The 142,826-nt window shown below is 35.4% G+C and overlaps 5 protein-coding genes across 6 annotated transcripts; 4 read left to right on the top strand and 1 right to left on the bottom strand.

Moving 5' to 3' along the window:
* Window positions 1-24,573: 24,573 nt before the first annotated feature.
* Window positions 24,574-55,647, top strand: LOC128546497 (uncharacterized). 2 transcript variants are annotated; one of them, XM_053517056.1, is made up of 21 exons: window positions 24,574-24,764; window positions 27,964-28,080; window positions 28,895-28,974; window positions 30,463-30,555; window positions 35,147-35,269; window positions 35,690-35,812; window positions 36,166-36,288; window positions 36,654-36,776; window positions 38,990-39,112; window positions 39,536-39,658; window positions 41,775-41,888; window positions 42,486-42,608; window positions 43,173-44,034; window positions 44,402-44,513; window positions 45,127-45,206; window positions 45,261-45,319; window positions 45,554-48,712; window positions 48,978-49,133; window positions 49,784-49,831; window positions 50,297-50,384; window positions 51,025-55,647. In XM_053517056.1, the coding sequence occupies exons 1-21, from the start codon at window positions 24,712-24,714 to the stop codon at window positions 51,281-51,283; spliced, it is 6,141 nt and encodes a 2,046-aa protein (XP_053373031.1). In that variant the 5' UTR covers window positions 24,574-24,711; the 3' UTR covers window positions 51,284-55,647. The 2 variants fall into 2 exon arrangements, with proteins under 2 accessions (XP_053373031.1, XP_053373029.1); XM_053517054.1 differs by having other exon boundaries at window positions 45,127-45,319.
* A 12,285-nt stretch (window positions 55,648-67,932) lies between these two features.
* LOC123548052 (uncharacterized) lies at window positions 67,933-70,811 on the top strand. The gene is made up of 3 exons (XM_053518011.1): window positions 67,933-68,267; window positions 68,834-69,051; window positions 69,522-70,811. Exons 1-3 carry the CDS (start codon window positions 67,968-67,970, stop codon window positions 70,264-70,266), a joined length of 1,263 nt encoding a protein of 420 aa, XP_053373986.1. The 5' UTR covers window positions 67,933-67,967; the 3' UTR covers window positions 70,267-70,811.
* A 2,797-nt stretch (window positions 70,812-73,608) lies between these two features.
* LOC123550580 (uncharacterized protein K02A2.6-like) lies at window positions 73,609-78,128 on the top strand. Its single transcript, XM_053518010.1, has one exon. It carries the CDS (start codon window positions 73,609-73,611, stop codon window positions 77,647-77,649), a length of 4,041 nt encoding a protein of 1,346 aa, XP_053373985.1. The 3' UTR covers window positions 77,650-78,128.
* Window positions 78,129-82,664: 4,536 nt separating this feature from the next.
* LOC128546867 (uncharacterized) lies at window positions 82,665-83,994 on the bottom strand. The gene has a single exon (XM_053518262.1). It carries the CDS (start codon window positions 83,571-83,573, stop codon window positions 82,932-82,934), a length of 642 nt encoding a protein of 213 aa, XP_053374237.1. The 5' UTR covers window positions 83,574-83,994; the 3' UTR covers window positions 82,665-82,931.
* A 7,299-nt stretch (window positions 83,995-91,293) lies between these two features.
* On the top strand, window positions 91,294-136,613 carry LOC128546496 (uracil-DNA glycosylase-like). The gene is made up of 5 exons (XM_053517053.1): window positions 91,294-91,510; window positions 110,907-111,073; window positions 126,659-126,733; window positions 130,928-131,115; window positions 136,146-136,613. The coding sequence occupies exons 1-5, from the start codon at window positions 91,474-91,476 to the stop codon at window positions 136,426-136,428; spliced, it is 750 nt and encodes a 249-aa protein (XP_053373028.1). The 5' UTR covers window positions 91,294-91,473; the 3' UTR covers window positions 136,429-136,613.
* Window positions 136,614-142,826: the final 6,213 nt, after the last annotated feature.

Below are 142,826 nucleotides of genomic sequence, written 5' to 3'. Positions count from 1 at the left end.
CGTACATTTCCGTCTATGTGAATTTAGTCTAGTATTAAAACGTCAGTCAAATAACAATAGCCGGGAGTAGTATATCCGTCTCTTTGGCGCCACGAGTGCGCATGCGTGAGAATGACGTCATGCGCGGTGGCCATTTTGAATTCTATTTTTAGAGTGGCATCATCTTTCTATTTTAAGAATGCCTTCACAATGTTAAAAATAGAAATGATCTTTATAAATCTATTTTAAGACTGTCATACTGAAAAGGACTTTATGTTTTGTTAATAGAAAATGTCTCCCAGAAGTATATAGAGCTGACTTATATTCCTATCTAGGGCGTGGTCGCGCACATTGAGGGTCAGGTGCTCAGCCCAAGACGGGGAGATAACACGAACACAATATATTTCAAGAAAATCAAATAGATATTAATTATATTTGAACATGTAGATTTATCTATGACCTAATTAAATAATTACATTGTATGGTAAACAAAGAGCTTATTAAATTAAAAACATAAAGCTTTATTTAAGATAGCTACGTTAGAAGTAACGTTTACTGAAAATAAAAGGCTACTGTTTTTGCTTACGATGTTTTCTCCTAGGCATCCACTAAGTAAATGACCATGTGTCTGTTTTAACAAGAGGTCATTCAAATGAACTCATAGTCTAATTTAAGAATGATCTTCCGACCTCGGTGCAACTATTATTAGGTACTGTATACCCATAGCGATGGTCATTAATCTAACGAGTCTTTGATGGTTGAGCTTTGGTATTCATGCGTAAATTTGTACCGGATGAAAAAGTCATTAAATTTTCCATTTGGCTCTCACGCGTGAAAGTGCACTTCCTGCATCTCTCAGTCCATGTGAAAAACTCATTATAATTTTCCGAAATAGCGCTGAAGCGTGATAGGGCACTTTCTGCCTCTCTGAATACATGTGGAAAACTCATTAAGTTTCCTGACTTGGAATTCACGCGTGACAAAGTACTCGATGCCTATCGGAGCAAGTATGGGAAAAAAACATCATTATCTTTCACCGACTTGGAACTGTGGTGGTTAGTGCCTCTTTCATACAATCAATAATATGATGTTAAAGAACATTTTGATAGTTTTCTAAAAAAATTGCTAACATTTTCAATGACCATCTAGAGTTTTAGAACCGGAATGGCACTTTTTGAGAAGGTTGCTAAAATCATCAAAAATAAGACGTTTTAGGGTCCATTTTTACATTTTGTGTATCTGACATTTTCAAAGCCTATAGGGTGCACTTTACCGTACCCTAGGTGCCAACTGGAAATGAAGTCATTAAATTTCAAAGTCATCGTAAAGGCTCGGGACGGGTACCGTTAGAAAGATCTTTTCAAGTAGGTTCGGAAAATATGTACTATTATGGGTCGATCTCTATCCGTTTTCCAGATATTGAGGTTAAAACCGAAATCATTCATCCGGAAACACCCGGCTTCACGCCTTTATTATTAAAGATAACCTAGGCATGTTGGGTATCTACCTAAAGGGCTGGACGAGTACTATAAGTTGGTACACTTAATCCGGAAGTGAAATCAATCATGCGTAAAATTCACATCTTCTGTGCGTTCCTACTCGAACCTGGTCAAGTAAGGTATCGTTGGAAAGGTCTCCACAAGGAGATTCGTAAAATGCATACTTTGATAATTGTATTTCCAAAAGGAACAGAATAATGAGCCAAAATCACTCAAGCGTTAAAACCCGGCTAACTCCTTCATTATTGAACAAAAGCTAGGCATGTAGGGTATCTAAACAAAGGTCTCGATAAACTTAAACCGGAAGTCAAATCATTCATGATACGTCAAAGTAAGCTTACCCGATCCTTGCACTTCGATATCCAAAATGGCAGTGAATGAATTTACAGGAAGAAATATAATAAATAGAGCCAAAGCAACGTTCTGATTAGTTAGTAAAGCTTATAGCAATGCTCTGATTGGCTAGCGATATGACGCATTCTGATTGGTTCAAATTCTCAAAGGAAAGCTAGCTTACATGTTAAAACTTGTCACTTGCGCGATAGTTTGGTTCAAAGCTGTTCCAAACTAGAATTTCTATTTTTAACTAGCCAATGACTCCTTTTTAACATAAGCCTTGCTTTGAAAACGAGGCTCTTCGAAGCGTGTATATTAGAACACGCTTTAGTCAGTCAAATCAGTCTGACTTTAGACGTCAAAGCTTATAGTATGGAAACCTCTCGCCAGTCAAATGTCATCATCAAACGACAAAAAGCAATCATCATATGCACGATTATACTTATTGTTATTTTCGCCTTGCCTTTCGCTTTTATTATTAGCGTTTGCGACTACGAATTCAACTACATACGTAGATTATGAAATTGAAGCGAATGAAAACCAGACTGCCTGCCACTATATGAAACAGTTCGAGATACAGCAATGATAGTTATAAATATATTCCTGTCTGCAACAGAGATATTGAAATCCTGGTGGATTTGAGACGTTTCATAAATCACACCGCAAGTATCATCGGAATACAACTTTACCTTAAGCAGTGGAAATCCATCATACAACTTCTTCCTAAAATCGACATAGCCATCATTGAAGCGCAAAGCATTCAGAATATTAAATATTGATACAAAGACTAGAAATACAACTATAAAAATAACAACAATCATTGCACCACCACCACCTCCACCACCACTTCCACCTCCACCACCACCACCACACCACCACCACATCCACCACCATCACCTACACCACCACATCACCATCACCACCACCACCACCTCCACCTACACCACCACCGCCATTACTGACAATAATTCTGACAGCAAAATATGTCTTAAAAGCGTAAGAATGGCATTTAAAATTTGTAAGAACACAAAGCAGTGTCTTGTATGAAAATAATTTTACATCCGTTTCACAAATGAATAAGTGCCCTCTATGTCACCAGTCATTCTCTAGGCGCGACGCCATGCTGAGACATCAACGTAATAAGCATTGGAGTGACGACGACACTGGGAATTATTCACCATCATTACAAATATTGAACACTTCAAGAGAGATGACATTTCAACAACCATTTTCTATGGTCGTTTAAGGACCTAGTGGTAGTGGAAAACTGAATGGACAAGAAAACTTCTCTTATAAAATGTTGTTAGACCTCAGCCTCAGCGTATCATGTGGTGTTTTGGACAATGGCAACCTTTGTATGATGAACGTCAGCGTGAAATTCCCGGGGTCGAATTTGTACACGGTATTCCAGACTACCTAAACGATTCCCAATATATAAATGTCAATCAAAGGAACCTGCTGGTCTTTGACGACTTGATGACCGAAGCTAAATGCGATCAAAGAATTGCTGATCTCTTTACCAAGGGCAGTCACCACAGGAACATATCTGTCGTATATCTCACCCAAAATTTGTAAAGCCTGCAGAGATATCGCTTTGAATACGCAGTATCTGGTGCTATTTAAAAATCTTATTGATAGACAGCAAGTAGCTACATTGGCAAGAAGAATATATCCTTCCTCCCATACCATCTTAATGAAACGCTTTGAAAACGCAACATCTAGACCTCACGTTTATTTGGTGGTAGACTTGAAATCGGGCACCCCAGAACAAGACCGTTTACGTGAAAATGTATTTGAGACAGAAAGTCCAGCTACTAAAAAGAGAAAACTGATGGATGAATACACGTATGCAAACGTTGTAAAGAATCAATTGTGTGGCGATGGAGATTTGTCTGACACTGATGAGATAATGATGACGAAGATGAGAAGGAGGCGGAGGGGGTTAATATTGACAGGAAACCAGTGAAACTGAATGTACCACCTGGACTACCCAAAACAGAAATTACAAGGCTGAATGACCTTGTAACGTGCCAAGCTAATCATGCGACAACAGAGATGTGTATTTTGAGAGAATTATCCATGCATAAAATGAAATGTGTTTATGACTCTCATACTAAATACCATGCCGTCTCACGATATCCTAACTGTCATCCTAGTCTCGGGGAACGTAAAATCATTACTGATATACTACCAGATATACGTAAATCGGCCAGAGACTTCCTAGGTGAAATATTAACGTCAATCTATTATTTGGATAGATGTCCTTTGTATAGATCAATAATGAACACGGCCGAACGACTACATCTTAATTCGCATTTACCCGTCCCTTTAGCCATTACTGAGGCAGTTCGCATGTACAAACCTGATTTGAATGAAATGCTGATTCACAAAAGTGGGAAGAAAAGGATGATGACGATGATGATAATGATGATAATAATGATGATGAGGAGGATTATGATGAATAGTTTAGAGCAAGCGTAAGAAAGTAAAAACAAGCTACACAAACAAAAATGAGTGATCATCTAGTACTTGTATCGCCTGTAGCTACGGCGTATGAAATAGCTAAATCTCAATGGGAAAAGGACATCAAAAAGGTGAAAATGTTCTTTGGTTGGTGGAAGCGACAGTACCCATTACACAGTCTACAAGATTGGATGTATGCTAGCGGGAGACGAGACATTGACCCTTCTGCAGCTAAACACGTATGGACTGAACATGAAAAACAGAAATTAAGAAAAAAGGATAGACGTAAAGGTATAAAAAGAGGGACCCCATACGAACAGTCCCTTTGAAATTAGAACAGAACGAAACATATTCTTTATTAACAGCATTATTGGATGAACTTCAGTCAAATACAGGATACAGATTCAAACATATGCGGGCTGTATTGCGTATATTACATTATGAACCGATGTTCTGGACAAAAAATGAAGGAAATTTTAAAACCGTTTGATGTGCATTGCAAGAAGTTGAATGATGACTTTATTTTGTCTGATTTTAGTTGATACATGTAGTCTGTATTAGTGATACAAACTTTGGCAATAAAAGATTGAAAGAACAATATGTCTTTGTTAATTATAATCCATACATTTGAATTTGATTTGACAGAAAAGATGAAGCGTTGGTAGGTGTGGTGGTGTACACAAATAAAACAACATATTCCTTTATTGTATTTTATTTCTTCAACATCGTTTCACAAATTGATATCATGCTTTTCAATACGCGTCTCTAGCAGTTCTAAATGAAGAATTGCATCAATAATATCTACAGATTTTGTAAGTAAAATAAGATTATGTTTATTATTCTTCTCTTGGACTGGAAACCAATCGTATTGAAATTCTTGGCCACCACCTCGTATCAGATCGTTGACATAAAGCGCTATTTCCTCGTTCTCAGGATTATAAGTCATCCAGTCACTTTCACTGACCGCCTCAATATTCAAATTCATCTTATGAAAACGAATCATGTCGATCAAAGTGTCTTTAAAAGATATAAAAGTGCTCTTTTGCTTTAACCACTGTTTTATGCATCCGTTGGAAGATTTTTGTGCTGTTATTTTGCCAAGAGCCATTTTATATGGCTCATAGTCCAACATGTAATATAACGGTATGTACGGTCTTTCTACACAGTCGGAAAATATTTTTCTACAGAGATCCGATGGTAACACATCCATCATTTATACTATCTAAAACTGCCTCTTTAGCCTATCTTTCATACAAATTTTGTGTAATTGATCAACACAATTCAGCAACGAATTCAAGTCAGACACGCTTTAAAATCTACCAAATTCGGTTTGCATGATGATCACACAACATTGTTGGTACGTCTATGTAGATATTTTCGAGTCCTTCAGGTTCCGTACTGATATTACAGGGGCAATAGGAATTTGGTTGCAGACTATGTTCGCACCACTTGAGTTCTATTTTCGGATGATATTTACTCATATATTGTCGGAGCATATATACCCATGTAGAGTAATTCATATCGAACTCTATTCTTGTTTTTGTTATGTCCTTGTACGTAACATAGAGACACCCTTTCGCTTCCAGAAAGTTGCGTAATGCGATCCACCAAATAATGACCGCCAGGCAAACTGTCCCACATGTCCCTATATGGATCAACAGTGTGAATGATAGAGAAGTCTACATTTAAATTTGTCCTGTTTCTTATATCGGCTGTAAATAATTATACAAAAGTGTCTGTGGAAATCCCAAGATGCACTGTACTAAAATGCGCTTCATAAATCCATACTTTGTGATGTACTGGACACACTTCCTTTAGGTCAGCAGCGAAGGAATTCATCATATTCTCGAATACTCCCGAGCTATTTTCCATGATTTCAGTTCTGAGGTCAGAATTATTTTGTCTGATGAAAGCGCTGTTATATACTTTTCATTTGGGGTATTTACAGTAACAATGGTCATTCCTATTAATTCTGATTAGCCGGTTAAAAATAGAAATTCTAGTTTAGAACAGCTTTGAACCAAACTATCGCGCAAATGACAAGTTTTAACATGTAAGCTAGCCTTTCTTTGAGAATTTGAACCATCAGAATGCGTCATATCGCTAGCCAATCAGAGCATTGCTATAAGCTTTACTGACTTATCAGAACGTTGCTTTGGCTCTATTTATTATATTTCTCCCTGTATATTCATTCACTGCCATTTTGGATATCAAAGTGTAAGGATCGGGTAAGCTTCCTTTGACGTATCATGAGTGATTTGACTTCCGGTTTAAGTTTATTGCCTTATAGTACTTATCGAGACCTTTGGTTAGATACCCCTTCATGCCTAGCTTTTGTTCAATAATGAAGGAGTTAGCCGGGTTTTAACGCTTGAGTGATTTTGGCTCATTATTCGGTTTCTTTTGGAAATACGATTATCAAAGTATGCATTTTACGAATCTTCTTGTGGAGACCTTTTCAAATGGTACCTTACTTGACCAGGTTCGAGTCTAGGAACGCGCAGAAAAAGTGAATTTTACGCATGATTGATTTCACTTCCGGTTTGAGTGTACCAACTTATAATACTCGTCCAGCCCTTTAGGTAGATACCCAACATGCCTAGGTTATCTTTAATAATAAAGGCGTGAAGCCGAGTGTTTCCGGATGAATGATTCCGGTTTTAACCTCAATATCTGGAAAACGGATAGAGATCGACCCATAATAGTACATATGGTCCGAACCTACTTGAAAAGATCTTTCTAACGGTACCGGTCCCGAGCCTGAAATTTAATGACTTCATTTTCGGCTGGCACCTAGTTTATGGTAAAGTGCACCCTATAGGCTTTTCGAAAATGTCAGATACCCAAAATATAAAAATGGACCCTAAAACGTCTTATTTTTGATGATTTTAGCAACCTTCTCAAAAAGTACCATACCAGTTCTAAAACTCTAGATGGTCATTGAAAATGTTGGCATTTTTTTTAGAAAACTATCAAAATGTTCTTTAACATCATATTATTGATGGTATGAAAGAGGCACTAACACCCAGAGTTCCAAGTCGGTGAAAGATAATGATGTTTTTTTCCCATACTTGCTCCGATAGGCATCGAGTACTTTGTCACGCGTGAATTCCAAGTCAGGAAACTTAATGAGTTTTCCACATGTATTCAGAGAGACAGAAAGTGCCCTATCACGCTTCAGCGCTATTTCGGAAAAGATAATGAGTTTTCCACATGGACTCAGAGATACAGGAAGTGCTTTTTCACGCGTGAGAGCCAAATGGAGAATTTAATGACTTTTTCGTCCGGTACAAATTTACGCATGAATACCAAAGCTCAACCATCAAAGACTCGTTTGATTAATAACCATCGCTATGGGTATACAGTACCTAATAATAGTTGCACCGAGGCCGGAAGATCATTCTAAAATTAGACTATGAGTTCATTTAAATGACCTCTTCTTAAAACAGATACATGGCCATTTACTTAGTGGACGCCTAGGAGGAAACATCGTAAGCAAAAACAGTAGCCTTTCATTTTCAGTTAACGTTGCTTGTAACGTAGCTATCTTAAATAAAGCTTTATGTTTTTAATCTAAAAAGTGATACATATTTTACTTTAGATTATTATTAATAAGTTCTTTGTTTACCATACAATGTAATTATTCAATTAGGTCATAGATAAATCTATATGTTCAAATATAATTAATATCTATTTGATTTTCTTGAAATATTTTTCGTTCGTGTTATCTCCCCGTCTTGGGCTGAGCACCTGACTCTCAATGTGCGCGACCACGCCCTAGATAGGTATATAAGTCAGCTCTATATACTTCTAGGAGACATTTTCTATTAACAAAACATAAAGTCCTTTTCAGTATGACAGTCTTAAAATAGATTTATAACGATCATTTCTATTTATAACATTGTGAAGTCATTCTTAAAATAGAAAGATGATGTCACTCTAAAAATAGAATTCAAAATGGCCGCCGCGCATGACGTCATTCTCACGCATGCGCACTCGTGGTGCCCAAGAGACGGATATACTACTGCCGGGGTTTTTGTGTGGCTATATTTTTCAAATATTTTTAAATACCTGGCAGATAGCAAAGTAGAGCAAACTGTAAGTACATAGCAAATACAAACTAGAGCAAATAAAATGGAAATCCTGCTATCCGAATCCCGTCAGCACGTTCTGATGGAATTTCCACACTCCATTCTTTCAGCGCTAGGACCAGTTACCAAAAAGCAGCCACAGTGTTTGAATACTTACTTTAAGATTAAATTTAAAAAAATGTGGTACACTTGTGGGGAGTGTTCACTTTGTTTTCAGCTTGATATTCTTTTTTGGCATGGTAGAGATGTTGCGTATCGGCAGACTGTCAAACTGTAACATCACCCTGCTCGAACGGAATTTCCTCGAAAAAGAAGTTCTTGTAAAAGTGATCATCGTTCGTGAATTCTAACTGATAATCCAGCTGTTTATTTTGTTTTCTGTCGAAACTGTTTTTTTCTCATCTCTTAATTATTTTCGAGAGAAATAGGCCTACATGTGTACACTACGATGCACGAATTAACACTGTATCCACTAACAACACAAAAACCCAGCTAAGACGACTTCTCTCTAGACCTACCAATCAATATTCACATGGGCGGATGTGTACGCCGGTATGGCGTACGTGACTTTTTTGCACAGGGAAACTGTAAATCAGTTATTGGTCATATCAAATTTTATAGAACTTATTGGTGCGATCCGCTTGCAATAAATTCCATAAAATTTGATATTTGACCAACAACTAATACGTAGATTCTATGCCTGGCGAGATTGTATAAATATGTGCCGGTGTAACATTAAATATCGACCCCGTTGAAAATTGACCCCCAGAGTCCTTTTTCAACGAAAGACTGATCAATTTTCAACGTTGAAAATTGACCCCGCCCGTTATTTAATGATCTATCAACGCGTGAAAATTTGACCCTCGTTGAAAACTGATCAGCTATAGTCAGTTCTTATTTCAACGTTGAAAACTGATTCCCAATAATCTTACACAATTTGCATATTAATATACAGATCAAAGATTAACATTTCTGTATTTTTCCAGGACTGTAGGTAATAAATGTTTAGTTATACATCCGAGCGCGTCACAAGCAAATAATACGTCTAGTTATTTAACAATTCATCGACCATGACTCGTACCTGGATGATTTTGAACTGTACGCCAGATATGAGCAGCATAGCTACGAACCAAGCAGAAATGCTGCGAATGTGGGGTAGGCGAGGGAGGGGGTCTCCATCTCCCGGCGGATTGGGTTTTTGGGGTCTCCCCTTGAAAATGTTGAAAAATGATCGGCAAGAGATGCGTTCTCTTTGCCATTTTCAAGCGTATATATATATTTTGTTTGTCACATTAGTACTACATATCAGAAAAATAATAATTTAAATTCATAGTTTATCACACCGCGAATGTTTACTGGCAGGGATCGTGACAGTGTCTAAAATTGCAAATGGAGCAGCCCTGGATACTTAGAGGAATATAACCATCTTCTATATAAAGCCCTATGTAACTTTACCCTGGAAAGTGTGTGATCGATCGCTCTGGCACGAAACTTGGCCCGTACTAGTATTCATAAATAATTTTATCTAAGATTTTAAAATGTTAAATATCTATTTCGCAGATTTTTCCTGGAATTATTTCGATAAAACGATAAATAACAAAATGAATTATGCCAGACTTACGTTGAAAAGTCAAGAGTTACGTGAATTGCTCTATACAATACACTCCAGGGGGCAAAACAACTTTAAATTAACAGTAACAGTAGACATATAGTTATGTTTCAAAATATTTGCGTCACTGGAACACTGTGTCATTCTTTACTGTGCAACTGCCAAGACCCGTACAGGCATATTGTTTATAGCCAAGTGGACCTAACAATGTGTCTGCCAGGGTAACTGCATCTAAACTCTTACCTAATCCTAACTGCTATACATATGAACAAATCGCATATTCGAACCGTGCGCAAAGCTGTTATTATCATTAGTTATTATTTAATATCCTCTACAATGTAAAGATTGCATACTTTTTAGGCAATGAGTGGAACGTTAACGCACAAATTAAGGACGTACTAGTTTGTTTGTTGTTATCGTTTTTGAAATTTTCGTCAATGTTTAATTAATGCCTGACTTCTGTATCCGAAATTTGACAGGTTTTTGATAAATGTATCTACCCACACATTGCAAATATTTTAAGTTTTCTCACTCGAAACGTAACTGTTTTCAAGTTATTGTAAACAACATGTAATATTTGCAAACGCAAATTCAAACTGCGTAAATTGCTAAATGGTATTTCGGTATCTAGATTTGGATATAAATTGATAGATTTAATTGCAACCATGAAAAAATCTTCAATATCACGCCAAGAGTGTTATATTTAGAGTAACTTCTCTTTCTCGAGACATCGGCTGATAATTTTTGTTATGCTGCTGCTCTCTTGGTTTACCAATAGAATTGAACAGCAGGGTAAGACGGGTGTCCTGTTTTTGTGCTAACAATTTTTTCAGATATGCCCAAATTGAGTACATCGAAGTTTAATGGACATACATTGTGTAATATGTTAGTATGTTTGTGGAACGAGCGCTCGCTCGGTGCATTATTTCATCCCGGGCGGTCACCTAGGTAGAACCACCGAGCTTCCGTAAGCCAGCTGGATGGCTTCCTCGCATGATATGCACAATAGAATCTCTTTTTATGACAGAGTATCGCAAAATGATTCCCCTGTTTACGTAAAACATCTAATAAGTATACATAAATAATAAATATAAATCATTGGCTAGACTTTCTGTACTAGTGATAAGTATTTATACTTCGTTTAGCTAAACATGCATTTTGTCTTATTTTAAACCTGTTGCATAGTACTGTTAATTGCATATTTACGTAAACTAAATGTAAACGTAGTAATTGTTCATATTTTTAAATGAAAAATTCGGGTCTATAGTGCACCTTTGAGATATTGTATCCGCTCGTATCGTTGTATGTTTGAAACCCCGCACGAGATGTCTATTTGTTAATACGAGTAACCATCAAGCTGGCTTTGTGAACTTCATCCAAAGGAGGCACCCGGGGTCTTCCTCCGAACATTAAACACTGTTTAAATATTTTGAGACACAAACACAAACTTGTAAAATATTGCAAATTTCCTTTTATTGATCATCTTACATTAAACTTTCTAAACATTTCAGGGTTTACCTGCATATTTTCCATGGCATTAATACACATGCTTCTGAATCACTTGCATTGTTCGAATGTTTCTACTTAAATTTGCCACCTGGACATTTTGGTTCTTGTGAGATGTTTCTGTGCGTAATTTTTTCAAACCTTCCAAGTTGTACCATTCCCCTACCTCACTTCTCCACCCAGTCATGCCCACCACTGATCATGCATCCTCTGCCCCCTCCCCCCACCACAAACTTCACCCTTTTACCCTTTTTTTTCATGTTTAATTTTCAATCAATATTAATAATCAGCATGTGAAATTTTGTTTCCTCTCCCGTTCCCCTGCACCCCCACCCCCTAAAAAAAATAAATATATACATATATATTTCCATTCCTTTTTTTTTATGCCCCCAAAGGGAGGCATATTAGTTTTCAACTGTCCGTCCGTTCGTTCGTTCGTTCGTTAGTTAGTTAATTCGTTCGTTCGTCACAATGTTAACTTTTTGCATGAAGGCACTTTACTCGCCAACCACTGCACCCAGGACCTTTAAACTTCACGTGCTGATAGTACTTATTGAGTACACCATCCCTACTGACTTTGGGGTCACCAGGTCAAAGGTCAAGGTCACAGGGGCCAACGTTAACTTTCTGCATGAAGGCACTTTACTCGCCAACCACTGCACCCAGGACCTTAAAACCTCACGTGCTGATAGTACTTATTGAGTACACCACCCCTACTGACTTTGGGGTCACCAGGTCAAAGGTCAAGGTCACAGGGGCCAACGTTAACTTTCTGCATGAAGGCACTTTACTCGCCAACCACTGCACCCAGGACCTTAAAACCTCACATGCTGATAGTACTTATTGAGAACACCACTCCTACTGACTTTGGGGTCAGCAGGTCAAAGGTCAAGGTCACAGGGGCCAACGTTAACTTCTTGCATGAAGGCACTTTACTCGCCAACCACTGCACTCAAACTTCAAACTTCACATGCTGATAGTACTTATTGAGTACACAACCCCTACTGACTTTGGGGTCACCAGGTCAAAGGTCAAGGTCACAGGGGCCAACGTTATCTTTTTGCATTAGGGCACTTTACTCGCGAACCACTGCACCCAGGACTTTCAAACTTCACATGCTGATAGTACTTATTGAGTACACCACCCCTACTGACTTTGGGGTCACCAGATCAAAGGTCAAGATCACAGGGGCCAACGTTAACTTTTTGCATGAAGGCACTTTACTCGCGAACCACTTCACCCCTCCAAACTTTACATGCTGATAGTACTTTATGAGTACACCAACCCTACTGATTTTGGGGTCACCAGGTCAAAGGTCAAGGTGCTGCAGGGGCATTTGTCACCATTAGTGACAGCTCTTGTTTTTTTAAATGTTTAAACCTTCAACATGTTAAGTTGTGACTGCACAAACCTTGCCCTCAGCCATGTGCAAGATATCTTACCTGTGTTCTCTTAAGGACAACTGTCCTTTTAAGTTCAAATGTACATGTTAAACAGCAACACCTGGTGCCAAACCACTCGAAGACAATATTTCGTTCCAGTTAAACTTCAAGCTCACATTTCAATTAACTGCATTTAATTTTAAAAGCTAAGCTTATTACAGTAAGCATATCCCATTCAAAATAAATTCTTTAGTCAGGATCAAAGTATCATACATTTATTATGTACTCTTTAATTAAACATTTGTTTTCTGTTAAATTGATTTTGACTAATGAAATTATTTGCTTCTTATTAACGTCCTTTCACTTTTTGCCGGATATATCTTTTTGCCATTCCTCACCACAAACCCTTTCGGCGGGGGATACCAATTCATCGAATTTGCTTGTCTTATATAGCATCATTATTGACCAAACAAATGTGCCCAATGCATATGCCTTAAATTAGGCACAAATCAAGAATAAGTATAGTGTCAAGTGTATTATAAACTATTCCAAGAACTGATCCATGTAAACATTGTGATGGCATGATGCACGATACACAATGACGTCCGTCATTAAGTACTTTTGTTTGTGCGAGGAAAATGGAGACATGCATAGTTAAGAAATTACAGAATCTGTTTAGAAAAAAGTCGTGCAACATTAAAACTGGACTCGGTAATAAAATTCAATCTGGAATGAAACTAATGTAAAAACTAGTCCGTCAATATCCTTTGGGGGGCCGGCGTAACATTAAATATTGACCCCGTTTAATTGACCCCATGGGTCCTTTTTCAACGTTGAGAATTTAACCCGCCAACATTTCAACATTAACTTTTGATCAAAAGGTCATTGAAAACTGCTCAGTCGTTAAAATTTGATCAATCATGGGGTCATTTTTTAACGGTTAGTTCAATTTAATTTAAACGTTGGAGTCTTCTGTTTGTAGAAGACAAACAAACTGGAAAGAACCACACATTATCCCTTTGTTTGTTTGTTTTGGGTTTAACGCCGTTTTCAACAGTATTTCAGTCATGTAACGGCGGGCAGTTAACCTAACCAGTGTTCCTGGATCCTGTACCAGTACAAACCTGTTCTCCGCAAGTAACTGCCAACTTCCCCACATGAAATATCAGAGGTGGAGGACGAATGATTTCAGACACAATGTCTTTTATCAAATCATCACGGAGAACATACGCCCCGCCCGGGGATCGAACTCGCGACCCTGAGATCCGTAGACTAACGCTCTGCCTACTGAGCTAAGCGGGCGGGCTGTTTTCCCAGGCTTGCTGGATAGCTTCTTTAAAAATAATTTCACAAGACCGAGCCCGGGATCCAACTGACAACTTCCCCGAGTTAGACGAGATCATCATCTATATGTTGGACACTGGCGCCAGATCAGAAAGAAAATGCCTCTGTACATGTTATACCCTACCCCTAAGCGATGAAAGAAATTTAATGAAATTCTACCAAATAGTAAGTTTGTTATGTACAAATATGTGGAATTTTATACAATTAAAGGGCAATAACTCTTAATTTACAAAATAAATCCGAATGAAATGTGTGTACACAACCACATTATGGTGATCTAAATTCTGTTTAAGTTTAATAGTTCTAAGTCTAATATATCAAAAGTTATGATGCAGAAATTGCCATATTTATAGTACCATATATAGTTAATACTAAAAACTTCTAAGGGCCATAACTCTGGTGTTACTTGGGCAATCTGACTGAAAGTTGACAGGCCGCAAGGACTCATAATGGTGAACATGTATATGAAGTTTTAAATAAATATTCCCAACCATTTCCTAGATATGGCTCCGGACGGACGGACGGACGGAAAGACGGAAGGACGGACGGAAAGACGGACGGAAGTACGGACGGACGGACGGACGGACAACGCCAAAACTATATCCCTCCGACTTTCGTCGGGGGATAATAAAATACATAAATAGACAGTCCAGGACCCAAAAATTTATCCAGCCCCCATTTACTATATATTCATTGATTCAATGTAAACAGTTCGGCAGTGACCATTTCACGGTGACCTTTCTTTTTTCAACCGAAAAAGATACTGCCAAATACTACATGTGAATATTGGTGGATGTACAGTAAAGTGTGTTGATCATGTATGAGACCTAGGTGTATATATGGACTTTCCTCTAAATTTCGATACGCATACAAGAAATAAACGTCAAACTGCACATGTCCAGCTTAGAAATCTAAAAGACATTCGTAAACATCTGTCACAGAAGTCATGGTGCATGGAGTTATTCATTCTCATTTTGACTTTTACAATGACCTTTTTACCGATATCCCTACCTATCAGATCAACAGACTTCAGAGAGTTGAACCAAGCAACCCCAATTCATACCAATGCTCGAGGTGGTCATCCTACAATAGAAATTCTAAAATCTCTTCATTGGCTGTCTGTAAAGGCTATATTTATGTTCAAAATTCTTGTTCTTGTATTTCGTGCTGTGCAAGGAAAAGCTCCATCTTATTTCAGTGTTTTGTTCAAGTGAGCCCAAGGAAAATACAGTCTAAGATCTTCCAATGACATTCAGTTACAAGAACGAGACTCGCTGATCGATCTATTTCTACGGTGGAACAATCTTCATAGTGACCTTAAACATATGAAAAATGAACAATCTTTCAGAATGAAACTGAAAACCTACCTCTTTAGACTGTTTTATGTTGAACTGGACAGGAGCGAAAGTCAAAGAGACACTGATGGTTGGCTGTTATAGGGATCATCTACTTGCCATGTCCAATCATCCCACTAAGTTTCAACATTTTGGGCCTATCGGTTCTCATTTTATGAATTGCAAATCAGTATGGGTCATCTATTCTGCATGCTCAATCAACCCAATAAGTTTCAACATTCTTGGTCAAGTGGCTCTCGAGTTATTGATTGGAAAGGGTTTTCTATGTTCAGCCCTCTGTGACCTTTGATGGAGTGACCCCAAAAAGATTAGAGGTCATCTGCTTCACCTTATGAAGTTTGAATGTTCCAGGTCAAATGGTTCTCAAGTTATTGACCGGAAATGGATTTCAATGTTCTATCCGCTATGACCTTGACCTTTATTAGAGTGACCCCCATAATCAATAAGGGTCATCTACTTTGCATCTACTTTGCATGTCTAATCATCCTATGAAGTTTCAACATTATTGGTTAAGTGGTTCTTAAGCTATTGATCGGAAATTGTTTTCCATGTTCAGGCCCCTGTGACTTGACCTTTAACAGAGTGACCCCAAAATCAATCAGTCATCTAATCTGTATGACCAATTATCCTTTTAAGTTTCAACATTTTAACACCAAAATCAATAGAGTAATCGACTCTGCATGTCCAATCATCCTATGAAGTTTCAACACTCTGGGTCAAATGGTTTTCCATGTTCAGGCCCCTGTGACCTTGACCTTTAACAGAGTGACCAGAAAATCAATATGGGTCATCTACTCTGCATGTCTAGTCATCCTAAGAAGTTGCAACATTCTGGGTCAATTGGTTCTCAAGTTATTGATCGGAAATGGTTTTCCATGTTTAGGCCCCTGTGACCTAGACCTTGAACAGAGTGACCCCAAAATCAATAGGGGTCATCTACTCTGCATGACCAATCATTCCATGAAGTGGCAACATTCTAGGTCAAGTGTTTCTGAAGTTATTGATTTGAAATTGTTTTCCATGTTAAGGCCCCTGTGACCGTGACCTTTGATGGAGTGACCCCAGAAACAATAAGTGTCGTCTACTCCAAAATCCCTGCCACCCTGTGAAGTCTAGATCTGAAGGTTCTAGGTCATATGGTTCTCCAGTTATTGATCGGAAATGAAGTGTGACGGACGGAAGGACGGACAGACGGACAGGACAAAAACAAAATGGGGAGACATAAGAAAAAGGAAAAGACCCAAATATGTCCATTTGATGACAAATGAATTTATTTGGACAGAGTCCTCTTTTCAATGTTTGTCTAATGCACAAGAAAGTGCATGACTTTATACGACTATACCCCCAGCAGAGCTATTGTAAAAGTATCTTCTTACAGTTGTAAGCGGACACTTTATAAATAGACCTTTATCACGGACACGGACATGGGAATGTAAATGTAAACGTACTCTGTACTCTGTTCAAATCTAGGGGGTTTTCTCAAACATGTTTTAGGAACTTGTTGTATTAAGAATATGTATGATAACAAATAAAAGCGCATAGTAAGATAAAGGTTTAGCCCAGTTAAATAGCATATTTTAAAGGCTTACAGAAAGAAATCAGTTTGGTAGAGAAAATACAGATCTTTCACCTATTTGTTATTGTGTGGGAAAGGGTAGGCTGTAATGAAACAATAAAAATGAAACACCAAGAATTGAAAAAGAAAGGAATATGAATAGAAATCACAATGAATAACTGAGGATCGGTGTAGAAGTCTATCGGGGATGGGAGACTGGGGGAGGGTGAGGGGTTTTGGGTCTAAGTGTTTGGAAGAATAAAGAAAACAACATTTATTCAAATGTCTCATGTTTTGGTGATCAGTGTGTGTCAGTGTGTTGGAGGAAAAATAAATACTAAGAAACAAAATGAGCTGTAACATGGTCTGTAAACACTGGCTCCACCTGCTTTTGGTGGCAAATGAGGTGAGTGGAAGAAAGAGCTAATGATACTTCCGTGGTGGAGCTAAGTTGAAAAAAGTCTGCTTTTTGTAACAATATGGAACAGAATTTCTGTTAAACGGGCAATTGGTTCCAATCATAAATGATTTTAGTTTATAACTTACATATATGTAGCGCGATTTGCAGAGATTACTGTTTAACTTAAACGAAAGTTGAAATAGTACCGAAATACTTTGGGAAGGAGGAAAGATACTTCATTATTATGTAGTTTACTGATTGTATTGTTTTGACTTGCCTATATACATTTATGAGATGCCAATGCCACTTGTTTAGGCGTTAAGAGTTGGAGCATATGAAATATTTACCCCCCTTATAAAATCAATCCTTAAGTAATGCTTTTTGATTAAGAAGGTATCGAGAAGCATGATATAATATCTAACCAACATTATTGCAAAATATGAGATTTGATAAGCTTAGGGGCAGTTTGATTGTGAAGTTTAGAAGGTGACCGACTTTTACCCACATCAGCACCGACGCCGGTGTGATAACAATATAACCCTCCTTATTCACTTAAATTGATTGAGCTAAATAACTGTAAATAAAAATGAGATATTACGGTAAAACTTTGTTGATAGGAAGTATATAAAAATGAAATGATTGGCTATATTGGCAGCTGCTGCTAATTAAAACTTATTTGATACTTAAAATAGAAACAAAGGATTGGCGTTAAACTTTGGATATTACATGCTTATAAAACTCCAGCTTAAGATTCATTTCAGGTTGCTTAGGTCAAGGTTTCTGTTTCTAAAAGATAAACATTGTTCTCCGAATTACTATACTAATTTGATTGGCCTAGTTTGACCAAACTTGGTTATTATGTAGAGGCATAGCTGTGGGCTATTTGAATTGAGGTCAAATTTATTGTACCTAAACAAACAAAAAGAACAGCTGCCAGTAAATGAATTTAGTTCTGATTGAGACATATTGTCACCAAACTTGGTGTATTGCTAATGTATATCAGGATCCACCTTAAGAATGTATTTTCGGCCGCTAAAATGAAAAAGATCAACCGTTCAAAATTTGTTTTACTGATTGGGTTGATTGTTGTCACACTGACAAATTAAATGCCGTAAATCATAGATCTGAAAGAATAATTTATCAAATTGCTGACAACAAGTAAAATTAAAGGAAAAGACGTTTTATTAAACTGAACCTGGCTGTATGTATATGCGTTCGTCTGTGTTCTCCTTACACAGACAGGATTTATTCACAGCAGAATATAACACTGTCAAGAATTATAAAAATATGCTGTGTCTTGATAATTAGGCAAAAGCATTTGACTTTGGTGTCTTAGAAAATAAAACGCATCTCTCCGGTTATGTTTTCCGATTTCTATGTTTTGAGAAATCCCCTAGATTTTGACCATAGTACATAGTACGTCTACATTGTCCGTGTCCGTGATAAAGGTCTAATAGAAATGTCCTGTATGAACGCACTCTATCAGTTAACTACCTGCGCGTGAAGTTCGTGAACGAAGTCATAAACTGTGCCTGATGTAAAATATGTCCGTTTTCAAGGTGAACTCTATTTTTGGCTATCTTCTGTTGAAGGTATCAGTATTTCAGAATTGCAATATAAATAAAGCTTTTTAAATAACACAAGAAATATGAATTTCCACTTATAAACAGAACCGAAATGATAGCTTTATACCACAGTCATCATAAAACATCTGCAATGCCTGACAAGTTAAAAATTAAGTGTGCCGCACCATGTGACCATGTCAAAACTACGGTGTTCCGATAGGGTCAGCGCCTGCTTCCTATGAGGGCGAAGGTAGGAGTGTACGATGACGAAGCGCGAGAGTACGATGGCGATAACACGACAGTCCGATGGCGAAGCGCGACAATATGATGGTGACAGTCCATCATACTGTCGCGCTTCGCCATCGCATCTTCGTTCTTCACCATAGTACGTACTTATTTGTACGACGTATTACCGCCCAAGTGTATAAATAGTGTTAAAACACGGTTTGCTATATATTATTTCGATTCTAATATGCCCTTAATCTATAACATTAGATAAAATGAAAAATTTTGTAGCGCTCTTTTTTGGTCGCAACAAAAACTTTGACGTCAACGCACGTTTATGCGATGTGATTCTAGCATAAGCGTGTTTTTATAGACAAGCATATAAGAATTACTAATAATCTTGTGTAACGTAAATTTACAAGAAAAGTCATTTTATTGAACAGAACAGAACTGAACAGAAATTTATTAAAGGAACATATATTAAAAAAAATAGGGTCGTTCACATAAGCGAAAACAAACAACTGTTAAACCTTATCAAATATTATTTATATTATATATTTTTTAATTTCACACGCGAAGAGTAAACAATTTGTTATTTGATTATAAATAACACTCTGACTGGTGATATGTGTTTGAATAGTTTGTTCAAGTTGGATACACAATGATTAAGCCAGGGTGACATTAGCGAGTAATCAATGTTAGGTGAACCAGGCATTCATCGTTCCTTAAAGAGCATTATGTGCTCAGGTGAGCTTAGTAAGCATTCTTTTTGTGAGCCCACATAGCTCACTTTTCATCTTGTGACCTTTTTTCGTTTAACAGGCTGTTTTTAAAACATTTAAGGCGAGTGTATTGCTAACAGATATTATAGCCACCTTTAACGAAATCCAAGATTAAATTTACAACAGACCTCTATTAAACTGTTAAAACGTAATATAGCTATGTTAAACAGATAAAATATATCGTACCTACATTACAAAATGACACATCCAGCAATGGAGCTCCGATGTCTCAATGTCAGTAAGGGGTTGTACTAAGAGGTCGTTCGTTCGTTTCCTCGTCAAAAATGCGTCTGTCATTTTTAACAACGTGTATATCATGTAGTGATGTATACCAATGTACAAACACATGTACTGCCACCCGTCAATCTGACTAAAGTACTTGATCTTCTAAACGAAGATCTGAGAACGACCCATTCACAGTCGTCTTCTATATATTTTGGATTTCCAATATTGCTATTTTTATTATCGCAAATCTATTTTCATTTGAACCAATCGGACAACTTGTTCGAATGTCAAAGAGTAAGAAAAATTTGCAGTCAATCCAGGGCTCGAACCCGAGGTCTCTCGCTTACAGACCAAGTGCCCTACCGACTGAGCTAACCGGCTGTCTGACATCTTAAGACATAAAAATTGTAGATATCAAAAACCAAGGCTTTTTAAAGCTTGCAGAATGTTGTAAGTTAGCTTTTGATTGGCTAGCGGAAGAGTTGTCAGAACGAGGCTATCAATAGCTCGTTGTCAGATCCTATGCGTAGCGTAATAGGATATGTACTTTAGTCAGATTGTGCCACCCGTTTGAAATTTGAATGCGCGAACATTTCGGGTAATAGACCTTTATAACGGACACGGACAATGTAATCGTACTATGTACTATGGTCAATATCTGGGGAATTTCTCAAAACACAAAAATTGTAACCACAGGGATTCGGTTTTTTTAAGATATTAATATAACAAAGGTTTTCGCGTAATTATAATTATGAAGGCACAACATATCTTTATAATTCTTGGCAGTGCTGTCCTTTGCTGCGAATGAATCTTGCCCTCAGGGAGAACACAGACGAACACTTTATATCTGCATATACATAAGATGAAAACATACCATGTTCAGTTTAATTAAACGTCACATACCTGTAATTTTATTTATTGTCTGCCATTTGATAAAATACCATTTTTTACTTTTGAGAGTTATTTTGACAGTCTATCGGCAAGCAACGCAATTTATACAGCAAATTTCAGAGTATACATTTTGAACTAAATTCATTGGACGGTAACTGTTTTTGTATAGGTGAAACAATTCTGAACTCAACTCAAATAGACCATTACTAGGTCTTTTCACTCAAATAAGTATAGTTTATGGCAGAATATTATCTATTAATTTAGATACAGCGACTTTGATCCAAACAGCTGTAATGCAATTGCAAGCTGAGTTTTTATAACTATGTTATTTCTCATGTTTGGTGATAATATGTCATTCCAAACTCTTGACCGAAAACCTGTGTTTCTATTTTCAGTAACAAACAAACAGCTACCCCATATATATCCAAGCCGTTCTATATTGGAAAGCTACCTATAAACAACGTTTTGTCGTAACATCTCATTGTTACTTACTGTAATTGAGCTCAATCAATTTAAGCGAATAAGGATCTCTATAATATGTACTCACACCGACTGTGTCCGTTTTGCTCTTTGCTCTCGGGTCAAAGTTGACCACCTTCTAAATTTTTCTAGTAACTTCCCCTATAATCATTAAACCTCATATTTTGTAATAGTGTTGGTTTAATGTTTAAGTAAACCTTCTCAATGCCTTCTTACAACAATCACTATAATAAAAAAGCAACATTTCTTAAGACTGATCTTGTTAAAGGGTAGATATCTCATATGCTCCAACTCTTAACGCCTGTACCACTGGCAATGGCTTCATTTCGTGAAATTAAGCATATTCTTTATTTTGTAATAAAGTAAGCCTCTCAAATAAATAGGTACTATTTCTGTGAAATACTAATGTTTTACTAACCGGAGCGGAATATATTGCAAAACCTAATTTTCGTTTTTAATAGGCTGTATATCACTACCCTCGATAGTGCTAACGTAAAACAGGTAATCTTTGAAAATCGATCTTCATAAATGTAAGTTATAGTCATTTGTGATTAGAACTATATTGCGCGTTTAACTGAAATAAGGTTCCAAATTGTTAAAGAAAGAAGTCTTTTTGCTACTTAGAGCCTCCTCGGAAGTATCATTAGAGATTTCCTCCACTTACTTTACTAGCCAACAAAAGTATGTGAATCCAGTGTTCACAGGCCGTATAGCTGATATTGTTTCTAAGTATTTTTTTTCCTCCATCCCTCTGACTCTTAAACCCTGACTACCAAAACATGAGGCAACAAATAAATAAGTTTTATGTTCTTCTAATTTTTAAGTATCTCCCAAACACCCAGATCCTTAAACCACCCAGTTACACTCCTACATCGACTGTCAGTTATCTTTGTAATTTCAATTCATATTCCTTTGTTTTTAAAATTCCATGTGTATCTTTTAATTGTTTAAGAACATCCGTTCCTTTCCCAAACAATTTCAATTACGTCAAAGATCAGTGTTTTTGTAAGCATGTACAGCATGCAACTTTACAGGACTAAACTACCTCTACACAATTTAAAAGACAATGCGCTGTAATTAAAATTGTTCCTTCTCAAGGGAAGGAACACTTATGGTGAACATGTCACACTTGACTGAGCATGTAATGGATACAAGGGTATCGTCAAAGGAATCCGATTTCCCGTAGGGCGCCGCCATCTTGGACTCATGCATATTCATTAAATAGCCTCTAGCCCAATATGTGTTTACGCATAATCAATCTTTATTTCAGTCTTTAGGGCAATACAACTACGTAAAATAACAGAACAACAAGACACAATAATAAAGTTTAAATCATGTAACTCCTCGATTGAATATATCATAGTAAAGAATCGAGATTAATGAAATGAATATGCATCATATAAAAATAGACTCCCGCCAAAAAAATTACGTAATGAAATTGTTCCTGGTCACGTGATTTTTTTAGCTTCTAACGTTGCTTTCTTTTGCGCACTTTTTACTCTTTCTGATTTGTTTTTCGAATCGTAAATGCATGTATGAAGTTTCTTTGTGTTAAGTGTGCAGGTACTCGCTGGTGTAGTCGCGTGATGAAAATATCCGGAAGTGAAATATTATATTTAAAAGAAAAATAACTTTGGTTTATGATAAAACTGTTAATACTTAAGATTAGCTCACAGAACATATTTTTTCTCATTGCATTTTTAAACACACATTTGTAACATTATGCTAAAACAATATCCCTTAAAAAGAATACCAGTATTTTATATGCGCTAGAAGGAACCTTTTGGTAAGCTAAATCTTGTTATACATATTCTCGATACACACTAAGTACAATAAGTTACCATTTTCCAATAATATGTTTGAGAAAACCCCTGTACAGAGTAAGTTTACATTTACATTTCCATGTCCGTGTCCGTGATAAAGGTCTAATACCACTAGCTGATACAATATATTTAGAAAGGCACACGATAATAATTTAATGTTAATGTTTATCTTTCGAAGCCCCATGTGGTTCTGGGACGATATATGTATGAAAAGAATTGAAACCACTGCCTTACCCTTGCATGCTCGTAAGAGGCGACTAATAGGGTCTTAACATTTGGTTTTGCTGTAACTCTGTGATTCCAGCAGGTATGCAAATTTTGATTCCATACCTCATGTTTTTATTTCGATGTAAATGAGATGTGAAACCAAAATTTGTAGTCCTGTTTGGCGCCATATAACCTATACTGTGTTGGTGCGCCGTAAAACCCAAATAAATAAATAAATATTATCTTTCGAAAAAATAATTTATATTTATTTATTTATTCATTCATTAATATATTCAGTACACTTATCGTCGTATATGTCAGATACAGTTACTCGTTTTTCTTCAAAAGTGTCCCCTTATAGGCCGTAAGAAGCCGTTTTGCTAGGACGAACACCAATTTTATCCTCGGCTTCGCCTCGGACAATATTGGTGTTCGTCCTAGCGAAACGGCTTTTTATGTCTGTAAGAGGACACTTTTGATGAAAAACTCGTACAGTATCTATTACATAAATTTTTACCGATATAACTTATTACAGGTGTAAACAATTTATTTTGAATCCAAGTGTGTTCGTTAAGTAAATGAGCCGCACCATGAGAAAACCAACATAGTGCATTTGCGACCAGCATGACTCCAGACCAGCCTGCGCATCCACGCAGTCTGGTAAGGATCCATGCTGTTCACTAACGGTTTCTCTAATTGCAATAGGCTTTGAAAGCGAACAGCACAGATCCTGACCAGACTGCGCGGATGCGCAGGCTGGTCTGGATCCATGCTGGTCGCAAATGCACTATGTTGGTTTTCTCATGGCGCGGCTCAAATATTAATTGAAAAGCAGTGAGATTCCTTGACCTACTGAATACGATACAACTGAGGTAAAATTGCGTTATCAAAAGTTATCCAACAGAAATATTATATTTTAAGTACGGAATTACCCTAGAGAGTGTTTAATATAAAGGTATGCACAATAACCCGCCAAATATAGGACATCTTGAAGATGGAATACAAACACCTTCTGTTTGTTCTTCTAACCATATTATCAATTCCAAGGTATGAACGTTATATTTTTATAGCAATTTATAGTGATTTCCATTTAAATATAATTGCTTGTCATGTATGTATATTCAACAGACACATAATAAATAGTTTCGTTTTATTTTTCATACTCCTGCACTTATTTGGGTAGGAGTCTGCAAATGTGCAAAGACGCAAGCGTATAATAATGATCATAATAATTTTGTTTTCAAAAGGTGACATATTAAGAGTATATGAAAAACATACAAATGTACCTTCAATTTCAAATGTGCAATTTATTTTCAAAATATCTTTTTATGTAACTGTAAATTAAAAAAGGTATATACTACCAGGCGCGTAGCTAGGGCATTTTTCATAGTACGCAGACGTAATGGGGGTGGGGGTCGGTGTATCCTCCCCTTGATTATTTATCAATGTGAGAACGGCAAATGGTGCATTTTAGCGTGTATTTGAAGCAAAATATTGCACGAAAGCCTTATTCTTTGTTTATATAAAATGTTTTATTTTACTAGGTATGTGCGTAATATTGCACGTGCAATCTGTTGTTTAGTGATCCATGTTATATGTGCAAGTATTATTTCAAAACAAATGGTTAGTGGTGACACACTTTGAAAATATCATTATGATTGGATATATCAAGCTAAGTGGAGATTTGCGGTATTTGCTTTTAATAATAAAATATTTTGCTAACATTTGAATAAAATTAATATTTTTTTTTTGTTTGCGTTTCCCAATGTTTCCATAGAAACCTAGTGATATAGTTTAAAGTTAAAAGGGATATCTGCGATACTTTTTCTTGAAAGATGTGTCTTTATGAGTGAGGTTAGGTGCACCATAAACCGGTTTAAGCTCCCCAGTGGTGGTTTTGCCACTGACCGTTCCAAGGCGGTGCCCCACTGTGTTCCTTTATTTGTTTGTTTTGTCCTTGTGTGTTTACTTTGTGTGTGTGTGTCTGTGTGTGTGCGTGTGCGTATGAGTGTGTGTGTGTGTGCGCGTCCGCGTGCTGGGTTTACGTTTGGGGAGACTGCGTTTTTAGAACGTGTCTTTCCCTGTTGGATATTCATCCTTGTTTTAATATCACTCCATAAGGTTGTTTTGGAACGTGACTTTCCATGTTGGATATTCATCCTTGTTTTTTTTGCATTGATTGACATTCCCAAAACATATGTATAAATATTTCTGGTGCCATTGAAAAAAATTCACATAAATTTGATGAAGATATTTTACATTTGTACAGGAATACAATAGTTGGTGTTATTCTCATTAAATCTGGTATCAATTGTACTGATATTAGGGTTAGTATATTAAATACTTTTCCAATTTAGATTGTCGTTTAAAAATGCTTTCCTATTTTTGACTTTGGATATTAGTAATGATTTCTGCTCTCAATTGTAATTGGTAGAAAAGTTTATTTACTTGAGTATCTTGTTTTATTTTTGAAACCAAATATTCTTGTTGTACTATTGTATTTATGTCTTCATGTTAATCTCAGTTTCCAATTGGTTTTTACTCCCCCTATCATTTTATGATATAACATAAAATCACCTTCTGATATATCGTAAAGATTTTTAAAGAAATCGAAGGAATAGAACTTTTTAAATCTGTAATCGTAAATGTCTTTTAAGAATAGTATCCCTTTGTCAAACCATTTTCTGTAAAAGAAAACATTTCCTGTATTATCTTTCAAGTGGTGATTATACCATAGTAGTTGATGTGAAGTGATTTCTTTATTTGTATGATAATTTATCGAGCACCAAGCATTCAGTATTTCTTTAAGAAATTTATATTTTAAGTTCATTTTTTGTATATCCGTCGGGTGGCAATTAAACTTGAAAAAGAATGTACCTCCGAGATTTTGAAGTTCATGTTTATAGAGTATTTTCCATTGTGCATTATTTTCTTGGAGTAGCCTTTAACCCAGCAGGCTTTTAAGGAAATTATAAAGGAATCTAAATCTATCCATTTTCATAATTACACTGAAATCTTGATTTGATAATTTTTTAGAATGTTGTTTATGGTCTTCTTAAATATAATACATATAATTTAATTACCTATTAGGCCAATGAAAAAATTTAATCACCAATTATAAAGAAAGAACATATTTATCTCACTGTGAATTGGTTGTCAAATACTGCAATGACTTGTACCGGTGTCAGACCTGGGCAATACGCGTAGGATTTAACTAGGTGTAATTATTTGATTTCTATTATATTTCATTTTCTACAACTGCGACCATAGAATAATTGGTAATTTCATACATTTAAGTACAATTATAAGATATATCCATGATATCTGAAAATAACGTAATAATTATTATGCGTGACAAATTACGTCAGCAGTGTTATACAAAATGTCCTATTCAAGCGCCGATTTCTCAACCAACATTTTATCACTTTTTGACATTGTTTTATAATTTTATTATAGAAATTTGCCTCTTTAAACCGTTAGCATAGACGGCATATGATTGTAATATTTCATAAAGTCAGGATTATTACAAAATAAGCAGAATGAACTAAATTGCAAAACTGTACCTAAATTGTCCCGATGAGTTCGTTATAACTGGAGAAACAAAATATGAAGTAAGCAATAATTGCGTATGAAGCAATCTCCGTTGCATGATACTGACTTCTTGTTGCAACCAAATAAATTAGCCAGTTTGCCAGATTTTCACTACGCAGCTGCGTATCTGCGTAAAGGCAGCAACGCGCCTGACTACAACAACAGTAACATGATAGAATTTATCTTGATAAGTTAGGTAATAACTTAATTTGAAGTAATTAGGGGTTTCCCCAAATGTATTCGCGAAATGTGTACACTATTCTATCATCATATATCTATACCAAACATATTTCTATCGTATATCTTTTATGACAGTATTTAAAACTATCATCAGGATAAAGTGCAAAAAAAAGAAAAAACAACAACAATTAGTTATAACTGTATTAAACAAACAGGCAAAACAGACAGCAAATCTCTGTTGCGAGATTAAAGCTATTATTTGCCGTAGCTACACCCGTAACTTTAAAAAACGAATGTTGTATTAGCCACCTATTAACATTACTTTAAATGGCATTATTTTGCCAGCTGCGCAAGATAATGTTTTTTAGATTTAAGCTTTAATTTTTTCTAAAATTTATTTATTACATATGACATAGACATAAGTCGCCTTAGCTATGTCGTGTCGAATTATACGTCAGCGTTTTTTTCCTTGCAGGTTTATTTTTTGTGGATATTGTTATAAAAGCAAAACGTGTTACAAGGTGTGTTCAAGACGTTCAACATCGTATACGTCGTGTGGACCCTTTGGATGGAAGCGTTGTTCAAGACACAGGTAAATGCTAGAAAACGTGTCAGTTTCTGTTCGTGTATTTTGCTTTCATTTCACAGAATATCAATGCCAAGACCATAGCGTACGATTGGTGTTGTGCCACGTTAAGGTTGTAACGGATCCTAAGGTAATGATTTGACTACTCATACGAGGTATTATTACTATGACTATAAAGTTCCTGACCACTGTGTGTGGGAAACCTTGCTTCCGACGTAGAAATCTTTCATTATAGAAAGCCACCCAGCCGAGTTACGAAGGTCAGCAGCTCCATCCATTTAACCGCCCGTGCCTGAAAAATGCCCGAAAGAATACTTGAAAAAACATCAACTGGAAAGTAACCTTGAATAAAACATTCTGTCGATGAGATATGAAACACAACAACAAAACCAACAATAAAATAAAGAAAAAACGTGTTATTGTTAATACCATTCCAAGTATTTAATTTCTGTGCTTGGTCTTGATGGTAGGTATGTGACGGCATTGTTCTCTTCAATTTTCTCAGTAAAATCAAAGATTTGCATTTGTTCCTTTTAAACGTTCAATATATCAAAAACGTCCTAGTATCAGCCTTCAAGCAGAACTTAATCTCAGTGTGTTCTGAATCGGACATGAAACATAAATCATCAGTATTGTACACATCTAAATTGTCCATATTTTATCTGTTCATGAATTAATTGCAGCAATACTGCACGATCACTCGGGTTCCTTAAATTAAGTGTCGAAATAACCCTTTGATTATTACAGGTCAACTTGATTATTTGAGCAATTTTATAATATCTGTATTTTATATATTGGTCTTGATTTTTTTACATTTCAGTACACGTTACTATTCATGCTCCTATACTTGCCAAACACGTGTATGTTGTGCTGGGTACGAAGGAAAAGACTGTAACAGCCGTAAGTAAATATCAATTTCTACAAGCCACATGTATGTGTATACTGTGCAATGAATAAAGGAACCAAGGTATCATCTGTAAGTAAATATCATTTTCTACAAGCCACATGTATGTGTATACTGTGCAATGAATAAAGGAACCAAGGTATCATCTGTAAGTAAATATAATTTTCTACAAGCCACATGTGTGTGTATACTGTGCAATGAATACAGGAACCAAGGTATCATCTGTAAGTAAATAATATTATCTACACGCCACATGTGTATATTTTGGAATGTATACAGGAAGAAGCGGTATCATCAGTAAGTAAATAACATTATCTACACGCCACATGTGTATATTGTTGAATGTATACAGGAACGCGCGGTATCATCTGTAAGTAAATATCATTTTCTACACGCTACGTGTGTATATTGTGCCATGTGTACAGGAACGCACGGTATCATCTATAAGTAAATAACATTATCTACACGCCACATGTGTATATTGTGGAATGTATACAGGAACGCACTGTATCATCTGTAAGTAAATAACATTTTTCTGCACGCAACAAGTATCTTATGACAGGGTATACAGGAACGCACTGTATCATCTGTAAGTAAATAACATTTTTCTGCATGCAACAAGTATTTTATGACAGGGTACACAGGAACGCACTGTATCATCTGTAAGTAAATAACATTTTTCTGCATGCAACAAGTATCTTATGACAGGGTATACAGGAACACATTGTATCATCTGTAAGTAAATAATTCTTTTTCTGCATGCAACAAGTATTTTATGACAGGGTATACAGGAACGCACTGTATCATCTGTAGGTAAATAACATTTTTCTGCACGCAAGAAGTATTTTATAATAGGGTATACAGGAACACACTGTATCATCTGTAAGTAAATAACATTTTTCTGCACTCAAGTATTTTATGACAGGGTACTGTAAACGCACATATTTTTTCGGGGTCAAAATTTCACGAATTTGAAATTTGAGTATATTCTATAGGTTTAATATTCGCGAAATTGTAAAAATGGTATCCTGCTTGAATTAGAGTTATACTAATGGTAAACATTTTCGCGAGGATTAATGTTCGCGAGATGTAGAACCTCGCGAATATAGCAAAAATTAAACCCTCGTGAAAATATCTGCTTTTACAGTATACAGGAATACACTGTATCATATGTATGTAAATAAAATTTTCTACACGCTTTTGTTTTAAATTGCTACACACTTACATGTTGTACATAGGTCAAGAGTGAATCGTCATCGAAAACAGGTAAGCTGTTTTAAAATAGCTTAAAAAGAGATTCGAAATTAGATAATACAGGTAATGTCAACGTTCGAATTATTCGATTAACGATATATAAATAAGAAATAACTGATTTTGCTTTTACGTGTTGTCCCGAGTTCATGAGATATTTATAGAACTATTTTGAGACAAGGCAGGAATTATTTCTCTAGTAAATGATCATTGATATGTTTTTACTTTTCTAGCTATCTGTGAACCACCATGTCGGAATGAAGGCTATTGCCAGTCGCCTAATAGTTGTTTATGCCGTCCAGGATTTGCGAAGCCATACTGTAATGGTAAGACTATTTTAAGAGCATTTCTTTTAACACTTCAAGTACAAGTTTAGTTTTTAGCTACTTGGTGGTTCATTGGAGATATTCCATGCTTCCATATAAAAGTTGAACGAGCCTTGTTGAAGTCGTGGTGTTGCACTTTTCATTAGTTCTCGTGAATAGACATCACTGCTACTATTTTTCTTGGTTGTAACCTATACTTCATACATTTTGATTAACAGATTAAAAGGGGATAGAGAAAAAACGTTAATTAGATTCGATATAAAATCCCTTACCATACTACCAACCCGCGCTCAATCATTCTTAATAAAAGCCAGACAGGGAAGTCAGACTCCATTTCCAAAAAGTGCATAAATTACCGCAGATTTTTGCACTGTCAACCTAAATTTACATTAGTCAGTGTAAGGTGTTTTGTTCATGTTTTACGTTCGAAATTGCGACTGGCGTAGTTCTCATATGTCCTACTTGTTTATCGAAATTCATAAAGAATGAGAAATTGTACATCTAAAATTCAATAAGCAACAACAGATGATAACATTTTAGACGACATTCATTCAGGAAGTCTTCACCTTGAAATCCAAGGCGAGAGTAAACATATAAAATGCAAATAAAACATCGTTGCAAGTGCATAAAGGAATATAAAACATAACATTAATATGTCTGGTAGCTTCAAAATATATCTGTAGCGTATACACTTATAGAATTTAGACCTCGCGCAATATTTTTGTCTGCTGACTAGCAAGCCTTTCAATATGTGTTTAATCATCTATTCAACGTATTTTCATATTTTTCATTTCTTTAAATATTTTTTCTTCAAGGTTTGACTTAAGGTCAGCAAAACCGTATTTGTCTTTGTTCAAGCTGTTTGCATATTTTCACAAAATATTAATGAAAAACAAATCAGGAAGTATTCGTGCAAGATTAAGTATATGGTCGAAATGAAGGAATCATGTGATAATAAAATCTGTCGTGACTGCCTTTGTTCAAATTCTTTACAAATTTTCTTTAAATATTTCAAAATCAGGAAGTATTCGTGCACGATTAATGTTATAGTCGAAATAAAGGCCTTTGTCTGGTTGGTAAACGGGGACTTCTTTTTATGCATGGCCTTGTCGTTGGCGCATGCGTACGTAATAGGGTAAACAACATACCCCTTCCAACTTCCTACTTTGGAAAAACTTGTTAGCGTGATTACACTAAGTACGTACTTTGAGAGTTATCCTATTCGACTAGGCACCGCTGTCGGCATCCGTGTTTTTGTAAAGACTAGTTACAATTTTTGTGTCTTTTCTGTTTTAGTACTCTGCCTTCTGTGTAAATCAACGGATTTACTTCAAACACACTGTAATTGCTCTTCTTAATCACCCACACTCTATTAGACCCAGGCTATAACTTTGACATCAATATTTCGTGAATTATATTCCCTTTTTGCTAAAACGTTCAGTATTAGACTTTCAGTTAAAGGGAATTCCTATAGTTTTTTATGCGCATCTTTCTGCGCAGCCGACACTTTCTATGGAAAACTGAACTGAAGTCAACATTTGTTGAAACATGTTATAGACAATCTTAAATATGAGGAATCTTGAATGAAATAACATTTTTGATAAGTTATATCAGTAATCAAATGTTGATACTGGTTTATGTTGTATTGACAAGTATCATGCCTGACAGGTATCTTGCTATTTTTGTGGTTGTGTTTTCACATCGCATTTTAGTACAAAGACAGTGTTGTTCATATAATGTAAGATAATTGACTTAGTACTGATAAGACAATATCACCTTTCAGATTATTTAGTATTCAATTATAGAAAGAATTAAGAATTTTTAAAACTTTTTTTTAACTTTTAGCAGACATACATGTAATCAATTTGGCCAGGTTCGCGCCATTTCCGTCCGAACAGGTGTTGTATTCTAGCGGTCTTAACATAAAATTTAGCCTGGTGACCTATACATTTTTAGCCATTTTTATGCTCACAATACAGTTATCTATACATAAGAAGAAAAAGAAAAAAATCTATGAAAGAGTTTTTTCAAAATTAAAAAAAAAATTCTTCACTACGGGTATTTTTCATTGAAAAAAATTCACAAAAGTAAATATGAAACAATTTTTTTTTCATTTGTACCCATTATTGTAAGGATAGAGTATTACAAATATGACTTTGATATCAAATAAGTATATAATAAAATCTGTAAAAAGAAAAAACCGTATTGTGCTGCCTGCATGTATATTTTGGTTGGTATTTATAAAAAAGCAGAAAATTATGAAAATGTTGAAAAATCGCTGGCAGTTTCAGCAACAGTGGGTGTGTTCCAAACAATTTTTCACAAAAACAAGCCTGGTGACCTATTGTTTTTATTTGTTCATTGTTTTCAGCACAAATTTTCCTATCATATGTGTGAATTAAAAAAAATTCTATGAAAGGAAAAAAACTATAGGAATTCTCTTTAAAAGATTTGATGCACTTTCTCTCTATCTCTGCTTAAAAATAGTTGTAACTTATCATCATATCATCACTAGTATCATATATGCCAAGGTCCATGCACCCTGCTTACCTAGGGTTACAGGATCATTCACTAGATACTTTTTTATTGCCTCCTGGGTTCACTTGAAAGTTTGACGACCATTCCAAAACATTCTAGGTCATACATGGATGTTGCAAACTAGTAGACACATTAACGTATTGAACTCATATTTGAATACATATTCTCCGTATGCGATATCTGGGGTATAGTTTATCCCTAATTACATCTTCTCCATATACGATATCTGAAACATAGGTTATCCCTAATACGATATCTGCGACATAGGTTATCCCTAATTGCATAATCTCCATACACGATATCTGCGACATAGGTTATCCCTAATACGATATCTGCGACATAGGTTATCCCTAATTGCATATTCTCCATACACGATATCTGCGACATAGGTTATCCCTAATACGATATCTGCGACATAGGTTATCCCTAATTGCGTATTCTCCATATACGATATCTGCGACATAGGTTATCCCTAATACGATATCTGCGACATAGGTTATTCCTTATTGCATATTCTCCATACACGATATCTGCGACATAGGTTATCCCTAATACGATATCTGCGACATAGATTATCCCTAATTACATATTCTCCATATACGATATCTGCAACATAGGTTATCCCTAATACGATATCTGCGACATAGGTTATCCCTAACTGCATATTCTCCATACACGATATCTGCGACATAGGTTATCCCTAATACGATATCTGCGACATAGGTTATCCCTAATTGCGTATTCTCCATATACGATATCTGCGACATAGGTTATCCCTAGTACGACATGTGCGACATAGGTTATCCCTAATACGATATCTGCGACATAGGTTATCCCTAATTACATATTCTCCATATACGATATCTGCAACATAGGTTATCCCTAATACGATATCTGCGACATAGATTATCCCTAATTGCATATTCTCCATACACGATATCTGCGACATAGGTTATCCCCTAATACGATATCTGCGACATAGGTTATCACTAATTGCGTATTCTCCATATACGATATCTGCGACATTGATTATCCCTAATAAGATATCTGCGACATAGGTTTTCCCTAGTACGATATCTGCGACATAGGTTATCCCTAATACGATATCTGCGACATAGGTTATTCCTAATTACATATTCCCCATATACGATATCTGCGACATAGGTTATCCCTAATTACATATTTTTCATATACGATATCTGCGACATAGGTTATCCAAATTACATATTTTTCATATACGATATCAGTGATACAGGTTATTCCTAATTACATATTCCCCATATACGATATTTGCGACATAGGTTATCCCTAATTACATATTTTTCATATACGATATCTGCGACATAGGTTATCCCTAATTACATATTCTTCATATGCGATATCTGCTACATAGGTTATCCCTAATTACGTATTTTTCATATACGATATCTGCGACATAGGTTATTCCTCATTACATATTCTCCGTATTCGATATCGGCGGTACAGGTTATTCCTTGTGGCATATTCTCCGTATTCGATAATTCAATATCGGCGGTATAGGTTACCCCAACTATATTTTCTCCATATGCAATATCGGCGGTATAGGTTATTCCTTGTAGCATATTCTTCGTACTCGATATCGGCGGTATAAGTTATCCCCACTTACATATTCTCCATTTGCGATATCGGTTTTCCCAGATTAGGTATTCTTCGTATGCGATATCGATTTCCTTGATTACTAGTAGATATTCTCAGGTATGCAACATCATTTTTTCCAGATTAGAATGTTCTCTGTATGGGATATCAATTTTATCTGATAAGATATCTTCCGTATGCGATAGTGATATCCCTGGTGATATATTCTCAGGCTGACAAACTAATTCAATGATAAATAGTGAAACTGAGGCAAGTTGGAAAAATAGGAAGGACAGTCTTTGGAAAAGCTTTTCATAATAAACAAAATGTTTATTTATGAATAAGGTAGATTCCTTCATATATTACGTCAATAAATCCCCGTTTTAGTAGTAAAGAATTGTGCTTAGCAGTGATCAAAGAGTGAAATATTCCCTTCCAGACATAGACGAATGTACAGATGGTACAGCAGGATGTGAACATGTGTGCACAAACACGCCTGGCTCGTTCAAATGTTCCTGTCGGGAAGGTTATGAACTCTTATTTGACCAAACAAACTGCACAGGTAATTAATAGAATACGCATTTATTTATGGTAAATAACTGAATTTCATTATTAAAAGTGTTTTGAATTCTATCATTTTTGTTTCTCAGCAGCAAAGTCAAAAATATTTTTTTGTTTATTTCTACACTAAGTCTGCAGTTATCATTTGGAAAGGCAAACTCGATGATAAGACAATGCGCTATTAAAACCATTTTGAAAAACGTAAGTGGTTTTCGGGATTCCTTCAACCAAGAACGTACTGTTTTTGAATTTTGCTCATGTCAGTTCGCCCCCAAAGGTTCAATAAAAGACCATTTTGAAAAAAGTAAGTGGTTTTCGGGGTTCCTTCAAACAAAAACGTACTGTTTTTGAATTTTGCTCATGTCAGTTCGCCCCCAAAGGTTCAATAAAAGTTGTCAATTTCATTTGTTTCTAATTTAAGACATAGACGAATGCTTCAGGAACAGAACAATTTGCGATGGTATGTGCCGCAACACCGAGGGTTCGTTTGTGTGCGGTTGTGCAGATGGATATGTGTTAGATACTGATGGCAGAACATGCAAAGGTGAACATATATTTGTGATTTTTATTGTCTACAGAAAGCGAATTACGCCGCTTTACAACGACATTCCGATACTGTTACCACGTTATGACATTACTTTGTATTACAGCAAATTGCCGCCTTTTTACAGCGCTAGCTGTAACGCAGATAGTTTTAAAGGGCGGTGGCAAATGTTTTACCACTTGTCTATAATTCGACGCAAAAGTTAAGAAGGATGTGGTGTCTACCCTACTTGAGTATTTTTTCAACCTTCTGAGTCTATACTTTCGCCATACCAAGTTAAACATTACCTGTAATACCAGGATTCACATTCACCAGTTAAACACTTTCCTGTTTGATTTTGTTATTTGATACAGATGTGGACGAATGTATGGACGGAACAGATTTGTGTGCTCATAACTGCACCAATACAGTCGGGTCATACCAGTGTTCCTGTCACAATGGGTTCTACTTAGCGGATGATAAGACTACATGCTTAGGTAATAAAACTTTGTAATATACTTTCTGGTGGCGGAATCATTGATGTGATTATATATAATCTGAAGAACTTGTTTCAAAATCGAGCTAAAATAAAGTAGTATAAACTAATACAGTGCTCGTATTTAAAACATTCACTTTACATGTGTTAGGAAAAGTTTCGGAGAAAAATCAAATATAGTAGCACTGCTTTTTGGTGTCAACGTGCCTTCACTGTTAATGTGAAAGATAAAAAAATCTTGATTATAACATTAGAATTATACACAACTCCATGTGAATCTATTATTGTTTATTAAGCGAAACTTAAACAATAGGATGGATAAAACGATAAATATTAGCATGTTTGTTTATTTTGGTATTTTTTCAGACGTAGATGAATGCATCAAAAATCCGTTTCCTTGCGAGCAAAGATGTATAAACGAAGAGGGCACATACCGTTGCGAATGCAAAACGGGCTATAGAATGTCTAGCGTCAATGGATCTTGTATAGGTATAGAATTGTTCGATTTCTATCCAACATTTCACCCGCTGCAACGGCCCCTCGGCGTCATTCTGCAATGCCCTTCCAGCTCCTTCTTGTTTGATTGATGCTGGTTCTGTTATCTCTGGGGGTTCGAATTTCTTCGGAACTTTTTCAAACAGGTACTTTCTCTTGCTGATCGCGTACTTCCACGCCTCCTCACTACCGTAGCCATCCAACAACTCCAGATCGGATGCCGTTTTCCTAATGGACCTATGAATAGGATCTTTTTTGAGAGGACGACACCATAGTAAAGGTTTTCGCCATCGTCTTCTTATATTTATCTCTCATGTTTCGGAATATGCGATTTATAGCAATATTTGACGTGACATCCCAGCCTACATGTAGTTATGCACTTTTTCGCTGTATTTCAATTGCCACATTTTAAACGTTTCATCGATAATGATACTCTGCGGATCTTCTGTTTCGTCGTTGGGGGAATCCTCGCCATCCTTTTTATTGTCATTTTTGTTTGCAGATTCATTATCACACTCTTTATCCGAGGTGTTCATTTCCTCTGTAGTGTCCGATTCGCCACTTCCGTCGCCGTGCTTCTTTTTCTTATGGCGTAACACGTAATCGCGTCTACTGAATATCTTCCTACAAACGTTGCATGTGATCAGGTCGGCGTTTGGCTAGAAAACGAGAAAGTTCTCATCATGCCGCAATATTTATAGAGGAGTAATGTTTCTTTGACTCCCCTTCCTATAAAGTTACGTAGGAGTGACATAGAAGTTAAAGAGGCACCACAAAATAACTGTATTTTTTTTATTTGCATGAAAAATATGAGATATACTTGAATTTAGTTTCAAATTGACAGTGACATATATTAGGCCAAGACAATGTGTTTAACGTCTTAACATTTTATTGAAATAATGTAGTAATATGTACATAAATCAGTGTATTTAGTTACATTTCAATCACACTTTGTTTTTTCAGTGTAAGACAGTTATTGATCTATATTTTTAAAACTATGCTGAAAAGAGATTGATTGAACTAGTTTGCAGATAAAGTTGTGAAAACACATGTATTCAGGTAGGATCTAAATTGTCCGCCTGAAAACTTGTAGTATAGCTCTATATTACCTGTATTATAAGAATGACTTTCATGAAGTTTTTGTGGGCGAAAACAGTAGGTAACTTGGTCGTGGTGGGTCTTTAAGGAAAGTAACACAGGACCCTCCGCTGACTCTTAAAAACGCATGCGATGTTGGTATTGTATATGTTCGGTTAAAGAGGATTTTTGTAAAAATCAAATTTTGAAGGTAAATGACTTTATGTTTTGATTGACTTAGATCCAAAAACCATAAAAAACCCTGTGTCCACATTATTGTATATAATGAGCTAAAGAGGAATTATGGGATCCCTGGAAGTCTGCGAGGTGTCAGAGACAGTCGCAGACCTGGGCATTTAACTCGGGAGGGTCAACCCCTCTTGCACTGTATTTACTTGATTCATCATAAAACATGACCACCATTTTTCCTATATGTATATTGTTGGATCTTTAATAAAGCTGTCTTGTCAAAACCTGTTCGTTCTATACTGAAATAATTTCACTGAAATATTCCTTCGGTGACCCTCTACTTAACTTGTTTATAACTATCTCGATTATAAAAAACATGTATACCTAGGCCTAGGACTCCCTGTATGATTCTATTAAAAACTTTGAAAATCTTCTCTGAATCTGCTGGCAAGTTATTTGGCTGAAACGTTTCTTGTTATACCTGTTGGAGCTATGAAACACTGAAGAGCGACACAGGGTCATCATGACCCTCTTGTTACTATAGTATTCATAGCAGTTGATGTATCACCTGTTTCTGTATGGGTGGATGCAATTTTTGAATGTGGCTTTTCGAGCTATGTACTTGGTGCTTGCTTTTGCTGTTCTGAAGTAACGTGAAGTGCAACACCTCTAGCATCTGCTTTTGCATAATTATATTGAATGGTCTACGATTCTAAATGACAAGGAAATCTAACACCACTGCGTCTATCTACAGTCGGTTAATAATTTGATAATGGAGAATGATAAAAATCACGTTGATTTTGTACTTTTAAGCATTAACATTCTACTAAGACTTAAACTGAGACATTTCCTACACAAATGTTTATACTGTTCTTTAGCATAATTGTTTTAAAAATAATAAATAATAATCTTAATTAAAATTTACGTTTATAAATTGGTAGACATTGACGAGTGTGTGACTGACAATGGTGGTTGCTCTGATACCTGTGTAAATACCGAGGGTTCGTACAAGTGTATCTGTCCTCAAGGGTACAAACTTGATGAAACTAAACATAATTGCACTGGTAAGTTACTTTGTATAGATATCGTGCCGTTTCACTAACGTTTTTGAACACCGTATCTACATAATACAAGATTGAAACTTTGACAATTTGTTTGTATACTCATACATACTAAACAGAGCCGAAAACATTGGGTTCTGTTACGAGATATTTGAAATGAACAACACATCTTTTAAGCACTTGGTAAAGGCGATGTTCTATGAAACTATTTGTAAATCAGTGATTATTACTTAAAAATAGGACGGAACGTTGATTGTTTTTTTTTATTTATAAAAAATGGTTTAAAATTGTCAAAGTATATTTACCAGTTAAATAACGTTTCATTTGTTGCCCATTACAGTATTTCAATATGTAAATATTTCTCACCGAAATATATTAAAGCTAAAATACGTTATCTGATAAATACAAATGTTTCGGCTAAATTAGATCAAGATGAGTGCCTCGAGAAGACATCAGGATGTGAACAAGAATGCACAAATACAGTAGGCTCTTACACCTGTAGCTGTGGAACTGGGTATTTGCTTTTAGAGGATGTACGTTCTTGTTTTAGTGAGTATCTCTTTTGCCTAATATCATTATTCTGGTTCGTGAACTGTGTTGATTATCTTCTTAATTAAGTCCAGGAAACGACATTATCATTCTACTTGGTTGTATTCTTTGCTTCCAAAGGGTCTTTTTACAGATTTTATCACACAATTAAAATGTCTTTTTATGCCCCCGAAGGGAGGCATATTTGTTTTCAACTGTCCGTCCGTTCGTTCGTTCGTTCGTCACAACGTTAACTTTTTGCATGAAGGTACTTTACTCGCGAACCACTGCACCCAGGACCTTCAAACTTCACATGCTGATAGTACATATTGAGTACACAACCCCTACTGACTTTGGGGTCACCAGGTCAAAGGTCAAGGCGCTGCGGGGGCATTTGTCACCATTAGTGACAGCTCTTGTTTTCTTTCAAGTTTTGGGGGATGTTCGTAAAACTTTTACTTATAGATTTAAAAGCGCTGTCACCAATACATTATACAGCTGTACTTGAATAGAAAATTGTACGTAAAGATAAACCAATCGGTGCATTAGAATAGAGTCGCCCACTTTTAACCGCATATATTTATAAAATTGCATTACCCATATTTATGCATAATGCTCAGTAAAAGCTAAAAGCAAGCATATTATTTTAAATTGGCACCATAAAAAACGAAGACAAATATCAAACAGGGAATGCCACGTACCAAAATCGCAGCCTCCCCAAAACGAAACCTACAGCACGCAGACGTGCACAACACACACACACACACACACACACACATACACGCGCACACACACAAAGCCAACACACGAGGACAAAACGAACAAACAAAGGAACACACACACATACACGCGCACACACACAAAGCCTACACAAGAGGACAAAACGAACAAACAAAGGAACACAGTGGGGCACCGCCTTGGAACGGTCAGTGGCAAAACACCACTGGGGAGCTTAAACCGGCTTATGGTGAAAGACGCTTTTCGTAGAATTTCACACTGTGTATCAGTGAGAGTTCTATGTACACCGCCGTAGAAACATTAGCGTTTTAGTACTTGTAACATGTGCAAATGTTGAGTTCTGCCCAACCTGGAGCTAGATGGCGTAGACGATAGCATGCATTTCTACTACCGTCAGTGAAACCAAGTTTTCAACATTTTCATTTTTGTACTGTTGGGCGACCTATGGGTTTCCATTTGTTTTCTATTTCATTACTAGAGTAGCGTTGTTTGTGTCGTGTGGCGGCCTCAAAAAGTATCTATATGTATTCAGCCAGAGCTGTAATATTTTTTCTTTTTACATCATTCAGGACGACAGTCATCATTTTATTATATTCATATAATTTTGTTAGTGGCGCTGTTTAGTCTTATCAACTTGAACAATACTCCCGCTTTAGTAGGTTTGGGTATTATTTAGTCACCATTTTGCTATGGTGCCTGCATTTGATTTTTGATATGGTAGTTGCATAACATAAGATCCACTCTCTAAATATTTGTTTGTTTAGTTCTGCCTATTGTTTCTCGTTTAGGGTAATCCCGTTATTTTTACTTGGGACCCTACTCTGCTTTCGACGGAATTACGAGGCTCTATCAGCGGATGCCTCTGATTTTTATTTTGGTACTTATAAAATATGCAGATGTTGAGTTTTGCTAAACCTGAGGATGGAGGTTGTGGATGGTAACATGCCTTTTCACTTAGTAACCGTTCACGAACAGGTACAACCGAGCCGGCAACATTTTCATTTTGGCGTGTTATGCGACTTGTGAGTTTCCAGTTTTCTACTAGATTACATCTGAAGACTTCCTTTAATTCCTGTACCAAGTCATTGCTATGTGTGCGCCTTTGTATGTGCGTGTGTGCGCGCGAGTGGTACCATGTTTAACAATATCCTGTTTCTTTTTTATAATTAAACTGACTTCAATGTAGGAGAATACAGTCCTGATTTGTGTTTGTCTGTCACCTGCCCACCATTACGCTACTAGACCAGACGATCCTTATACTGGCTCTTTTGCCTCCTTAAGGCATTGCTACATTGGTATTCCCTAAAACGTAAGAATCCGTCGACTATTTTTTTTAAATCGTTATAGTTAGTGATATCTGGAAGCATTCTTTTAAAATTTTGTTTATTTTTGAATGTAGATGTCGACGATTGTGCAGGTATTGTGTGTGAGAATAATGGTACGTGTATTGATGGAGTCAGTTCTTACACGTGTAAATGCACAGGTGGTATTACTGGAACTCATTGTGAAACCGGTAAAGTCCATATAATATCAACATGTTGCCTATAGTGTAGAACAAGTTTTCTATAATAATAAGCTAGTAATTATAGGAAAAAAGGCGAACGATTAAGGTCGATTATATATGCATATGTTACTGATTATTGTAAACGAAGCGTGTTATATAGCATATTGTAAAAACGCACGCTTCAAAACGCAAATTTAATACAAACACAAATACCTTAAACTTATCATAAATTATGCAAGTGATGGACATGACACACCATGTATTGTAACTTTAGTAAAAAAAGTTGATGCTTCTCTGAAAAATAAAGGCAGCTAAATGCTCTGCGCTCAGGGGACAATATATATGTCAGAACCAAATGATTGTTCATACATAATTTCATAAAACTGCACAAAAGATGGAAAATGAAAGGTAAAATGACATTTCGAGGGCTGAGCGCGAAACTATTGTATCTTGTTCTTTATCTATATACAGTTACAATAGTTTCGCGCTCAGCCCACGATTTCTTAACGAAACATTTGCTTTCCATATCAGTCAATAAAAAGTCGTATTGATACCTTTGGGCTGTTTTGATATATGTATGTAATAAAATATGTGGTATTTTATTAGATATCAACGAGTGTAGCTATTTGAATGGTGGCTGTGAAGAAAATTGTACGAACGCATTAGGGTCTTACTACTGCAGTTGTATGGAACCAAAATACTTGCACGATAATGGCATGGGTTGTGTTGGTATGTTCTACTGTTATATTTATACACAAACGTTGAAAATACATTTTATTTAGTTTATTTTACTTATACAGATAGCTATATCAAGTAAAGCAAATGATGTGATGATGTGAATATTTCCTGTTTGCTTTTTCAGACAAAGTAACATTGAATAATAAACGGATTTATATTCTTCTTTTGCGGAATTTATCTATCTTACCTTTATTTTGACTGGACAGATTGTCCATCGTGTTAAAGTGGAAAAACACGCTAGCCTAAATTTCAACAGAAATACTTAAGTTACTTATCAATTAGACTAGGTCCTGGACTATGGTATATCTTTTTACATTTTTATAATTAAATGTAGTGAACTGGGCCAGTCCAATTTCGTAATTTTAACATCACTCCTCTGTGCAAATCTCTAAAATAGACTGGCCATAAAGGGGAAAATGTAGAAATATATTTATTATCAGTCTAGTGGCTAGTCTACTAATCAATACTCATCATAATTTTGTAATTGTCAATACAGACATAAAAGTGTTTGTTGTTTAAGTTCCGACGTTGTCACTTGTGATCGTACATATTTAGGTGTGTCCGAATTCCTTGGTCTCAGCGCAGACGAACTCCCTAGAGGGGACTACATGATTAACGTAGAAAATCAAAACGGACAGAACTTTCAGATGTCATCCACATCGAAATGGTACCGTCTCAATGAAGATCAGAATGTATTTTATACAAGTGGCATAGTCCATGCAGAGTCTGAGAGTACTGCATTTCCCGTTTCACTTTCCGGCGTACAAATCGTGAACTCTTACGAATCATTCCGAATTCAGGCTAAATCTACACAATACAGCGAGTCAGATGGTTTAGAGTCATTTAGAGAACGGTCGGAGAATTTGACGACTTTTGACTTAAATCATTCGGACTTATATCACTTCATTTCTTCCGGAACATTTCAGAAGGCTTTCTTCGATTCTGTCAATCAAGTGTTGCCTATCTGGATGAACTTTGAAGTAGGTGGCAGTGAACTACTTGACATCTCAGATCTAGGAGCAGAAATTGTCCTAGGCTCGCAAATAAGTAACAATATAAACTGCGGCAAACCACCGTTACACGAAAAAAGATTTTATATCTTGTTCCAGTTTGGCATCAGTGTATTTCTGAACTTTTTCGATGATAAAACAAAATTTGCAACACCTACAGATGAATCGAAATTTTGTCTTGTGACAGATTTTCTTAACAGCGTTGGATCAACGATATATTTTCTGTTTCCAGAGAGTTCGCAAACTCCTCTTTTAGATTCGTCATTGTTCAAACCATTAACGTCAGGTGACAGTGGTTTACGTGTAAAACATTTAAATGGATTTGCGTTATCCTTTAACAAGGGGATAAAGGTTCCAGAAAACATGAAGGTTTCGATTTGGAATGGAGATTTCACTTCCGAATACAGGTTGAATTTTAACGTTTTATTCTTCATGTAGTTTTGCGCACACTTTATGAACATGTTATAAACGCTAATTCCTGATAAAAAATGTTGAACTATAATGATAACGTAGCGCTTTATTGTATAAATTAACTGTAAAATACGTAAGTTAAGTACGGATCCGTTGCATCTTATATGTTACAACAATACAGGTTAGTTACGTTTTATTCATTTTGATTGAATGTTTAGATTTGTATCCATTGAAAATCGAGTATCAGTGTGGAACCTTAACAAAAGGTATATATTTACATTATTTGAAACATATCTAAGATAAAAATTTGTATACTCCTGTCAGATCAAAACAGAAATTATCAACATATTTGTATTTTTGCAGTTTTCCTTCAAGCGCGGACTTTTGGGTCAAAGGTCGGTTTCTAACGAAAGATGAAACATATTTAATAGACATAAACGCAGATGTGTATGCTAGGATACCGAACCCATTTAATGTAAGCGGGAACTTCAATAATCTGTAAATACCACATAAAAATAATTTATAGTACTAAAATAACAACATCATGTCTTACCGATTTCAAGGTTATTGTGTTTGACTGTTTATTGATGGTTCGACAATTCCCTTTGTAGGAAGATTGTTTTCACGTGAGGAAAGCACATGGCTTACATAAGGTCAGTGATTCTACCTGACGCCTTCTTCTATCATGTATGCTGAGAAGTCAGCACATGGCCTAAATTGTCTCACTGAAACTGCGAAACTGAAACCTTAAGAAAACGAACAAAACAATACTGGTACCTTAGAGGGATTCAGTCACGAAATGGATTTATATAATATATGCTCTACTTTCCTTTGTTATTAAAAAAATGAAGCAAATTATATTAATTAAATGTTTTTTTTAAAAAATAGATATATCATAATCGTCCAGTTAAATAATCAGACACCTTATAAGGCTGAATTAGATCAGTGTGATCTAGTAAAATAAATATTGTGAAAATATGTTTGCAAAGAAAAGTGTTACCACTGAGAGCTATGTATTAGATACAATGAACAAGAGACATCATGCTTATTTATGAGCTTGTCAATACCTTGAAAAAATTTGATTACAGATTTTTACTGACACATTTGAAGACAACTGGGAACTTTTAGTTGATGTAAAAGATACGAAATCCGCATATGTGTATCCCTTTCCGCCTGTCAGTGTACCGTTGATTCCTGGTACGGAGGAAATAAAGTTAAATATACCTACTGACGAAATTCGAATTGAATTTACAGCTAGACATCTTTTACTCTCTGTTGGAGGTAGGCTGTTCTTTTCTTGCTAAAATGGTCGCTGTGTTGTATTTGATTTGGTTTTCTGCTGGTTTTCTATAGATCTCAACAAATAATTAAGTACGTAAAACTATAAAGGATCTTGAAATGAACCTGCCTTAATCCTACAGAAGTAGGAGCCAGATCTCGCTTACTCCAGATTAAGTCAAAGCAGTTTGTATTAACACATAATAACAAAGAATGTTCTTATATTCTGTAAATTAGGTAAGAAAAAGAAATGCGGTAGGAACGAATATGCAGCTGGAATATTTGGAACGGTTTCACTTTTGGACATCAGACCATTTAAAACTATTGAAATTTTGAAAGGTATTAGACTGTCGGACGAAATAAATCTATTCATAGAAGTAGAGTCTTACCAAAGTCAGAACGATGAAATGTCCCGAATATTTAAGGAAAGTGTAGAGAATGGTTTAAATAATATACTTACACTTCTGCAGCAGAATATTATTTCAGTATTCGGCAATACTACTGACACCGTTGCCAATTTGATCACTGAAATAATGCAGGCACAAAAAGCTATCGTTGATGATCTGTATAAACACACTGAGTTTACATCAAAAATGGAAATAATTGAAAGCATTTGGCTGAAAAGGAAAGCGTTTAAAAACTCAATTAGCAACTTAGTTATTCAGTTGAGCGAACAATACGACCACGTCGAAGAAATTATAAACACTTTCAAAGAAGATGTTCAATTAGAGATGACAAAAATAGAAAGAGCTCTGAGTAAAGCTCTAGAGCAATCTGCCAGATCATTGTCAAGGTCACTAGAAAATACGATAGGTATTGGATTTCAATATAAAGGATCTTTGTCTTTTGAATATGATTTTCTGAAATTTAAGCAGGAGTTAATCACGGTGGAAGTTGCTTCTTCATCTGTTTCTTTAGGAATATGCGGCAGATTTTATAAAGTATATGAATTAATAGAAGGTGAAAATGCAATCCGATTCTACGGTGAAGTCGATGTTGGTTTTCCCTTAGGGCTTCTGTTTGAAATTCCTGTTGGAGTAGGTTTTGGTATTGCCCTCAACGAGGAATTCGCCTTAGAAAAGCTAAGAGGTAAATTTATATTACAGGTAACTGTAATTTTCACACCTTTTATTGGATTAACTGTAACTGTTGATTTGTTCATAAGTAATAACGGAATGTATGCCTATTTCGAAGGAAATTTCTTACTTGGTCTTTTCTACGTACAAATAGACATCGGTGCAGAATTTGGGCGGAACTCAATATATGACTCAATACATCTTGAGGGCCGATTTGTTTCACCTGAAGAAAAAGACATTGCCAGTAACCAATTAGAAAAACGCAGTGATTCAGGATCGCAGTCATTTTCCGACACACTTGAAATAACTATTCGAAATTTGCTGACAGACATTGGTGAAGCAGCTAACAAAAGAATTGAAGAAGCGCAAAGGTACATATCAGGAGCTCAGGAAGATTTTGTGAGAGCCAAGAGCTGGTTGGAAGATAAGAAAGCAATTCTACGCGATGCAAAGGTAAATTTTGATACAGCAGTTGCATTCTTAGAGCGGAAAAGGGAACAATTAGAAAACGCAAAGAAAACCTTTGAATCATTTAGCGACAATCTAAAAGAAGCCAGAGACAAGGTTGACCGCTTATGTTCCATCAGAAGTTGTGGACACATTTGCATTCCAGGTATTTCATGTTACTGGTTGGGTTGTAGTTTTGACAGCTGCATGATATCTTTAGAGGATCCGATATGTGTAGCTCAGAACGTGATATGTGCCACAGTTCGCGCTGTAGCATTTGCAGCTTATGATGCTGCTATTGCTGCATTGCAAGCACCATTAATCGCTCTTGATTTGGCTAAACAAGCAGTTTGGGTCGCACAAATTGGTGTTGATAGCTCAAGTATTGTACTGAAAATTGCTGAGGCTACAGTTGATATCGCAAAATTGGGGCTAGAAGCTGCAAAACAAGGACTTGAGCTGGCGAATCAATCACTTGATGTTTTAAAACAAATTGTGAATACAGGGTTAAAAGTGTTTGCATTCGTTCTTGATCTTGGCTTGCATTTAATAGCTGTAAAAGATTGCGAGTTTAGTGTTGATATTGAAAGGACCGTTATTCCAATTATAGACGTTTCATTGAAGGTTAATGTATTTCAAAGCGGATGGATTACAGTAAGACTACGTATTAACTTTCTTAATCCATTCCAAAGTATTTGGCATGCGGCAAAATCTTTAGTCGATCAACTCCTAGAAAATATTAACATACTTATTAGGCGAAAAAGAGATATTTCATTTGAATATTTGAAACACATACATCCTTACATTCGAAATGCACGAGCATCAAATGTCTCGGAAGAAAACAGCCAGTGGACAGACTTTACAATAGATGTTACAAACACTTCAGAATACGACAACCTAACAAAAGCAGAGAGATATGATATCCCACCCGACGAAGATTATATACAAAGAGTTAATATTTACGCACGAAAGTGTGAGAAATTCACAAAAGTACAAACATTTATCGAGATAGCCGTCGGTCATATTACTGATGTTCTAACCACATTTAGTAATATTACAGAAAAGCTTCAGAATAACATCGACACATTTGATGCCTTCTCCATCGACTCATTTCAAAATATCAATGCCTCGGAAGCTGGAATTAATCAAGAAACAGCTTATAACGAGTTCAACTTAACCTACGATGCATTGCATTCTGCAATTAATGATACTGTAAGTAGCTTTTCAAACAGTTCAATTGTCAGTGGCTTCATTTCATTGAAAAACGAATCGGTTTTGATGATGGAAGAACAAAAGAAAGCGGTTGAGCAATTTAAGTTCATACATGAATGGAGCATTGCAATGGAGGAACAAATTCCACTACTTTTTCAAACTGACGAATGCGTAGACATGGTTGACTGTTTTCAGTTTAGCATTTATCTGTTATATGAATTATTATCCTCCGAGGACTCGATGAACCAACATCATGATGATATAATGAATGCAGTTTCAGGCTTTGAATCGGTGTTTCTGGAAATGCTGAACGGAACTAATGCTGAAATTTCCAGTTTGCAAAATCACAGTGCTTTACTAGTTGAGCATTCAATAATGATTTCACATTTGAATTACACTTGTCTAGAGCCCCCAATAATAACTTCCAAACCAGACAATGTCACAGTGGTTAGTGGTAATGATGTCATTCTGTCCATCGAGGCAAAAGGTGGTGGAAATTTAATTTATTGGTGGTTCTTTGGTGACAAAATCATTGCCCGTAAGGATGACGGAGTGCTTATTTTGAAGAATGTCTCGATGAAGGATGCTGGTTACTATCACTACGTTGCAGGAAACGTAATTGCAAATTTCACATCACCAACATTTTTGCTGTTCGTTACCGGTACGTAAACGTTAGAAATATTCAACGCTTGAAATTTTGACTACTGGTTTATCTTTAAAACAATAATTATTGATGGTACTTTTTGGCTATTTGCACCACTTTTCGAACAATATGAAAAAGTTGTTAGTAATATATCGCAGTTGCAATAATATCGAGTCAAGCAAGCATATCTTTTTTATGCAACCTCGTTACATTTTTAACATATGCTTGACATGCATTTACTCTAAAGAAAGTCAGCGTTGTTAAGTAAATGCTTCAACTTCAGAACAATGTGTGCCTGGTAGAAAAGAGGTCCATGGTACATGCGTTTTGTGTGAAATAGGGTACTACCAACCAAATCATGGAAAAACAGAATGTTTCCCGTGTCCACCAAAACATACCACGGCTTATAATGGTTCATCCAAAGATTCCGAGTGCATTGGTAAACTATTCAAGTAACATTGTATTATCATTAATTAGTTACAATTAAAAACAGTGTCACTTTCCAGTAACACTAACATTGACATTTACTTTAAAGCAGCATGACTCCAGATCGTTCGACAAAAAAATTTTTTTTTTAGATATCTTGAAATAAATGCTATATTTCTTAAGAAGGCTTTAAAACTTAATTACTGACAAACTTTATTTTACGGAAACACATGAGAATTTGCTGTTTTTACTACTTTTTGCGAGATGAAAATTAAAAAGCATTTGTCACGCTTTTACTCCAGGTAAACTGTCTCCATTATAAATATCTATATTTTGAAGTCATTATTCACTACTTCAGCTATAGCGCTATTGGTTACGACGACGGGAAAATATCTTTATTGCCGCAGCGGTCCGGGGTTCGATTCCCGACGCGGTCATCTTTTTTTCTTGATTTGGAACTTTTAAAATATGTTAGAAACAAAAATTTACATTCAAATGTTCATAATATTGCCAAACTTCAATTTATCCAAATCTGGAGGCATGCGGCTGTAAGTTTGCATTCATGTTTAATCCATTACAAAATAATATGCTTATTTACTTCCCTTGTAATTGAGACTGTTTATGAAATAGAGTATAACAAGTTTTCTTTCTTTCTGTTGTAAGAAACACCTGAAATTTCGGAGCGTCATACAGAAGACAGCAGGGTCATGTGTAAGTATCATTCATTTGCGTCCACGCATTATTTTTGATTTTATATGTACGTGTGTTACGACCACGTCTATTTGAAACTTATTAACTGGTAACATATGTAACAACACTGTAAAATTTAAAGGTGCAAAATATGATTACAAACGGCATCGTAGTCGAAATTGAAAAGTAATAACAAAATGGCAACATATATGTTTATAAACCCAATGTGACAATATATGTAACAACGTGTATTCGTATTTCATTTTAACGTTATCATCATTCTCATCATGTTATCATCAGTATCATTGTAATTATAAGTAAGTATAAGAAAATGAATCGGTCACTTTGTTAATACCCTACAGCAAAACGTTCTTCAAATTTTAATATAGGATTCGTTTTAAAAGGAATTGATTTTTCATGTACTAGTATCATTAAAAACATCTTTTATGTAAGATATAGATATGCTTTCTTTAATATTTTCGATAGACACAGTGGCAATTTCCTGTGGATCCGCTGCAGTGGTACTAATACTTATCACTGTGCTAACATTCGTGTGTGTTCGCTTCAAGTTGAGGTTTGTACTGATTTATATTATATTTCTCAAAGGACATTATAAGCCCATTGAATTTCAAAGATCTCTGATTGTTTTGTTAAAGAAGAGTTTGTCTCCGTTCGATAATATTTTACATCAAGAGAAAGTATCAAAATTGCATTCATAGCTTAAAGAACTCGTGAATTCATATGCAATGGAAAAAGTAGTCAAAATATTTAAAATAGCCACATATAACGGAAAATATCATCTCAGATTTAGGATTATCACATACCATGGGAAATAGCTGTCTCTGATGAAGCCTAACCATGTGTCAGAGTTAGAATTATCACATGCCTTAGGTTAAAAAGCTGTCCCAGATTAAGGATGACCATATGCCGTGGAAAAAGCTTTATCATACTACTAATCCTTTAATTCTCTGAAATCGGCCTGCCGTGTAAATCTTGTGACTTCCTTTTCCATTTGCAATCATTAGAGAATATCGTATAATAAATCTTTTTAACTGTTTGAAAAAAAGAACCGATTTAAAATAAGATATAATACGGGAGTTACAATGATAACGCATGTATGTTAAAAAAATAATAAAATAAAAAACATGCCTCCTTTTGTTTCCTCCCCTATAACCAAACTATCAGAGTTATTTTAGTCATTATTTTTACCTCAGGCATAAGAAGAAAAAAGAACAAGTGACATCGGATAAGTTGAAGAATACTGCGAAGAATGATGAGGCTGTTGTGTTGCAGAAACATGCTTCTTTTGTCGAGTTAAATACAGATGTGAAGGCTCATGAAGATGTTGTGTTGCAGAAAGATGCTCTCGTTGTAGAGTTTAATACAGATGTGAAGGCTGACGAGTCTGTTGTGTTGCAGAAACATGATTCTTTTGCCGAGTTAAGAACAGATGTGGAGAACCCGGAAAACTAGAAAACGAAACTAAGAACATATTGTGTAGAAACAGCTTAAGGCTCAATTTAAAGTGTGCTGTGTTGACCTTTACATTTTGCTTAACATTTCTACTACGTTTTATGAACTAGGTTCATTTCCATCTTTGTTTTTCTTTTCGTAATTCATAAGAGCTGCTGTATGTGAGTAATTATAAACGAAAGTGTATTCAGATACGATCGTGACTTTTGTTGAAATAAGAAACATCCTTTATAGTTTATTCTACCATGTTCTGAGTCTAATTTTAACTTTTTACATTTGTCTACAGTAGCCGTTGTACTCTGTGGGCCGATTGGTTTCACTCAACCCGGGACATGCCGGGCACGTGAGCGACAAAAAACTATTCTCGCCGGTTTATTAATAAACAAACGTAGAAGCGAATAAAAATATAAATTTACATTTTTGATGATTTTGTATTGCGGCCTGTTCCAAATAAGTTAGCAAAATATTTCTTGCGGTATATTTCTACCTTTACTGGTATTAACCCCAAATTTTCAAACATCTATCCGACTTTATATCGCGAAAATATATTATTTGCCGCTTTGCCTATCTCGCAAGACCGGTGCACATCGGCGTACGCCGGATAGTGCCGGAAAACTAAAGGAACACGTACACCGCAAAAGTGAAACGAATTGGCCCTATGTTGTAGGTTGGCGCTGTTGTAAAGTCACCATCCGGAACCCGCGGGTGATGTATATGTTCTCCGTGACGGTTGGACAAAAGACAGTTTGTCTAAAGTTATTCGTCCTTGACCTCTGACTCCTGTAGGAAAGTTGTCAGTTTCTTGGGTAGAACTAGTCAGTACTGGTACAGTATCTAGCAACAAGTGTCTGGTTTACTGACTTAAAGAAAAATCATATGAAAAAAAGCGTCGTCCGTTCACAATTTCATGTGAACACAATAGAAACCACATTTTGCAAGTGATTTTAATAAAACTTGCACAAAACTTGTATTGGCAAACTATATCGGTTTCTTTCGAACACTGGCCAGATCCCATCATGGGTTCCAGAGTTATGACCCCACAAGGGCCAAAATATGGTATTTTTGTCTTGAGAACACTATAGAGATCACATTTTGCAGTCATTTAAAAACAACAAAAAAAAAAAAAAAAAAACAACAACAACAACCCCGCCCCCCCAAAAAACAACAACAAAACAAAAACAAACATCTTGCACACAACTTGTATTGGCATAATGTCTCGATTCCTTTCAAAAACGGACCAGATCCCATCAGCTTTAACAACAATAGATCTTGGATTCCATAATGAATCCGGTGGATCCAATCATAGGTTCCGGAGTTACGGCCCCTGACTGACCCCTGAAAGAGTCACAATTTGTTAATTATTACCTTTTGAACACGATAGAAGTTACACTTAACATTAGATTATAACCACACTTAGATACAACTTAAGTCACAATAAAATCTCAGTTCCTTTCTAAAATCGGCTAGATTCCATCATGGGTTCTAGAGTTACAGCCCCTGAAAGGGGCAAGAGTTTCTATGTTGGCCTTTTCAGCCATAAAGAGGTTTCATTTATACTTTGAACTGATACAAACTTGCACAGAATGTTTATCTTGACGATCTCTAGGCCAAGTTCGAAACTGGGTTATGTGGGGTCAAAAACTAGGTCACCAGGAAATTCAAAGGGAAAGATTTTTAACACCCTAGAAGCCACATTTTTGATCCTAGCTTCATGAAACTTAGTCAGAATATTTATCTTGATAATTCCTATGCCAGATTTAAAACTGGGTCATATGGGGTCAAAATCTAGGTAACCCGGTCAAATCAAAGGTAAAGCTTGTTAACACATCCTAAGGCCACATTTATGACCATATCTTCATGAAACTCGGTCAGAATGATCATCTTTATGATATATTACTAGGCCAAATTTGAAACTGAGTCATGTGGAGTCAAAAACTAGGTCACCCGATTAATTCAAAGGAAATGCTTGTTAACACTCTGGAGGCCATATCTTTGACTCTGTCTTCATGAAACTTGGTAAGAACGTTTATCTTGATGATTTCTTTGCCAAATCCGAAACGGGGTCATGTGGGGTAAAAGACTAGATCAACACCCAAATCAAAGGAAAAGCTTTTTAACACTGTATAACACTGTAGAGGCCACATTTATGACCCTATGATGATTCCAAGACCAAGCTTTACAGGTGAGCGGTATAGGATCATCATGACCCTCTTGTTGTAATATATTGTCACTTAAACTGTATTTCTTAATATTTACAGTGTACTTATGCACATGTTCATATCCATTTAAATTGCTTTTATATAGATTGTTTATAGAGTATATTACATGAGTGTCTTTTCATATTGAACTTGTTAAACGAGTTGGATAAAATAATAAAATGCGAGGCTCTGCAGAGTATTTATCAATTACATTCATCGGGTTTAATAAATTCAGTGTGGAAATACACAACATTTTGTGTAGTATTCTTTTATCACATGTAAGCTTTTCATGCTGAAACGTCATTTTTTTTTCTTTCTTTACCAATTTGACACTGAGTAAATTCGACCAACGTCAAAGCTTTATTACACTAATGTAATACCAGAACTTTGTAATGGCTTTATTTCACTCCCACCACGTCAAATTAAGAAATAATATATCTCATTAAGTGATTTGTCGCTGAATAAATCATTGTTTGGAGTTCAGATGTGGAGAAATTATCTCACGAGGGCGCATCTGAACGACAAACAATGATTTTATTCAAGAGCAAATCATTAAATGGGATATATAAGTTCGATTCTAACACGTTACGGAGGACTTTAAAGTACATCCTTAACGGCATTCATTAAATATGTGACAGTTTTCAATCGGTTTCTTTTCCAGCGAGCCGTTATGCCGTTAGACGATATGACGTAATAATTGTGACGCCAGAACAGTGAATTGTTGTATAATAATTCAATGTTTTCAGCCTTCTTTGTTTAAATGAATCGGATCGTGTTAGAATATGTGATAAAGCATCTTATAAGCAGATCTACACATTCATTGTTTTATATTATTTTCTTTATAGATCAATACATGTTGTTTTATTCATCTGTTTGTTTTATATAGAAATTGTATCAATACATATTCTTTATTCAATCATGTTGTATATATTTTTATCAGTATACAGTGAAAATGATTTGTAACAGAAGACAATTTGTTTGTAGGAATTTTCAAACTTAAAGGGATATCCAGGGATTTTTTTAGGAAAAAATTAATTCCATGATTTATTTTTAATATTGTACTTACTCATTTCAAAGAAACAGAAAGTGCTAATTTTATTGTATATGCTTTAGTTAATCAATATGCGACTATATGTGAAGACGCGAAAGCATGCAACAAATCTTCTTATTAAGAATCTAGCTATAAATCCCTCGTCATTTTGTTTTATCATTACTAAAAAAGATATACGGAAATAGAGAAATGTAGAATATGGTGTTTTATAGCAAAATTTAGTGGATACCTTTCCCTTGCACATGTATATCATGTTAACAATCTCATGTGAACTGCGCACGCAATCATCAGTATCTTTTGTTACTACGCATGCCAATAAAATGAGAGAAATATCATTTATATTTTTCTTCACCGACTGTTCCACCTGTATATCCCTTCAAGATCAACTGAATATTAGTTAGAGGTGTTTTGTTTTAATATTAAATTGTATATTTATATACACAATTGTAGTAAAAAATGTAATCAGAAGTAAATATATCACCGGACGTCTTCCACGAGGCGTGCTCAAGGCATTTGCAGAACGTTCATTTTTGTACATATTATTTTGAATTACGACACAAATGAGCCGTGCCATGGGAAAACCAACATAGTGGGTTTGCGACCAGCATGGATCCAGACCAGCCTGCGCATCCGCGTAGTCTGGTCAGGATCCATGCTGTTCGCTTTTAAAGCCTATTGGAATTGGAGAAACTGTTAGCGAACAGCATGGATCCTGACCAGACTGCGCGGATGCGCAGGCTGGTCTGGATCCATGCTGGTCGCAAACCCACTATGTTGGTTTTCTCATGGCGCGGCTCAAATGTCTTTACCATGCCTTTTGGAAAGTGGAAGTGAGATTATAGGCTGGTCAATTCATTGTTGTTTTTCAGTAAGTTTATATCATACAATCATGAGTTTTTACATTTTCCATAATTGATCGAAACCAAACTTTGTTAAATACTAAAACTTTGGAAGCATAGAATGCATCCAAGCAAAGTGAGAGCAGACTCAGTTTGATTTAGTCTGTTCACGAGAGACTACAAAACTCATAGTGAATGTAAATATTAAATTTTATGTGGATCTGTGTTCGCATTTGACATATATATATTCCCATTTTAATATAATATCTAAAATCACTTTTCTTGTTTTATCTTTATTTCGAATAAAGTTTTCAAACATGCCTTTTTAGATGTGAAAAATCTATCAAATCTATATTTCGTCGGGGGATGGTCGTGTGTCTCTAAGTTTATTCTAAAATGAATTTGACTCTTATCTGTTCCTTTGAGCGGTAAAATACCACTGCTTTTGTCGTGTTCGTTCACTATGTTTCTGATGCTCCTGTCAAAAGATGATCGCTTGCTAACAACAGGGATTTGTCAGTTCTAAAGGAACACTGACTGCCTTTGTACATAAAAGTATCATTTTTATGCGAACACATTCGTTTGTCTGACATTATACTAATATAAGACTGCAGCAAAATACTCTGGAAACGTTGTTATATGTTGGGGAGACTACGTTGTGCAAATAGCTAGTATACGTGTGTGTGTGTTCAGGTTAAGTGTCTTTTTCAACAATTTGTCAGTCATACAAGCGACTTGTCTACTTGTAGCAGTGAGAATAATGCCCAGTTTTACAGTGCTGCCTTACTGGAATATCACGCCCTAGACACGTGATACGATACTCTACTCAGTCTCATTATAATGACACCAGGCTGACCAGTCCTCGAACTATCTTCAAAAATGCTGAGCGCGTCAAGAGAAGAAGCTACTAGTACAATTTTTCATGTCTTTGTTATGACGCGGCCAGGGAGCGAACCTCGACCTTCACTTCAGGCGGCAGCTCTGCCACTAGGCTACCGAGGCGTTGTAATATATATGAGTCTTTAAGGCAGTGACCTCCAAAGTTTAGTTAAAAAATGATCTTTCTTTCAAAATGAAGTTTGGTAATATTATGAACATTTAAGTATGAGTTTTTGTTCCTAAACTATTTTAAAATGGCAAATCAAGAAAAAAAGATGACCGCGTCGGGAGTCGAACCCAGACTGCCGCGACAATAAAAAAATTCCGCTGTCGTTACCAATAGCGCTACAGATAAATGTTTAACCGCGTTAATTATAGATATTTATTATCGAGGCAGTTTACCTCCAGTAAAGCGTTACAGATTCTGATGTGTTTCCATAACATGTAGTATGTCAGTAATTAAAATTCAAAGCATTCTTAAGAAATATAGCATTAATTTCCAGATATCTAAAAAATATTTTTGTTGTTGTTGTCGTACGATCTTAAGGTCAGTGCCTTTAAAACGACTGATACGCAAAAATATGATTACATTGACACGCACTTGTTTTGTAAAATGTAATTGACACTTCATGACTGGATATGTATTAGTGTAATAATCTGTCTACTTTGCATTTTTTGGCCTCCAAAATAAAAAAAAGATGAAAAATAAGTCTCACCATTTAACACATACAGACTTAAAAAATAATATAATAACAAACAATTTGAATTTGCGAGCAAAGGACTGCTTGGAGAACCAGAAAAAAAGGCGCTGCGAAAAGAGTAGTCAGGCCACAGGTAAATACATAGTCATTTCATGCATTTATCTTACTTAATGACATTCTATGATTTGCCCTTGAATCATTATTCACGAGGGTAAAGTTACTTTGTCCAAACATTGACAAGACAAAAATATATTTATACAAACTAGCGGTAGTCGCTTTGTCTGTTTTGCATAGCCAAGTCAAATCTACTTTCCCTTATATTTCACAATAAAAATCTAAAACATGATATACATTTATCTCTTTAAAGAAATACCAGATAGACTTCAAGAGAATTATTGATTTAAAGCTGCTTTCCACAGTCTAATTAAATTTCGTTATAGAAAAAAAAATTCTACTTGTACGTGGTCAAATAATTCTGGTTTCATTAGTGAAACATTGATAATTGTTAAATGTTACCTTTAAGCTAGTTGATAGAGGATATTTGTTTTTGTAAGCAGATGCAGTATTTTAAAGAGTGACATAACCACGAGCTGGTATTCATTAGTAAAAGATATTTTGATCTTACTGGTAAAACAAACAAATGTTATGTATATTTCATGTCTTTTCATTTTTTAACCAAATATAAACCATCTATTATTTATGTACACTCGGAAATATGTTTTACCTTTTTCTCTATAAAATTAGCACACATGTTGTAATCTAGTATTTCAAAAGTTCACTAAAAGCATAAGAAATATATGACTGGAATCTAATAGATACCGTTTGATAAATCTTGTTAAAAACTGGTTAGTTTTACCCTGATATTTCTTTCCAAGAAAATAAGACAATACCATTGATATCATACATCATTGTAAGGAGCTCCTATTGTGGTAATAAAAACCTTTAATGTTTCATTTTATCTTGACAGGGTATTTCAATACCCCTGTTCCTCTGACAATAAGCTGCTGTCTGGGGTATTCATCACCACTAGTGATAGGTCTTGCTGTTTCTAAACTATCTTAAAAATATCAAATCATGAAAAAAGATGCCCGAGACGAGAATCGAGCCCGGATGGCATTAACTTCAGATACCTAAAAAGTCTCCTTTTTGCTGTCATACGATCCGGAGGCCAGTGCCTTTAAACGGCAAACAGAAGCTCCGTGTGTGCGTTCGTGTCGGGTATAGGAGGGGATGTAATGTGGCAGTTGGTGGGAATTGGGGAGGGGGTGGGGTGCGGCAGCGGTGATGTAATGATAAGGCACAAGAAACTGAAAGTGAATTGAAGGGTGTGTGAGGTGGCGGTGAGTAATGTGGATTGCAGCACCTTTATTCCAAGTTTTAAGTCAATATCTGAAATAGATTTGAAGTTATGCGGTGAATACTAAATATAATGGACAGATTTGAACTCGATGTGTGACCTTGACCTTTGACCTACAGACCAAGTTCATGTGCTGTGCACATCATCTTATCGCTTCCTACCTATATGCCAAGTTTGAAATAGATCTAATACCTTGAGTGTTTATTTCAAGCTCTGCACACAAAATTTTACAGACAGACTTGACCTTGCTGTGACCTTGACCTTTGACCTACATAGTTGGTTTATGCACTCTGTGCATTGTCTCATTGCTACCTACATATATGCAGAGCTTGAACTATGAATGGCAAATTTGACATTTGAGCTCCATCTGCGCCCTTGACCTTTGACCAGCCGACCTGCTTCATGTGCTTTGCACGTTGTCTAATCGCCACCTACCTATATGCCAAGTTTAAAGTAAATACCCTTAACTGTTATAAGTTATATTCCGGGGTCAAATTTGACCTTTGACCACATCGTCTTATTGCAATCTACCAACAAGCCATATTTAAAGTCAATACCTTGAATGGTTATTGAATTATTCTCTGGACACGAATATGACGGACAGACGTTCCTGCATATGGGTATTTATGTGGCTACTATTTTGTTCTCTCTATTGTTTTGTTTAGCCACATAAAAGAAAAATAGCCACATAAAAATCTTACGAATTGAATGACTTCAAAGAATAAGTTACCTGTTGTTCTTATAGCCACCTAAGTATGCAAATGTGGGCTCGGACGGACGCACATGCCATCACATGATATACATACCTTTTTTTCCAAAACGAGTGTATAAAAAAGCATTTTTTCATGCTTAATTTTTGTTCTAAAATCATTTCTCTTTCGCAATTGTGATTTTGTCTGATTTTAACAATGGGATAATTACCTTTTTGCCCATAGAATTCCCTTGAAGCCTTTTAGAAAAATCACTGGCACCAGAGTAATGAGCAGCCCTGTTAATGTCACATGTGATCTAAATTTTACTAAAATCTTTCCAAACAAATTACGAAAAATTACACAGAGCATAATCAAAAAGCTATTTTCTGTAAAAACAAACAAACAAATATTTATTAATCGTATTGAACGATTTCGTTCAATGTGGTGCTCGTTTTCATCGGTCAAACAAGGATCCGCAGTTCAACATTTTGAACACATTATGTTTATCTACACAACTGTGTAATTTCCGTAGTTTTTCCGTAATCCTTAAATTTCTTTCACTGTAACTTCTTCCGTTTCCGGGTTACTACGATTGTAGAAAGCACTGTGATTGGCTGATTTGAAACAGTATACGAACGGAAAATAAAAACAAATAAAATAATTCTCGATTCTATATTGCAAGTAAATAATGAATGAAAGTCCTGATGAAATACCAAGCTATGATGAACATACACAATGCTTAAACAGTTTATTGTGTTCTTATTGTAAACAAGATGTATATGGAAGTTGGTGATACATAATCTGAAGGTCACTTTAGGTGAACCAGAATTCAGAAGTGAGGCAAAATGACAGAAAACAGCTGAAAGAGAAAAAACGATTAAAAGTCATCATTAAATTCAACTTACTGATTACAGTAAGTGACATTGTTTTGAAGATAAATATAAGGTCTTTTAACGCGATTGAATAGCAAATCCTTGTTTGAACGAAGACAACGAGCATCAAATGGGACACGTGTCAAAATCGTTCAATACCATTAGTATATTAATAAACAGTATATTGCAGGTTTGTCAGAAAATGGCTGTTTTGATTATGCTCTGAGTAGTTTTTATGTTGATCGTTTGTTTTGGATTAAATACCGTTTTTCAACAGTATTTCAGTTAACCTTACCAGTGTTCCAAGATTCTGTACCAGTACAGACCTGTTCTCCGCAAGTAGCTACCAACTTCCTCACATGAATCGGATGTGGAGGACGAATGATTTCAGACACACTGTCTTTTATCAAATCGTCATGGAGAACATATGCCTCGCCCGAGGATCAAACTCACGACCCCGCGATCCGTAGATCTACGCTCTCCCTACTGAGCTAAGCGGGCGGACACACATGTGACATTAACAGGGCAGTTCATAACTCTGGTGCCAGTGAGAAGGATGTACATTTTATATCTTAATATGAATCATACAGTAATTTCCTCTAAATCATTGATAATACAATGTTGGTTTTGATTAAACTGCATATTTTGAAATCGAAGTATTAATTTTACATCAATTAATGTGAAACAGATGAGAAAAAAAACAATGTTTAGCTTACTCCATTTAATCATATAATGCTTTACAGCCAATCAATGTAGGAAATGATACGATTTAACTTATTATTGTGTATTATTTCAGACAGACAGACACACACACAGATATATAGATCGGTCGATAAATGGATAGATAGATTCTTTATCATCCATATACATCCGAGCTGCAATTACTACGCAACTTACACATATACACAATTTAACTTGCCTTCTACAAGTTTCTTGCATTTCTATTGGTCAATAAACGTCATGTGCAGACACGATATATTCCATATCCTGCTTGTAATTTTCCGATATGAATTTTGATTAAAACAAAATGGAGTTTCAAGACATTTCTGACATCGTGAAATCTGATGATTTTCGAAAGGATGGAACATAAGTTTTTTGTGCTTCTGATCAAAACCAGTTCATAACATGTATAACTGAGCTTTTGTGTTTTGTGATTCGGTCAAAATACAGTTCATTGTGCATTTTATTGCTGGTGTTAATCAACTATAAACAAAACGTGATTTCATAAACAAAACAAATATCATGATAGAATGATTCCTGTCTGCACTGTAAGTTTGTAAGTAGCTTGTTAATTTACAATTAACAGTTCCATTATAACATTACCCATCAGTTTGATAGTATTTAGTCTGTGTCATTTTATGACCACTTTCCGTTTGATTCTTTAATTACGATTTATTCTGCAAATATTGAAGTGTAGAGTTGTAGGCAAGATACGGATTTTGTTAAATAGTAATGTCCAAGTTCGAAGCTCTCGCCTGATATGGATTTCCTCGACAGCGTATATCCCGTATCCTGTCACCAACAAGCTGTGTAACTAATAATACCCTTTTGCACTAAAATGTAATCAGAAATAAATATATCACCGTACGTTTTGTACATATTATTTTTTATTATGACACAAATGTCTTTATCATGCCTTTTGGAAAGTGGGAGTGATATTGTATGCTGGTCAACTCGTTGTTTTTCAGTTTATATCAATCAATCAACAATGAGTTTTGACATTTTCCATAATTGATCGAAACCAAACTTCGATAAATACTAAAATTTATAAAAAGATTCTTTGGAAACATAGAATGCATCCAGGCAAAAAATCCTCAGAGTTTATGTTCCTTTGACGTCCTCATTCGGCCTAGATGATAGAAGTAGTTTATACTACTTTATGAAATACGTTCTACAACTTTTATTAATCACTCTCGGCACCTCATTCCAGATATAATCCATCGTCACGAGGGTGTTAGAGATAACAGACTAGTAAATATGTTCAAAACCTGGTACACCTCTGCGAGAATTGCATCCACAGCGAAATACTTGACAGGTGCAGAAACGACTAAAATTGGTACGATTGATTTTGACCAAAGCATTAACTAATCAATGTTTATTTTCAAAACAACCTTTTTCCGGAAGTAGGTCACAGAAACTGGTAGGTCACTATATATCTCTCTTTATTTGATCCCTTTGACCTAGAGGCTAATATATTGGCACACTTGACATATAACATCTTCTGAATTGACGATCGGGTTATCACAACCTTGCATTCACTTTCTAGTTTAAATTTATCAAGAAATGATCTAAAACATTTTCAAATGCTTGTTTTGATTATTATATTTTTAAACAAAAATCGAATTAGAAAATGTGGAACATTTAACGCCATGTAGATTTCCATTTCCTAGCTATATATGTGGTTTCCATTTTCGAGTTTTATGCTTCCAGTTGCGTCATAATGTGAATATAATTATACAGAAAGTGAGCCACACACCTTCTTTACCAACTGCAGGTACTCGTTTTCGCCCGGCTTAACCATGATGTCCATTTGAAAGATGTATAGGCATTGGATTGGATTGATAAAATACCACAGCTTGTGTCGTAAGCGTTCACTATGCTTCTGATTCTACTGTCAAAGAAGATCGATTGCTTGCCACAGCGGTTTGTCAATTCTAAAGGTGCACTGGCTGTGTCTTTGTACATAAAAGTCTCATTTTTATTCGAACATATTTGTTTGTCTGACATTCTACTAAGCTACACGTTATATGCGGTATAGAAGACAAGCCCCTATATTCAGCTTGCGCTTCAGAAGCATTTACCACCAGAAACGATATTACAACAATGTGATAGAGATTGGGTAGAGCCGAAAATGGAATTATATTACAGACGTTTCGAAAAGTAAAAAACATCTTCGATATTTTTTAAAATATCTCTTAAATTAAAGGACCCTTTATTATGCAAGCCTATTTCAGTAAGACAACTTACTTCTAACTCGTTTTCATATACCAATATATTCAACATCCTTTATCAACTTCACTTCAAAAAGAGCAACTCTGTCCCTCCTAGTTCTCACCATCAACAATATACAGAATAAAGAATAATACAAATTAAAGTTTGCCGATTTAGCAAATGATTGCTTGAAAGAATGTTTACTGATTTGACAACTTCTGAGCATTAGTAAAACCAATAAATATATCGGCGCTACGAAAAGGGTAGCTCGGCCACTTTAAGCAAGGTCATTGGTTTTACTGCATGACATACTATGTTCAATTAACATTTGACCAGTGACAAGACAAAAACATGCGATTCAAATTGAGGTCGTTTCATATTCCTTTATAAAAATCTAAAACATGATAAAATCTTAGCTCTTATAAAAATATGCCTGTTAGACTTCAAACGAATGCTGTTTTTTTGAAGTTTGCAAAAGTTGTGTTAATGCAATGCTATCCTTTAGAGACTGTACAAGAGTTTTTCGCGTACTTGTTTTTGTAAATATAATTCATGATGTTGTTTATTTCATATTTGTTGACTACCTGATGAAGACAAACTAAATTGTCGAAACGTTGAAAAAAATGGAGTTTGCCTTGTAGTTCTCCCATTCCTTGTAAATATAATGGAACTTATACATGCACCGGTATCGAGTAAAATGTAAACAATGGACTTTAGTCTAGGAATCATTGGAATGAATTAATGAATGACAGTTTATCTAAGTCACAATACTGATTGACAGCGAATGCTTATGACTGTGTGTTGCAGAAAGGTATTTAGTTTGTAACTGTAATGTTCTTTCGATTAAAAGTTGTTGAAATTTGGACAAAGTTCGCTGTCCTCGCCGTTCGCTTGCTGCTTCTAAAAGGGCAGATATAAAATATGTGGTGTAAGTTATATTTCACTGGTACTGCCAGTTAGTAAGTTCATACTCTAAAAACCACGTCAGAAAAATCTGGGCAGTTTTCTTCAATTAAAAATGTTGGAAAAAGTAGATAATAGTTGATACGTATCTGGCCAACAATGGACAATATTCACAAAATCATCCAATCATGCAGACTTTTTACAACGATTGCATATATCATTTTCATAATGTTGAAAAAGCAGGTTCTAATAACGGCTAACACGGATAATATAATATTATCCAGCAAATTTTATAAAATGAACAATCAAGGCCATCAAGGATAAATCAATGCATCCCACCAGATTCTGATAATAAAATCATCAACTTACATATTTGTGTAATTTCAATAAATAAGGAAGTAATGGCTATTGCGGATAAGTATGATATTATCCCGCAAATTTTATAAAATGCACACTCATGGCTACCAAGGATAACTTAATGCATCCGACCAAATTCTGATAGTACATTCATCAACTTACATATCTATGTAAATCCAATATACAGGAAAGTAATGGCTACCAAGGATAAATTCAAAGTTATCCCGCCAATTTTGTAAAATGCACAATCATGGCTACCAAGGATAACTCAATGCACGCCACCAAATTCTGATGGCACAATCATCAACTTACATACTTGTGTAATTCCAATACACAAGGAAGTAATGGTTACCACGGATAAATTAAATAAATTCCCGCTAATTTTATAAAATGCAAACTCTGATAACACAATCATCAACTTACATACTTGTGTAATTCCAATATAAAAAGAAGTAATGGCGACCACGGATAAATTTTAATATTATTCCGCCAATTTAACAAAATACACAATCATGGCTACCACGGATAAATTTAATATTATCCCGCCATTTTCATAAAAAGAAAGATCATGGCTACCACGGATAAATTTAATATTATCCCGCCATTTTCATAAAATGAACGGATAAATTTATCTTATCCCGCCAATCATATAAATACACAGTCATGGCTACCACGGATAAATTTAATATTATCCCACCAATTTTACAAAATACACAATAAAGGCTACCACGGATAACTTTAATATTATCCCGCCAATTTTACAAAATGAACAATCATGGCTACCACGGATAAATCTAATATCATCCGCCAATTTCACAAAATGAACAATCATGGCTACCACGGATAATATAATATTATCCCGCCAGTTTTACAAAATCCACAGTCATGGCTACCACGGATAAAAACATTATCCCGCCAATTGTATACAATTCAAAATCATAGCTTCCACGGATAAGTTCAAATATTATCCCGCCAATTTTATAAAATGAACAATTACGGCTACCACGGATAAATCTAATACTATCCCGCCAATTTTACAAAATACACAGTCATGGCTACCACGGATAGAAAATTTATCCCGCCAATTGTATAAACTTTATAGAGACTGATAGTGGTGTTTTTAATCGCCAAGGGAAGCATTAATTCTTCTTTTTAGATATATAATTTTTATATCTTTGTAAAGAGGAAAGAATGACGAACACTTCAATAGGATAATAAATATTGTGTGTTCATTCTAATTAAAACAATATTTGTTCAAACTTTTTTTCCTTCTTTGTTTCTATTGGAAAATATCAACCAGATAAAAATCGATATCGCCCAGCCAGGTGATTTCAAGGGGGATAATTTTACCGATAAGACGGCAAATTTTACCCTATTGTTGATCATGATCCAAATGATAAGTTCAAATATTATCCCGCCAATTTTTCAAAATGTACAACTAATGGCGACCACGGATAAATTTAACATTATCCGGCCAATAGTATAAAATTCAAAATCATGGCTACCACGGATAAATTCAATATTATCCCGCCAATTTTACAAAATGAAAGATCATGTCTACCACGGATAAATCTAATATATTAACGCCAATTTTATAAAAATGTACAATCATGGCCACCACGAATAAATTTTATATTATCCGCCAATTTTACAAAAATGAACAATCATGGCTACCACGGATTATTCTAATATTATCCCGCCATTTTTACAAAATGCACACTCATGGCTACCACGGATAAATTAATCTTTATCCCGCCAATTTTATAAAATTCACAATCATGGATGGCTACCACGGATAAATTCAACATTATCCCGCCAATTTTACAAAATGTACAATAATGGCTACCACGGATAAATTTAACATTATCTCGCCAATTTTACAAAATTAACAATCTTGGCTACCACGGATAATTTCAACATTATCCCGCCAATTTTACAAAATGCACAATAATGGCTACCACGGATAAATATTATATTATCCCGCCAATATTACAAAATGCACAATCATGGCTACCGCGGATAGATTTAATATTATCCCACCAGTTGTATAACATGCACAATAATGGTTATCACGGATAAATATAACAATCCCGCCAATTTTTATGAAATGCACCATCATGGCCTCCAAGGATAACTCAATGTATCCTACCAACTTCTGGATAGTACAATCATCAACTTACATAAATGTGAAATCCTAACATACAAGTATGTAATTGCTACCACGGATAAATGTGATATTAACCCGCCAATTTTATAAAAATGCACATTCATGGTTACCAAGGATAACTCCATGCATCCACCAAATTATGATAGTACAAACATAAATTTAGTAGTTATATATATAATTCCACATATAGCTACCACGGATAAATATAATATTATCCCGCAAATGTTATAAAGTGCATCATCATGGCTACCAAGGACAACTCGATGCATCCCATCAAGTTCTGATATCACAATTATTAACTTAATATTTGTGAAAATCCAATAAACAGGGAAGTAATAGCTATCACGGATACCACAAAGCTATCCCGCCAATCCAATAAATAATTCCATTAAATGTACACTGCCGCCAACTGTAAATATGTACAAGAAAACACATGTAACAAACACAAAATGTGAACTATCTAAGATATAATCCGGTTGCAACATATTTATATAAACAATTGCCGCTGTAAACTCCATTTCACAATTGTCATTCTTGATTAGCTTATCTCCCTGAGGCCGATATCGTAACATACCTACTGCGGCGATAAAAAGAATTATGAAGAACATTATCTGATCTTATCAAAATCACACTAGCATGGAGTCAATTGAAATCATGCAGGCTCGTGTGTAAATAAGGAAAACTTACAAAATCATCGATGTTTGAACAAATATCTTTATATCCAGTTAGTTCCGGAATGGACTAATATATTCACTTAGAATTATTCACAAATTTAACACATCTGTTACGTTTAATAATTATTAAAAATTTTGATTTTCTTACTTTCTTTTCACATATAAACACAATAAATGCCAATAAATAGAGATACCTTATTAACAAAGAACATTAACATTAGTAATACTTTAAATTTACATACATTTCAAACATGGATACGAAAGTTGTGGATAAAGTAGAGTGAATTTGTGACATTTACATCCATCTTTGAAGAAATATATGAAATCATTTCTATTAATTTATTCATTTATGCAGCATGTGTTTTTGTGTTAATTTTATCCATGTGTATATAGCCTGCGATGTACGTGTACGAATATTTCAACCTTCGAAAACTTAACTGGCATTTCGTCGGAACTGATATGTCAGAATCAGAATGATACTGATTATTGTCTTCATTTACAGAAAGATCACTGACAGACGACTCGTTAGAAAAGCCAAATTATACAGTATGAACAAAAAAGCGGAGTTCGTCTTTTTTATTTCCTTTACACGCCTGCAAAATTACAAACATTTATTTTAATAAGGGAACTAACTATTTACACAATTAATAATTATAACATCTAACATCTAAAAATAATAGGCAATACGTAAATTAATTTTGCTTTAATTGTCAAGATTATCAAAATTTAACAAATACGTGACGAAATCAGCATGATCCCGGTGCCGCGCTACAGGTATAGAAAATATAACGCCTATAGTCGCAATTCGGCCTCAGGGAGTTAATTAGATAATCAAATTGATTTATCAATTCAGTCAAAATATTGACAAAACATCATACTGCGATTCTATGACCAGTTTGACACTATTGTCCTTTACGATAACTAGGTAAGCTCCCTTGATAATTATCGTTCTTAGAATCAATTAAGTGCGCATGCGTGAGATTAACGCCCACACTTCCGGGGATTATCCGTGTGCATGATCTTTGACTTGCTCTGTGTAAACATTGAGATAAAAAAGATAACAATGAACGTATCAGTTGATCAAATACGGAAACAACGGAAATATTGTTGTATATGTAAGGGAGAATATAGAGGACAATTTGTTGATGGAAGAGTTGTATCTTTACACCGGTTTCCACAAAATAAACGACTGAAACGTGTTTGGATTCAAAGGTGCAGAACAGTCATGAGAACCTTTGTGTGGAACGAACATAGACGACTATGCAGTACACACTTTGTTGGATATCGTGGGCCATCGTTAGAACATACATTACCGTCCTTATTCCCGACAGAAAATGGAAGTACTAAAGAATTTACTTCACCGGTATGCATATTTTACGTACAGTACTCCACCCACTTATTGAATATTTTCATACTCGTAGGCCTGTTTAAATTATTGCTGTGTTTAATGCCGACACAAGTATATATCAAATGGTGAGTTTCCAGCTTGTTATCGTATTACAAGTCTGTGTACCCATTAATTTTACAATAACATTGACAAACAGTCATATTAATCTGAAACAGAAGAAGTCTGCTGAAATTATCGAATAAACCATTAGTCGTAAATATGTACAGGCCATCTCTTTGTTGAAGCGATGTTTACAAAGAAAATGTGTAAGTGGCCCGGTGCCATATTTTTCAAGAGCATCGAAATATCATGTGTTCGAATGTCAAATTGATGCCCACCGTGAGGCTGTACCGAACACTTTTTTACATGTAATTATTTACAGTGCATGTAAATAAAAGGACATGAATAGAAATTTTGACAGAAAATATATACGCAGTATGTACATCATCTGAATGGTACCCGCGGGTATTTTTTTTATATATAATTTCATGACAGACACAAGGACTTGCATTATAAAATGTTATCTTTGAAATGTTTTTCAGAAACTGGATGAAAATCAGATGGTGATGGAGATAGATGATAATGAGGGTATGATGGGCGGAAACAGCCAGTGCGACATTATCCAAGATGAAAGCCGATCTACATCTGACTCGGACGGCCACAACACTGTTCATGATGCAGATACGATGATGGACGTATCTGTTTCCCTTCATGAGTACTGTGCAAGTCCAGTGGTCAGATCTAGGAAAACCGGGATCAGGTAGTTAATTAGTGATAATATCTTACATGCACGAAGCACTTCAATAATATTATTTGTAAGGGTCAAGTTTGTAGGCAATTAAAAACCACATAGGTGCCAGATGAAAGTGAGAAGTCTGAGGTCTGTTGTTGGCAAGGGTATTTTCTTACCAAAGTTGCAACATTCAATTACATGACACATTTTCATGCACATTGTGAATAAAGACAACAAATCGGACAACGGTAGCACTAGCTGTTCTTTTTATTACCTATCAACATTAAAAAATTGATACAAGGTATAACATTTCCATTTATATTTCCAGATTATCTTATACTACTGGTATAAAAAATGTGAATGGTCTGTTCATTTTAAATGACTTGCGAAGAAAAAATGTAACAAACATTTTCATTACTAAGAATAGTTTTGCTTTACAATATTATTTGTATCTTTTCTGCTGTAATGAACTTATCATTTTGAAATATTTATTTCAGATCTTCTTATGTTCAGACCTATCCAGACTGCAAGATGCAAAAAGTACAGACAGATTTGGTTGAAGTAAAACCATTGGTTGATGCCTCAACACAAACAGAACATTTAAACGAGGACAAGGGTGTTCAGTGTAGACTGCCAAATTTAACATACCATGATGTTAAAAACAATGATGATACGGTGTGTTTTTATACCGGTATACCGAATGCAAAAGTGTTTGATGCTTTATTTGACGAAATTAAGGACGAGGCAGAAGAAAGGACATCAAGGAGACAGTTGAATTACAATCCAACGCAAGGTGGAAGGCCACGTATTCTGACAGTTATTGATGAGTTTTTCATGGTGCTGATGAGACTTCGATTAGGACTGTTACTGGAGGACCACAGTTTTCGTTTTGGAATCTCGGCTACACATTGCAGTGACATATGCAATCGATGGATTGATTTCTTGGCAGTGCAGCTCTCATTTTTGGTACAGTGGCCATCAATGGATGTTAATAAAAGGAACATGCCAACAGTTTTTAAGGAAAAATTTCCAAAAACACGTATTATAATCGACTGTACAGAAATATACACAGAAACACTAAGTTCATTGAAGTTGAAATCTTTGATGTACAGTGATTACAAGTCTCATATAACATATAAGGCTCTTGTAGGAGTAAGTCCAAATGGAGAAGTTACTTTCGTGTCAGACCTTTGGTGTGTAGCATCAGTGACAAACAAATTACAAAAGAAAGCGGATTGTTAGATTTATGCAGCGAGGGGGATGCAATAATGGCTGACAAAGGGTTTACCATATCAGATTTAACAACGCCTAAGGGAATAGATTTGATCATTCCACCTTTCAAGAGAAAAAAGCAAAAGTTTGCGAAAAGGGAAGTCCTTCTCACAAAAGACATTGCTACTTGCAGAATTCACGTAGAAAGAGAAATGGAACGCATAAAAAACTTTAGAATTCTTTTAGGTAATATTCCAATTACAATGGCAGCTCATGCATCAAAGGTTTTTAAGATTTGTACATTCTTAACAAATCTGCAGCCATCACTTGTGCAAAATTGATAGGAATGAAATATTTCATAGAACTCTGCTGTTAAGGTAGACTAGCTGCTAGACTATGAAATATATTTTAATGTTTATTTTTAAAATTGTGAATGTAGCCAGTCTATGTCCTATATCATATATGATAATATAACAAACAGTTCTCAGTAATAATCACTAAAATAGGCTCGCATTTGTCACTATCACATAAATAAAAAGAAAAAACTACGAAAGTTGAAATTTTGTGACACATTTTTATTAGCTCGACTATTCGAAGAATAGAGGAGCTATCCTACTCGCCCCGGCGTGGGCGTGGGCGTGAGCGTCACACAAATGTTAAAGTTTGCGTACCACCCCAAATATTTTCAAAGTCCATTGAGATATTGCTTTCGTATTTTGCATACTTGTTAACCATCATAACCCCAATCTGTAAAAAGGAGGAGGCAACTCTATCAAGCATTTTGACTGAATTATGGCCCCTTTTCGACTTAGAATAAATGTTAAAGTTTGCGTACCACCCCAAATATTTTCAAAGTTCATTGAGATATTGCTTTCATATTTTGCATACTTGTTTACCATTATGACCCAGTCTATAAAAAGGAGGAGGCAAGTCTATCAAGCATTTTGACTGAATTATGACCCATTTTCAACTTAGAATAAATGTTAAAGTTTGCGTACCACCCCAAATATTTTCAAAGTCCATTGAGATATTGCTTTCATATTTTTGCGTACTTGCTTACCATCATGACCCCAGTCTGTAAAAAGGAGGAGGCAACTCTATCAAGCATTTTGACTGAATTATGGCCCCTTTCCGACTTAGAATATGCTTATTGTAATGTTAAAGTTTTACTCATTGCTTATATTATACTATCAAGCACTGAGAATAGTCGAGCGCGCTGTCCACTGACAGCTCTTGTTATTTGTCTAGTGGCTAGTCTAATTGTTAAGGCACATAATGTGGTATTGTCTTTTCTCTTCTTCTAATCTGCAAAAGTCGCTTTTAGAAACATCTTTCCTACCGTTTGCTTTTATTAGTTATACAATGCTATTTGGATGCAATAAATCCCAGTTCTGTCAAAGGAAAGCATGAATTTTTAGAACTTGTACATATTTGTAAATACACAGATTTTTTTCCATTGAACATGACTTCGAAGTTGCTGACTTACTAATTTCTGTTAGAGGGAATCAGAATTCAACTGGTTTATGTATAATAAGTGAAACAAGCAGTGATGATTTTAAATATTTATTTTGTTTTCAAAGAGATTTTTCATTATAGACAACCACATATTTAATGCAATGAAATATGATCACATTTTATATATAAAATAATGGACTAGTCTACCATTTCTTCATTTGTTTCCATTTTTGTCAACTTTTTCCGTAATGAACAATTTCTATGTTTATGTTTATATTATACATGTATATTAATTAAATTAAAATAACGGTACAATAATGAAAATTATTTTCGACTAAAAATAATTTATTTTATTTTCGAGAAACAACGGCGTCGTTCTCGTTACTAGGCAATTTCTACTTGTTCCACTTTTCGACTTGTTATTGACCCGTTAAATCGGGTACCAGTTATGCGACATGTACATCGTACAGCCATATAAAAGCGAAAATCTCGTGCTATCTGCTCAGTTAACTCGTTTAAACTTGACAGCCAACACAAACTTTGGTCAAAGGAAAAAGTAGTCGTATCGCTATTATCGGAATAGGAATATTGTCGAGGATAGCACCAGCAGTTCCTAATAATGCCACGTAGGCGTGGGAGGAGAGCACCGGCAGGGCGTAGGCAAGCCCAAGTAATGGACAACGTTCGCAACCGGCGGAAACCTCGGTTGCTTGAGGCTCGGCAAGGTCATGAAAGTGCATTACAACCAAAGGACACTTAAAGGAGGAATAATCGTCGCCAGGCGAATAATGCTCACAATCGCCAGGAACCTCAGCTACCTGAGGTCCAGGCAGATGCATTGCCGCCAGAGGACCCTCCACAGAGGAATGACCAGCCAGACCAGTCAGACGCCAACCCAAGGACAGATAGGGATCAAAAGAGGGTTGCTGAAGCGCTGGACGAATTGGTTGACGAACGATTAGTTTAGAATGCCGGTGAGTTAAATACTATTGATTTTTAGCAAACTTTACTAGATTTAGAAATTTTATCTAGAAATGTTAATAATTGTCCACAAAATCGTTGGGGGTGTGGCGATACCAATTCGTTTAGTGTCCCATTTTCTTCAAATTTAGATAATCAAGTCAGTACCAATACGCGTATCAGCATGGTCCGATCGGCCGATGACGATTTAGCTGCACATGTCCCCGCTTCTTTAAAGCAACAGATTTGTAAAGGGGAATATGTCAATTTATCTTTGTTACTTAAGGGCGCCATAGAACTATCTGAGTTCTGTTCAGGAACAGTGTTTCGCTTGAATGCTGAAGGTCACATTGTAACTGCCCCTAAAGAATGTAGGACAAAATTTTGAGCATCGAGAAATGGACAAATGCATTTATTACCTATATGTCTATTTATTTGTCAACTCATGCTGACAAGGTTTATGTAATGTTACACTACATGTTTAACATAAGGGAATGCGCTCTTCAGACTTGGGCCCCTTTTCGCTTGGCGAACATACGACGTACAATTTCGCTTGCGCCAAGCTATTACTCTGGGCTCATACACATGTCATGACTATAACAAAGGTCAATGCACTTTGTTTAACTGTAATTTTCCCCATGCCTACTCCACGTGCACAGCGACTCATTCAGCTGTGGCACACACCATTGTGTAATGTTCTGAGTCTGTTAGGTGTATGTATCTAATTTAGGCTATTGAAGTCATACTGCAATTAATAGTGTACTATCTACTTTAGGCTTCTGATGGTTGCTCTTCAGTACTGAAGTTCCGTAAAAAATAAATGTATTACAGATTTCATCAGCTGGTGTTGTTCAATCTTTTAAAATAAAAGAACCCAACATAATAGTGGCGACGAGGATAGTCGGAGAACAACAGATATTTTATTATTCAGCTGTTTGACAATCTGGGTAACCAACTATGGCCGTATTCGGGAAAATAGACGAGTTTAACCTTTATGGCGAAAACTGGGACGAATACGAGGAAAGATTAATGCATTATTTTATTGCCAATAAAATCGACGACAATGATATTAAAAGGTCCATACTGTTGTCGGTGGTAGGTGCAAAGACCTACAGTTTGATTAGGAATTTGTCCTCGCCGGAAAAGCCGGGTGATAAATCCTTCGACGATCTGAAAAAACTTATCAAAGACCATCTGAAACCAAAACCTCTGATAATTGCTGAACGATTTAAGTTTCATCAGAGAAAACAAGGAGAGGGAGAAGGTGTTAGTCAGTATTTAGCAGAACTGAGAAAACTGAGTGAAAATTGTGAATTTAAAGAGTTTCTTGATGAGGCACTTCGAGATAGATTTGTTTGTGGGTTAGCTGCACCATCAATTCAAAAGAAGCTACTGTCTGAAGATAAATTGACTTTGAAAAAGGCTGTTGAAATTGCCGTGTCTATGGAAATGGCTGCGAAAGAGACTGTAAAACTTAAAACTGGTCCTGAAATTGAAATTAAACACATAGCAAATAAATTTACGACTGGTCAAAAGGAGTGTTTTCGTTGTGGTAAAACAAATCATGATTCAGACTCGTGTTTTCATAAAAAAAGTCAGTGTCATACATGTAAACAATATGGTCATTTAGGTAAACGGTGTCCTCAAAAACAGTCAAAAACTGGTATGAATTCAGCACATCCAAAACCTAGTACAGCAAGGCCACAGCGTTCAGGTAAATTTCCATGGAAACCAAAGAAAAATAAATCCAAGGTACAATATTTTGAAAATGCTGAATCTGTTGCATATGAATCCGATGCTAGTAGTGTAGACGGTGACAGTCGAGATTGGCCGTTATTTACTATTAAATCTCCAAAACAGAAAGAAATTGTAGTGAATGTAGACATTGAAGGCCATTTTCAAAAAATGGAACTTGACACTGGTGCTTCAGTTTCAATACTTTCAGAGACTGATTATAATCAACATTTCAATAACATACCACTTAAAGATAGTTCGGTTATTCTGAAAACCTATACCAATGAAACAGTTCAGATTTTGGGCGAAATTAATGTTAATGTGTGCTACGGTAGTCAGAAAGCTAACTTGCCTCTAGTTGTTGTGAAAGGTTCCGGTCCAGCATTGTTTGGAAGGAATTGGCTGTCAAAACTCACTTTAGATTGGGGAAAAATCAAATTTACATTCACTGATCGAGGACTGTCTGCAGTCAATGAACTACTGAAAAAGTTTCCTGGTGTATTTGACAATAAATGTGGTACTATGCAAGGAGTCACTGTCAAGTTGTCAGTGAAGGATGGTAGTAATCCTGTATTTTATAAACCTAGGTCGGTGCCTTATGCTCTTCGTGATAAGGTCGCTGTTGAAATTGATCGTCTTGTTAAAGAAGGAATAATCGAAAAAATTTCCTATTCAGACTGGGCTACACCAATAGTAGCTATTCAAAAGCCTAACAAAACGGTAAGGATCTGTGGGGATTATAAAGTCACGATTAACCCAGTGTTAGATGTTCCAGAATATCCCTTACCTACCGCAGAAGATGTTTTCCAAAAATTAAACGGGGGTGAAAAATTCACAAAATTGGACTTATCTCATGCATATCAACAGGTGTTGCTTGATAAATCATCAAGGAAGTATGTTACTATTAATACTCACCTGGGATTGTTCCGGTATCTCCGTCTACCATATGGCGTTGCGTCAGCTCCAGCATTGTTCCAAGAGACAATGGACAAAATTTTGAATGGGTTGGAGCATGTAGGCTGCATTCTGGATGATATTATTATTACCGGGGTTGATGACAATGAACATTTGCGTAATTTGGAAGTCGTATTACAGAGACTGAATGATATGAATATAAAATTAAACACTGCCAAATGTTACTTCATGCAAGATGAAGTTGAATATTTTGCATTCCGGGTAACGAAAGAGGGAATCAGACCGTCTGAACGGAAAATTGAAGCAGTTCTTCAGGTTCCTGAGCCTCAAAATCGGAAAGAACTTCAACAATGGCTCGGTTTAGTGAATTACTACCGCAAATTCATTCCGAACATGTCAACAATTGTACAACCACTTACTGAATTATTGTGCAAAGATGTGAAGTGGAATTGGACTAAATCATGCAAACTGGCATGTGAAACCGTGAAACAATTATTGACATCATCAACAGTACTGGTACATTATCAGCCGGAGAAATCAGTAACATTGGCTGTAGATGCGTCTCCATACGGGTTGGGAGCTGTAATTTCTCACGAAATGGAAGATGGCTTAGATAGACCTATAGCATATGCTTCTAGAACATTGACCACATCTGAAAGAAATTATTCTCAAATTGAGAAGGAAGCATTGGCCATCATATTTGGAATTCAGAAATTTCACCAGTTTCTGTATGCTCGTAAATTCATACTTCTGACGGACAGTAAACCTTTGAGTCTAATACTAGGACCTAAGAAAGGTATTCCAGTTTTGGCAGCATCACGATTGCAAAGGTGGGCAATTCAGTTGTCGGCATATCAGTACGATATCAGGTATCGTTCAACAACCAAGAATGGAAATGCCGATACCTTGTCGCGATTCCCATTACCTGAGACTACGGAAGAATCAAACAATGTGTTGTTTGTGGAAGGAAGTGAGGTGAATAAGGAACAAGTAAATTCTCTTCCAGTTACACCGGACAAAATTGCAAAAGCATCACGTGATGATCCTTTGTTGTCGCGGCTAATACATTTCACAGTGAATGGATGGCCTGCCAGATCTGACTTAAGTGCAGAGTACTTACCATATTATAAATTCAAAGATGAATTTACTACTGAAGAGGGTTGTCTGTTAAGAGGAATTCGAGTGGTTATTCCATCTGCATTTCAAAACAGGATGCTAGAACAACTCCATGACAATCATCCAGGAATTGTTAAGATGAAATCGTTAGCGAGAATGCATATGTGGTGGTTAAACGTAGATACTGACATAGAGTGTAAAGTGAAAAACTGTGTTCCGTGTCAACAGAATAGGAGTCCAATGGCTAAAACACCTCCAAATCCATGGAGATGGCCTGGCAAACCTTGGCAACGTATTCATATAGACTATGCTGGGCCGTTCATGAACAAAATGTATTTGATTGTTGTTGATGCTCATTCAAAATGGCTGGAAGTGATCACAATGGCTTCTACAACCTCTGAAAGTACTATAAACGCTTTGCGGTATTTGTTTTCATCATACGGACTAGTGGAAGAAATTGTGTCAGACAACGGTCCACAATTTGTGTCGGCTGAATTTCAGAACTTTGTCAAAATGAATGGTATCAAACACATTCGTTCCGCTGCATATCATCCTAGCTCTAATGGTGAAGCAGAACGAGCAGTACGTACATTCAAGACTGTGTTAAAAACTATGAGCAGTGAACCTGGAACAGTAAACCAGAAGGTTTCGCGATTCTTGTTGTCGTATCGTTCAACTCCACATTCTACAACACAAGTTTCACCTGCTGAATTGTTCCTAGGACGACGTGTTAGAACACGCCTAGATATCATGCGTCCAGATCTTAGTAATAAAATTCAGAAAAAGACTACTCCCAAGGAATCTCAAATTCGTACGTTTCAGGAGGGTGATAGTGTTTGGATCCGTGACTACCGACAATCGACAGAGAAATGGGTTGATGGAATTATTGTCCATCAGCTTGGTCCAGTCACTTACAAGGTCAAGGTCGGTGATCTGATTTGGAAACGACATGTAGATCAGATACGTATGCGAGAACCAGAAGTTATTGTGGATAATCAGTGTTCGGTTACCAATGGTGACTTCAGTTTACCAATACCACTAACATCGTTAAACGGAAATCAAGCTTATGATGAAACTTCACCAGATGCGTCCGCTGGAATTTCATCTGAAACAAGTGTTCGAACCCCGATTCAGGCGAAAACTGTTGAAACTTCTAAAACAGCAAGTCCAGTATTGGAAAGATATCCTAAACGTTTAACCAGAGGATTTCCACCTAAGAGATTGGATTTATAATTCTGTGTAAAGTAACATGGTATGCACTGTTCTAAGGGCATAATAATCCCTGTGCTACCATAGAGAACCAGATTCTCTCATTTTAAGTTACAGAATTTACAGTACATTGTATTTTAGTATTCTAATAACTGATACATATGTGTTTCTTAATTATGATATATAATAAGTTTTCAGTTTAAATCTTTACTCTTAAAAGTATTAAGACACATTCTTTTTTGGGTTACATGTTATATATGTGATCTTTGATGAACAGTTAAATGACATAGAACATGAGTGTTTTTAATTTTCAGTAGAATTGCTTATACCAAAGAACTTTTACTATGGTTTATATGAAAAGACTTTAACTGCGGCTTGTTTATTAAGTACTAAATGACAAATCATTTTATTTCCTAACGGGGGGAAAGGTGTAATGTTCTGAGTCTGTTAGGTGTATGTATCTAATTTAGGCTATTGAAGTCATACTGCAATTAATAGTGTACTATCTACTTTAGGCTTCTGATGGTTGCTCTTCAGTACTGAAGTTCCGTAAAAAATAAATGTATTACAGATTTCATCAGCTGGTGTTGTTCAATCTTTTAAAATAAAAGAACCCAACATAATACATTGCACACCATATTTGGGGTGCGTTCAACTTCTTTGAATCCAGATATAATAAGAGGGCAAATTAAAAAAGAAATTATGGCAGGCCGGGTAGCCGGTCCATTTAATTCAAGGCCGCTACCAAATCTTATTCTCTCTCCCATCGGACTAGTACCAAAGAAAACACCGGGTGAATATAGAATGATTAACCATTTATCTTATCCCACCGGTGCTTCAGTAAACGATTTCATTGATCCTGTCGTCTGCTCGGTTCAATACACAAGCTTTGATGAGGCCGTCAGACTGGTTCAACAATTAGGGCGAAATTGCAAATTGTTTAAAGCTGACATTAAAAGTGCATATAGGCTAATACCAATCAAACCTTCTGACTGAACTTTTAGGCTTTTGCTTTGACAATTATTTTTATTTTGATAAAGCTCTATCATCATTCTGTGCGTCTATCAGCTGTATAACATTTGAATGAATTGGAATTTTGTGTTAAATCAAAACTGAAGTGTGGGAACCTGAGACATTACTTAATCGATTTTTGGGTGGAGGCAAAACAACCGTGTCATGTACACAAGCGCTTCAAACATTTAGAGACGTTATGTCCAAATTAGGTGTGCCGTTGGCGGAAGAAAAAACGGAAGGTCCGACAGAAATCTTAATATTCTTAGGGTTAGAGCTGGATTCTAAAGAAATGGTAGTTAGAATCCCAAATCACAAAATTCTTGAAGTTATTCAAAAAAATCAAAGAAATTTGGGGAAAGTCAAAGTAAACATTAAAGAAAATTCAGTCCTTAATTGGCAGCTTGAATTTTTTGCTGTAGAGCTATACCTATGGGTAGACCATTTATTCGCCGTTGGATAAACGCAACTTGTGGCTTATCCAAGCCTTTCCATCATATCAGGGTTAAGAAGGAAATTCGGCTAGACTTGCGCATGTGGCTATTGTTTTTAGAAAAATTCAGTGGAGTCTCAGTTTTCCATGACCAGTTTTGGGTGTCTAATGAGGACGTTCAACTAATTTCTGATAATGCAGGGGGAGATAATTTGGGTTTTGGTATTTTCTTTCAAGGTCATTGGTCTCATGCAAAATGGTCCGATTCATGGCATGCTGTTGGTATAACTTCAGATATAAAAGTACTAGAGTTATTTCCTATATTAGTTGCATTGTTTATTTGGGCCGACGAATTAACAAACAAGAAGATAAGATTCAATTGCGACAATTCAGCTGTGGTATACATTATAAATAATTTGTCATCAAAGTCAGACGCAGTTTTGTGCCTTGTCAGGGTGTTTACTCTACGCTGTCTAAAGTTGAATATTCTATTAAAAGCTTCGCATGTACCTGGTTATCAAAATGAAATCTGTGACCCCTTATCTCGTTTTCAGTTGAACAGGTTCAGGGAGCTGGCTCCAGGGGCAGATCCGGACCCATGTCCGGTTCCAAACTTTCTATGGAACATATTCAACGTAGAGCTAGGCAAATTCGTTCCTCTTACGGGTTGTTGATACAAGTCCCAATCTCGGTTCATGGCATTGTTTTATTTGTATCTTATTACTTCGAGAAAGGCCTATCTCCGAAATTAATTTCAACCTATATTGCGGTTATTATTTTTTACCACAAACTTAACGGATTCTATGACTTAGGTCGTATATTTGTAATTAAAAAAAAAATACTTGAAGACTGTCACAGAAGCCGCATTACACGTGATAATCCGGCTCCACTTACTAAGCCCGTATTGTTAGCGGTTTATAATTCTTTGTGGCAAGTTTGCTATAACACCTATGAAGTAAATTATTTAAAACACCTTTTACTTTGGCTTATTACGGTTTATTTCGGGTCAGCGAGTTAGTTTCTGTCAACAAGCATGTATCAGAAAGAGTATTACGCCTGACTGATTTGAATGTCGCCAGTGGCGAAAGTTATATAATTGTCCGACTAAGCATTTTTAAAACAAATCAGCATGGAAGACCCATTTTCTTAAAAATACCTCGAAAGGGAAATAACACATGTCCTGTAGCTGCGGTTAAAGATTTTATTAAAATGAGGCCGAAAAGTCGGTCTCCTTTATTTTGTCATTGTGATGGCTCGGTTGTGACTAGCTCAGTTTTCAGCTGTGTTGTCGCAAGCAATCCGTAAGTCTAACCTGACAAGTGCAAATTATACAACACACAGCTTCAGAATAGGCAGAGCAACAGATCTGGCTTCCGAGGGTTACCCTTCGGGGGTTATTATGAAACTTTGTAGATGGTCTTCGAGCTGTGTTAATCTTTACATCCGGAAGTAGGTTTGAATTTATGATAGGATACGTTAACACATAGATTAAATTATTTTTTAAATAGATGGGCTAGTACTTGGTTACTCGCGTTTGAATCCTAACCAAAAACAAAAAACAAAAACAAAAACACAAGCACTTAAACCAAATAGCAAAAAAAAAAAAAAAATGTGACGTCATCTGGGACAAGTGACATCATTAGTCCAGATATTGATGCGCGGACATCATTCTTTCGAAACGATAGTGTCCATTTAAAATTGGTCGGTCTGGAGTTTTATTTGGATTACATTCGGGACTCAATAATTAAATTTTTAGGAAATTAACAATTGCAGTTTAACATAAAGAATTTTGGGGGATAAATTAAAATTTATTGTGTCGGAAAAATTCTATTTGTGCATACCGAAAGGCGATCAGGCGCGTCAGGTTATTACTGTAAAGCTCGGCTAAATGCCATATCCCGTCCTAAGCACCGTACTTTGGCGTATTGCTTTCAAATCAAGTTCGTGGCTAGGTGGCTCGGGTTGAATAGGTTTTGCCCTAGTGTTAGGCGAAATCTAGTTGGTATTGCTGTATTGCTATATGTATTGCGTTCTCAACCCTTTGCATGCAACTATGTGCTTACCTTCATGCAGTGGTCCGCATGATAGTTGCCGGCCGTTTGCAGCTACCTACGGGCGGTCGGTCCCTGTCGTGTGACACCACTGGCTCCGTCGTTGCAATGCACAGCCATCCTCTTTTGGTGTACTTGTGTACATCTGCCACGTTACTCAGTGCTTCACTGTTAAACAGTAACCCTTTGCATGCAACTATGTACTTACCTTCACGCAGTGGTCCGCATGGTAGTTGCCGGCCGTTTACAGCTACCTGCGGGCGGTCGGTCCCTGTCGTGTGACACCACTGGCTCCGTCGTTGCAATGCACAGCCATCGGTTCTGGTGTACTTCAGTTCTACCGTATCGTTCAGTGGTGTTAGTGTCAGTTCAAAGTATTTTTGGTATTGCACTGTTAATTATAGCCCTATAGTTTTGTTGTATTGTTTTGACGCGCCTGGTCTCCTTTCGGTTGAACAATTCTACCTTCTTTTTTTCGAGCGGCCAACAAAACCCAATCTTAGATACTGCTGTATTTATATATTGTTTAAAATACATCTCAATGAGTCATTTGATCTATATTGTTACATATACATATTATTTAATGTGTTAAATCGAGTATTAAAAATAATGACTTTTTTCATTGTTAGTAACAAGCCTGTTTCTGTCAGAGCTACACTAAAAAACCAAAAAATTACAGTTAAACGGTTTTGTTAAACAATTGAAAAGACTTGAAATCAAATGTTCCTTTGTTGAAGGTATAGGATTTAATGTCGTTAATTTCCATTTAACCCTTACCAAGCCACATGACTGACTCAGACTTTGCACCCAGTGTAGATCATGATCAGCCTGCACATCAGTATAGTCTGATCATGATCTGACCTGTTCGCCATGCAGCCAGTATATTTTTGGTAAACATATTATTTCAACAGTTAATCATAATGGTAGTGTCCAAAACTGTAAGACGGACAAGTCCATTTTAGAAATTTAGCAGGGCAAAGGTTAAAGAAACTCGCTCACGCATTTCATTTTTTGAAAATTGACTTTTGGAGCGACCCGACGGACATTCGCTTATTATGGAGAATCTCACTAAAACTCTGGAGACATTTTGAAATTATTGGCAGACTTTAAATTTGTAATGTTCTTTCCTGAGGTTTAATAATAAAAGTAATTGCTTTTGTTGCTTCCAGTCCGATCTAGTATTGAACAGGTGTTTTATCAGTAAAAAATTGTGTAAAAAATATTAAAAAGTTTAATTAAAGCTGTGAGCAAGTATCTTTAAAACTAATTCCAAAAATCAATCAAATTGGTATCAGCCATTTCACCTGAATCTGGTATTTCATTTATTTCCAAAAACCAATCAAATTGGTGTCAGTCATTTCACCTGAATCTGGTATTTGATTTATAGTCAGTCTATTTAGATAACAAAATAAATAACTCCCTGGTTTGCTTAAAGCTTTTCAAATTTTAATGTAAACAATGATTACATTTTGTCTTAGATATTTACACAAAATATTGGTGACAAACTAACTTATAAGACATCTGCTTCAAAATTAGACATTTACTGGCAAATAGTTTTTACACTGCTGAAAGTACAAATACTACCAGGAATTTTAAACCATTTTTCTCAACAGTACTTTGATCAAAGCAAGTTTTTTACTTTGCAGTAAACAGAGGAATACCTCTTTGAACTCGTCTTGAAAACAGTTCTGCAATGTAAGCAGTGACATAGAACTGTTCAAGTTTTTTTTAACCATTTGAACCCAGAGTTCCTCATCAAATGTGATCCTTTCAACTGTCATACCAACACATGTCCAAACTATAAAATCGCACTATTTCCTGCCTGTGATACCCATTTGACCTTGAACTTGGAAGTAATAGTTATGATTTTTTTTCAGTGATACTTTTCCATCTGAAATTTCACAAAAAAAATCTTTATCACTCGCACATTCATTTGGTGATTTCATTCTCCACTTCATTGCTGCCGGGCACTTTATTTCGACAAGTCCTAACTGCGATTCACAATGAGTGCAGTAAACAAGCCCATCTGGGCTTGTACCCAAAAATGGACTATCCTTGCTAACTATAAAGCCACATTCTTTCACAAGAAGTCCTTTGTGGCCATTACTGTTCATGAACTTAGAGTACATTTTCCTTGCTGGTTTTTCATGCGTTTTTCCATATTTTGTATTTGGATTTTGAAAGTATGTATACAACATACTTTTAAGTAAGTTGTCTGGCTCAGTGCTATCTTTACGTTTAATGACTTGTCCGAATACTGAAGATGTTATTCTCTCTTTCCTTGCATCCATCCATTTGCTTGAATTTTGTCCGCGGGTCAATGTTTCAATTAACTGACATTGTTCTGGTGTAACGTTATTTGTTACGTGCCCAAAATACCCCCTAAATACCTTTTGACATTGTTCGCTTTTAAGATCCACTGAATCCATGTATTTGAATGGCACACTATGCATGCCCGGCAGTTTTGGCTCTTGAGGTAAAGGGATTTCAAAGTTTTGTAACCAGCCTACATTTAAGGAGTCAGCTAACAGTCTCTCTTTGAATCGATCAACATTAACTGTACATCCTTTTTTCCATTTGTGTGTGATTTTTTTTTTACAGAGTCACTTTCTTTTTGTTTTCTTAAGGACTTATCAAACCTGTACTTAACGAAGGAAACATCCTGCGACGTTTTTGGACTTAGTTTCCTCTTTCGGGGATTAGACCATTTACATTTCTGTGATGTTGACGAGAGGGTACCATCTCTCCTTTTCTGACAAATGTCTGCGACCGTATACAGCAACGCACCTATGTGGTTACATGACTCGCCATCACTGCAAATATAAATAATTGTAATTAAAAGAAGTGTTGAACTTTTGTTATTAGTTTAAGGTAGTGGGCATATTAAACACAATTTTCCAACCTTATGGCATAACTGGCTGTAAATGAAATGTAAACCTGTCATAATTGGTTTTCCTATCAACCTAAAGTCCAGAGAAAACATACCGGTGATTAAATGTGATTACCTGTCCGCTACCTTAAGATATGAATCACTACTTTGTTTTAGTTTTATGCAAATCAGTGAGTGTAAGCAGTAAATAGAGCTTGTGACAAATGTATTGACCTGAACTTTCAGACCAAAGATCATAATAATGCAATCTATATAGATTGAACAAAAGCATGTAATCTATACTGTAATACATGCTAAAGTTAAGATTCTACCTGACATTGAATACAAAAATATCAGCAATATAAAAATGCATTATTAGTAATTACCCAGCTGCACACCCGCAGTCTGCAGAATTCACACAGCCGGTCACCTTTGACAGCATTAGCCAAGGAGAATAATCTGGAGACTTCTTTTTGTCAGCAGTTGGGAATGATGGAATTACTTTAGCACGCACGTAACAGTGGCTGGAATTTTCATCTACATCACTGACCTGAAAATAAAGACAATAATATTCTAAAACCATTATAACATATTATTTTCTGTAACTCTTGATTAATGTTCCATAGGTAAACAGAAGTAAATGAAATAGTTTTTAGTATAAGCAGATTTTCCCGGTTCAACATACATGGTCTTGAAAAGAACCCAACTGACTCATGGAAGTGGCTACAGGTCCTGTAATCAATATATGAACGCGCCATGAGAAAACAAACATATAGGGTTTGCGACCAGTATGGATCCAGACTGTTTCTCTTATTGCAATAGACTCTAAAAGCGAACAGCGTGGATCTTCACCACACTGCGAGGATGCGCAAGCTTGTCTGGATCCATGCTGGCCGCAAAGCCACTATGTTGGTTATCTCATGGCACGGCTCATATGTATACTTTATAAATTTATGTACTATATTTCCAGTGTATAAGGTAACCGTAGTCAAAATAATTCGACCTTCAGATTGCTTTATAAATTTTAAATTTGTGACAGGCAATCTAAACGTCAAACATTTGAAGGACCAATATAATGGAAGATAATCTAAAATTACAATACACTTTCATGTAAAGTTATTGGGTTTAACGCTTGTGTAAACACTGTAAACGTTATTTGTGTACAGTACAAACATAGGTTTATATGACCAGAAAATTCGTAATTTTGGATATTATTTGAGAAGATTCATTCCGTAAAACAGATGTTTAAAAACACCTCCGCCAAAAGTAGCCAAGCCCCATTTTCTGAAGCATTGAAGCCCCTTAAGAAACCCCTCTTCCCGGAGAATACTTCCTCTTCAGTAGCATTACATTGTGACACTTTTAGCAAAACTCGCTCTCTATATATACTACCGGAATCGTCCCCGGGGACGATACCTACTATATAACATATCATTGCGGCAACGCTCCCGGGGACGACGCCTTTTCAGTGACTATAACATTCATTCCGTAAAAGAAATGTTTAAGACACTTCCCCCCAAAGTTGCCAAGCCCCATTTTCTGAAGCATTGTAGCCCCCGAAGAAAACCCTCTTCCCGGAGAATACTTCCCCTTCAGTAGCATTATATTGTGACACTTTTAGCAAAACTCGCTCTCTATATATACTACCGGAATCGTCCCCGGGGACGATACCTACTATATAAAATATCATTGCGGCAACGTCCCCGGGGACGATTCCAGTAGTATATATATAAGGAGGGCGATTTTTTTTAGAAAAGTGTCAAATGTAATGCTGCTGAAGGGGAAATACTCCCCGGTAAGAGGGTTTTCTTCGGGGGATTCAATGCTTCAGAAAATGGGGTTTGGCAGCTTTTGGGGGAACTGTCTTAAACTAGTTTATTACGGAATGAATGTTATACTTGCTGAAATGTTATCGTCCCCGGGAACGTTGCCGCAGTTGTATTTTAAATAGGAGGCATCGTCCCTGGGGACGATTCCGGTAGTATACATAGAGAGAGCTACTTTTCATAACATATGAACGGTCTTAAACAAGTTTCTAACAGAGTGAATGTTATACTTGCCATTTTGTTACCTACGAATGAAGATTTTATTGTTTATTTACGTCTCATCAATGTACATACATATGATACAACATAAAACATCATAATTAATTAAAATATGAATCTATAAAACAGTACATTGCCACTCTAAGCAGAGTTATAAGAGACAATAATTATTCTGATATCATAGACATAATTCATTTACATTGACCAACATAGGTAAGTGTTTTAAAATAAAAATAAAAGGAAAACACCACCACTAATCAGTTATAAAGAGGAAATGTCTTAAAAACTGATAATAAAGTGAATTTATAAATGGGTGTGAAACCACAATGCTTGTAAATAAACACGATTTTTTTTTTCACGCGGGTTTTCACTGTCCACTGGTCAGTTTTCAGTGAGAGGGACAATAAGGGTAATGCATGTATTATCGTGTACTTTGTAAGTGTATTTAATAAACGGAATGAACATAAAAATAGAATTATTAGAATAATAAAGAAGAATACTACACCTTCAGAAACTTTATATTGCGATACTTTTCTGCAAACACTCTCCTTATATATATACTACCGGAATCGTCCCCGGGGACGATACCTCCTATGTAATATATCATTGCGGCAACGCTCCCGGGGACGTTGCCTTTTCAGTGACTATGAGATTCATTCCGTAAAAACAAATGTTTAAGACAGTTCCCCCAAAAGTTGCCAAGCCCAATTTTCTTAAGCATTGAAGCCCCCCCCCCCCGAAGAAAACCCTCTTCCCGGGGAGTTCTTCCCCTCCAGTAGCATTACATTGTAACACTTTTATAAAAAAATAAACGCCCTCCTTATATATACTACCGGTATCGTCCCCGGGGACGATTCCGGTAGTATATATAGAGAGACGGATTTTTCATAAATCATAAAACTGTCACAATATCATGCTACTGAAATGGGAAGTACTTCCCGGGAAGAGGGTTTTCTTCGGGGGCTTCAATGCTTCAGAAAATTGGGCTTAGCAACTTTTGGGGGAACTGTCTGAAGAGAAGTTTATACGGAATGAATGTTACTAGTATGTACTTACTGAAAAGGCATCGTCCCCGGGATTGTTGCCGCAATGATATTTTATATAGGAGGTATCGTCCCCGGGGACGATTCCGGTAGTATATATAAGGAGAGTTATTTTTTCAGAAAAATGTCACAATGTAATACTACATAAGTTTTTATGCTACATTCATTGATATGAAAAAATGCATTGATAGCGTATACAGAAATGCACTTTGGCTTAAAATGTACAAATTGGGAATTAATGGTAAAATGTTACGTGTAGTAAGATCAATGTATGATCAAGTAAGATGCCGTGTTAAACATTTGGATAAATATTCAGATTTCATGGAAATAATTGTTGGTTTGAAACAGAGAGAAATCTGTTCGCCATTGTTTTGGTCAATGTTTATTGAGGATTTGGAACTGTATTTGAGTTCACGACCCGATAGTGGTCTAAATTTCGGAGACATCACGTTGATTCTTTTTCTTTACGCCGACGACATGGTTTTAATGTCTGATTCTATAGAAGATCTTCAGCAAAGTTTGAATAAGCTCCACACTTATTGTGAACGATGGGGATTAAAGGTGAACACCGACAAAACTAAGGTGATGGTATTTAGACGGCGGGGTAGATTGAAAAGAAATGAACAATGGACATATAACGGAGATCAGTTAGAAGTCGTTGACAACTTTAATTATCTTGGCACAGTTTTTAACTCAAACGGACGTTTTGATTTAAATACGCAAATGTTAGTAGGTAAATCGCTTAAAGCAATGAACATTCTATTATTCAATACCAAATACTTTGATTTTACACCTAAAACTATGTGTGGTCTTTTTGATTCATTCTGTGTGTCTATTCTGAATTATTCGGCAGAAGTATGGGGTTATACAAAGTGTAAAGACATTGAGAGAATACACTTGAAATTTTGTAAACGTGTTCTTAATGTTAAAATGTGCACAAGTAACGCCGGAGTATACGGTGAACTTGCCCGTTTCCCATTATACATAAACCGTTTTGTTAGAATCATTAAATATTGGTTTAAGGATCTTAACACGAAATATTGTGTAATAAAGACAATATATGCACTAATGTTAAATGATGAGAAACAAAACTGGGCTCAAAATGTAAAAACTTTATTATATTCTAACGGTTTTGGCTACGTTTGGGAATGTCCGCTAAACATAGATGTGAACACTTTCATACCATATTATAAGCAACGGTTGATAGATAATTTTGTACAAGACTGGAACAGTAGTTTAATTAACAATAGTGTATTATTTGTTTACAAAAATGTGAAGCAAGACTTTGAATACGAGGAATACGCGAATACAGTGACAAATAAAAGGTATAGACATTTGCTAGCAGAGTTTAGACTGTCTACACATAAACTGCGCATTGAAACTGGGAGATATGGTCAAAATAGACTTGAAAGAAGTGAAATACGTTGTGAAATTTGCGGAACAAATGATATTGAGGATGAGTTTCACTTCATTCTGAAATGTAAAAAGTATAAAAATGTTCGAAAACGATATATTGATAAGTATTATTTTGATCGTCCTAGTGTATTTAAACTTGTTGAATTGTTTTCATCAAAGAATGTGCAGACCTTGAACAAATTAGCTTGTTTTAGAAATTATTGTGTTTTGAGAATAAAAGGGACATAATGATACAAAATTTGTATAGCGTCAGGAGTTATCTCCTGTGAACAAAACATAGGGTCTGAATACAGACTATTGTAAAGCGTGGATATTATAAAAATAGTTATATACATGCAAGGTCTAAATATTATGTACCTTAAAACCTGTTGAAGGGTGTGGCAAGCTTGTAAAGCGTGCATATTATAAAAATAGTTATAGATCTATATCATGCAAGTGGCTTCAAGAAATAGAGAAATTTATGAGGCTTGGATTGTCATTCAAGATATAATTAGTGAAGCTACTCTTTGGCCACGAGTAGTTAGACATCTTTTCTGGACACCTAACATCAGACATTTCCAGCGTATCGTTCTATGTGCATTTGTTTACGTTAAATCCAGAGTTATTCTATGAGTGGGTGGAACTGCTAAACTTGGCAAGAGATAGGTCTGCCAATAATCATTTCAGGGCCTTGTTTCGTTTGCTTTATGCTGGAAATTACAGTAGAGCGTTATATGAACATACGGTACGAATATCTAGATGGTAGTGTAAGACGCTATGTGCATGCGTCTCGAATATCTTTTGAATAATATTTATTTCATTTTTGTAAAATAAAAATTTGATACGTTCTCAGACGGTTAATTTCCACTGATTTTGAAGATTAATTAACTCCTGTGCGAAGTTGTTGTTGTAGCGTCATATGCAGACGACATATCAATGTCGCGTGAACATGCGATATTGTGATCAAAAGGTTAAAGTAAATGATTTAATCAGTTTAGTTAATTTGTGATTGAATGTTTTATTCGACACAATGAGTGTAAGTTTTAAATCAATTTTACTTCGCGAATAATTCCTTTTGTGTTAATATCACAAATTTTACAACATAAGAAATTCAATTATATATTGCAATTAATATCCTACTTCTAAAAAAGAAAGAGATGCGCATTTCTTCTTATGTTGTTGTTCTTACCTTTTTAAATTTTCATTTAAATATCAGTGTCAGTTTATGCCAGTTACAATGTATGTCAATTAAATATGAAATGAGAAAGGTTTCTATCGACCATATAATGTTGAAAGGCTTATGTGGAGAAGAAAAAGTGAGGAACGCAAGGTATTTATATAAAAACTTTGGTATAAATTTTATTTTTAGTTTTTAGATAATAAATTGCCAAAACTACGCAGCGCAGCGTAGCCCAAATCAAAACGAATAAAAAATAGATAATAACTTCAAACATGCCTCCAGATTTGGCTAAAAAGTAATAAAGTTTGGTGATATTATGAACATTAGAATATGAATTTTTGTTTCTAAAATATTTTAAAAGTTCCAAATCAAGAAAAAAAGATGACCGCGTCGGGAATCGAACCCCGGACCGACGCGGCAATAAAGAAAATTTCCCGTCGTCGTAACCAATACATTCAGCAGTGGCGTCGGAAGTGGGGCCGCAGGGGCCGCGGTCGCGGCCCCAATAATTTGCCCCAAAACGATTTTTTGTAAATTCATAAATTGGAGTCGCAGATCCGCGGACCCAATATTTTGTATTGTATGCTAAATTTTGCTTCGCGTTAAACAATACACGCTGTCCAGAGTAATGTGTTACTGTGGTGACGGTGACACGATCGGGGGGTGTTAATTGGAGTCATACACACGAGTCCGTGATTGTACTTAATTATGCATGAACAAATCAGCATGTTTTTAATTGGCATATCTTTAGTTAATGGTTTAGTTTATACCCGCCGCAAAGATCTAAGGTATTAACTTATAAAATTCAGAAGAATAATTATCATGTTTTTATTTAATGAAAGAGGTAAATTTCTCGCATACCAGAGGTCTACCGTGGTTCCCCCGGATGTACTTCTTCTTCTTCTACTACTACTACTACTACTTCTACTACTACTATTACAACTGTTACCAATACCATATAGCTGTTGTCTCCCCTGCTATTTATGTAAATTTATTGTAAAAGCAAATAATAGTCGAAATGAACTATCTACTCACCTGTAGATTACCAGTTAGCAAACAGAGTAAATGTATCTTAAGAGAACTTTTTATATTTCCTATATAATTAAGCATCTCACAGAGTTTAAATTGGAAAACATATCTCACTTTCGCTTTAATTCTGTTTATTGTCCACTTTGTATGATGAATTAAGGATTAAGTTAATAACTTCTAAATACTTCTTCTTTTTCAGCTCAGCACATTTGTATTGCTTTGATGGAATTATGTCTCTATTTTGTATTGCAAAAGTTTTCCATATGTGTTGTCATAATATTAGCCAATTTCATTGTATGCGTGACCTCTAAAATTGTATTATGTAAATCATGTGCAAGTTTAACAATGTACCTGTAGTGTATTGTCCAATTTATTTGACCTGTCAAAAATGGACCCGGCTTTCATTATATTCTGTTCGAGCCTATATAAGATTAACATGAAAGCCGGGAACATGTTTTGACAGGTCAATTAAATTGTACAATACTCGTTAAATAAACTTTCTGTTCTGATCTGTTCTGCTATCGATTTTCTGCCGTATCGGTCATGAGGTCAATTCTTCCTCATGTCTAAAAATAAAAGCGACAGGTAACTCTTAAATGCTATCTTGTAAAGATAGAGAACATATCAATCGTTTAAAATTAATAAATTATTGTACAATTTATTTGACCTGTCAAAACTTGTTCCCAGCTTTCATTATATTATGTTCACGATAATATAAGAGGTCAATTAAATAGTATAATACGTATGTAGGACTGTTAACACCAAATAGGAAGTGTAGGTTATTAAATTGAAATGTGTGCGGCAATGAGTTCTACGACACCATGCAAACGTAAGTAAACCTTTTTTATGTTTAATGTATATTACCGTTACGCTGGTAGATAGAGGATATTTGCGTACCACCCCAAATATTTTCAAAGTCCATTGAGATATTGCTTTCATATTTTGCATACTTGTTTACCATCATGACCCAAGTCTGTAAAAAGGAGGAGGCAACTCTATCAAGCATTTTAACTGAATTATGGCCGCTTTTCGACTTAGAATAAAATGTTAAAGTTTGCGTACCACCCCAAATATTTTCAAAGTGCATTAAGATATTGCTTTCATATTTTGCATACTTGTTTATCATCATGACCCCAGTCTGACGTCATGTCTGTTTACGCGCGTTTGTTTCCCGCGCTGAGATTAAAATTTGTTGCAGAATGCACATCTCAACGTAATTGAGCATAAAATAAAAAGAAAATTTGTTTGTTTTGAGTGAATATAGAATATATCTTACCCGGAAGTGAGAAAATGTTCACATTTTCACTCGCGCTACGCGCTCGTGAAAATATTTGAAATTTTCTCACTTCGAAGTGAGATATATTCCATATTCACTCAAAACAAACAAATATCCTCTATCTAGTTATGTAGACTGACTGGACCAGTCCTCGCCCAGAAAAAGGCATTAAAATTGCAATATTTTTATTTTAATAATATATATCAACTTCTTTGCCTCGTTAGTTCTACCCAGGCATTGCCCCATTCAAATGACCCAATTTAATGTAAACACTTACATCTGGGATTTCAAAATCGGGCACAACACCACTATACTGTTTCCATCGTTTTTCCAGGTGGACAGGACCCATGCTCGCTCAGTGGTATATTTTTTAAAAGAAAACCATTTGTGTATTAAATGACATGATTAACATTTAGTCTAATCTATCAGTATTCTCAAAAACATATTTACTTCCACAAAAAGCATGATAGCTATACAACAGAAGTTATCGTACCGTATTTACTGTAAAAACTAATGATGCAGCATTTTTGCTTAGAAGTTATGGGTAGGCTGCAAACGAATCACAAAATTGCATAAACAACATATTTTCAAATACATTTAAATGAACTAGAAGTGAAAGATATTTGGTAAAATTGTCTGTAATTGTTTTTGCCCTCGAAGCAGCATTTCGAAAACAATTTTGACAGCCGGGAGTCGACCAATATTTACTGATATAAAATCATTATTTGGTCTGATAGTTTGAAATAAACTGCATAAAATATTCATGCTATGTTTAACCTTTAGTTTTGCAACAGCTTTTAACCAGTGTTTTTGAAAATATTTATTTTAAGTCATGTTTCTTTTTGGCCACTTTCACTTTTGGTTTCACTTTCACTTTTACTTTTGTCTGCTGTCGACCTTGACCGGAACCGGAAACTCTTCAAAAATGAGGACAGAAAGTGGGACACAAAGGGTACAAAAAATAAACAACACATGTGATAAAAGTTTGCATCTTTATTACACAATCTGGCATCAAATTAAAAAGTGGGCGAGCATGTGCCTGGGCGAGCATAGGTCCAGTGACTCTACACTCGAAACTATGTTTTACACACTTTTCTCTTTAAAATTAGCACACATATTGTCCTCTTATATTTCAACAAAAATATATATATAATTGGTGCTATGTGAAAGGAATCTTATAGATATTTTCCTAGCACGGTTTACTTTGATTATTCTTTTTTTAGAAATACAAGACAATACCATTGATATCAAACATCATGGTAAAGAACTCCAAAGTGGTAATATAAGCTTTAATTTGTTTTAAATATCTTGATGAGGTTTAATTTTATCGCCAGTAAACGATTTTGATTGGGGCAATTTCCTTTTTAAATTTCAGCTTTTTCACGCCATCAATTAGAATTAAGACACTGACTGTTGACGTAATGTGTTAAGTATAGGTTAATAAATGGGAGAGCGGTGCCTTTGAGTGATAATGGCCCTGGCAAGGTGATAATAACCCGAGGGCTTTAGCCCGAGGGCTATTATCTTCTTCCAGGGCCATTATCACTCAAAGGCACCGCTCTCCCATGTATTTACCTGTTTATTACATGTTTACCTATAATATAGCAAGAAATGTTTTTTTTTGTGTCATTTTTATGGGTAGATACTTGCATCTTCTGGCACAATAAATTTCAGCTTTTCAGTTTCTATATTATTTGTATAAGAGTCTATTTACTGTATAAAATCAAATACCTGGATAGTTGTACTTTCTTGCTTATTGCATAATTTAGGGATAAAATACGATATTTCACGAAGAATACACGATGTTACGCTCAAGATGATAAAATAAAACGGAAATATTCGCTGTTTTACCTCCACGAAACGCCATGACGTCATTTCTGTTTACAGACGTTAATTTCCCGCGCTAACGCCAGGGCCATTATCGATAATGGCCCCGGGGCTTATTATGATAATGTGATAATGCATGACGCAATGCGATAATGGGAGAATTTTCAACACAAATTTGTTACTATTTATAGGTACTCATGTAATAAACGATAGTTATGGAATTTTCAGAATATCTTAAATAGGACAGACAGACAGACAGACAGATAACTTTATTTCACCCAAGGTATTATACAATACTACATGAGGATATGCAAATAAATTTGAATAAAGCCAAAACTAGTTCCGGTAGTAACCTAAAAAAAAAAAAAAAGAGTGCAATCAATTGTTAACAAATACATGTATATATGTATTGAGGGGGAACTCATTTACTCCTTTAACACAAATACATGATAAACTCACGATTAATAACAAATGCTAGAGAACAAATATGGAAAAAAGGTGTATAATTCATTGACAAAAGCATAGTAATACACACACACAAAAGAGATTACGAAAAATATAAGTTCAGTAGGAACTACATAATATGTCGCAATGATTTAAATTAAAGCGTGGGAGTACGTGGCTAGGCTTTAATGACCTGTCATTCTATATTTAGACAAAAATAAGTGCTTGCTTATATGGATCAATAACAGCGAATTACGGATAGGTCACACGTGTTCGGATTTACTCTAGGAAACAAGAGCTCAACAAAGCGGGACAATATACCCTCGACGTACTAGATCAGAGGAAAAAGAAGTAAACTAAGAATTTATTCCTTGCGCGCGCTTTTGTGTGTGTGGGGAGGGGGGGGGGGGGGGGGGGGGGGGGGGGGGGGGGGGGGGGGGGGGGGGATGTAATGTGGCAGTGTGTGTACGGAGAGGGGGCAGGGTTCTGCACTTTGCAAATCATCTTATCACCATCCACCTGTATTCCAAGTTTTAAGTCAATATCTGGAATAGTAATGCTTTGAACACAAAATACAAAGTACATATTTGAACTCGGTTTGTGACCTTGACCTTTGATCTACAGACCAAGTTCATCTGCAATGTACATCTTCTCATCACTGCCTACTTATACGCCAAGTTTGAAGTCAATGTCTTGGATGGTTATCAAGTTATGCTCTGCACACAAAATATGACAGACATATTTGACCTTGCTGTCACCTTGACCTTTGACCTACAAACTTGATCTATCTGCGACTATGATTTTTAACCAACCGACCTGCTTCATATGTAATATGCACTTTGTCTCATCGCCACTTACCTGTATGCCAAGTTTAGTCAATAATTTTAACAATTTTTCAAGTAATATTCCGGAAAAATGGGGGTCAAATTTTGAACTTCGAGCTACATTTGTGATCTTGCCCTTGCTTGAACCTACCGACCTGGTTTATGTGCTATGCACATGTCTCATTGCCATCTACCAATATGTCAAATTACAAATCAATACCTTGAACGGTTATTGAGTTATGCTCCGGACATGAATATCGCGGACGGACAGACTGACAGACGGACGGACCCACACGTTATCACATAAATACGTCCGTTTTACTTTTAAACGGGCGTAAAAATGCATTTTCCATGCTAAAATTTTGTACAAATTCTAAAATCTTTTTTCTTTCGCAGTTGTGATTTTGTCCGATACAGTGGGATAATTACATTTTTGGCCATAGAATTGTAAAAGGATCCTTCCCTTAAAGACCTTTAGAAGGACCACTGACAACAAAGTAATAAACTGCTCTGTTAATGTCACCTGTGATCTAAATTTAACTAAAACGTATCCAAAATTTACGAAATATGCAGAGCATAATCAAAGAGCCATTCTCTGAAAAAAAAAAAGCCAAATATACTGTTTATTTATTTACTAATGCTATTGAGCGTGTCCCATTCGATGCTTGTTTTCTTCAGTCAAACAAGGATCCACAGTTCAACATTTACCGCGTTTAAAAGACATTATGTATATCTATACAACTTGTAAGTAACACATTTTTTACAGTTAATGACTGTATTCATGCATCTGAACAAAAAATAATGAGTTTCTTTGTAATCCTTAAATTTCTTTCCCTGTCAACCTCTGTTTTCGGTTTGCTACATGCAGTGCGATTGGCTGATTTGAAACGGGATAAGTGAACGGAAAATCAAAATAAATAAAATGATTTTCGATTCTATCATTTCTACGCTGATTACAAGCAAACCATAAATGAAAGTCCCAATGAAACATCAAGCTGTGGTAACTAATACAATGCTAAATTCTTATTACAAACAAGATGTAAATGAGAATTGCCGATAGATAATCTATAGGCCACTTGAGGGGAACCGGAAGTCAGAAGTGAGACAAAATGACAGAAAACTGCTGACAGAGAAGAACGATTAAAATTTATCATGAAATTGAACTTATTGAAGACAGTAAGTGGCATTGTTTTAAGATGTTTTTGTATTAAATGGTCTTTTAAACGTAAAAAGTGTTGAACAGCAGATCCTTGTTTGAAGGAAGAAAACGGGCATCAAATAGGACACGTGTACAGTAAGGTAGGTAGGTAGGTAGGTAGGTATCGAGGGAGGCAGGCAGGCAGGCAGGCATGTACTAGATAGATTCTTTATCATCCATATACATCAGAGCTGCAATTATTATACAACATACACATATACACAATGTAGACGGTCATTCTTACAAGAATTAAAAGAGACTATCACACATATAATCTAATAATATATAAATCTTATAAGTTCTCATATTTTACACAATTCATATCAATTGACAGATTCTTTTGACCTAGTTTTTACCTCAGATTAACTGTTCTGTAATACGACCTAGATTTAGATATCACAGAGACAAGCTTCATACCATGTTTTATTTAAATTGGGTAGATCATTAAAAAACTTTTCCGCAATCTGACCTACTGACAAAGTGTTTTACCATGATGTCAAATTACAATTTATTCTACACTTTAAGCAGACAGAAAAATCTGACCAGATCTCATCGAGAAACGTGGCCTATTTTGTGTTAATAAGGTATTTCTATGATTTGATCTTGTGGCCTTATTTTTGACCGTGATAATCCAGTTTCAAAAAATGCATAGAGAAACATTGTGACAAAGTTTTATGACGCTTGAAGGAAAATGTGGCCATAAGAGTGTTTACAGGGTTTTTCTTTACTTTAGCTTGTGGCCTAGTTTAAGATCTTAGGTAAACTAGTTTTGAATTTTTACCTAAATTCCATACAATTAAACATGATGACAAAGTTTTATGAAGATCAAGTGTTAAGGTGTTCACAAGGTTTTCCTCAAATTTGACATAAGCTAAGGCGATTCTAAAATAGACCTAAATATTAAAGAGACAAACGTTCTCATAAAATTTTGGCCTCTAGAATATTAACAAAGCTTCTATATGATTTAACCTAGTGACCTAGCTTTTAATCTCAGGTAAGCCAATTCTATATCTGACCTAGATTGCAAAGAGACAAACATTCGGACAAAAGTTTTGAAGATCAATTAGAAAATGTGGCCTTTAGAATGGGATATACTTAGACACTTAGCTTTTAACTTCAGCTATCTTATTTTATTTGTTTGTTTGTTTTGGGGTTAACGCCGTTTTTCAACAGTATTTGTTATGCAACGGCGGACAGTTAACCTAACCAGTGTTCCGTGATTCTGTGCCAGTATAAACCTGTTCGCCGCAAGTATCTGTCAACTTCCCCACATGAATAAGAGGTGGAGGACGAATGACTGCAGATACAATGTCAATTTTTTTTTATCAAATCGTCACGGAGAACAAACGCCCCGCCCGGGGATCGAACCCACGACCCCGCGATCCGTAGATCTGCGCTCTCCCTATTGCGCTAAGCGGGCGGGCTTATCTTATTTTTAGTTCCCTAGATTTCAGACATACATTCTGACAAGGATTTATGAAGAGCAGGTAGAAGATGTTGCCTCTTGACGCCCAAAGTCGTTAATAAAAAGCAACTGCCTTACCAAAATGTTGAAATATTTTTGTCATAAGAAACCATTCAAAGTTAAACCTACTAAAAATACAATGTTTTCTGCAAAAAATAGCGAAAAGTCAGCAAACCACTTCCCTTGTTTAGGCGTTATGCATTGTTAAAATATACCGTTCTTGTTTGTATTTTTGCGTTAATGCGACATTTATCTGCACTAATTCATGATTTTGTGGATACATACAGACAAGGAATTAGTCGTGATTGGAGCTACAATTATTTATACGACTTTTGATTATCATGATTCCTCTAACATTGTAAGTTAACGTTGGCTTAAAGTTATAAAAGAATATTACCTCGCAAGTTTGCTAGTAAATTTTATTGAACGAACATTTAACTGTTAAAAACATACATGTATTTAAAAACATTTATTTATCAAAAGGCAAATTGCAAACATAATTAGCTCATGAAATCATAGATATACTCTTACGATACCATAAACATATACATCTGTTGGAGCAATTTGAATATTTTATGCGGCCTGCCTGTAAGTTAAGGTACACTACAAAAGTAACGTAAGTATCATTAGATTGAATGACGTGGGTACAAGAAAAAACATAACATTCGAGTTAATACATTCAAGTTAGGTGTATTATGCGGCAAATATGATTGTTATTTAACATAATGTATCCAATAACTCGAATTTAATTTCATTTAAGCATCTTTTTTGGAAACATTTATGACAATCAACCATAACACATACAACTATACAAGAATATTTCTTAACAACAAATATTTCTGTTGTGGTTATACTTTTGTAGTAAAACCGTTGACCTATCATCAGCATAATCTTATGCACAATATGACAATAAAATCTGATAAAAAATATGTTGATGATGACGTATGTATCCCAAATTAAGTATAACGAATCAGTTCAATTGCGGACACCGAATTTTGTGTTCAAGATTGTCATCAATTCAAAGTCGACCATTGTAAATCAAAAGCACAAATACTTGTTTATTCAAATTAATTATTTCTTACGATTGTTAAATAAATGACTCGTATTTTCAAAGGCGGCGTTGATAATCTCGTCCTGTTTGTATACGTGTAGGGTTGCAGCCTTTATAACAAGTGCTTTTGCCATTGTATCCACAAATCACACAATCACACAACATCAAGCTGTATATAATGAAATGCACGCAGAAAAGTGCTTAATTAGATGTAGCCACAAGTCACCGCGTCCGAACGTTTCCAAAAATGAAGTTTAGATAATTTTATTTTAGTTGAGCATAACTACACTCATGCACCAAGCATCACCACAATCAGACAATTCTACATACAAAATTTTATTCAGAATTAACAGTTCCATAAAGTATGTATTTACTGTAAAGACTTTTTAAAAATCTATTTACATTCTTGAAAATTATTTAAATATGTACCATGCTTGAAACAATTTTTATGCCCTTTTACTAGAAGATTTTTACCTTAACAGTATTTTAAGGTAGCTGTTTTATTTTTAATGTAGCAGTCCTAAGGCAGCGATGTGTTTATATTTTAAGGTATCAATTTTAATAGAAAACGAAAATAGCGTAAAATAAGATGGCATACATTCTTAGTCAGCACTACAGACACTATCTTTTCGGTTTTGCCTGTGCTTGAACAACCGAAGCCTATACAACAAACTAAGAAACAAACTCTCAAGACTCCGAAAGGAACCATGTACATTTTCACAAGGAATATATAATGTCATATTATGACATTATTAAACATTCCTTGTGAAAATGTACTGGGTTTATTTCGGAGTCTGGAGAGTCTGCTTCTTAATTTATTTTTTTTCTTCTCTCCTTTTTCTGTTTGCTCAAGAATTTAGCAGGAAGGTAATATTTTCCTTATCTGATTATCTCCTTTTTCTAAGGAACGCACTGCCTTTAGCCTTCTGATGTTCTCGATACACCTTTTGAACTTCAGCCATCAATGTTAAGATAATGTTAACCTGATATGCAACCCACCACAAGTCAGCAATGAGTACAACAGTAACGTATGTATTGATACATACGTTACCGATCACTATGCTATAGGTACCACGGGTATGCTGTTTCCAATTATTTTGTTTTCAATAAAATGTCAAACATGTATCTTTATAATCAAAATTCTCTGACTGAAGACCAATTTTGTAAACAAAACCTTATAATTAGAAATAAATATCAAAGCATGTTTTTATCATATTTTAAACATAAAATTTGCATAACATGTTTTGAACAAAAATAGTATAAAAATAAAACTTTTCAGCAAATTCAGCAAAAACGCCCGAGAGTTTTATCTTGGAACTTTAACTTCAAAAAATAAAAGAAGCATCATGTTGTATAAAATGGACTTTCAATAAAATATCAAGTATCTAAAGATACTTACGTTACCATACGTAACGTATGTATCAATAGTTTGTACAGTGTTTATGGCGTACTCATTATGTATAACAACACAAATTAAATTCAAACAAAAATATAATTGTCATGTAATCACAAACAGGTTTTTCTTTAAGATATATCAAATTTACTTACTATTTATACCATACTTTATTAGCGGGGCCCTTTGAACATTTTCAGAAAAAGAAAACACGTCTTCAAGGACAAATGTGCGACTTTACATTTGTGAAATCTGCTTTTTATGACGTAGACGATACGAAGTGACGACATTATCAATTAAAACTGAGTGACACTTTCCTGTAATATCTTAAATTAGGTTGGTCTCGTTTGTATCGATCACGTTTGTATCATTTTGCCATTTCTTACGCCATTTAAATTAATTAAGAAGGACCTCATAACAGATTTATGGAAAATGAATGCACCATTTTGGCGTGAAAAAAACTAAACTTAGTTCAACATGATTTGCTGTGATTTTTAATTTTTAGAATAAAGATAACGTTTGTATCATGGAAACTGGAATCCTTACATAAGGAAAGTCTAAGTGAAAATATATCACTACTAAATGTATCTTGTATCAAATGTTATAACGTGAAGTTGTAACAAAACAAGAAAACAAACCCTTTGAAGCCATAAAAATGCTAATCTTTTTATGTCAAGCTCATATATACATAATATTATAGATGCATAACGTAGGTGTCCCTTCATCGGCGTAATATTTGTTTTATTGTTTAGGAATAGTAATAACACAAACATACATATTATGAAACAGTTATTAGTAATTAGGGAATATGTATTCTTTGCATTTACTTAAAATCCGTCATTAACTCTTAAAGCGATCGAGCGTTATTAATTTTTGTATAAAATTTCCGCATGGCGTCAGTAACGTTTGTATCATTTCATACAGATTTTAGTACTTTTCTTGGATGATGGATCAGGTAAATCCAGTTGATATTAGTTAACATGAATAAATTTAATTTGCTCCTGTTGCCTATGTTTAAACGACCGCAGTAAGGAACACTCGATTGTTCGTCATTAACGACTTTGGGCGTTGAGTGTAAGCACAGTTTTACCATTTATTGACCTACTAACCTAGTTTAAGACCTCAGATGTTTCAATATTTTACATACCCTAGTTTTCATAGATTTTAACATTCAGGGTTTTGTATGGTTTGCCCCATTGATCTTTTTTTACCTCCCTAGAATTTTAGAGACAAAGTTTTACGAATATTAAGTGGAAAGTATGGCTTCCAGAAAGCTTACAATATTTGTTTATGACTTGACCTAGTGACCTAGTTTTTCACACTATGTAACCCAGTTTTAACATTGACCTGTATATAGTCCTACATAGATTCAAACAGGTTGACAAAACTTAATGACAATGAAGTCTAAAGTGGTAACAAGATGTGTAATATTTGTAAACAATTTAGTTCGACGTAATCTGAACTTAACATACAAGCATTAATAAATTACAATGTAGACATAGTGCCTAAAATGTTAGATTATGAAAAACAATTTAAAAAAATGATGCTTGTTGCTGATATGTAACATTTGAGACTCAATATAATACTTAAGTCTTGATTTGGTCAGTTTTAAGCATATTATTTAAGATTTTCTGAAACTTCTTATTTAGACCCGTAATAGAGTACCTCCTTTTTGAAGAGTATTCAATTCCTACAAGAAACCTACTTTGACTGAAATTTTACAGGGGGCGTAGGTTCAAGCCCCACTGGGACCAAATATTTTTTCCTTAATTTCATTTTTCCTAGTAAGTTTTTACTTTTTTTCAAGACTTATTATTAATTTATTGTACAAAAGTGGAAATTTTTCCTTTGATAAGCAATTTCTTGCTGTTCAAAGTGAATTTACCTCTGAAACAGAAGGGGGTAAAGTTAGACATCTTTAAAAATACTGAGTTACATGCGGTAAAAGTTCTCTATTTTGCCTTTACTCCTTAGATTACATATTGTGGAAGAAATATAGGTAGGTTTTACTTCTGCCCCAATATTACTTTGAATGAAGTGACCAAAATTTAAAACAGTCCCACAGGACTCGGCCAATTCAATGTTGGAGTTAGAATTCTGTCTCATTAAATCCGTTTACTTGAGGCATCCTAGAAAAAATGATATTGACAGTTTTATTTTGTGTTTTATTATTATTTACCAATAGTTTGGTGTTTCTTTTATTAAATTAATAGTATAATGAATTCTCTGCAAATGTTATGGACAGTGGCCATCACTTTGCAATTTGTCTCTACTTGAACTTGCGGAAATACCATAAATTATACAGAATTTATAAAAAACGGCACGGTAAAAGATGTTTAAAATTTGCAACACAATGCAAAACACAGTCAACTTTAAGAATATACCTAGCAAATACCATTTTTTAAACATTACTATTAGGGGTCCAATACCTCAATTTCCATTTAGCTGCTCTTGCAGATAGTCCTACCTATCAAGTAATTGATAAATATTTAATCCCCAATTATACCTGGATTATTGCGGGAAGAACTTATCTCAATGTAAAAGAGGTGTCAAATACATGATTATTGTGTGACGTTATTGTGTGACGTCAGAAAATGTTTTAAGTCTAATAATATAAATTCAGAGCAACTATTTAAGCTGAAATTTAGATATAATGTTATTTATCGCATAGTGCGGCAGTTTTCCTTTGATCTTTGCAGTATGTTAAACATGGTAACGCACATTAATACTACAAAATCTGTGCTGATATTTTACAAAACTGTTCCGATATATATCAACACAGAAAAATCTCTATAGAGTTTCATTAGAAAAAAAAAACTGTTGCGATATATATCAGCACAGTAAAACTGTTCCGATATATATCGCAACACTTTTTCTCTATTGAGGTCCTATCGAGGGAGTATAATTTTTTCCTTTCAAAGAAAAGATGATTTTAGCTCCAATTTACAGTTCACAGAGAAAGAATTATCACAAACACTTACATTTATAAAGTAAAAGAATAAATAAACTAGAATATTTCAAAAACTCGATAGTTATTGCCAAATTCAGAAATACATGAAATATATGAAATTCTGAGATTTCTCAAATATTTCTTTTTCTTTGATTTTTTTTTACAAACAAAACAACAAGTTTTACAATGAAATGCAAAGATTTAAAACCAATGCAGAAATCTGTTGGATACTTCTATCTGGGGAACACATTTTCTAAAACAGAAGTTTTAGTGTCAGCGAGGCGCAGAAAGTGGATCAAAAGAGTAAAAATAATAATAAACAAATTCAAATGAAAATAATATATAAATTTTAATGATAAAACTATGCGATAAAACAGTTATAATATGTAATGCTCGTGTGTTACGAGGATATATCAGAGCTAGGGGTACCTCTCGGTATTTTTCTCTGCACATATCTGTCTCGGCCTACCGGCCTCGACAATATGTGCAGAGAAAAATACCCTCGATGTACCCCTAGCTCTGATATATCCTGGTAACACACTCTCACACATACTAAAGTCTGTCCCACCTATCTGGTTAACATCATTTTTAAAATTATGATATGCGTTATGACGCCCTAAAATATGTTTTTATATAGCGCAGATCCATATCTCTAGGCACTTTTTTCATTTTTCAAAAAAAAATTTTTTTGAAGTTGATATGTTCAATTTTGTATTTTTCTCCATAGACCGTAATGCTAAATGACGTTGCGTCGCTTTTTGTATATAAACAATATGGCGGCGCCCTGTAATATTTTTTTTAGGGGACAACTCAAAATTATCGACGTTTAAATGTATTAGAAAATAAAACTCGGGCCGAGTTCACTCTGTATTGCTAAAAAAGTCTCACTGTTGTTTTATGAATTCAAATAAATGTTATTAATAAAAGATGATACGGGGAACAATTGGCATGTTTAATTTCCAGTGTTACAGAGTAATTTAAACATATTTTTGATGTTTGAGTATTAATCGTTAGTAGATCAAAATGTTTTAAGAGCTTCCCAAAATTTGGGTCGATTTTAAGATTAATGTTACCCGTAAAGCAGAAAAAGGTAGAATATCTTACCCTTTCTCATGCCCAGCTTAATTTTCCCTCGTGCGTATCTGGGTCGACAGCATTTGCGTTATGAATTGTTTTTATTTTTTAAAAATACTTAAATATAACTTGCCTAGATCTACCTGCATATTAATAAAAAGACATATCTTAGATGATAACGCTTTGAACATTCTCATGAACAGAATACGGACAAGATTCCCGATTTCCGGGATTAACCAATTGACATAGTGGAAGAAACACTGGTATTTATAGTTCCGAATTTAATAGCGGATATCAGTTACTTGATATTTTTATCATGAAGTTTGTCTTGATAACTTTGTCATTTAATCTTTTTTTTTTTTTTTTATAAAATTCATTCTAAAATAAATACTGAATACACAAATCGCCGGCCGGCGTCAAAAATCTCGTTTCTTAACTTTTAGGATATACAAAGCAATCCTTTTTTCATGACAACACGTGCTTTAAGCAAAAATAGCATTATCGGTTAGGCCTGTACTTAAATTATCGCACATATACGAGATTTTAGCATGACATAATCGTAATAAATTGAAATGTACGTGGAAACAACCCGATATCTTAACGTCTGTTTTGAATTAAGATTTAAAAATTGTCGTTAGGCCCTACGACATTTTTGCAGAACTTTCATTAGCTAATTTTTTAGTAACTACGATAAAGTGGCTTATTTTCGGGATGTAAGATATGGATATGTAAGTCAAGGTAGCCGGCTTTGATAAACTGTATTATAAAGGATCATTATTTTAGTTAAATAAATTACATTTCTTGTGATTAATTATTTAAGATCTTTTCGTGATTTACCTATTTATTTCGCCGTATTTACTCGCTCATATCATATCGGCCGATATTGTGTTTAGTTGTCAACAAATGATCAGAGTGTCTTTATCGTCATCGGCATGTTTATAGCTTCCTAAAGTAAAGTCTTTAATAAAGTTTTGTAGTTTGTTACATGTTGAAAATCTTTTTTGATAGAAGATGTCAATTATCGGCGGTCATTTAGAATTAGGTCTTTTGATATGTAATTATCTTACAATACAATTGCCTTAGAATAAAGAGTTCATCATTTTGTTCAAACAAACAATAAGAACCAATCAATCTAAGATTATTGACTTATGTTCATGTATGATATGTAGATACAGAGCTGGCTACCTAGACCTTTAGACTAAAGGTTCCGGTAGAACCGGCTACCTAGCTACTGCCAAATTGAAAACTGAGGATCTTTCATAATATCAATAGAGGTCTGAAAGTTCATTATTATGATAGTAACTGTTATGCCTAAGTTCTTGCAAAAATATTACTCATTTGTGTTTTATAACTTGCTTTCCTTATATTATATAAAGATTGCCCTCTTTTTGAAATCATTCAGAGATAATAAAATCTGGAAAGTAGATCCCTCGGAAGCACCGAGAACAATGCAAACAGTGAAAATTGCAGACTCGGTTTGATTGAGTCTGTTCATGAGCAGTAATGGAAAATGCAACACTGCCCACGCCCCCTAGTACCGGCTTAAGCAGTATTCAATCTTCAAATCTAAATGAGTTGAAATCAATGATCCCGAAGGACCAGAAAATATAACAACACTGAGATGAAGTCGGGGCGACTTTTAACACCCGCTGTTGTGAAGTAAATAAAACACGGATTACCACTGTATGTGTAATGTTGGTTCGTAAATGTGACTTTAGATACATATGTTTTATAGTTCTATTCAGTCTATAATTCATGAAGGTCGAAATATCTACCAAAAATATTTCATATTAATGCATGTACAAAAATTATCCTTCATATTCAAAAGAACCCGATTACGTTCAACCTCGTAAACCTGTTTGCCAGGAAGGCGGTACACGATGTTGAAAGTTGAGACTTTGATGATGAAAAGCCGAACCTACAATGATGAAAAGTCCAAAATACAATGATGAAAAGTCGGATGTATGATGGTGAAAACTCGAATCTACGATGATGAAAACTCGAAACTACGATAGTGGAAAGTCGAAACCGCGAAACCACGATGGTGAAAATACGAAATGATTTCGACTTTCAGCATCATAGTTTCGTGGTTTCGACTTTTAAACATCGTAGTCTCGTTCTGACGTTGCTTCGAGCTCACATACGTTATGAGGCGATGGCCCTACCGGAAGACCGTGCGTAGACATCATGGGCGGATCCAGCCATTTTTCTCAAGTGGTGTTCCGACCGAACCCTTACCATGGCAAACATGTGTCTGTTTATATTTAATAATTTGAGGTTATTTATGTGGATGTTAGCCGTTTACAAATAAAGAGTTGTCAATAAGTATTTGTTGAACAGGCTAAAAGAGGAAATAGCGGGGCATACTCCCCCTGAATATTTTGAAATTCAGCGTTTCATTTCCTGCATTCTGGGACGTTTCAGAAGCATTTAATAACATCTTTTCCATTGCCATTGTATATACAATATACCCCTTATTTTCACATTTTTATGAGCTCACCTGTTAAATTAAAAGGTAGAATTATTCGTATCTTTGAGATAATTAACATAAATATGAATTAGCGCTCTACGTGAAGCAGCCCCATACACTTTGAATGCGGTCCCTAATGTTGCCTTTTCGAAAAATCATTATCTTTCCTTCTTCTCTTCTTTCCTTTTTTTAGGATTTTCCAAGGGGTCCGGACTACCGTACCCTCCCCATCTGGATCCGCGCATAGTTAAGCTTACCTGGACCGCGCATAGTTAAGCTTACCTTTTTTACCATAAAAACAAAATTTCGGCTCCATTTACACAATTTGGTAAAATTATTTTTTTTTCGAAATTGTGACTTTAGAGCGGTATTTACACAGGACAAAAATTTGACAATATCAAAACTATAGAATTATAAATTCTTTTCAACTTTCAAAACCCTTAGAGATGTTTAAATGATGTAGATCTACATTCTAAATCGATCTGGCTCTATAGCATTTGACCCGCGATTCACGCTCTGAACATTACGGATTTATAGTTGGCAGGGGCGTAGCTGGCTTTTTCGTCCTGAACAAAAGTTTGTGCATAAAAAATCTGAACCCTCGGGAAGACGTAGCCATATGCCTTTGCTTTTTTATCGTTAAATTTGTTTTATCAGTTGTCACAAGTTCAAACGAAGATGGAATGCAGACGGAGAGAACTTTGCTTTGCTTTAAGTCACGATCTAGTATCTCAGATGTGAAGCCGTTGATCCCATCTTATTTTTAAATACACTTCATGTGTGTGTGTGTGTGTGTGTGTTTTTTTGTTTGTTTTTTTTTTCATCACGTTTCCTTAAAAACTCTTTCGATTTCGCTAATGCACGGGATCCCTCTCACATGCAGTCGACAAAATTTTGCCTCTTTGCCTCACAGGATCTCTCTTAACTCCCTTTACCCGGCACGGGAACCCTCTCTGACAATTTTCTATCAGCACCGGCGCCCTCTCAATTTAACTTCAATGTTAGAATTATGAGATTGTATTCATATTTTTTAAAAGTTGCACAATAATGCAGACTTACAAGTGTGGCCCCTCTTTGTATCAAATCAAATTATACAAATTCTAGTTTAAGTGATTTAAGGATCATTCTAATATTTTTAACATTTTCTTTTTATAAACATAGAAGGGTTTTACCGTGTAGTGTTTTGCCGATTGAAACATGTTTCACAAAATGACCTACTTTTGGTAATGCGTCCATTTACGCCTAAAAAGGATTCCAGATTGAAATCCCTTCAATGGAAATAGATTTTAGTTTTGCCTGCTTTGTGGGCAAATAAATTTTTTTTTCCGTTCATATGCGTCGTAATTAGGCCCTAATCATCTCTCTTATCTCACTGGTCAGGATAAGGCGGACCCGACGATGCCATTTTCAAATTTAGTGCCAAAATATTTAGTGCAGGGTTAAAAAGCGCTTATAAAATGTTAACTACAAGCTGCAAGCAATGTCTATTTTCCGACATTAACAAAGTTGCAGGGCGATATTTTGCGGGGCCGTGGTATACGAGCGAGATAATAGTTAAACTACTGGTATCTGTTTTTATCAATCATGGAAATAAAATTAATAAGCTCTAATTACATGTTCAATACGGATTTTTAGATTATCATACCCCGCCCGCTTAGCTCAATAGGGAGAGCGTCGGTCTACGGATCGCGGGGTCGTGAGTTCGATCCCCGGGCGGGGCGTATGTTCTCCGTGACGATTTGATAAAAGACATTGTGTCTGAAATCATTCGTCTTCCACCTCTGATTCATGTGGGGAAGTTGGCAGTTACTTGCGGAGAACAGGTTTGTACTGGTACAGAATCCAGGAACACTGGTTAGGTTAACTGCCCGCCGCTACATAACTGAAATACTGTTGAAAAACGGCGTTAAACCCAAAACAAACAAAAAAACAAACAAAGATTATCATAAGCTCCTATAGCCTTACCCCACTTTCAATTCCTTTTTTATTGCTTATTTAGCATTTTTATTTTTCGTTTTCTCGGATATCTGCAGGCCCAGGCCTGCCGTGCCTTAAAGAAGCGTACGCCACTGATTAGATGAACAGTACTTAAGGCAAGTCTACTGTGACGTCATTCAGTTTTATGTCATTTGTGATGTCACTTTCAAATCGGACGCGATAGAAAAGTGTAGTGTGTTTTCAAAGCAGTAGTTTTATGGAAATTAATTTTGGAAAGGGTAATATATCGAGGATAATTCTTTGAAATACATTCAATGGGAAGGAAGGATTCGTAGAATACAGGTTATTTTTTGAGCCATGCGTATGAAAAATGGTGTAATCAACGCATTGTTTCATATGTATGGTGCAATTGGTGCCTGAATATCATCTAGAGTGCCGGAGCCACTTACTGAGTGTAATTGTTCGACATAGAACAAAAATGAAGTTGTATTCCGATTGGACGGTGGAAAAATAAATTGGGAATTGATAATTTGTAGAAATCTAAATCGGACATTGGGATACAGCATACAGTTAACTTGGAATTTGAAAGTTGCATGTGAGTAAATTTGTCTTCCTTGCATTTGAAATTTGTTTTGAATATACGAACTGTTCAATCTGTTGAGCTTTCAAGGTATTTCAGTACAAAACGACGATTATTCATTTTTAAATCCATTTTGAGTGGCTCCCCAAGTAATTCACGTGAACATTCATGTTCTCCTCCTTTTTAGAGAGTAAACGCCAATGGCGGCCGATTTTTTACAACAGTGAGCTGCCGTTGGAAAAATATATGTGGCATTCATTTAGCAATTCGAGTACTTAGAGAAAAATCCTTGAAATTCTCGAGGGTGACTTTTTTGTAGTTTAACTAACGCTATTTACTTTACCGATAGCTGCTCCAGTTTTGTCACCGTGCATCCAAGTTGATGTTAACCGATGGGATGGGACAGACTTTATAACTATTACTTATACCATATCACACATCATATATAAAAACAAGAAAAAAAAACGCTTCAGGATTTACCATGAAAATTGACATTGCAGTGAAATGACTTATCACTAAATTTTTAATCATACATTTACTTCGTTATTCCTATCAACTTGTCCCATGCAGGTATACAGGTAAATGCAGGATATGATTAAAATTTGTGTCATTGATTGATCTCTAGTACTATACAATGATAATCGTGGACTTACATATGCAGCTTTATCTGATAAAACTACATTGACGTAGATATACATGTAAATGATAGTTATCAGGTCACATTTGAGATATATTTATTCACCAGCACCAGGCCAAACACAAATATTATTAACGTATCCTATATTTACAGTGTAATTGACAGACTCATAATCGTGAAGGGAAAATACTAGCCCTTTTCAATCGTCCATTTCTTACTTAAAACATGAAATTTGACGAATGTATTCTAGTTACAAATATATTTTTACTATACCGTAAAAGTGGGCAGACTAACGGCACTGGAATTGAAAAGAATTACGGAACCCTGTAAATATATATATATTTACAGGGTTCCGTAAATGTGGGCAGATTCTTTTCAATTCCAGTTTCCAGTACCGTTAGTCTGCCCACTTCTACGAGTATATCTGCCTACATCTACGGTATTTTACGGAATTAATGAATCTAAAGATCAAACGTACGTCTGTCCACTTCTACGGTATAGTAATATATAAAAGTGAGTAAAATCCTTGTGCAGGTATAAAATATATAAAAGTACAATTTCCAAGGAATAACAGCAGTTCTGCCTGAAGATATGTACAATTGAAAGCGCTTGCAGTGAAAAATTATTGAAAAAAACTCAGAAGTCTACTGCTGCTATTCCTTGGAAATTGAACTTTTATATATATATATCGGAAAAAAAGATGAAATAAGATGCCTTTATTTTTTCCATATTTAATAATTCCAATCCAATTAAGTAGTTTAAAATAATGTATCTCGACCGGAGAGAGAGAGAGTTTATTTTGAATCGTGCACATGCCACTTTTTTTTCAAACTTACATATTGCAGAGAAATTGATTTCTGGACTTGGTGCCAGTGGATAAAGTAAAATTGACACAACTAATGCATATATGCCATATATCGTACAGAATTATTAATTAATATAGCTCTATATCTTTTTTGTACTTGTTGTTATATGACAATCGGTCAATGGTACGGCCATCAACTTCATGAAACATTGAGTGGCATTTTTAAAGCAGTAATGGTGATTCTGAAGAAGACTTCTTCAGATAATTTAACAACTTATTCATTTATACTTCAGCAACGTTAAAGTCATTTTTCCCACAATATTGGGAATGGCCTTTGAACGATGTAGAAAGTAAAAAGCTAGAGGATTTTTTCTGGCAAGAATACGAATGCCAGGACAATGTGATACTCCCGGAGTTAAAGCAAATATTTGCTGCATTTCATCTCACACCGCTAGCATCGGTAAGTAATCTGTTTGGTTTATTTCGGCTGTAATGTTTGATTAAAAGGAATATTAGAAACATCCCGGTACAGTAGTCTTTAAAATGTGTAGGTGTGATATTTCTTTGCTTACTTTTGTAAAGAAATATTTTACGGACGAATTTAACAGCAGTATGGGTTCGAGAACCAAATGTACAGAAACGGTTGTATGCTACCTCCTAACAAAACACTTTCGATTGCCAGAATTTACCTATTTTGATAAATTTTATTAAATTAAAGGCCAGGTAAAATTGCACCAAGTCGTCTTTGCCATTACGCCAAGCCAACATTCTTCAATAGAAGAATAGATACATTTGTTATTGTGGCCCAGCATTGAATGCACAGATCGTTTGCGCTACAAAGATTGCATCACTATAATTCCTTATCCTCCTGCCGTACCCGTCCCGTGAAATAGCATAGAATTTATTTCTAAACACTGGCATTTTTTGGCATACGATGGCCATTGAAAAATAATGACAATCACACGCTTCCATAGAAGTTTGACAGGCAAGAAATGCATGTTTTACAAAGATGATACATGAATGTTTCCTTTATAATCCTACAAAGTTTTATTGAAAACAATCGTACCGTTTCGGAGATATTTGGTTTTGTATCAGGTGTAGACATATACAAAATATATGTAGCTTGAAAAGCGAGAAAATATTCTGCAATAAAAGCGTACATTAAAGTCTATTGTTCTTTAGAAATAACTGTAAGGCAGATACTCAGTGAATAAAGTCTACAGTATCATAGAAAACTGTTACAGCGTCGCGTTAACATCAGACAGTGGACCATTGACCAGTAATTGCAAAATGAACTAAAAGTATAGAAAACGTTTTGTATTCCATCTGCTTTACCTCAAGGGGTACTGGTGTACAACTTCCTACACCGTCAGGGATATTAGTTTCTGGAAAGTTTAATTGAGACAAAGCTGTTACATGAAAATAAAAACATGCATCTTAGGACAGGTTTTCGCGGTCTCCAGTTGATCCATGAAAACGCTGCGGCTCATAAAAATTTCATCGTTCGAAAGTTTTTGATACATAAAAAAGTGGTACAAAACAGTAATCCCGCTTATTCACCAGATCTTAGTACTTGTCACTTTTTTATCTTTCCAAGGCTAAAAAAGATGTGACTGGACGCAAGTATTTATGGAATAAAACACTTTGGAGTGGTATTTTACAGTTACTTAATAACTGTATTCTTTTGTATTGCTATGATGATGATGGTAATTATACATGCTTTACTGGAAAAATTAGACATACAAATATCAAGTTACAAATTGACAGTGATATATTTTAGACCAAGACAATGTGTTTAATGTCTAAACATTTTATTGAGTAAATAAAGCAGTATACACAGTACTTGATGTATCAAGTTTAGTTTTAACCACACTTTGTTTCTACAGTGTAAGGTAGTTATTCATCTATGTTTTTAAAACTGTATGGCAAATTATTGACTGAATAAGTTTGCTGATGAAATAGTGAAAACATATTAATATACGGATGGCTAAATTGTCCACATATAACTGTATTATACCTGTATTATAAGAAATATTTTCACGAATTTCATGTGGGAGAAAAATGTAGGTCACTGGGTTGTGGTGGGTCTTCAGACCATATCAAGGATAGACTACTCTGTAGAGATGGTACCTACCCAAGAAGATCTAAGGGGAACAACTATGAGTTGCCAGTTAATTGAAGCCAACATAAGAACAGTGGTCAAAAGAGAAACAAACTAAATAGGTCCTTTTCCCAACATCTGATCAGGCAGACAAAATATGACTTACATTTGTTTAAAACTCTTTGTATTCGAACATGCTTTTCCATTCAATAAATTTTACGCCATTAAGAAACATAAGTTTTGGCTTTTTAGCTTAGGTTATATTTTGTACTTAATAATGATAACTTGGTTTACACAAAATTTGATATAAATGTAAAATGTATATTCAACAATTAGAAATTACAAAAAAAGTTTAATTGGTTTCTCATAAATGAAACAACATAGGTAGGCTGTTGTATTATTCATCATTTCAATGTGTTCTTGCTTTACTATGGCACGCCATAGCTGCCTTCTACTTATACTTTTTACTCGGTGATGTAGTCATGTCAGTTCGTGATGTGTGTTACACATCTCGTGCAGTAGGTAAGTCAGTTGGTGATGTGCATTTCACATTTCGTGATGTGCATTTTCTATGTCGTGCAGTAGATAAGTCAATTTATGATGTGCATTTTAAATTTCATGATGTGCATTTCTCATTTTTGCAGTAGATAAAAAAGTTGGTAATGTGCATTTCACATTCCGTGCAGTAAATAGGACAGTTGGGGATGTGCATTTCCCATTTGGTGATGTGCATTCACCTTTCGAACAGTAGATAAGACAGTTGGTGATGTGCATTTCACATTCCGTGCAGTAGATAAGACAGTTGGTGATGTGCATTTCACATTCCGTGCAGTAGATAAGACAGTTGGTGATGTGCATTTCGCATTTGGTGATGTGCATTTCACATTTCGTGCAGTAAAAAAAAACAGTTGGCGATGCGCATTTCACAGTTCATGATGTGCATTTACTATGTCGTGCAGTAGAAAAGTCAGTTCACGAGCCCAGTCCGAGAGATGTTAGAATTTCTTCCATTCTGATGATGATTATTTAATACAATTTTCCTATCGACAGATTTATCCGATAAACAAGTCACTAAAACGAAACATTGTAAATCTATATCATGAAAAGGGAACTGTATATGACGAACTGGCGTTACTACCGTACAATATTGTAAGTACATAACTACTGTACGACGTAGTAAATGCACATCACGATATGTGAAATGAACATCACGAACTGACTTATCAACTGCACGAAATGTGAAATGCACATCACGATATGTGAAATGAACATCACGAACTGACTTATCTACTGCAAGACATAGTAAATACACATCACGTAATGTGGAATGCACATCACCATCCGACATATCTGCTGCACGAAATGTGAAATGCACATCACAAAATGTGATATGTATATCGCAAACTGACTTATCTACTGCAATACATAGTAAATGCACATCATGTTATGATCTACTGCATGTTATGTGAAATGCACATCACCATCTGACTTACCTACTGCACGAAATGTGAAATGCACATCACAAACTGACTTACCTACTGCACGACATTCTAAATGCACATCACGAAATGTCAAATGCACATTACGAAATATAAAATGCACATCACGAACTGACTTATCTACTGCACGACATTGTACTAGGAAATGCACATCACGAAATGTAACATGTACATCACGAACTGGTGTAACTACTGCACGACGTTGTAAATGCACATCACGAAATGTGAAATGCACATCACGAAATGTGAAACTGACAACTACTGCCCGACATCGTAAATGCACATCACGAACAGACTTATCTACTGCACGAAATGTGAAATGCACGTCACAAAATGTGAAACGCACATCACGAACTGACATGACTACATCACCGTTTAAAAAGTATAAGTAGAAAGCAGCTATGGCGTGCCATACGTAACTCAATTTGAAGCATTTCTCTGACTGTTCAGGAGTACCTTGCTTCAAATAGTGTAACACCAAAATGTCATTGCTATCAAATGTAATTACAAAATTTTAAGGAAGAAGGTCCGTAATGACGCTCTGCAATTGTCGTGAGATTAGGAGTTTGTAGGCAATGCGACATTCCCTTGACGTAACGTTAGCTTAATATTGTTGTAGACAATGTAAGCGGATAACTTATGATATTCACATCATTTACAACTAAAACTGTTTACACAACTTGAAAAAGATTGTTGTTGGGGTCTCTCATTTACAATTATCACCTACATTGAGTGCATTCATGAGTGGAAAATATTAATGGTATTGTTTACAATATATAATGCTTAATAACTTCTTTCAGGTCAGTTTTTGGTTTGTTTTTGGAAAGCTTATAATAAAGGGCATATGATTCTCTTATACTCGGATTTTTTCCCACGAGTTTTAGACTCTTGTCTAGTGTAAGATTTTGAATTTACTTAAAGACAAAAGAAAGTTTAGAATAGACTCTTTCAAAGTGTTTAAAATAGACTAAACTTACACTATATACTATTGATTTTATTTACCTGGAATTCCTTAAATCAATGAAAAACTGTTAATACAAGAGTTGTTCATTTTGCTTCAGATATTTTTAGAAAGTCATATTTTAAATACCAAATATTTCTAATTTTGCATGGAGAGGCGGGAAACATGAATATAATTAGTAAGTTGGTTTACTAATCTATCATTTCACACTGAAACAAAACAACTGTTCAAACGAATTACAATCTCCATACTCTGCAGTATGGAAGGGTATTTAAGTAAAAAATCCATTCATGTAAATGACTTATTCTTACATGTAAATTACATTGATACAATGGTAAATTAATATTCTAATATTCTTTGTCCCAATTTCTAATTTCTATGTCCCATTTTCTAATTTGTTTGTATGGAAAAGATAATCAATAGTGTAAAACATAACATTTTTGTCACAAAAATTCCTGCATGAAAAATGGATTTTACATATTTTGTTTTGTTTAAATTGTTAATGCTGAAGTTCTAATTTTTCTACGCCGTATTTCTTTCTCTAAAGCCTAATTTGCTAATCAATAACTGTAAATTTCATAATACACTTTACAAGTGTTTTATCAAGTCTCGGTAGCCTAGTGGTAGAGCGTCCGCTTCGAGTGCGGGAGGTCGTGGGTTCGATCCCCGGCCGCGTCATACCGAAGACGTAAAAATGGTACTAGCAGCTTCCTCGCTTGGCGTTCAGCATTAAGGGGATAGTGCTAGGACTGGTCAGCCCGGTGTCAGTATAATGTTACTGGGTGGGATATCATGCCACGTGTCTACGGCGTGATATTCCAGTGAGGCAGCACTATAAAGTTGGGCATTGTGCTCATTGCTACAAGTAGACGCCGTCGTTTATATGACTAAAAAATTGTTAAAAAAGACGTTTAACCCGAACACACACACACATACAAAGTCTCAACATTCGTATATTTTTCATTCAGAAAGTATTTTTTGTACTTTCAAACTTAGAAGTTATAATAGGAAACTTGTCTCGTACGCATTTAAAAGTTACAATCTGAAAAATAGAATTTATAAGGGTACCAGTGATATTGGTATCCAGCTACATAGAAATTATAACAAAGAAGGAACCAGAAATACCGTTCCCTTTAAAGACAGAGGGCGCTTCAATGGGCTATTCCAGAAAATATCCACGCCCACTGGAAGGCATGTCAGCCGACAAATACCCCCCTTGGACTCACCCCTAAAACACCCCCTTGGATAAGCGTAAGTAGGGGAAACACCCCCTGGACAAAGTAATTTGACACGGTGTACCCCCTGGACAACCTATGGAAGGCATTTTTCCGAAAATACACCTGAAAGCCATCGTGAAAGACCCCACTGGACCGCACCCTGACAACTATGGAAGGCATTTTTCTGAAAAACACCCCTGGAACAAGCCATCTCAAGCCCCACTGGACAGACACCCCTGGACAACCTATGGAAGGCATTTTTCCTGAAAAACACCCCATGGACAAGCATGCTCCAAAGACCCGCAGACACTGGACAACCTATGGAAGGCATTTTTTCTCTGAAAAACACCCCCAGACAAGCTGTTCAAACAGACCACCCTGGAAACCTAATGGAAGGCATTTTTTCTGAAAAACACCCCATACGGAAAGCTTCCGACCCCCCCCTTAAACAGACACCCCTGAAAACCTATATGGAAGGCATTTTTCCTGAAAAACACCCATAGGACAAGCGTTTCCAGAGACGCACCTGGACAGACACCCCCTGAACAACGTATATGGAAGGCATTTTTTCTGGGAAATACCCCTGGACAAGCCGTCTCAAAAGACCCACTGGACAAGCTATGGAAGGCATTTTTTTCTGAACCGTCCCCCTCCCCACCCACAGGACAAACTTTCTCTAAAGATCCCCCCTGGACAGACACCCCATGGACAACCTATGGAAGGCAATTTTTCTGGAAAATATCCCCCTACACAAGCCATCTCAAAAGATCCCCACCCCTTGAACAACCTATATGGAAGGCATTTTTACTTAAATAACTTATATTACAAAGTCCTACGTTTTTCATAAAAAGGAATAAGAAATTTATACACGGAATATTGGAAGTTAAAACAATCACATTTACGAGTTATTTCAAAATAAGTAAAATACATTTTACAAGTAAGAATTTTAATGTCCAATTGTTATAATTTACACAACAAGAGTGATTTTTATAAGAACAATTTACAAACGGGAACATAGAATAATTAATGACGGACATTCACAGTATAAGTTACATAATAAATGTGATTTTTTATACAAACAAATTAGAAAATGGGACATAGAAATTAGAAATTGGGACAAAGAATATTAGAATATCAATTTACCATAGTATCAATGTAATTTACATGCAAGAATAAGTCATTTACATGAATGGATGTTTTACTTAAATGCCCTTCCATACTGCAGCGTTCACCTCTTTGATATATCGACTGCGTAAGTGCGTGAAACTCAAGCGCGAACACAGCCACTTGTGGTCAGGAACCCCCACCTACTCCCACTGTCATCCGCCCCTGCCAAAGGTTAGCGAATATTTTGTAGCATTTTAACACGTACTGCACATAGGTGACGATCATAAAACGCATTTTTACCATTTCAGCATGTTTAAAACAGCATTTTTCACCATCAATGCTCCTAAAATAAGAAGACTTGCAATTGTGTTCATGTAAAAGTTTAATCGGCTATTGTTTTCTAGTGATAGATTCTTTTATCTCCTCCAATACTGAAGAGCTGAATATAGTGATAGATTCTTTTATTTCCTCCAATACTGAAGACCATTCTTCTTCTTTTAGGAGCATTGATAGTGAAAAATGCTTTTTTGAAACACGCTGAAACTGTAAAAAATGCGTTTTATGATCGTCACCTATGTGCAATACATGTTACAATGCTACAAAATATTCGCTAACCCTGAGGACAGTGGGGTGGGTGGGAATTGCTGACCACAAGTGTCTGTGAGCGCGAATACTTTGAAGTGATAAACTTTGTTTGAATTTTGTACACAAACTGTGTATCATATTCCAGCACGATTGTCATTATCTTTAGAATGGCCCTCGTAACATATGTAGCACCCATAAATGAATAAAATCAAGAAATAAAATGGGTAGTAATCAATGATGTACGTCAGCTGAAAGGTGCTGTGCTATAATTGATGAGGAACAAAGATAATCAAAAATATTATACTGTTATTGATAAGAGGACAGGTCTGAAACAGTCCCTGACAAATGCTTGCTACATTTAAAACTTGTTTTCAAGTATTATAAGGTCTTTTTTGACACATTCCTTGAATACTGAAAATAGTCATACAATATAGAAATCTTGAGACTATTTAATCCAGTGAAGCCCTTTGCAATGTTCTTGGGCATTTTAAGGTTATTGTTCATACAAGAGGAATAGAAATTTTCATTCAAATTTGTCAGAAGGATAATGCTATTGAAACAGTTCTACGAGATGCTGGAGAAAAAAACGCCAGCCCACTTTTTATGGAAAATACATTGATTTAACATGACCTGTATTAGAAAAATTTTACGCAGACTGGATAGATTGCATTGGACACTGTTTGTATTGATTTTCCTAATGAACGTTTCGTGGAATAATCGGTCATGGACGGAGAATTACGGAAAAGATTTAAGGTATAAGACCCGTAATAGAGCACCTCCTTTTTGAAGAGTATTCAATTCCTACAATACACCTACTTTGACTGAAATTTTTCAGGGGGCGTAGGTTCAAGCCCCACTGGGACCAAATTTTTCCCCTTATTTTCCTTTTTTTCTAGTAAGTTTTTACTTTTTCGAGACTTATTATTGATTTATTGTACAAAAATGGAAATTTTTTATTTGATATGCAATTTCTTGCTGTTCAAAATGAATTTACCTCTGAAACAGAATGGGGTAGATTTAGACATCTTTAAAAATACTGAGTTACATGCGGTTTAAGTTCTATATTTTGCCTTTACTCTTTAGATTACATATTGTGGAAGAAACGTACGTAGGTTTTACTTCTGCCCCAAGATTATTTTTGAATGAAGTGAGCAAAATTTAAAACAGTCCCACAGGACTCGACCATAATTTTTCAATGTTGGAGTTAGAATTCTGTCTCATTAAATCCGTTTACTTGAGGCACCCTAGAAACAAAATGATATTGACAGTTTTATTTTGTGTTTTATTATTGTTTACCAATAGTTTGGTGTTTCTTTTATTAAAATTAATGGTATAATGAATTCTCTGCAAATGTTTTGGACAGTGGCCATCACTTTGCAATTTGTCTCTACTTGAGCTTGAGGAAATACCATAAATTATACAAAATTTATAAAAAACGGCACGGTAAAAGTTGTTTAAAATTTGCAACACAATGCAAAACACAGTCAACTTTAAGAATATACCTAGCATATACCATTTTCTTAAACATTACTATTAGGGGTCCAATAGTTTAAAACTGATGCCTATTTTTCGGCATTAGCTGTATAACATGGATTTTAGTAAAGGCGGTTGATTTTTTTTGAAAACAGGAAAAGTTACGTTATAAATATGGGATTTAAGCATCTTTCAGTGGACATTTTATGCTAAGGGAATTGTGAATCACTAATTTTATGGGTAAAAAGCGGAATAGGGAAAATGTTTCACCAGGAGATGTTGTTTCGTCGGTTGAGAAACCTCTGACACAGGCAAAGCCAAAACGAACAAAGAAAAACAAAATGGCGGCAAACGCGTCTCCTGAGAATATTAGCGCTACACCTATACCTACAGGTAACATACAGCCTAGTCGGCCAGGCCACACGCCTTATGTTCTGCAGTCAGTTTTGCCGCAGATGTTTTCACAATCAGTTTTCACCTTTTACGAACACTGTAACTGCCCAGGCTAATTCTGGGTCCCCAGTATTCTCTCAACAACTACCCCAGAGTGTCACAAATACTGACCCGTTGAATATGATCATACAAAAACTGGAGCATATTGACATTAAATTAAATCAGCTAGACAAAATACAGTTAGATATAAAGGACATAACGGTACGTTTAGATTGTATGGACAAGAAAATATGCGACATTGAAAAAAGCCAGACATTCCTTTGTGATCAATATGAAACGCTTTCCTCGTGCACCAGTGCTAACAAAGAAAATGTTGATCATATACAGGGTGTGCTCAAACGTCTCACTGATGAAAACACGAAGTTAAACAAAGCAAACGTATCATTTTCTGAAGCAATCATTGACTTAAAATGTCGCTCCATGAGAGATAACTTGATGTTTTTTGGTCTTTCTGAACAGCCACTTTTATCCACGATGGAGACAAAAAGCGTTCATGCAAATCATTTGTTTTCTTCTGCTGTCAAATCTGGTGATGTTGTACAGTCACAGTCCGAGCATCCGTCCCAGTCCGTCGAGTCCGATGTTAACCCAGCATCTCAGCATCATACAGAAATGGGAATTTCATCCGAGACACTGTCTGAAAACCAAATACCGCTTCCACCCTTTAAAACGGAGAGCAGTGTGGACTGTGTAAATAAAGTGCACAAATTCTGTGAGACTGTCTTAAACATAAAAAATGCCAAAGATAAAATCAAAATAACTAGAGAACTAGAACGTCGACGTGCCTTAATACCAGAAATGATTAAGGCCCGCAAGGAAGGCAAACCAGCTACACTTGTGAGAGACAAGCTCTACATTAACAATAAAATATATAATCCTGAATATCCCACGTCCCCAACTGTATAGGATCAGCCAGAAAAGTATGAACTGAAAATCGTTTCCTGGAATATTGAAGGTCTTAATAAATGTTTTAGTGATGAAGATTTTTTGAACTTTGTATATGCGTATGATATTGTTTTTATCAGTGAATCGTGGCAACGCAAAAATGATGACTTTAAACTTAATGGGTATGAGACTGTTACTATACCGCGGCCAGAATCGATGATGGGTAGATGTAAAAGGGGGCATGGAGGAGTTTATTTATTTTACAAGGAAACAATTAAATCCGGTGTTACCATTGTTGAAACTGACAAAAATGGATTTATATGGATAAAATTATGTAAAACATTTTTCAATACTGAACATGACATTTTCATATGTTTTGTATATATTCCTCCTCAAAATTCTGTGTACTTTAATATGCATGATACTGGATTCTTTGAAACACTAGAGTCTGATATAAGAAACTATTCACAATATGGTAAAGTTTCAGTAATTTGTGATTTGAATGCAAGGTGTGGCAATAAATCTGATATTATTGAATCTGTTAATCATTTTGATAAGTATATTTCTGTAATAGAAAAAGATGAAATGAATATTAAAACGTCTGATTTACCAGTGAGGAATAGTATGGACACTGTCGTAAACTCATCTGGCATTAAATTGCTTGACATTTGTATAAGCACTGATCTCAAAATTGTAAATGGTAGAATGGGACAGGATGCCGGTATTGGGCAATACACTTTTATGTCTGGTAACGGTAACAGTGTAATCGATTATGTATTGTTATCATATGGCCTATTTCCCATTGTTAGTAATTTTGTTATTCACGATATGCATTCGTTCTCACCTCACGCACCTATAAGTATTGGATTATTTTTAAAATGTGATCAGAATAAAGAAAACGGTGGTTTTGTTCCTACAAAGACATTGTTATGGAATAATGATACTTCCCATTTGTATACTGATGCATTGAATTGTGAATTACTCAATATCGAGTCAGTTGTTGATGATATAATTACAGAAGGCACTAGTTTAGATCAGGGTATTGAAAATATATCGAATATATTATATAGCAAAGCTTTCGAAATTTTTGGTAGGTCAAATAATAAAAGAAATGTATCCAATAATAAAAGTAGGAAGTTTAAAAGTCCTTGGTATGATAGTAACTGTGAGACTGCTCGCCGTGAATTGAAGCGTGCAAACAAATTGTATAGGAAAGACCAATCGGCCAATAACGGTGAATTGTTGATTACTAAACGAAGGTTGTTTAGAATAGCGAAACGGAGATCACGGGCTAAATTTAATCTCGAGCAGAGGAAAAAATTACATAGTTTTGCTACAGACCAGCCTCAAAGTTTTGGTCAGAAATTAAAAAAAATAGGAAAAAACATAAAACTAATTCTATCTCGCCTGAAGAATTTTACGATTATTTTAAATCACTATATGCAAATCACAATGTTTATACGAGTGATTATGTAGAAGAAAAATTATCACGTAATGATTTTAATGTTAACAATGTTGAACAGTTAGACGTTGATTTTACTGTTGATGAAGTTGTTAAGGCAATATCATCATTAAAAAGAGGTAAAAGTGGGGGAGAAGATAATTTGATCCCTGAAATGTTTATTGAATGTAAGCATGCTTTTTCACCTATATTGTGTAAACTTTTTAATTTCATTTTCTCATCTGGAGTTTATCCTCAGACATGGTCTAGAGGTATTATTGTACCTATTCCGAAAAAGGGAAGCTTGAACGATGTAAATAACTATAGAGGGATAACTCTTACTAGCATCTTTTCTAAGATATTTTCAATTACTCGATACACGAATACGTAAGTGGGCTGATGATAATGATATTATCTCTGATAATCAATTTGGCTTTAGAAAGGGAAAATCTACAGTTGATTGCATATTTGTTTTAAATTCTATTATCAATAAAATAATTAAACATGACAAAAGAAAAGTGTACTCAGCATTTGTTGATTCTAAAAAGGCGTTCGACTTAGTCTATAGAAATGGTATATGGTTTAAAATAATAGAATATGGAGTTTCATCTAAGGTTGTAAAAATGCTACAAAGCATGTATAATAGTGTAAAATTATGTGTAAGAGTAAATGGATCGCTTACTGATTATTTTGATTGTTATGTGGGTGTTAAACAAGGGGAACCACTCTCCCTCTACTATTTGTACTATTCGTTAATGATATGTATGAACAATTGCACAATGATACAATTGATGTTTTCACACTTGATGAATTACAGATATTTCTGTTATTGTTTGCTGATGATACTGTTCTTTTTTCATATTCTAAAGAAGGGTTACAAATACTCTTAAACAAATTATATCGGTATTGCAGAGAGTGGGGTTTAACAGTAAATGTTGACAAAACTGTTGCAATGGTATTCAAGCTGGGAAACAGACTTGAGAATGTTGAGCTATATTACAACAACCAAGTGTTGAAGGTGGTACAAAAGTTTACTTATCTAGGTGTTACGTTGTCATCAAACGGAAGTTTTTATCAAGCTCAGAAGGCATTAGCTCACCAAGCAACTAAAGCATTATATTCACTTAATTCACTATTTGATATCGTTAGTCTTGATGTTACAGAAAAAATTAAGCTATTTGATGCAATGATATTGCCATATTAACATATGGATGTGAAATCTGGGGTTTCCATAGTGGTCCAGATATAGAGCGTGTCTATCTTAAATTTTTAAAACAAATTTTGGATGTACGACAAACAGACTACGAATATTGCTGTTTATGGGGAATTTGGAAAAATGCCTTTATCTATCATTCGTAAAATAAGAATTATAAAATTTTGGGCTAGAATAATGAAAACCCCTGGTACTCTTTTGTACAAAATGTTGTACTTAACAGATGATCGTGGAAACATTGTTAATTCTTGGTCATTAAATGTTAAGAGATTACTATGTGAACTTGGATTCCAGTTTCTATGGGATAGTAATTCAGTAAGCAATTCACAAATAGATAACGTTATACAACGAATAAAAGATCAATATGTGCAACAATGGTTTGCTGACTTAAGAATTTCTAGAAAACTTGAAACTTATAGAGAATTTAAAACAGAGTTTAATACTGAAAAATATTTGAACTACGTTACAAGTATTAAACAAAGAAATGCATTGTCAAGATTTAGATGTTCTGCACATAGATTAGCTATTGAAGAAGGTCGATTTAGAAATATAGATAGAAACCTTAGACTTTGTTCAAAATGCAATATGCAAGTTGTTGAATCAGAGTACCATTTTTTATTGATATGTCCGTATTACTCAGAACTGAGAACTTTGTATTTACCTAGATACTATTATACTTGGCCAAATTTGAATAAGTTTAGAAATATAATGAAATCTTCCAAGAAAAGTATTCTGGTTAAATTAGCCAGATTTATCTATCTTGCAATGGTTAAGAGAGATTCCGCAAATTGAGATCTTTGATAGTTATATTTTGTAAACTTGTAATTCTTGTTTTATCACTGTATGTTTGTTCTCATACCATACATATATCATACTTTTCTATATGTGTGTTTGTATTTATGTTAGTATTAAACCGCCAAATATGTGACTTGGCGATGGACATGTATATGTTTAAGCCAATAAACTTTTTGACTTGAAAAAAAAAAAAAAAAAAAAAGTAAACGGGACATGGAACAGGTGCGCGCTGAGAAGATAAACCACTTAAATTATTAAGCCATAGTCTTAAATGACATTGAATATCGGAAGGCAATATTAAATGGAAGATATTTAGTGGTTTTGTTAGTAATACCAAAACTCAAATTATTTATTCTAATTTTAAAGTTTTTAGTAATTTATCACCGCTTGCATCGAAAGTAAACCAGACGAGTGAGTGGTGGCTGGTTCTAAGTGTAGAGTCGGTGAAGTCGGTTTCGGACTGTACGCGGTTTCGCACACAAGGCAAATTCATGTTCTTCGTGAAAATGAAGCTGAAAATTTAACAATTTTTGTTGTTGATATTTTCACGAAACTATGTTATTCCCTACATAATTTGGCACCAGGGGTCTTTCCCCACTGCACTTGAGCCTCGCTCTGATAAGTGCAGACGAAAACAATAACAACACGAATAGTGGCCAGTAGGTCGTCTGAAAAACCTTAAATTTCATAAAATAATGACTATGCAAACAACAACAATGTGCAAATTGAATTAAAAAATAACTATTCCATCATATGTTATGAAAGTATTTAACTATTACTTTAAACGAAAAAGATTTAAACACCAAATCTGCAAATGTTTGAATTTTTGCTTTAAGATTTTTTTTAACTGCGAACTAAATCAAGTAATTAGAGTTTTTGGGGTCAGTAGCGATTTAAAAGCTAAGGTTTTATTTTCATTTCAAGTATTCAGCTGGGTTACTTATGGGGGAATCTGACCAAACCCTAAATTATTTCAGAATAACTCATTTCGACATTCTATCACTGAAAGGAAAACTATTGATCATTTAAATTTGCTGCTTAGTTGAACTATTTGCAAATGAATGTGTTCATACATGCACATCCAAATCTTTTCTGTCTGTACATCCTGTTTAATCATGAATTTTTCATGCGCCAAACATTATTACCTCTACGCCGTTTGTCTTTTAAAGACATTTCTTGTTAGAAATATTTTCCGCGCTTATAATTGCATAAGATAGCAAAAAACATGAATATATTTCTGAGATGAGTATCATTGTTTTCTTTCCGTATTTTGAATACATCAGTGAAGCGGGTCTCAACAATCCGACAATGGTACGGAAATTTATTAGATCCATATAAGTGTCGTGTCATTGCGCGACTGGCCCTTATAGGACTCCATACTATCGTTATGACTGGAAAATATTTTTTATTGTCTGCCCATTTGAAATAGCCTTGTCTTCAAATCAGTGGATTAAGTTGCGGAAGTCGGGTCCATTTAAGGTTTTATTTCCATGGTCCCTATTTAATTAAATTTCTTAAAATTAGCAACATTATAATGTTGGTGACAACTATCTGTCTGCAAAGGTAAACCCATTATCATGTCTGTATTTATGAAGAAAATCTAAAAAGAACCTACTTTTGTCGGCACTTGATCGTCGGCGTTTGTAAAGTGTTTTGTCTATGTCCATGTTTTATTAGAAGAATTATAAAAGCTATAGCTTTGAAACTGTGTACACTAATTTGTCATTATTAGATGAGTTATTTCTTGAATACTACAAAGGCTATAGCTTTGAAACTTCCCATACTCCTTGTTTACCATTACTCATTACTCCCTCTTGTATTCTGTTGGAATAAGGCCTAACTATAATACTATTTGTTTCCCCTCAACACAACCGACCGCCAGCGAAAATATTTTATACACGTTTTATCTTGAATATTAAAAACATTTTGTTGAAAATTATCCAAATCGAAAAGTTTTTTTTTCAAATTTAAGGAGAAGTTTAATGTTAAGCAGGATATTTTAACATAAATGCCTTTTTACTACCATTGGTGTTCTTTAGAAAGTTGAATGACAGGAATAAATCGAAATCGTCATATCTGTACAGTTGTTTATCATTGGTAGGCGAGTACTAGGGTACGACTCTTGCATGCATATTCATCAAAACAGTTAGCCTTTTAAAAATATCTTTTGACTGTTTATTTTCTATTTAGGTTTACTTTTCATGAAAATACTATACGAGCTATAGATTTGAAACTTGATATTTTTCCTTGAGCAAGAGCTGGCGATAACAATAACAAATATTTTGATGAATCATTAATTGTTTTTTTCTATGCAGGTCAAAGTTGTTATTCTCGGACAGGATCCATATTGCACTCCGTACTCTGTTCCTGATACTTCCGGAAATACAATAGTAAGAAAGATTTGTTTTTAGTTCCTTTAATTAAATCTACACATTTGGTATGTAATTTGATCTTTTGTCAAAAGAAAAAAAACCCAACTATTTTTATCTCGGTTAAATACTGTATAAAACAAACTTTTTAAAATGTATTATAGTGTGCATTTTCATAGTGTTTTTAAAAATAAATTTTCTGACTTCGAATGAAGTTGATTGCAGTACTGCTGTAGCTTCGAATACGTAATGATGGTATACTAGATTCAAATTTCATATTTGAAAAACATAACAGACACTACCGATAGTTTATATAATAATGTGTTTTAACAGTACTAAGCATTAGCTTAAAATAGTACAAGCAGTATACACGTATGGCTGAACACAGTATAAATGTGTACTACCATAAAGAATGGAAGTTTTTAAGCAATTGACTGATACTGCATTACATTTAATTATGAATGTAGCTCTAAATACACAGTTAATTTATATATTTAGTAAAGTTAAATAAATCGGATGAGGATTTTCTAAATTTGAAGTAAACACGTAAATATGAAATATTGTAGTGGAAACAGTCATTGGATACCTTTAAGCCGTCCGGATAATTGTGCAAAGCATAGTTGTAAATTCATGTACACTAGTGACTAGTGCGCAAATTAAACCCACTAGAGCTAATGCGGCTTAATATATTATGTTATTATTAAGTTATTAAGCATATATCTATTTCGTGAATTTTAACAAAAACATTTGATAATTTTAGGTTTTTATTTATTTATTAATAACTCCCTTACATCTTTAAACAATGTTCCAGCAAATAACTTTTTATTTACACTACAGTAAGTTCTTTGATTTTTATGCCCCCGAAGGTGGGCATATTAAAATCGCACTGTCCGTCCGACCATAACTTTGTAAATTCTTGTCCGAGCTGTAACTCTGCCATCCATGAAGGGATTTTGAAATAGATTAGCATAAATATTTACCTTAATGAGACGACGTTTCATGCGTTAGACACAGACCCCTAGCTCCAATGTTAAGGTCACACTCTTAGAAGTCAAACGTTAATAGGGTCTGTTTCGTGTCCGGTTCGTAACTTAGCCATTCATCAAGGGATTTTGAAATTACTTAGCATAAATGTTTATCATAATTAGACGACGTGTCATGTGCAAGACCCAGACTCCTAGCTCCAAGGTTAAGGTCACACTTAGAGGTCAAATGTAAACAGGGTCTGTTTTTGTGTCCGGTCCATAACTCTGCCATTCATGAAGGGATTTTGAAATATCTTGGCATAAATGTTAATCAGAATCAGAAAATGTGTCATGCGCAAGACCCAGATCCCTAGCTCCAAGGTCAAGGTCATACTTAGAAGTCAAATGTTAATAGGATCTTTTCGTGTCCGGTATGTAACTCTGTCATCCATGAAGGGATTTTGAAACAACTTGGTATAAATGTTTACCATAAAGAGACAATGTGTCACGCGCAAGACCCAGACCCCTAGCTTTAAGATCAAGGTCACACTTAGAAGTCAAGTCAAAGGTTAATAGGGTCTGTTTCATGTCCGGTTCGAAAATCTCCGTTCATCAAGGGATTTAGAAATTACTTGGCATAAATATTTCCCATAACGAGAAAACGTGTCATGCACAACAACCAGACCCATAACTCTAAGGTCAAGGTCACATTTAGAGGTTAAAGATTAACATGTCCGTTCCATAACTCTTCCATCGATGGAGAGATTTTAAAATTACTTGGATTAAACGTTCCCTATATTGAAATGACGTGTCAGACGCAAGACCAAGACCCCTAGCGTCAAGGTCAAGGTCACACTTAGAAGTCAAAGGTTAACATTGTACGTTTCTTGTCCGGTCAATAACTCTGCCATCCATCAAGAGATGTTAAAATTACTTGTCACAATTGTTCCCTATAATGAGTTGGTGTGTCATGCTCAAGAACCAGACCCATAGCTCCAAGGTCAAGGTTACCTTTGGAGAACTTTTTTTTTATCTGGTCACAAAATGATTCATACCTAAACTATTCTGGCATATTTTGCGCAGACAACTGTAGCATTCTTTGGCACACTTCGGGGGCGTTTGTCACTAACAGTGACAGCTCTTGTTTGAGGCTCAATTTTAAATACTTAGTACATTTTGAGAGTTATATATACTTGCATTTTTTCCCTATAAAATGTCAAGGTCAGTAGTGGCTGTTTGTCAAGTTACCTTAAAGACGCACCACAAAATAAGTGTATTCTTTTGTATTTCCATGATGGTAATCATACATTTTTGCATGGAGAAAATGAGAAATAACAAGTATCTAGTTACAAATTGACAGTGACATATATAAGGCTAAGACAATGTGTTTAATGTCTAAATATATTATTAAATTAATGTAGTAGTATGCGCGGTACTATATGTATTAAGGTGAGTTTAGACCACACTTTGTTTCTACAGTGTAAGATAGTTATTATGTTATGTTTATAAAACTATACTTGTGGGTTCGAAACCTCATTTGGGGCGTAGAATTCTTCACGTGAGGAAGCCATCCAGCTGGCTTACGGAAGGTCGGTGGTTCTACCCAGGTGCCCGCTCGTGATGAAATAGTGCACGGAGAGGCACCTGGGGTCTTCCTCCACCATTAAAGCTGGAAAGTCGCCATATGACCTAAAATTGTGTCGGTGCGACGTTAAACCCAACAAAATAAAATAAATAAATAAAACTATACTTAGAAGAGAATGACTGAATAAGTTTGCAGATGAAGTTGTGAAAACAGGGCCTAATTTGTCCACCTGTCATCTTGTAGAAAAGCTGTATTATACCAGTATTACCAGAATTATTTGCATCAAGTTCATGTGGGAGGAAAAATTAGGTCACTAGGTCGTGGTGGGTCTTTAACACTTCAAGTAATTTCTTGAATACCGATGGTTAAAAATAAATACTATAGCCTATTTATTAACGGTTAATGCGAATGCGATAATGTTACACACTGATAGCCACACGAGAACTACATGCAGATATAGACTTGTAATAGTACGCTACTGCGGGGCATGTAAAGTGGTAGTATTGGACTGGGAATTCATGGCATGCAAAAACAAGGATCATAAAACGGCAATGATTGGCTAAAGTATACTCACTTATGCATTTCCGAAGATTTTATGCTTTCATCATTCACTTAAAATATCATAATCAAAGAGATTTACAGTATTCTGTAGAGGTAAATCAATGATGGCTGATTTCTGCCTTTTTGAGCTGTCGTGTTGGCGGGGTGAAGACACGGCAGCAAAACAATACGAACAATTCAGAAAATGTCATTTTGTCGAGTCAGTGAGTGAAGGTATGAGAATATGACAGCGTGACAAGTTAAGTCGCAAGAACAACAATTTTGTACCCGCCAACACGAAAACAAAAAAGGTCGAGTCAGCAATCTTTATTTCTCGTTATTGTGTGTAAAATATGTCTTAGGAATATGTATAACAATTCACTGTACAGTACTCCAATTTCATTGTTGCCTGAAAAATAAAAAGTAGTGGAGAAAAACGACGTTTCATTAAATCATTCCGTCGATGTTTGAAGTGGCGTCCAACTAAATTTCATGACAATCGACATACAAATACTTCAAATCGGATATGTTAAATTTTATCGGCCATAAACAACTTTTTTTTATTGCATTTCGAATACAATAAGACAAGAAAATATTGTTAAGTCGTTAAGATAGCAAATACTAGTAAGTAAAGTATAAGCTCATGTGAGCTTTTGAACCGACTATAGAGTAACATATACTATATGTTAATACAAATGTATAAAGGCGCAATGCTAATGTCGAAATCTAAAATACTATTATGTAATTTAACTAATTTTAAAAGAACATTACATTATGCAACCTCTCTAGGCTAGGATATCACTTAAAGGGGAAAGCACAGAAATTTAAAGTAAAAGAAATAAACGTACAAAACTTATAAAACTAGATCTACAGTTTTCAATATCATGTGAAATGTTTGTGGTTTCAAAACTTTTTGTATACCAATTGAAATAATTGTCAATATTTCTTACAATGTAAAAATCAAAAACAAATAGACAGGTACATAAGCACCGAGTCTACGTGTGTGTTCGAATTAAGCTATTCGCGAGTATGTGTGCGTGCGTGTATGCATATGCATGCTATCTTGATCATCATCATCATCATCATCATCATCATCATCATTGTTATTATCAATATTGATTTTAGTGTATTCCAAAAGCTACAGGACTTGCATTCTCTGTTCCACCTACTATACTGATTGATAAGATTCCTAGGTCGCTGAGAAACATATTCAAGGAAGTGGCAAACAATGGCTTCTCACACCCTAGCAGCGGTTGCTTGGAAGGTTGGGCTAGACAGGGAGTATTGTTGCTGAATTCGGCACTCACTGTGCGGTAAGTTAATGACGGTTTTTGACACCGTTTTCCAACATTTGTTTAAATAAAAACTATGAATTACACAAGTCAGTTATGCAATATAATTATGTTTTTTTTCTTTTTTGTTTGATTTATATAGAACTACATAGATGTAATTACACTAGATGGAAGTTGGTTGTATAGACACTAAATAAATGTCAAACAATATACACCATCAATCACTGCACCACAAGAACAATACAATTGTGTTTGTATAGTGTTGAATTTTCCATCAGAAAGAAATGCGTCATTGTGTTTTTCTGTTCATTAAAGGGCATTCCTCAAGGGGAATACTAAAATAGAAATATTCAAATATGATATAAAGTATATGTAGTTCTAATATAGCATTACATTAAACTACGTGACTAACGCTTTACTTTACAGTTTAAACGAATTTGTTTTTACGAATACAACTCCTGCACTAATAAATAATTATTTTTACCTTTTTAGAATTACATGTAGTTACTTATGAAATTATTTCATATTTCGAAATATCTGACATAAATTTAGAGGCATATCCCTTTATTAATCCGTTTCGCAACCCTAGCTTAGTTCAACTTATTTGCTTTAAAATTATTTAAAGGCTTTTATCACATATATAAAATGTTAGTCGTGAGTGTCTTGGACATAAAAAATATCTGTTACATCTGCGAAAGTGGGAGTGAGATAAAGAAATGTTGTCCGTCCGTCCGTTTGTCCTTTTCTCTGTCCGTCACACTTTATTTGTTTAAACGATTACGTTAAAACCACTGAAAAGAATGGAACGAAACTTGACATAATGGTAGACGGTAATCAGAGGGAATGCAGAGCGGAAGAACCAACACCTATCTTGAAAATATTTTGAATTATCTCGATCCTCTTTCGTAATTTCGTTTCCGTTGTCCGGACGAAACTTTAAGACCGCTGGAGGAAACTATAATAAAGCCAATGGAAATAGAACAAACTGCAGAGCAAATGAACCATAACTCTGTTTTGAATAATTTTCGAATTATCTCCCTTTTGTATTTATTTGTTTCATTTAAAAAATCACTTTATTACATCTTGATGAAAATTCAACTGTAGTATTATTCACAATTCAGAATATTAATTAAACTTTTCATTTTCACACACAAAGTATATCTTCTATTGTTGACTAACACCGCCCAGAGGGATGAACGATGTGAATGTGCTGTCCCAGATGTGCGATAGATTGAAACGACCGGATGTAAATCGCTTCCTTCATCCCTCCCTCTTTCAAACCACGAGGGGTCCCGGTATGCCTAGTCGTGCATAACTTAAGTATGATTTTTTTACCGAGTCACGGCCCTTTGAATGTCGAACATAAATTCTACTTAGAGGTTCGGTCTGGTAGTCATAAAATTATGTTTCTGCATCTCTTCCTAAATCGCTGGTCGGATTTTAATATAACTTCACAGCGCTGATTTGAATAGTAGCGTAGTTATGTGAAGTTGGTAATGAATTGTGCTTTTTGGGTTGATTTGTCAGTTTATCAGACGTGAGTTGAGCATTCACTAAAAGTGAGTTGAACATTAACAAGAAGTGAGATGTTCATTCGCAAGAAAGCAGTTGAACATTTGTTTAAAGTGAGTTATACATTCGTTAGAAAGGAGCTGAACATTCAACAAAAAGGAGATGAATTCGTCAAAAAGGATTTCAACATTCGTCAAAATGGATTTGAACATTCGCCGAAAAGGGTTTGAACAATCGACAGAAAAGAGTTGAACAGTCGAACTTCCGACGGAGAGGTGTTGGACAATTGTCAAAAAAGAATGGGACATTTATTAGGAAGGAGTTGAACATTCGCTAAAAAGGAGTTGAACATTCGCCAGAACTGAGTTGAACAGTCGTCATAAAGGAGTTGAACATTCGTTATAATGGAGCTTATCATTCCTCAGAAAGGAGGTTATCATTCGCTAAAAAATGTTATACATTCGCCAGGATCGAGTTGAACTTTTGTCATAAAGAAATTGAACATTTGCCAGAAAGGAATTTAACGTTTGCTAAAAAAGGAGTCGAACATTCGCCAGAAAAGTGTCAAACATGTTGAACATCAGAATTAGTTCTCTTTAAGGTTTAGCAGTATATCACAAAACCACAGAAATCTTTAGTAAACAAACTACATCTTTATAAACAACCCATCTGTCCAATACATTTTTACCGTTCTGTCCCGTAGAATTGGATACTTAAAATATTCTAAAAGAGTTGTCCCACTTTAAAAAAGAATGCCATTTGTAAAGAAATAAATGTAAACAATTATCAAAAGCAATGCTTAACCTAGTTATGTAAAGTTTAAGCACTCGTACATTGTTGCAAATGCATCAAAACGAAGACATGTAACAGCTTTTTTAAAATGAAGGCCCCTTCATGCAGTCCCTTTCCGAAATTCAATAAATATATGAGTAATTGACAATGGTTTTGTAGAATAATATAACTGTTTTATATGCTGTTTAATTTTCATGTAAAACAATTCTTTCTTTCTATGATTTGGTGATGTTCGTACTTTCTTCTCCGAAACATGGACCTAACTCTTAAAGGAGATGGGATATATATCAGAAAGGGCGAACGTTCAAACCACTTTAAGCGAATATTCAGCGCACAGCGCACAACTCACTGCCAGCTTCACACACTTTTTATCGTCGGCACAAACATATGTATAGGATATAAAATCTGGAAAGTAGATTCCTCGGAAGCACCGAGAACAAGACAAAAAGTGAAAATTACAGACTCGGTTTGATTGAGTCTGTTCATGAGCAGTAATGGAAAATGCAACGCTGCCCACGCCCACTAGCACCGGCTTAAGCAGTATTCAATCTTCAAATCTAAATGAGTTGAAATCAATGATCCCGAAGGACCAGAAGATATAACAACACTGAGATGAAGTCGGGGCGACTTTGTAAGGCCGCCACACAGCACTTAACACCCGCTGTTGTGAAGTAAATAAAATCTGGAAAGTAGATCCCTCAGAAGCACCGAGAACAAGACAAAAAGTGAAAATTGCAGACTCGGTTTGATTGAGTCTGTTCATGAGCAGTAATGGAAAATGCGATGCTGCCCATGCCCCCTAGCACTGGCTTAAGCAGTATTCAATCTTCAAATCTAAATGAGTTGAAATCAATGATCCTTATATATAGGAGTCATATTACGGGCGGTCTGGCGGTCAGTTGTTTTCATTTAGACGGAAACTACCTCCATAATTATAAAGGGATTCCAGTGAAACTTCAAACATATGACTTATCATGAAGTGCAGAAGTATGTGACACTGCTTAGCATTAGTTGGTGCATTGCAGAGTTAAGCACTTTTGAGCTTAGACAAACTGTACACTGTCGTGATTGTTGCATGGAACTTTGTCGCGAAGGCTCGTTCCACCGTAACGGTTTTAAAATGATTACAGTGAAAGTTCATACCTATGATAACCACGTATAGATGTGACACATTTAAGGGTCAGTTTAGCCATTGTAAAGTTATGCGCAATATAGGCCTACACTGGTATTATTGGTGCATAGTACTTTATACACGATGTGCGTTTCAAATATGGTTTTATGGTGTTGGGGCGTCTGCTAAGGAACTGCAGGATGTTTGTGGCAAGAACTACTTAGTACACAATTTTAAATGGATTGCAAAGAAACTTGATAACTGTGTTTTGATGTGCGTGACAGATTTATGTAGGATGAGATAAGGCAGGACAGAGTAATGTACACTTAGACATAATGTGTTATTGTGTCTTCTGTTTATTATTTGTACTGTCAGCCAGTGTAATATACGAAATGCACAATCGTACAATCATTTCCAGGGACAACTGGTATTCAGAGGTTCAACATAACATTACAATGCTTCGTGCACATTAAATGGAATTACAAAAAAGCCGGGTGAACGTGTCAGGCCCTCTATTTATCAAATTACCAGATGTAAGATATGTCGTGGATCTGACACAAAAATATTAGAGTAAAAATTCATGTGACAGATACGACCTTCGTCTAATTTTTAACGGCTTAAATAATTTGACAAATGAATGGTAGTCGGTTCCATTTGTATTTAAGAGATTCTAATATGGCTAGGTACAGTTTCAGTAAGAACAAGAGATGTTAGAAGAACATGCATGCCCCCCAAACCACCAACCCACCTTCGTGGTCAGTCAGTAATGGGAGTGACGAAAAATACCGAGCAATTAACGAGAAACCATTTCGAGGCTCAAAATGACCCTGACCTTGATGTTGCATCTACTGCCTTGACAAAAGATGTTTGGAAAATTTTTAATCGCACATACAGACGGGCAGTCGGTTATTGCAGTGGAGTTAGTCCCAACACTGCCAACCATGTTATAAGTTATTTGTATAACTCACTTACAACTCACTTACACAAGTCTGATGTACGAAAGTGAAAATAGCAACCGACCGTCCGACATGTGCAAGGTAAGATGCCCCCGCTTCTTCGGAGTGGGGTATGGGGCATAAGGGACATTTGCACTTTAAGCCTAATCATCCTACCAAGTTCGAAGGGGTTGGGTCAAGTGCTTTTCAAGAGGTCATGCAGAAATGTTCAGGTCCCTATGACCTTGACCTCAGACTTATTGACCCCCAAAACAATAGGAGTCATCTACTACTTTTTAAGCCAAATCATGCTATGAAGTTTGAAGTTTCTGGATCAAATGGTTCTCAAGTTATTGAGTGGAAACCGTGTTCAAGGTTCAGGTGTAATTCCAATCATGCTACCTAGTTTGAATGTTTTGGGTCAAGTAGTTCTCAAGTAATTGAGCGTAAACAGTTCGCTCTACCGACAGACAGACATGCCGACCGACCGACATGTGCAAGGCAATATGCCCCCGCTACTTCGAAGGGGGGCATAAAAATATGAAACCATCCAATCAGGTTTTATTCAGTTTTCTCAAAAGTACTGCACTTCAATTGGTTCTGAAATATAAGTAGTCATTCATGTTCTTGCAAATATGTCACGTCTGTTTAAAAATGTTACAATTCTGAAGTGTTACTAAGCGAATATATTAAATTTTCAGACAAGGGGTGCAAAATTCCCATGCACAGGCTTGGAAGACATATACTGACAACATCATCAAAATGGTTAGTGCCACGAATAGCCATGTCGTCTTCATGTTATGGGGAAACTTTGCGAAAAAAAAAGGACCTTTGATCGAGCAGGCCAATTCAAGGCACACGATACTAGTGGCAGGACATCCATCGCCGCTTTCTGAGAGATATTTCACGGGCTGTAGACATTTTGCACAATGTAATATCGCATTAAGCCTGCACGGCCAGGATCCTATTAACTGGTCAGTTTAAAATGAAACTTTAAAAGCAAAGATCGACCTACTTGCTTGAAACAGTTTTGAGAGAAAAGACATGCAAACCTTTCACTTTTACAGTTAGACTTTCATCACAAACATTTTAATCGGCTGCATTAATTGAGGCCCCAATGTATTCTAATATAACTAAAATAATAAGCATCTGAAAAATTGGGAATAAGATATCGTGTTTAAATATTTATCTATACAAACAGAATAAAACCCTGAAAAGTTAAAACCTTCTAATAATCCTGAATGGAAAAACGACTCCGATTAGTTTTAAATATAACATTATTTTACTTTATCATATCAAGAAAATGAAAATAATAATAACATACAGATTGATACATGTACATTAATTTTCTGAAATACTGTAAATGTTGTGAAAGGGTGCTAAACTCAAACAAATTAATTATCTGAGAAATGAAAAATGATTATCATTATGTACATTGAGTATAGAAAATTCAAATATATCACCAAGATTTATTAATCAAAGGCCTGAAGTGCCTGAGAGTCGGCTAATGATTGATGTACTGGTAGTATAGTCTACCAGTTTCAGTTTGTTTTTAGTTTTTTTCCCGACTGAACAGAGATTTTGTTACAATAGATGAAATTAACATTCAATCGATGCCTAGTAAAACTTTGATGACATTATACAAGTATTTAAACCCAGTATATTTCTCTAAAATTCAAGAGTGGTTCGCAAAAATAAAAATGTTGAAAGTACAAACTACAATTGTACAGCTGACACTAAGATACTGCCCATGACTATATATATTTTTCCAGTAAACATTTGCCTCCGGCATTACCAAAACAGGCAATTATCGGCTGGTATATATTCGCACATGATAAAATTTGAATATGACAATTTATATATTGAAATTCATAAGTTATAGCGCGGATTGTCACATACAATTTGTAACAGATGGACGAAAGAACTGTTCAGATATTTTACAGATAACTGGCCTGGCGATAACCGTGTCACACGCTAGGTATTGTTCAATCATATTATAAGTGATGTGAATTTAAAGTATACTTACTTTTGCGTTTAAAGATATGTAAATGTTGCTGAGTGTCAATATATAGTGTCATGAATGTTTACACTGACAGGAAAATTGCGCATTCGAAACTAAGGGAAATTACACGGACTAGCTACCAATTTCGGAAAAGATAACCGATATTAATCAATGCAGTTATTTTTTAGTTAAAACCATCATTTATTCTATTTCAGACCTGTTAACCCCTTCAAAACCATGTCAGTAGTCCCCAAGTCCATGCACTTTCAATTATTCATTTTGATTCGTGTAGACAGACAGGCCCAGACTGGGCTGATAAATGTTTGAGCCATTTTTACGTGGTCGGTAGCAGGGTGGGTGTGGGGAGGGGTGTTGCTTCCCGCTTTTGACTGCAGTCAGATTTTGAAATGAGCATTGTGGCAGGTGGCAAAAGGGCAAATGTATCAAACTGTAAAGTGGCAATATGGGGGGAGGGTGTGGGAGGATAACCCCTCCTGCAAGTAGGATTTGGGGTATCACCACAAGAAAATTTTGAAAATGTAGACCCTTGATACAGCCTTTGGTGCGATTTCTAACTGAAAATTTTATGTTTCACTTTCTAAATATAACCTAGATTCTTTTTAGTATTACAATATCCAAAGTATGAATGACTGTCACTTCATATTTTTACTTTCAGGTCATGCCTCAGGACTAGAATATAAGTCTGATATAGATTCTATGTATGTGTTATAAAAATAAATTCTAGAATCATTTCTGTTACAATAATATCTATCATGTCTGTTACTTGAATGTTAAAATTTCATAACACAGCTCGATATTTACCCAAAATATTATATCCGGATACGATTACACTTTTCTTTATACCGCCAAAATCTCTAGTGTCAACAATATGTTTTACAAATTGTGATGACACGAAGACAGTTTAGCAGCAATTGGCAGTATCTGACATTGAAGTTTACGGTGATATTACCTCTTATATAAATCATTTCATAAAAACATTGTTTCGTTTCGTCAAAGCAGTCGAACATAGAAGATCTACTTTCGATTTCAAAAACTACAAGAAAATACAATTTAATGTTTCACCAATTTGTTTATTTCTCGAAAAATAAGAAATAAAATCATTTTTAAAATCAGTAGTAATTAAACAAACCAGTAAGAGCTTCTTTTCCCGATAATTTATCCGCTTACTGACTGCAAAATTCAACCCTGTGTGAAATGCAGAATGGGTGACGGTTTCATTTTTTTGCGACCTGAATCGTAAGCAAATTATCCGAACAAGTCAAAATTCCAGAAAGGTTACGATTTAGAACGAAGTTGTATGTAGACGTTTGCATTTTTCGCCACTCGCGATTTTGCATAATTTTGATCTGCCCGATCTCCGTAGTCATGATTTTTTCGGTGGAACGAAGTCCGTATTTTCAAGCGCAAATTCGTAGAAGCGTTGTTATAAACAGGTCACGTGTGTTCGCCGACAAGTGCCCAAAATGTAATTAGGATTCATCCGCGAAGTCTCGCGGAAGAATTAACGTACTGCACATATCTTATTCGGACCATTTAAAATGAAGCTGTCATAATTTAATTTCACCGATGTGGTAAACTCTTTGATAAGAGACATTCCAATGCTTTCAGAGGTACCCGACTAAATAAAATACTAGCAGTATGTTTATGGAACTATATTTTATCTTTCGCTGGATGTTACGCAAGCTTGGTAAGCCTGCGCAATTCATGAAATGCACAGCGCAATAAATTTGTTATTTGCGCAATGATTTTAAAGATTATTTTTTGAAACGGACAGGGTAACAAATGGATAATTTGGCTAATAACTTAATATGCAGTTTTTATTTGAATTTGTGAATATCATAATTGCTATTTTGTGACAAAAGGGCATAAAATTAGTTACCATAATCATATGCGCAAATGTATTAATCCCGCAGAATCGTTATGCGTGTTTATGCTTAATGAGTTACCGCGGCTTTATTCGAGTATTGCACAATTACACTTCATAAATTTGACAGATTACATCGTATATTGGTCATAGCAAATGGGATTGACATAACTGAACTTCATCCGATCATTGAACTCTTTGAAATTAGAGACAATCTAATGGAACTACATCTATTCACTGTGTTGTGAGACCATTTAATGAGAATGAGAAATCGGGTGATAGCAAGGACTCGTCAAACGCTTCCAGCGTTTAGCCGACTCAAAAATACAAGAAGTAAAGATGAATAACTTTTATTCCAACTTATGTCCCAAAAAGGGTACTTTGAATTTGATGGGGATACCGCTGTCTACCTTTAATTAATTTATGCTCACATCGGTGCCATGTTCTGTCCTTTCGTCCCACTGGAACCGGCCGATCGGAATTTAAGAAGTACTAGTATACTAGTATAAGTGAATCTGTTGGGACTTGAACCTGGACCCTTGTGGCGACAGAGCTGGAATATGTGAGAACAGATCCATGTTCTATCGCACACTCCTTATTAAAAACATTTGTGCATAGAACGGTTACATCCAAGCTGTTACTCTGGCAACGTTATTCGCGCGACAGTTTTCTAATGGGAGAGAGGATGGTTGCCATTGCACAACTAGTAGCTCCAGAGTTAAGTCAGTGCCACAATAATGTCATTATTGCTCTCTGCTTTATACGCCTTGTTCCATGAAACACCAGTACGTTCACATTACTACAGGAGCCGTATTTTTTTTCATGGTGAAAGTCACGATGTTACCTTTATTGTGCCGTTGCGACTTAAATACTTAAAATGCAACAGAACTTAATCATCATGATCATACATGTATTTATTACATGTGAAACGGTTTTGACTTTTCTGTATGCTAATTAGAAGAACAGTAACATCCCTTTTAATTCTATTATTGCATGAATTATTTATTGTTCATATTATTTTGGGCGCTTTTGGCATGTTTGGGCGGCTTTGACTGCTTTATCAGATAATTACGTCTTTAAGTAAATTGATTGACTGCTAAACTCACCAAGTTCCATTTTTTAGGGAATTATGCCGGGTCCGTATGATCTCGTGCTGCATGGGGAGCGGGGATCCAGGCTGTACGGTCAGTTGTGTATTTTTTGCTCTGTAAGTTTTTCTCTTTATTTCTCTGAATTCGGCATTTTTGGCAGTAAATTTTTGTTTCAAAATTGTAACCAGTAACTTAAGTCATTAGTGTAAACATTGTTTGTGAAACTAGAAAATACATTTTCTAAACCACTCCGTTCCCCTAACCTACCCATCACTACTAGTAAATACTAAAACCATATTCACTTAATATTATTTATTAATTAATAAATTGCAAGCAAGCGTTTGGCTATGCTGTGTGCACAATTATTACATGTCATATCATACATATCATCAATATCATCGATATCCTCATCAAACATCCTGACAAAACATTTAATTCAACACTATCCTAACAAACATTTCACTTCTAATTTGAAATATTATACTGTGTATTCACTCAGAAGTAATATAATCATAATAATTATAACCATCCTAGTAAATGATCTGGTAAAGATGGACAAATTAAAAAATAATGTCTGTCCTACTGCACACATGTAATGCCTACCGCTGAATGACAATTATTCTAGAGCGGTCACCTATCTGACCACTAGTCACATGACAACCAAACAAGTAGAGACTGACCAATCAGGGGAAATTATTTTCCAGCTAACTCATTGCATTCAAATGTTGGAAAATTCTTAACTTGTATGTCCATTTCAGACCATATACATTTATTTATATCGCCATTATTCATGCTCGTTTCACGCTAGGTTGATTTTTACCTATCGTTATATACATACTATACACACAGTGTAGCCGGGTACATTTTAGTACATTACAAGAACCGTTACGCACTCGAGTCACGCACGGGCAACTGTTCTTTTATCTTGCTTATTCTCCTATTCGATAAAAGTTATTTTCTTCGGTCTCTGGCCTGAAAGAAAGACAACTCGTAAAGGCCTACTGAATTCAGATCGTCCCGCTTTTTTCCCTTTCTATGTTATTTGATTATTGAATCTGAATTCACAAGGCTCATCAAAATACGCCCAAGCGCAGCTGTCAAGTTGTTTAAGTAGTGATTAAAAGAGCCAAGAAATCACACTATTTAGCTTCTAGTTAGAATCGTAGTAGCTTGCTCAAGATAGTTTTCATTATTCTAACACCATTTAAAAGTTGTTTATAATATTGTGTGATCCTGTCAGCAGTTGTTTGTGGTTTTAAAAGCTGTATTTCAGGATGTCTTCGTCAGAGGCAGCAGAAACTTCGCCCCCGCCCTTGGGAATACTAGAGCGAACAAGCGCCCTTGTGCAGACAGAGACGGAGAGCTTTCTTACCTTGACCTAGACACCGGAAGGGTCATGCGTGCTACCAAGACGCCCGGCAGTATTAACATTACACACATTACTTATGACTCAATGATGTCGAAGCTGATTGTTCTAGAGCGTGGTCTTAGCAGGCTAGATAAGCTAGACAAATTAGATAGTATTGAACAATAAAATAAAGTGCTAGAATTCGACTACAGGCTTAAGGCCAATGAAAAATGCATACACGAATTGAATGACTCTGTAGCTTTTATGAGCAACAAATATGATGACGTCATAGAGAAATGTCAAACTGAATCAAATAAAATTACGTATTGTGAACGCGAAATACAACAAGTGAAACAAACTAATGATGAACTCCGCAATTCCGTTCAAGAACTTATTACTTTGAACAAATCCCTGAAGGACCGAACTCGTTGATATGAAGTGTCGTAGTATGCGAAATAACCTCGTCTTCAATAACATTCTTGAAATTATTCAACTCAAAGATGGTCTCTCCTTTGAAGACACTGAGGCCGAACTTTGCAAATTCTTAAATGATAAACTTCAAGTGCGTGACGTCAAGTTTGAACGTGTTCACCGCCTAGGAAACCCCCGACATGGACAGCGTAGGGATGGACCCCGTCCAATTGTTGCAAAGTTCACCTTCTACAAGGAGCGCGAACTTGTACGCCGGAGCGGGTACAAGCTTAAGGGTACGAACTATGGCATACACGAACAGTTCCCTGAGGAAGTGAAAGTACGGCGCCGCGATAACTAAGGGCGGATAACAGGAGGGCGGTCTTAAGAGATAAGCTCTTCGTCGACGGAATCCCAATCCGACCCGAGGATGTGCAGGCCCCACGTCGCCGACCCCTTCGCCAGGTCACAGCAAGCACACGGTGATAGGACAGCCATGGTGGTGACCATTTAAACCAAAGACACTTATCATGTTCTTGCCTTAATGTTTGTGGGTTAAAATCTAAATTGAATATTCCTGAATTTTGTGGTTATATTAACAAATTTGATATTTTTGTCGTCAACGAAACGAAACTTGATGATTTA

Source organism: Mercenaria mercenaria, chromosome 11 (genome assembly GCF_021730395.1).
Source record: "Mercenaria mercenaria strain notata chromosome 11, MADL_Memer_1, whole genome shotgun sequence".
Classification (NCBI taxonomy): Eukaryota; Metazoa; Mollusca; class Bivalvia; order Venerida; family Veneridae; genus Mercenaria; species Mercenaria mercenaria.
This window is presented reverse-complemented; position numbering and strand designations above follow the sequence as displayed.

What these genes read in the sequence shown, in the direction of transcription:
- LOC123550580 (XM_053518010.1), top strand. Translation starts at nt 73,609, where the DNA reads ATGGCCGTATTCGGGAAAATAGACGAGTTTAACCTTTATGGCGAAAAC.
- LOC128546867 (XM_053518262.1), bottom strand. Translation starts at nt 83,573, where the DNA reads ATGCATAGTGTGCCATTCAAATACATGGATTCAGTGGATCTTAAAAGC.
- LOC128546497 (XM_053517054.1), top strand. Translation starts at nt 24,712, where the DNA reads ATGGAATACAAACACCTTCTGTTTGTTCTTCTAACCATATTATCAATT. An exon ending in TGATGGCAGAACATGCAAAG is followed by an intron (nt 35,813 to 36,165) that starts GTGAACATATAT and finishes TATTTGATACAG; the next exon opens with ATGTGGACGAATGTATGGAC. An exon ending in AGAAGACAGCAGGGTCATGT is followed by an intron (nt 49,832 to 50,296) that starts GTAAGTATCATT and finishes TATTTTCGATAG; the next exon opens with ACACAGTGGCAATTTCCTGT.
- LOC128546496 (XM_053517053.1), top strand. Translation starts at nt 91,474, where the DNA reads ATGTGTGCGGCAATGAGTTCTACGACACCATGCAAAC. An exon ending in ATCTCACACCGCTAGCATCG is followed by an intron (nt 111,074 to 126,658) that starts GTAAGTAATCTG and finishes TTTTCTATGCAG; the next exon opens with GTCAAAGTTGTTATTCTCGG. An exon ending in AATTCGGCACTCACTGTGCG is followed by an intron (nt 131,116 to 136,145) that starts GTAAGTTAATGA and finishes TTAAATTTTCAG; the next exon opens with ACAAGGGGTGCAAAATTCCC.
- LOC123548052 (XM_053518011.1), top strand. Translation starts at nt 67,968, where the DNA reads ATGAACGTATCAGTTGATCAAATACGGAAACAACGGAAATATTGTTGT. An exon ending in CTAAAGAATTTACTTCACCG is followed by an intron (nt 68,268 to 68,833) that starts GTATGCATATTT and finishes AATGTTTTTCAG; the next exon opens with AAACTGGATGAAAATCAGAT. An exon ending in TCTAGGAAAACCGGGATCAG is followed by an intron (nt 69,052 to 69,521) that starts GTAGTTAATTAG and finishes TATTTATTTCAG; the next exon opens with ATCTTCTTATGTTCAGACCT.